The 144179-nt window shown below is 40.2% G+C and overlaps 2 pseudogenes; both read right to left on the bottom strand.

The window, feature by feature from the left end:
• Positions 1-5505: 5505 nt before the first annotated feature.
• Positions 5506-7899, bottom strand: LOC150063159 (10 kDa heat shock protein, mitochondrial pseudogene; annotated as a pseudogene).
• Positions 7900-55079: 47180 nt separating this feature from the next.
• LOC150063158 (cyclin-D1-binding protein 1-like) lies at positions 55080-140702 on the bottom strand (annotated as a pseudogene).
• Positions 140703-144179: the final 3477 nt, after the last annotated feature.

Here is a 144179-nt window from a genome sequence, read left to right as displayed (position 1 = left end):
ATGGAAACATCAGAAAGCACTGACCTGTCCCAAACTCAGTCAGCTGTACCACCTGAATTGCAGGTGGTTCTCCTCCATCTCCTCTGATTTGGACAAGCCAAAGTGAGGCTGGAGATCACATTTGTTCAAACCTCTCTGCCCATTCATGTATCACTAGCAGTAAGAACACACCCTTCACTGCCCATCCATAACAGACTCAGACTGGGGCCAGCAGCCCCAGGGTCATTCTGTTCACAGATTCATGTTCCGTTCACCAGTACAACCTTGACATTCTGTCCCCCAGCATACTTCATCCTACCCTGTCCTCCAATGACAGCACCCACTGTGACAGTGAGTTACCCCCATTGCTTTCTCCTGTACTTTAGTGGTGCCTTGTGCATACTTTATCTGGGAAAAAATATCATCTGGCCAACAATAGCCACCTATATCCAGTCTCAAGACTACATGCAGGGTTACCTAACACAGCACATCCACACATGATCCAAGGTTGCATGTATGTGCTAAAGCAGCTAAATCTAAGTCCTTGGGAAGTGTGAGCGCAAAGCCCTCCAGAGATATGGTGAGAAAAACCTGTCTTACTCCACTTACCCTACAAACAGATTCTCCTTAACAGCTTTGATAAGAAGGAACCCTGCTAGCTTGATCTTAGACTTGCTTTTGGCCCTCCAGGACTATGAGCAATAATTTTCTATTGTGTAAGCCAGCCAGCTTGCACTACTTAATTACAGCAACTACTGCAGTCACGTAATGAAGATTGACCCCGGAAATCAATGGTAGTCAACACTTAACACAGTCTCCTTAGAGGTGAAACCATGCTTTATATTTCAGAATGGATATATGAAAATTTATCTGTCAAAAGTTTTTTACAAAGCACTTCTGGCCAGGAGTCAGTGGCTCACATATGTAATCCTAGCTACTCAGATGGCTGAGATCTGAGGTTCACAGTTTCATGACAGCCTGGGCACAAAAGTCTATGAGATTTTCATCTCCAATAAACCACTCAGAAAAAGCCAAAAGTGGCACTGTGGCTCAAATGATAAAGTACTAGCCTTGAGCACAAAGAGGCTTGGGGACAGCATCCAGGCCTGAGTTCAAGCCCCAGGGATGGGAAAAAAAAAAACTTTTCTGCCAAATGCTACAAAGAATGATCTTTGAGACCTGCAATATCAGTAGGCTTCCTTTACAGATAATTTATTGCTGTCCCTTCACAGCTCCTTTGCCCTTTTGGAAGTTGTGTCAAAAGCTCTGTTTTGTATTTGTCCTTGCTAACTTTGCCCAATTCCCACAAAAGGCTTATTGCTGTCTAAGCACAGCCAGGCACAGAATGATACCTGTAATAATAATAAAATAGAAAGTTATAATTCCACAGTGCAAGACAAGCCAGCTTACATTAAAATAATAAGTGTTTTGGGGTTTAGAAACCTGAAGTCACTGCTCCCCAAGGGAGGATGTTTAGTTGGTCAACCTTTCACAGTGACTCAAGACTTAATTTGTTATTTGTATGGTTTGAAAGATGACAACTGTTTGCTATTATGTTAACAAAATTATTGCAAGCCAGCTTTGTGTTGAAGGCTGTAAATATATGAAAGCATACATAATAATCCTTAAAACAAATTCCACAAATCTGTTTCAGACCCATTTGTGACATGAAGAATTGAAAATCAATAAAGATAATGAATTGTCTAGAATGCCATTGAATTGTCTGAAGGGTTGAAACTCTCTTGTCCGGTTTTTCCCTCCTCTTTGCATACAATTGTTACACCTGTACACTCAAGCCACAAGAACCTCCACTAAAGCGGTGCTCTGTAGAAACTAAAGATAATATGTAATAATTAAATACCCTGCTCATCCATGCCCTCTGGGTACTGAAATTAGTAAAAATCACTTGTGAGAAGAGAACGGGACCCACATGCCAAGACAGTATCAAATGAAACAGACTGCAGTCACAGCTTCCAAGGCAAGGGTTTGGGACATCTTACCACATATAGTGAAAGCCTAACCAGGATAGGGCAAGGAATGCCCGCCTAGCTAAACAGATACAGGTCACCAACAAGCAAGGTGGCAGACATCCCGTGGTATTCCAGGATCCACGGTCTGATCTCTTCCTGCTCCTCCATACCTTATGCATGCAATTGGCTGACAGCATTATCTCCCTCTCAAGGGTCTTGTGAAGGCACAATGAGATGTTCACCTAATCAGTAGTCAGAACCACTGTTGTCCCTTCTGGAGACCCTTGCAGAGACCATGAATGACAGCAATCTCTTTTTCCAGATCCTGTGACAGTACATCTTTCTGCCTACAAGTAACAGTCCCACACTCCTAAAAATGGCCCCCACCATATTTTCCTGTGAACCCTTCCATAGGCCTGTGAATGACAATAGATCTCACTCCAACTATGCCTTGACACAAACAAGACTTCAAAATGTTCTCCACTGAAAACCCGACCTCTGAATGCTCAAGCCCACTGGTGATCATTTTCTCAGAGATCTCAGGAATCTAATTCCCAAAACACCCCAAGTAATTGAACTTGGCTGTTTTTCCTTCCTGGCTTCATCAGATCAGAGGATGCCACAGGCTGGTTTTGCTTTTGTTTTGCCTTTTGTTTCTGGTATTAGTTGTCTTAAGATGTGTTCTATAACTGAAATATACAGAGGGAAATATGACATATTGCCATGTAAATTTCATACATTACCAGAAGTTCACTTTCCTACAAGCAATCTCTATTGTATTTGTTAAGGATCTGCAAAACTATTCTTCTTTTCTAGTTATTGGGATAAAACAGAATCTCAGAATTCAGCTTTGCCAGGTGGGAACCATACCTATGCAGCTCAGCAGTCTGAAATGGCAATTCAGAGTCACAATAGGCATTTAGATGCTGTGCAAAACCAATATAATTTATAGCCCTCTTCTTCTGAATACATCAGAAGCAAACCAAAGATGGGAATTTGCTTCAGAATTTCTGTTAAGACAAAATGAAATTATCTTAAATTTCCAAATATTTAGGTATCCAAATAAATACCTTTGGGGCTCTGAAAGTATTCACACAGTCACATGCCCTCTTACATTGCGACTAGGCATTTTTTTTGCCACTCCTGGGCTTGGGCTCAGGGCTTGAGCACTATCCTTGGACTTTCTCAAGGCTAGCACTCTACCACTTGAGCCTTAGCACCACTTCCGGCTTTTTGCTATGTATGTGGAGTACCAAGGAATTGAACCCGGGTCTTCGTGCATGCTAGGCAAGCACTCTACCACTAGGCCAAACTCCCAGCCCCAGCGACTGGGCATTTTTAAATCTCTCCCCTTCTAAAGAGAATTTCAATGTCAGGATAGTGTTTTCTTATGTATGCATTATAGTTACACGTCTATGTATGTACCAGTCTTGGGGTTTGAACTCAGGGCCTGGGTGCTGTCCCTAAGCTTCTGTTCTCAAGGCTACCACTCTACCACTTGAGTCACAGCTCTATTATGGTGCTTAATTGGAGATAAGAGTTACATAACATTCCTGCACAGGCTGGCTTTGTACTGAGATCCTCAGATCTCACCTCCTGAATAGTGAGCCACTGGTGCCAGGCTTATAGATATTTTTTTTTTCTTAATGAAACTTGCTTCCATAGTACAGGGACATCAATTGCTGAAACAGAAAGATACTTTCTGAGAAAAGCAGATAAAACAGCACAAGTCAAAAGCACTTTGAATCTTTGTGGCCTTAAATCATAGTACTTCAAAAAACATTATTCATCACAGACTTGTCAGTAGTGGGATTCTAGTAGTAGTAGATACTTTTGAGTTTTTTACTTAGTCAACAATTTCAGTGGTGCCAATATTTGTGTCCTTTGGCTCAGCCCCACAGGATCTGCAGTGTCCTTATGAGGCAGAACATGGGCCTGTGACATCAAACTCCTCAGGAGCCATCAGTCCAGAAGGGCAGTCTAGCCTCACAATCAATAGGAATCAGTTGCTTGTGATCTGGATCCAATCTGAATCACATAGTCTTAAGTTCCAGGTCTTCTCTTCTATAATATGATTTCTTAGACTTGCTTGGAAAAGATTCTCTGTAGACAAAGTCATTATCTCTCTTCATCCACTTAGACAACACCAATCCCTTAATATGACAAAATGAGATTTAACTTTCCTTTTCATTTGCATGTTTTCTAAACCTATCCAAGTATAAAGCACTTCCCAGATCCTATTTAACTGTCACAGGGGACAGCTTTACCTGGGCTGAGTAACTTATAAATGCTGGCTTTATTTCTGCCTTTTTAAAATTTCTTTAAATTTATTTTATATATATTTTTTAGTTTCATTGTATAGAGGAATTACACTTACATTTGTCAGATAGAGGGTACATTACTTCTGACACATTGATATCCCTTCTTATGCTTTTGCCCCCATTTCCCTCCCCCTCATCACCTCCCTCATTTTTTCCCTCCTATTTCAAATAAACAAGTAAACATCTATATAACATACCCGGTAACAAAGTGGAATACTGGAACAATATGAGATTCACCAAAGTCTGCCTTTTTTAACCTGGACCGAGGTGGCTACCTTTGGCATGTTTTTCTTCCCTTTCTGCTTCCTAATCCTTGTCCTGTCATGAGAAGTCTAATGTTTCTCACAATGTCTAAGGTTTTTATTTTACTTTTGTGTGTGTGTGTGTGTGTGTGTGTGTGTGTGTGTGTGTGGTCATGGGGCTTGAACTCTGGGCCTGGGCACTATCCCTGAGCTCTTCAGCTCAAGGCTACAGCCCTACCCCTTAAGCACAGCTCCACTGCTCAATTTCTAGTGATTGGTTGGAGATAAGTCTTACCATCTTTGCTGCTCAGTGGCTCTCACCTGTAAGCTTAGCTACTCAAGAGGCTGAGATCTGAGGATAAAGGTTCAAAGCAGGGGGCGCAAAAGGACCTGAGACTCTTATCTCCAATTAACCTCTAGAAAATGGGAAGTGGGGCTTGGCTCAAGCCAAGGTTATGGTGGTAGCCTTGAGCTAAAGAGCTCAGGGATAGCACACAGGCCCAGAGTTCAAGTCCCATGACCCCCTCCCCACACACAAAAAGTCTCACGGTCTTTAGTGCGTGGCTTGGCTTTGAATCTCGATCCCCAGATCTCAGTCTCCTGCGTAGCTAGGATTACAGGTGTGAACCACTGCATCTGGTTTTCATTTTTTTATTCTAAAATTCAAGCTATTGTGGAGTAAAATGGACAAGTGTGAACTAAAAATATCTTCTTGATTCTTAAGCTTGTCATGTTAAAATAAGGATCAAAGAACTCACAAGGGACTGAACAACTAGCAACCCAATGCTTTTCTTTTACTTTTTTTTATTTATATATTTTATTTGGAAATGTTTATACCAGAAGAGTGAAAGTAACTTTTAGAGATAATGAATATCATTAGTTTAGTTATCATGCTTATTATGAAAGGGAGACATGCTAGTTATTTACATGATGAAAGATTGCAGAACTTTCATGAAATGGACAGCTTTATAAGATGTGCTTCCAGTGATATGTTCACTCTACATACCCAACAACATCACCATCCCTAAGAATAGAAATAATCCTTGTCATCTAGAATGGCTGTGGTGCCTTCATATTTTGGAAGAACTTTATCACCAACTTTCACACTAACTGGCTGAATCTCCTCACCCTACCTCTGCGGGCTGATCTCCAGCTTGATCCTGTGGCTTGCAGTGCATTCTTCCTTTAGACTTTTTCTGGAAATATAATGCTTCCTTTAGTTATAGTTGCACTGCTCTCAACCAGCATTTCACCAAACAGAAGAAGAAACTTCTTAAATGCTTGTCTAGCCCTGACTCTCACCGTCGATACGCAGACTCTATTCTCAGCGGATGCAGCCAGGAGAGACCTAGGGCCACATGAAAAGCCCTGGTGCTTTTCTCACTTGTGAAAGTCACCTGGCCAGAGGTTTTAGCTTGGACTGGAGCACAAAGACCTTTTGTACTAGGTAGATATCATTGAACAGAGAGACTTAGCCCAACTTTTAGTTGACTAACTTTGCAAACCATGAAATGTATGCAAAGTGCATTAGGCATTTATAAAAAGCACTCACATATCTAATGTACCCTTACATATCCTACAAGCATAAATTTATAGAAAGTACATAAACCCAACGCATATTTAGACATGCGGTTCTACACATATATCCCTCCACATCATCGCGTGCTCTTGTAGATACCATCCCTCCATGACACAGGTGTAAGGACTGAAAATGAATTCAAACACATAAAGCACCTATGACAACTATGTGTTGCATTAGCAATACTTCTAAACTGGACTTTAAAATAACATTGGGAGGAGTAAATGAGCAGAATGCAATCAATAATGCATCATTTATACCACAGAACTAAGAAAAATAAGTGAAGGGGGAGGGAAGATGTTGAAGGGATGACACCAATTAAGACACACTGTATACATAAATTGTTCTGTTAAATGGCAAAAAAAATCAACACATAACCTAAAAATTAAGAAAAGTGAGGGAAAGGCTGGGGTATGAGAGGTATGGATGAGGATGATAAAAGACATGGCATTATCTAAAGGCACTATTCATGAGCTTCTCTGTTGAATGTCAACTCCTTTGTACAACTGGGAAAAGCAAATGAAGTAAAATACAATATTGATATGAAAAGTTCTGCTACTGTTGAAAATCACCAATAATCACAAAATGGCATTCAAAAGAGATGAGCATAAAGGTTACAATTTTATAGATTTTAGTTGCCTGTGAAGAAAATGCCTTGCAAATATAATGTGTGTTTGCTGACCTAAATTTCCAAACTCAGTCCTATAAGATGTAAACTTACATTTCTACACAATTCTTCACAAGTGTAGGGATTGAGAGCTATGACCAATGTTTTGAATTAATTGCTCAGAAGATAGAGGCATCAGTTATGTTTTCACAACAGCCTTCTAAAATAAAAATCATCAAAAGTTAGATTTAACTTCCATGTAAGAGACAATATATACATCTTTTGTCTCTCTGGGCCTTACTTTGCTCTAGTTTTTCTAGGCCCAACCATTTGCAAATGATGAAATACCATGCTTCCTAATGGATGAATAAAATTCCAGTGTGTGTGTGTGTGTGTGTGTGTGTGTGTGTGTGTGTGTTGCATTTACTTGATCCATTCATCCACTTAGTGGCATCTGAGCTATTTCCATACCGTTGGCTGGAGTGAATAATGCAGCAATAAACATGGTTGTGAAAGTGGTTCTACTATAGCCTGCCTGGCATCTTCTGGATGGACACTCCAAAGTCATATTACTCAATTATAGGGGCTTTTTATGTTTTCTATTTTGGAAGGCTTTAACTGCTTTCCATAATTCTTGCCCCCCGTTTATATTCCCACCAAAACTGTACTAGGGTTCTTTTTGCTCAGCATCTGTACCAACTTCTGTTGTTTATATTCTTGATGGTGGCCATTCTAATTGGGGTGTGGTGAAATCTCCACGTAATTTTGATTTACATTTCCTTAATGCCAGAGATGTTGATCGTCTCTTTCTGTATCTATTGGCCATTGTTACTTCTTTTTCTGAACAGTTTCTATTTAGTTCATTTGCCCATTTATTAACTGGATTATTGATTCCTCGGAGGCTATGTTCCTTAGGTTCTCTGTATATCTTGCATAATAGGACATTGTCTGACTTTAGCTGGCAAAGACTTTTCTCCCATTCTGTGGGATGCCTTTTTAGCTTGTTAACTACATCCTTTTCTTTACAGACACTTGGTTTGATGCAATCTCAGTTGTGAATTCTTTGATTTGTTGAGCTCTTTGAACTTTACTCAGAAAACTTCTATGTCAATAAGTTCTCATGTTTCTCCTACATCTTCTCATAGAAGTTTCGAGGGTTCAGGTCTTTCCTTGAAATCTTTGATCTATTTTGAATCGCCATTATTACAGGGCGACAGAAAAGGATCCAGTTTCAGTTTTCTGCATGGGGATGAACAAATGAATCATGTTTCATAGCTTCAGCAAATGCATCTGAACAGGGCGCTTCATTTTTTTTCCATTCTCTGGGGCTCCTCTCCTCTACAGAGGTGACAGCTCAGAGCTCCCCACAACCTTGGATCTGGTGATTCTTTTTGAACACATCTCCTAATGTGGCACCACATGATACCTTGAAGACTCACGGTTTCAAATGAATTGATTGACTCAGGTTTGATTCTCTGAACATTTAAGAGCAATCAGTGCAACCTTATTTCCTTTGTCCTAGAGGGTGTAGGAAAAATAAAACCTTTGAATAAGATTTTTGTTATTATCCTTAAGTAGTTTTATGAAGTGGTTTCAATCGATGTGTCAGTTTGTGAGTACAATGCACATGGATCACCCCTTACATCATTTTCTTTCATCTCTCCCAAACCCACCTGTCCCCTCAATTTACCTAGTTCCATTTTTGCACTGTACATTGAACATTAAAACTGCACTCACGCACCCTTCCTCTCTTCATTCATCTTCCCCTTTCCCCCTTGACCTCATCCTTCTCCACTACACCTGTTACCACTTTCTGGTATTTATTTTGTTAAACCATAAGTTAGTCATTCAAAGGAAAAACAATGTTGGAATCTTTTTGTGCATATACCATACTTCCATTAACAGGTTTGTATGCGTGTATGTGTACATATATATAAGATATAGCATATTATATGCATCATACATATGATCTTGTGTATGTTTACATATATTTTTTCATTTAGATTTAACTTCTATATGCAAGAGAAAACATTACAAGTTACTTGTGAACCTCTGTTATAAATTTCTCGAAGTAATGTCAATTTGGCATCAAAGCATTTGAAAGTAAGTGGAGGAGCTGGGATAGATTCATCTGACAGATGGAAACTTGGGAACACAGTGGACACAGAGATGGAAATGGGGAAGCGACCGAGTCACCTATCTTTTGAAATTCTCTTCATCCTTCAAATCCTGGGGTTCTTATGTTTTTTGCAGCAAAGAAGATGCTTTGTTTGCCTGAGACAAGTTGGAGAAGCTAATTATTTTTAAGATCTCAAGGATTTCTTCCTAGTCTAATATTCAAAAAAGTATGTAATGGAGTCAAGTTGAGTCATAGTGATTGAACTATCTGAGCCAACAAACTATTATTTTCCATTGTTTTAATATAGGCACCTTAAATTAGAGAATCATTTTCCACAGTAATTCCTTAGAAATATATACAGTCTTGTGATCTCTATAGATGCCTCTAGGCAAGTCTATCTTAAATTTTGAGTCTAATTTCCTAGGAGAGACTTTGAAACAACATTGAACAAAGTTTTGGAAATGTTCCTCTTATCAGTAAAATATATTAAAATTAAAATAATTTAAACTGAATACAACTCATTATTATAGTCCGTGTAATCTACATACCACAATTTAATGCTTGTAAATGAAAATGTTTTAAGACTTTCTTAGCAGGACTAAGAAGAGGCCAGTAATCAAAAATATCTCATACAAACCAGTCTTGTTTCATAGAGAAGATATTTTCTTGTAATGACTTTCTAACAAAATTAACTAATGCCTCAGCCAGTTCATTAAGAAATAATGTAATTCCCACCATGAGACTTTCCAACCAAGATAAGACTTTTGGGCAGCATTACCTATATGAAGATAATTTACTGGCTGAAAGATGTGGGCAGCTAGATTTTTCATTTCATAATAATTAATTTTTTATTTCTCCTCAAAGAATCAATGGTATTTTTATTAAATTAATTTGCCAAGAAAAGAAAGTCTTTTTATTTCTATACCCTAGAGCAGTAGGCTTCAAATTTTTTGGAGGATATTATCAGAACCCATGTTCAGCTTGTGCAGAATAATAAATGACTCAATACCAATTTGCTCCATCTGGAACCTACATAGAATTATAGAGGCAGAAACCAAAAGACAAGACCCAACCCCTAGCTTCTCCAATAATACCACAGAGCAAGGCAATCTATGGTATTTATTTCAAAACAGGAAAATTTGACACTTCAATTTCATGTCCACATCTTTGAGGAAAATTGAATGACAATACTTTTATTCTAAGTGTAATCAATATAATGCACACTTCTCAAATAGCCATAAAGTAATTTTAAATGTGAAGTTCCTAGGGCTCTGGATGGTTGGTAGCCATTGGCTAAATGATAATAGAGTTTAACTCCCAGGTTTTTTTCTTGCCTGAATATCAATCACTCCAGCTTGCTGATGTGGCCTCCCCCACCCAGAGCTGAAAAGAATCAATACAAATTCCATCCACTAGGGGAAGACTTGCAAGCCTTGTAGGAAGGAAATGAGAAGGTGTGGCAAACAGCTACCAAATGCTTAGGCCAGTGATTCTGAGTCCTTCTGATTCTTGGATCCAAGTCCAGGGATGTTTGGACCTGACTTGGAAACCTGCAATATGACCAGTCCCTGCGAACAGAGGTTCACCAGTAACTTGTAATGTTTTCTCTTGCTGTCATTTTTTATTGAATACATAGCCAGGAGGCTATGACTTCCTCATAAGAGTCAATTAGGTAAAGGAGAAGGGAAAAAAAACTTACAGTCCTAAACACTAATCAGTTATTGAAACAGCTTGTACTATCAGGGATCCCTTTATCTTTCTGCACAGGGAAGTCTCTTCTCTCCTGAAGTCAAGAGCAATTACTAGTTGCATGGCTGAAGATCTGTTCTAGAAATATGTCAGGTTTCACATATAAAAAATCCGTTTTTTAAAATTCTTTCATCAGACCCCCTACTAGATTACTCTCCTCAAACATTAAAAGAAAGAAGATTGAAACATGGGATACTTTAAGATTGGAGGAGCCAACATGAACAGCAAGGTAAGAAAGATGATTCTGGCTCAGATCCCTTGAAACAAGAACTCTTTTACATGTTTTGTTTTGTTTTGTTTTAACCAAAAGTATTACTTTCTTTCACCTCATTTCCCTTATAATAAAAGCCATAGATATTCATTAAAGAATGATGAAGCATAGAGAAACCAAAGAAAAATAGAAATCCAATACAGAAATTTACATTTGAACTACTTTGATGTATACAGCTGAACTTTATAATTTATTCTTTGTGAATGTTTATTTTGAAAGTGATGTGTGTGTGTAAGTATGTGGGTTTAGAAACAAGGTGAGGAGAAGGCTCATTCTCTTTCATTATTCCCCTACCTTTAGCAAAATCTATTCTAGGTAGATTTTACTCTAATAAACACTTGAGTTCATGTAGAAAGAACATGATTCCTTGAAGCATAGAATAGAAACAGGAAAAGTCAGTAGAAAAAAGAAATCCAGAGAAAACTAAAAGATGCTTGGTGGTTTGTTGAAGGAATCTGAGCTTCTTAAATCAAAGTGAAAATTAGCTAGGTGAAAATTAAGCTAGGTTAGGTAGATAGATTAACCTATCTTTATGAATGAATAGCATTGCAGAATCTAGGGACACAGTTGTTGGTTAGAAATCTCACCAAGGGCCAGGAGAGTGGCCTACTGATAGAGTGCTTGACTAGCATGCAGGATTTGCCTAGCCCTGGATTAGATTCCAGAAAAAAAAAAGGAAGGGGGTGCTATGGATCAAGTGCTATGGTATAGTATTAGCCTTGAGAAAACTCAAAGACCGTGCCCAGGCCCTGAGTTCAAGCCCCAGAACAGGCAAAAAAAAATAAAAGACAAGGAAAGAAAAGAAAAAGAAAAAAGAATTCTCACTCTTTCCCAAACAGCCAGTGCCCCTATAGCATCTTTTTCCAGCCCTGCAACGAAAAGCAACTGGATTGACTGCAGTTTTTCTTTCTTCTTTTCCATATATTTTTAATTGTAATTAATAGAAGGGTTACATTATATTCACCAGATAGAAGGTGCATTACTTCACATACATTGGTACCCTTTCACATGTCTTGGTCCCCATTTCCCTCCCCCCACCCCACCCCTCATCTTGTTTTCCCCCCTTCCCTATCCAATTTCAAATAACCAAATACAAATATATCCGATATATCAGGTAACAAAGTGAGATACTGTAACAATAAGAGATAACCAAGGGACTGCAAAAGAGATGAGAGATAACATAGTACCTTAAGAACAACAATCATTCATTATGTGGCATTTGTTTCTATATCCTAGAGATCCTTTCATTCAGCATCCTACTATATGGCCTTTTGTATCAAGGTTTTGCTCTATTGCAAAGCTCTACTAGGAGAGCCCAAGGTTTCTATTGATTATGACAAATGTGGGAAACCATTGAGCCTAAGTTCCTTTGAGTTGCAGTTTTTCTTTCTTTGTTTTCTTTTCTTTTTCTATTTGGGGCTTTTTATTGAACAGAAATTGTTATAAACAAAAGCAATACAAATTTCACACAGAGAATAAAGAATAGCTTTGGTATAGATGACACTTTTTCTATTATAAATTTATATTTTTCTTTTTGGTATTACCTTCTGATAGTTGTAAAATGTTATTGCCAATTTACAAAGCAATGTATGAGTATACTATACCTTGATCAAATCACCTTTTTCAACATTCTCACGCATCCCTCTTTTACTTCCCCTTCCCTCTTATAATTTTGTAGGATGTACATTGGATTCTTGCATATATTTCTCCCCTCTTCTCCTATATAACAATGCTAGGAACTAAACCCACAGCCTTATTCATATTAGGCAAGGGCTCTACCACTGAGATCCACCCTTAGCCCCAAGAAGGCTTTGCTTCAAAGCCAAAAAGAGTATAGCTCTGGGCTGTAACCCCAGTATAGTTCATTTTCTCCTCCAAGCTTCATTGTTTCCTTTATGGACTGGATTCTTGTGTTCCATTCTCACTGAGGGCACTAAGGAATGATCAGAGTGGCTGGCCCAGAGTTGTTAACTCGAAAACATGAATTTCCATCCTTTCCATTGGTAGCACCTGTGCTAGCTAGGCTTTTCTAATACCTATTTGGTTCCCACCAGTGTTCTTATAATTGCCATTTCTCACATTCAAGTTTCCTGGAGTGAACTTCCTACATTCATAACTTACCTCCTTTGGATCACAGGCTCAGCGCTTTACAAGGTGGAAATAACATAATTTAAAATGTTTGACTGCAACAATACACCAGTGCGCAAAGGTTTAACCAAAACTTTCAGGACTGATCTGCCTGTCTCTCGTTGGACTATTATTCTGTTCACTTTCAAAGTCCACATGTTGATAATATCTAGACAAGCTGGAACATGTTCAATGGAAATGTATAGTACGAGAAAAAAAAATCCCAGCTGATCTACATGGGACAGCACTGAAGGATTCATGCTGAGCAAGCAAAGGGAGAGACTTACCCTAGCTACTTAAGTGGCTGAGATCTGAGGATCAAGTTTCAAAGCCAGGCAAGGCAGAGATGTCCATGAGACTTGTCACTAATTAACCAGCAAAAACCAAGAAGTAGAGGTATTGGTTCAAGTAGTAGAACACCAGCCTTGAGGGAGAGCTAATTGAGGCCCTGAGATTAAGGCCTACTACTAGAGAGACAGAGAATTTGGGAGATGACATAATTGTTATCTTTTAGGGTTTGATTGTTCAGTATTTAATATCCACAATTTTTCCAACTCTGTGACTATGTCTTAGGAGTAAGCCCAGCTACAAAGAACATAGAGTGAGGAGGATTGTGGTTTGGAGCTGGGTCAAGCAAAAACATGAGACCCCGCCTGAAAAATGAACTAGAAGTGGCTTCAAGTTGTAGAATGTTTACAAACATGTATGAAGCCATAGGCTCAAATCCAACTACTGTCTCCCCTTGGAAATAAAAGCAATACATTATGGAAATGTTGGAGGATTATAGAAACCATTTCCTAGTCTGCGAGGTCAAAAGCCCCACAGCTACTATCTCCATGCAGCTCTCAAAACAAGACTGGGAATTATGAGGAGTTCATGCACAGGAATGTAAGGGGTGGGATAAAGGAATATGAACCCTCTACACTATTGTCTGCCTGGGTAGTGACCGAAAAATAGCAAGTAGTATAAAGTCCATGTGGTATTACTGGCACTGGGGCTTGAACCTGGGGTCTGTGCTCTCACTTGGCTTTAAGATCCAAGGCTGACATTCTACCACTTGAGCCTCCATTTCCTTTCTGACTTTTTAATTTCAGATAAAGAGTCTCAGGGTTTTGTTTTGTTTTGTTTTGTTTTTCAAATCATGATCCTCAAACCTCAGCCATACAATACATCCATAAAAAGACAACCCCTAATGTAATAGGGTGCCACATAAAGTCCAATAGTCAGCAGCATCATTTTAAGATCGGCTCATGCCTGTCATGCTCATGATAATCCTCAAGCAGGAGAGCTTCTTGAATGCCATATCCTCTGGGAGAAAGCAGAAATCCCCAACATAGACGCAAGTCCCAATTCACACACTTCATCCTGTGCCGGGGCCAACCGGCAGCAAACCAGGGTTCGCAGATTGGGGTTCCTGAAATCAGGGGCAAGGACTAGCAAGAAACAGAAGAGAGACAGACACACCGGGTCCGGGATGTCCGCAGTCCAGGTAAAGACTGCCGAGACTGCTGCATTTATTTTCCACTCCCGCTTCTTCCCTCCTCCAGACCCAGGGAACCTCCAGGTGTTACATTCATATGGTAATTCTCAGGTCATTTACATAGAATAGGGCCAGAAAACAATAAGACAATAAAGCCATCGTCTGATGCAAGTCAAGGTACAGTTTGATTCCACTCTGGCTCCCAACAATCCTGCTCTCTTCGAGCATTTCAATCTACTCCAAATGGCAAGGCAGATGTGGGAAGGTGCCAGGAAGAGGAACACAAGATAGCTGTGCAACCATTTCAGCATCTGCTTGTGCAGGTTCATGGAACAGGCCGTACCACCACCTGGGCCCTGCCCCATGAGCAGGCAACTTGTAGAAAAGCAAAAACGATTTGTTATTTGGCACATGGTTTTTGCATATATAACAGGGCGCGTGTCCAGTTCTTTATCCATGTTCTTAGACAGAACAATGGATATATCATTCCATTAGCCACAGCTTAGAGCCCATTCTATGAACATCATCCACTTAGGACTTAATAGTGTTTACCAAGGCTTTCACGGGGCACTTTATGACATGAGGCAGAAGCCAGCCTCGCAACTATAGCTAACACGTCGGGAGCCATGCCATACCAATACAAAAATCACTGGCTTACAGCATCTCCATGCACTTGGCAGGTGTTCTTGGAAAAATCCAAAGGTTTGAACAAAAGCAAATAAACTGCCAATGACCAAGACAAACAAAAATAAATAAATAACTAGCAACACACTGGACTATCATGATTCCTCACAGCCTAGAGTAAATGAGGAGGAGGAGGGTGGGGGAAAGATAGATGTGGCCATTTGTCAGACCAAAGCCGTGGGAGTTAATGTCAAGACAGAGTCCTTAGTGCTTGGTAATAGCCACCCACAGGGACTTGATGTGACTCAGAGATGTCTGTGCAGGTGCTGGTTGATGTGACAACCAAATCAACCCACCCACGTACCACAGTGGCCGTGGAGACCACCCACTGCAGATCGGTCAATCCATATCTGGTCTCACCAAACACCTCCAGGGCCCTCTGCCACCAAGAGCTTTAGAAACTCCCCTGTAGAGAAATTAGATCTATGTTGTAAACATATATGAAAACAGACAGAGGGTCATATGCATATATGGAGATATATCTATATGTTTATTTATCTATTTCTATACATATGCAAACAAATTTACTAAAGTAGACATGGGGTAGAGTCCAGTGATGTAACTCATTTTAATAAGTAACTTACAGTTCAACAAAATAAATCCCAGGAAGTTGAAATGTATTTTTTTCTGGGGAAAGAACAAAGAATAGATGAATTCAGAGCAGGGTAGGAAAATACAGTCATAATACATAGTACCTATAGGGGAAAATGGAACTAGGTAGCTTAAAGAGATAAGTGACATTAGAATAGATGGAGGGAGGGGTGACATTGATCAAAGCATAGTGTTCCAACAAACTGATGTATTTATACCACTACTTGAAGATATAATAACATCATGTATAGGGTTGTATTTGAAGTACAAAAGCTGTTGACTTAATTTTTCATTACATAAATATAGTTTTCCAGAAATCCTTACCTTATTTGCTTTTACAGGATATTCAGATGTTAGGTTTTCTTTTCTTTGCCCTTGTTGCAAACCTGCCCAACTCCTAAGAGATGTACCATATGGTAGAAGTCAAACAGTTTGGTTTTCAAATTTCTGATGGGTAATTGATATCTTGGTGAAGGGTAGCTGTGAGGAAGCCAGAACTGTGAAAATGACTAGGGTCAACCTCACTTCCTGCTTTCATTCATACCACTTGGAAACTTTCTGGCTGTCTGTGTGTGTGTGTGTGTGTGTGTGTGTGTGTGTGTGTGTGTGTGTGTGTGTGTGTGTGTGAGAGAGAGAGAGGGGGGGGGGGAGGAGGGGAGAGTGCAAGGCCTGTGTCCATAAATCCTTAGATCTCTAGAGTGCCATTAGCATGTGTTGGAGAAGGTAGTTTCCATTGTCTGGTTATACCTTGATATCTCTGCCTGATTCTTTAACTTAATTTCTTGAAATTTCAGTTTCTGCAGCTGGAAGAATAATAGAACCTACAGCTCCTATTGGCTACTGAGACTCCTGCATTTGTCTAGGGCCCTGAGAGATCAAAGTTGGACCTAGAACACTTTGTGTTCTGACATACCAATTCTCACCCCTAGCTCCTGGTACAGCTCCCCACTGGAACAGGGCTATGAGAGCTAACTATACCCTGCACTTACCCTTCTCCACCCATCCGCTGTCTTTCACAACAGGGCCAGAAATATTGACCACAGAGTTCTGTTCAGGCCCTACCCTCTTCCCCCATTTTCATACTTTCTGTTATGCTCTGACAGGGATATAACCCTAAGTGGTCAGAATCAATCTTGAATCTGGGAAGGTGGGAAAACCCTGGAGATTTGAGGGACCAGAATTTGAGCACTTGGCTTCAGGCTCTAGAGCCTGCGGGCACCAGAACGGTGTCATACTGCCACCTAGGGGCAGAACCCCTTAAGGACAAGAGAAAGGTTCCACAGGGAACAAGTGCTCTCTTCATGGGGCTAAGCTCTCTTTCATGAGGCCATCTGCACTTGAGCTCTGTTCTCGCAGGGTGGAAAGGCAGGCACTCACCCCCAGTGGATTGGATTAGGAAACGTTAAACCAAGCCTTTCATAAGGAGAAGGAAGGTTTTTTTTGCCTGTCACGCATAAGATCGGGGTGTTAAGGCAAGGAATCAGGCTGAAGGTTGGACTCAGTGTCTGCTGCCAGCCAGCAATGGGAAGATGGAAAGGGATGGGGGGGGATGTAAACAACATGATCTCACAAAGGATTAAGTGGGTCAATACAGGAATCCTACTGGCTCACAGCAAGCACTCGGTAAACAAAGGCAATTAAAATTATCTATGACTTTGTGTTCTTAAGTGTCTAGGAGCTATACAGAATAGCCACAAAAAGCTTCTGGGTGATGGATGAAGCCACTTAGCCTCCTTAAACCTTGAGAGGCCAGACATACATCAGCAGAGATGATGGGGAGCTGGTGCCTCTCCAGGACTAAAATCACCACAGTCCTGGCCAGGGAGACACTGGGCTCAGCAAGGTATCAGAGGGTTGTGCAGGATTGTGGGCAATGATTTTACAATATTCAGTCAGTTCTAAATTTCTTATAATATTCATGGGCAGAGGTCTCTGGGTACCACCTGAGTGCTGTAATCTGGCCATAGCATTCAAGACTATTCCAGGGTTGGGGAGAAAGTAGTTCAACAGGACCCATTAATGCTCTGAGGCCTAACCAGCATCTATGGGAACAATGCAGCATACCTAAGCAGTACATATGCAGCATTCCTAAGAGTAAGTCATCTCAAGAGCAGTCTTTGATGCTGACCACGCTATTATCTGACAATGAATATGTATGCATATACACATATACATATAGAGTAATATATATACATACATATGTGCTTAAATGTGTTTGCTGTTAGGGTAGTGGCCCACACCTATAATTCTAGCTACTCAGGAGGCTGCAATCTGAGAATTGCAGGATACCAGCCCAGGCAAGAAAGACTGTTATCTCCAATAAACCATCAGAAAACCAGAATTGGTGCTATGGCTCAAAGTGATAGACTTGAATAGAAAAAGCTCAGGAATAGTAAGTGCAGGTCTCAGGAAGTTGAGACCTGAGGATCAGGATTCAAAGCCAGCCTGGGCAGGTAAATCCATGAGACACTTATCTCCAATTAACAAGCAAAAAAATCAGACATGAACATGTAGCTCAAGAGCACCAGCCAAAACTAAGAGACCCAGGTCTTGAGTTCAAGCCCCAGTACCACCACCACAACCACCATCACCACAACCAACAACAACAATCCTGTAGCAAAGATGACGAAATCTCCTGATTTGTGCAGACAGGGCCATGCATGCAAGCCAGAGAAAGTTAGAGATCTAGGGCTCAGTAGATCCCTGGAGTCTTGACAGGAAGTAAGGCAGCTCTGCCCTTATCTCTGCCCCCACCCCCAGAATCATATGTAGACAGCTCAACCTACTAGAACATGTCCTTATTGGAAGTTGGACCTTTGCAAATAGAGCTGATTAACAGGAGATTATTGTGAACTAGGGCAGCCCCTGATCCAATAGGAAAGGTGCACTGATGAAAGGAGAAAATATGGAAGCCGATGTACACAAAGGAGAGATGATATGTAGTTGGAGTTTTGATACTACTGCCAAGGTTTACCAGTAGCCAGGAAAGAAGCCTGGAACAGATCCTTTCCCAGTGCCTAGGCTGCCACACCAGGACGGTTAGTGGCAATACTGAGAGGGCCAGAGACCTGCAAACGCTTGGATCTCTGACTTCCAACCACCATAACTGAGAACCAGTACATTTCCATCATTTAAACCACTCAGTCTGTAGCCCTTGGTTATGGCAGTCCTAGGCCACCAATAAAACTTCCTAGATGGGTTCAATGAAGGGATCCAGATCAAGTCGGGCTAAGTGAGACTGGTGTGGACAAGGTTGTGAGGCATTGGGGAAAAGCTTACAGAAGAATGGGATGGGCACAGCTCTTAGCAATCAGAGTCCTATAGCAACATTTGCTTATAGATCTATGTTTTAGGCAGAAATTTAAGGATAAGGTATTTCTGTTCCAGTCTGTGTCCCTGGGTTGACTGAGAACAGAGGTGGAAGTTTCTGAGAGGGAAGGCTTTTCATTGCCACGTGGAAGATTTCTACAAGCTATTGACAGAGCCAACCCTTCCGGGTAGGTTAATTCACATCATGCACGGTGGATTCCAAAGGTGAACATTACATGGGGTAAAGAAGGCAGAAACAGAGGGAGCAGCAAGAAAGGCAAAGACATAGGACAGAGAAAGAAATAGACAGGGCTGGGGTAGGGATACAGAGAGCTCAACAGATCCTGACCACATACTCTCTTGTTAAAAGTAATTATAGACCTGCCCAGGTTCAAGGGAAGAGACTCTTGTTCTTGAGAGTAAAGGACCAACTCCTGGCCTCAGAAGCATGACCACCTCGTTCCTCCCTTGAGTTCCAGCCATCGTTCTACAGCTTCCACCAGCAGGGAACAAAGCTATAAATCAGACATAGGGGAAGAAATGGATGAGTGTGCATGCATCTGTGTGTGTGTTTTTGTGTGTGTGTGTGTGTGTATGTATGTGTGCATTCTGACTAACATACTATGGAAAACATCATTTTCCATAATCTGTGGTCTAGCTTTTGAGTATTCATATGAGTACATTATGAAAATTTTAGGGGATGCATAGATGCTGGAAGTGCTCAGTGGGAAAGCTCCAGAAAGAGCAATTTGCTCTGTTAAATACTGATCAAATGAAAAAATATGCTAACTTTATTTTACATAGAAGAAGATCCACAATTCTATTTCCAGTGCTTTTAGCATGAGCAATCAGCTCTATTGTCCATAAGTTCATTCAACATAGTTCTGAATCCATGCCAAATCTCACTTCCTTTCCTGTATTATCCCATATTTAATAATTACCTCCTACCTCAAATAGTCAGTGAGAATAAAGGCAGTGAGCTGTCAAAATGATTTGGTGGATCTGAACAAATCCACCTCAAATTGTAGTGGAAATAGGAGCTACTTGAATATACCAAGTTTATTATTTTGATGGAGGCATTTTCTCAGTATTCAAGTTCATGGAACCCATTTTGCTTATGATTACCTAAAATTATATCCTCTGGTTCAGCAAGAAATTGAAAGAGATTTAAGTTTTGTTTCTCTGTGTCTTGGGCCATACAGTGATGACCTAACACCAATTTCTCCAAGTACCCTGCTGACCTCCCAAGAGAGAATCATTCAAGGAGCACAATGCTGATGGAAAGCGAAGACAGAACATTTCTTTTCCATAGGTATGATAAAGGACAAAATAAATAGTATGCACAAGAAAAATGTGCACTGAAATTAAAAATCTTACTTCCTCCCCTAGGCCCCAGTTATCTTATCCCCCACCCTTACACCCAGAAAGGCAACCACAGTTATCAGAGGCAAACCTGTAAATATGAATATGTATATATATATACATTCTATCTCTCTGTCTGTCTGTCTGTCTATCATCCATCTATAACCTTACTGACATGACAAAGAACATGCTTTGCCCAACTGACCTGCTCCATCAACACTACTATGACTATATATATATATATATATATATATATATATATCCTATCATCATTCCCTAAAATGCTGCAACTTTCTTTCTTTTTCCTTGACTTTCTTTCTCTCCTCCTCTCTTATTTTATTAGTTGCTCAAAGCATTTATTTGACTAAGCAAAAAGAAAACAACAACAAATGTGATACATGGTCAGGAACGTGTGAACCATTGGTTCCCAATCCTGGTTATTTGTTACATTTTCCTGGGAAAGTCTTGACTTGTGTTTTCATAGGATGTTAGTCTGTATATTTATCTGTATAGTAGTACTACGAGTAATAGTATAAGTAGTTGTACAAAGGGTTTCCAATTCAATGTGTCAATTTGTGAGTATAATACAGCTTGATCAATGTCACCACTTCAGTTGTTCCTCATCTCTGTTCATCGGTGCCAACTCCACCCACCCCCTCAAGTTGTTGGCATCCATTTACACATATGGACATTGGATATGATGACTATTTTCCCCACTCTTCCTCACTACTTCAGATACTCCCTTCCTCTTCACCTCCTCCATCCACTATAAAAACTCTCGTTCCAGATTCCTGGAATTCATTTTGTTAGACTTTCAGTTAGTTGTTCATAGAAGTTGCACCATTGGTCTTCTCCTCTGTGGGTTCTATATTTATTTGTGCATTTATTGTGCATAATTTTCTATCTGAATTTCACCCTGTATCTAATAACCTTATTTCCTTCAATGGTCATCTGGCTGATGTAGATCATTTTGGTTGATCTCATTCCCTAGATCTTTGTCCACCTTGACAGTCTTTCCTTGTTTGGCTATCATCTGTCAGAATAGGAATGTTGTCTTTATTTATCATGGAGACTTTAGTGAGCACAGAGACAAGGGGAGAGTTATGCTTGAGATGAGCTCTCCTGTTTTGCTGATGCTACATAAAGAATCACACTGAACTATACAGAGACAGGAGGAAATGGCATGGTTGCTGCCATAGGGACTCCACTCTGACTCGGGATTCTGACAACCCTTCGTGATGCCTGCCTCCTCCTAAGAAGCTCTTCCGCCTCTCACATGTATTTGCAGTGGCTGAGGAGTTCCAAACTTTGGGTTCTCTATTTCAGTTAGATGAGTCATCATTTAGCCATGTAGGGCCTTGCTCTCTGAGCTAGCTCAACTCTAGAAAATATATATTACAAGAATCTGAGTCCTTTCACCATTGTCTTCCTATGGTCTCCATTGGATTGTGCCTTCATTTCCTTTACATAGGCTTCAGTAAGGGAAGGACAATCCTGCCTTCTGGTATGGCCCGTGTGATCTGCCATCCTGAAGTTCACATAGAACTGTGTATGTGAGGATTAGCATTAGGTTTGGGCTCACAAGGGCAGCCCCAGCAAGTATCCTGTGGCATGGATAACCTGTTCTACTGGCTCTGGGCTTGGAAAGATGAGAATGGGAAATTGAGACTACGAGCCCAGCTAAAATATCCCATGATGCAGTCATCTCTCTTGAGGCCAGCATTGCCAAAATGATGCCCATATTGCCAAACTCACTGTTCCAGACACTGACTGTTCCTTCAGGCAGGATTTCTCCCCCACTTTCACCTGCCTAATTCCACGGGGGCTAAATCCTAGATTTAAGATACAAAACCATGCTGATGGTCACTGACGTCTAAGCTGCCTTACGAGGCAACCTTTATAAAGCTCACAAACGCCTTTGGTTTTTTTTCTTTGCTTTTTGTTTGTTTGCATTCTTGTTTTGTTTTTTGAATATGGGACTTAAAGACATGCATTTGAGCAAGGCATCAGTGGCTCAGACCTGTAATCTTAGCTACTTAGGAGTCTGAGATCTAAGGCTCACTGTTTAAAGCCAGCTAGGGCAAGAAAGTCCTGGAGACTATTTTTTTTAAATTTTACTAAAAAGGTGATGAGCAAGGAGTTAGTTACATAATTAAAGTGGCTCAAGTAATAGAGCACTGAACTTAAGCAAAAAGAAAAAAACTCAGAAACAGTGCCTAGACCTTGAGTTAAAGTTTCAGGCTTGACATCAAGACAAGCAAACAAAGAACCATAAATTTGAATCTTTAACTAGTTCCTGGCCTTTCCAGGTGACAGGAGTCCTGGTACCTGCCTGGAAAATCTGCACCAAATACTTACCCCTAGAAAAATGTCCTGAGATTGGAGATTTAGCTCAGTGGAAGAGTACTTGCCTGACAAGTACAAGGCCCTGAATTTAGTCCTCAGCTCTGGAAGGAAGGAAAGAAAGAAAGAAAGAAAGAAAGAAAGAAAGAAAGAAAGAAAGAAAGAAAGAGAGAAAGAAAAAGGTCCTATCTGACCCCCAATCAGTTATTACAGGAAGGCTTAATTGCTTCTCTTCTGTGTCCCAGGATTATACTGAAGTAGGCAGCAGGTACATCCAAGAATGAACTGAAGTGAGACTCTCCCATGATATGGATGGCATTGGTAAATTGTATAAGCAAAAGCATGGCTGGTCCCAGATGCATGAAGGACATGTGTACTCACCTCCCATGGCTGTCATGGGATTCAGATGATCAAGGATAAGAGCCTGGTACCGAGGCAGGCATAGTGGAGAGAAGAAACAGTACCTCAGCCATCTTGTTTCATCCTCACCTTTAACAACTTCCAAAATACTTCACACTGAATAGTTTATGTTCTAATAGCTCTTCTCAGGTCCTGCAGAGCCTTCCAAATACCATGCACAACTATACATGAAATACAAGCATAACAAGTCTACAATCTTAGCATAAAGATATGCACATAAAGTAAGAAACAAAAAACACAAAGATCCAGCCTGAAGTCCTGAGTTGCTCTCATTCCCAGCTTGGAGACAGAAAAACTCCTGATATATTCTTGCTTAGACAGTAGGAAGCAAAGAATCACCTGCTGACACTTTGAAGGGCCAGTAACATTTTTCTAAGCTGCCTGGCCGAGCAAAAACTATTTTTTTTTTCATTTGACAAAATTTTCCCTGAAAATGTAGTGCTGTCTGTGCTGGTTCTGTGAGCTCCATTCCCAGTACTGTTCAGCGCAGACCTTCATTAGCACCAATTTCCTGAATCGCAACTAAATAAGAGAATGTCTAGCTGCCTAAAGTGAGTCTTCTGATAGATGATTACTTTTGGATTTATACCCAGTTGGCATCCAATTTCCTAAGATTACCAGGGAGCTTTCGAATTTTGGGCCTCCCTTCTCTTAGAGCAAATAAGCTGTATTTTTGTGATATGGCATGAAACTTCAGGAACCTCATTGGCTAGAAAGCTTGGGGAGGGAGGGTTCGGAGTGAGATTCTGGTGCCCGTGACCTCGCAAGGCCTGACATCTGTCGTGCTCGGGGGTGAGGTACAAATCATAACCCTGTGACTCCATTTACTCGCCGGCTGGTTTCCTGTGACTGAGGAGATTGCTGAGCACAATGCAGAAAAGCAAGGTCAGTCCCCGGCCACCACCTGCCCTCCCCAAATCAATATCACATGTTCTCTCCAGTTTCATCCTCTCTTCTTTGCACCTAAATTGTATTCTTCCCCACTTCAGTGAACGGTAGTCAAATTCTTAGGAGGCATCTCACGCAAATGGCTTGGTGTTGTATTTGAATAATTTTCCAATAATCTGTATACAACGTCTACTTTTTACATATGCCAATAATATTACATGTACTAATTTTACATATACTAATAATACCATAGAACGTTTTTGAAAATGAGGGCAGTTATTGAATAGCCAAATATGTCTAAAATTATTTCAACATATAACAAACATAAAAAGTATTTACAAAGTGGATTCATATATATCCATTATATGTAAATGGATATATATATGTCACATTAGAATCCCACACTGAGGCATGTAGAGATAGATAGATAGATAGATAGATAGATAGATAGATAGATAGATAGACAGACCGATAGACATTTAAGTTGGAGATTCTAACTTACCCATAACTCTGGGTTAAATCCCCACTACAGCAAAATATAAGTAAATAATATTAATCATTTTTTAGAAATATTACTACTAGTACCAGTGCCAGTTCTAAACAGAGTATTTTGCAGTATATCTCCAACTGGCAGTAGTCAGAAGGTCTCTGAATGGGGAGGGGAGGGTATTAAACAGTTATTTCTAAAGCCACTTTATCAGGGAGTAAGGAGGAGTAAGAGAAAGGTCCTGAAAGAAAAACAAAAATGTAATATAAGTACAGTATCTGGCATACAGAATTTAATAAAATAACTCCTTACTTCCTACCCCAACACAGGCTGATTGGCATGACTACTTAACCCAAAACTAACAGGTTGGATTTGGCTCTCTAGGATCTCAACCTCTGACCTGCCCTTATACTTCCAGACTGAAGCCTCAACTCAAAGCTGTCTTCATAACTACAGACAAAGCCTCAAAACACTCAGCAGAGCAGCAGCCAAGAGCCCTCAACATTGTCTTCAGGGTATCCTGGCCCCAAGCCTCTACCTGCAAGGTTTCCTCCACCCTCCAGGGCATTTCTTATCCCCAGGGCATCTGCACCCTCCAGGACCAAGTGTTGTCACTGAGAATGAAGGACATTCAGCCCACAGAGCTGACTCACTCTGAGCTAGGCCCATGGTCTTTGTGATGCTTCCCCAGAGAAGCAGGCCTGTTATTGTCAGACCAGTGATTGCCATGGACTGGCTTGAGAAACTCCAGGATGAGTGCAGAATTGCCAGTTCCCATGGCTAGCAGCCATGAAGAAGCAGGTCACTGCAGTTAGCTATGAGCTATTTGTTCCTTTCTGTACATCCATTATTTCTGTTAGTTCTTCTGTTGGCAAGATTTCTTTCTTCATGGTATTTGGAACAAAGGATTATTGGAGAACCAAAAACTAGTTATTAATTTTTATAATTTTTAGGTGTGAACCTGCCCTGTTCTAATCAATCCCAAAAGTCAGTCTTTATTAAATGTATAATACAGTTTACTCACCTATAAGTAAAGTTTGCTTATGGTCTTGCACAAGAAAATGTTATCTCAGGAGACACCAAGTTCTATCATTTGCTCTATTTATAGTCTGCTCATCTCAGGCTATGCTAATTTAAGGATCTAGCAGCCATACCATCACACACACACACACACACACACACACACACACACACACACACACCATTCAAAAGGTGACACTGCCAGGCTCTGGTGACTTATGCCTATAATCCTAACTACTAAGGAAGTTGCAATCTGAACTTCACAGCTCAAAGCCAGATCAGACAGAAATCTGACTCTTATCTCTAGTCAATCAGAGGAAAAAGAGCCATACTGGAATTGTGGTTCAAGTGTTACCATCAGCCATGAGTAGAAAAGCAGAGTAAAAACACAAGGATTGAGTTCTGAGTTTAATCCAAGCCTTGGTACTGGCAGAAAATAAAATAAAATAAAAGGATAGCACATTTATGTGCATGTCACTCTGACCTCCCTGCATGTTGTGGGTACACAAATCAAACTTTTAAAACGCTACATTAAAATGAGTTAATATCTCAGGGCCTCAAATTCCATCTCTTTTAATGAAAATGATAGTATGTGTTCCAATAGATTTAAGGAAGTTTCTTACAAGATAGTTCAAAAAAAATTCTAATATCAGTGCCTTTTGTAAATCAACTGCTCAACACTTGTCTCTGTCCTCTTCCCTCTTGATCTCCTTTGCTCTTCATTTCCTTCCTTCTCCTTCTCTCTCTTTGTCACTCTTCCTCTCTAATTCTTTTTTTTCATATAATTTTATTTGCCAGATGGAAGGTGCATTACTTCACAAACATTGATACCCTTTCTCATGTCTTGGTCCCCATTTCCCTTCCCCCCACCCCTCTCTACTTCTTTTGCTCTCTCTTGCTCCCTCTCTTCCCTCTGTCTTCTATTTGCTAATTTTAATTTGGATTTCACAAGTTAAAGAGTTGAAGCATCAAATCCACTCTCAAGGTCTCCCTCATTAAAGTTCATCATCAAACATCTCTTTATTTGCTCATTATGCACTTGCTGTATGAAAAACATAAAACTGTCAATCAAATAAAACAGAACAAGCCAAAAAGAGACATTTACTGTACAGTATGCCACCACAGGCATAACTTCATTCACAAACAAAAGCAGATGGACACCCTAATTGGGGAAGCTGGCAGCACACCTCTTGTTAAGTTCCCTTCACAAACAACAAATATCTGAATATCAGCTGAGCAGAGCACTGTGAGGGGTCACAAAATTCTGTCACAAATTACAACAGAGAATCTTCAGGCCTCTTGTCATCCTTCTGAAATGTATAACCTAACTCCTAATCCTGCTGTTTTCTCCAAAATAGAATGGGCTCACAAGAATTAAGACATGCAGGAAGAAATAATAACATTTGTCCTGGAAGAAATGGCAAGAAATAATGCCTCTTCTTTAGTAAGCAGATAGGTATTGACAAGAAGAATCTGCCTTAGCAATACCAACTGCTTCATCAGAGCCAGACGCATCATCCACCATCGCCTGCCTCTGTACTACCACAGGAGGTAGTAAGTAAGTGAGTTTGGTTGGTAATCTGAGGGTGATAACTGGCACAGTATCATCCTTTTCTCCAGTCTCACCGAGACTGGTGAAAATCTCCCCATCTTTCTGTCCATTCTTAAACTCTCACAGGCCAATCTCAGTATGTGACTACTGTGCCAGGGACTACCACTGAGGCATATGCCAGAAGTTTTCCTGTACCATAGATATTATCTCAAGAAATCCAGAGGTGGCAAAAGCCTTATGATTAAACTGTCTCCTGATTTCTGTTTGCCTCAGAAACAGGTTCACAGAAAGACAAATAGAAAAGACACAGAAAAAATATTGGTGATTCTCCTAGGCAGACCTTTAACAAGTCAAATACATAGAATTCAAAAGTAGAACAGCAGTTACCACCAATGAGGGAAAAGGAAATGTGGGGAGGGAGAGGGTGTTAGGCACATGGCCCAAGCCAAATTTGAATAGAAATCTACCCCTAGCCAGAGACTGAAATTATACTGGTGGTCCTGTATGAATACTGAACATTGGCTAAAATAGATTTTAGATGTTCTCATCACATGCATACACAGAAAAGGTCATCAAAGAACTGTTGCTACATTGAGTTGCTTTACTCTGCAGGTCAGTGTATACAGTCATATATTCTGTTGTGTGCTCAAGGAAGCTCAAGTGTACACAGTTAAAATCTGCATACATTAGCAGACAGTTTCACTAACCTGTGCAATTGCTAGAAGCTACAGCAAATGTTCTTCTGTCATAAACTAGTTTCTAATATATTTCAAACACTATTGCACACACATGCTTACACATAAATACATGCCCACACCCACATGCACAAGCCCCTACAATGTGTGCCCATGATCACACCTGTGTGTGTGCATGGACACCGGCATGCACCTCTGTCTGCATGTATGCACACGGAATGCCAGCACACATGTGTGCCAAGCACACACACAGACATAGTCTTCTCTTGGTATCTGCAAGGAATTATCTCCAGATCCCATGTGGGTATTAAAATTGAACAACATTCAAGTCACACATATAAATGCCATCCATTTAGACTAAACAAAATGAACACTGGGATATGTAAACAAGAGGTTTATCTTTGTGATTGTTGTTCTTAATATAACATGTGAAGTTATTTCTTTTCTCTTTTTTCCCCTTATATTTAATTGCATATTAACATGGTATATTGTGTACACATTTATTTGTTTACTTGAACCAGAAAAGGAAAGGGGGGGAAACAAGATGATTGGGAGGAGGTAACTTAATACATTACCCCAATAATAAAATAAAACAAAAGAAAAAGAAATGCCATCCTTGCATTTAACTTATACACATTCCTCCATATTTCAGTGAATCATCTCTCCATTGCTTATAACACCTTATATAATATCAATTCCCTAAACATAGTGGGTATGCTACAATCTTTGAGCAATAAGAATAAGAAAAAATCCATATGTAGTTCAGTAGAGATGCAACTTTCTTTGTTTTCCAAATCATTTCTATGCATAGTTTGTTGATTCCATGGCTGAAAGCCACAGATAAGGAGGCCTGACTGCTCATGTGTGTGTCCTCCTTAATCCAACTAGTTATCACTCGCTGCACCCATACAGTAGATGTCCAAACTGATACCAGGGTTCTCCCAAACTATTCAAATAACAACTCAGGACATCTATTGTCATGCGGCTGCCAGGGATACCTGTCAGATTTGCTCAAAGCCAAAAGACTGGAAAATATTAATAAGCAAAGTAAACCAGGCCCAAAGAAACATAGGTTGCATGGTTTCCCCTATTTGTGGTAACTAGAATGTGCCTATAAATCTATAATTAAACAAATTAAGTACACTGAATGCTAGTAAAAAAATACACAGAGACATGATAAATTCTACAGGTCTCTTGACAGTCACACAGTGACACCAAAGGAGGACATTCATAGGGGCAAATCACAAAAGCCCAAGAGCTATGTGCATCAGATCATAAAATCCAATATTTTGTGAAATGAACTCCAAGATATGGAAGCAAGAAATTTTTGTTGCTGCTGCTGCTGTTTCTATCATCTTTTCCTTATGGTTTATTTGGGTTAGTTTATTTGTCTTTGAGAGGGCAATGGGAGGCACAGAAATAGGACAAAGGGTGAATAAGTACAGCAGTGGTGCTCAGTTGAGTCTATGGAAAATGAGCTATACAACTTGTAGGTGGGTATGGGAGGGATAAACTGAAAGAGTACAAGGGAGGGGGTGACATGGCTCCAAAAGTTACACTCGGTACCTGACTTACATAACTGTAACTGCTTTGTACATCACCTCTACAAAAACAATATGTTTACAAACAAAATAAAATAATCCAGAAATATCTTTTCAAGTGAGTCTTGGTCAAGATCCCATAAGCCAAAGACCCACTTGTGCCCTGAAGTCTCTGCAGGAATATCTGTGTCTCTTCCCTCCCCAGCTTCTTCTGTCCTAATCAAAAGTTGTACAAACCAACATCAGTCCTGCCAGACCTGAACACCGGACATTCTGTTTCCAGGTGCTCATGTGCCTCCTCACTCCTCCATATCTCTTCAGTCCCTGCCAGAACTTCCTGGCTGGCCTGTGGAGGACACACCTCCCCCAGAATCCCTTTCTACTCTCTCCCTCCTACTATGTCCCCTGTATCTCCTTGGGAATAGATCAGTGCTGAATACATCCTCATAGAATTTGCCAAAGGAAAGCTCCGGAAGGCAACTGGAGGTAATTGGCAATGACCTGTCCAGTCCACCAAGGATTTATTCTTGGTAGGGCAGAGTCTATCACTCTGCTCAGAATCTTTACCAATCATTTTAAGAAAAGCAAAATTCATGTTACGATTCTCAAAGACTTCTATTGGATACATTATCCGTAAGAGTTCTCTCCAATGCAAAAAGTTCTTCAACAACCACAATCTATTGAAGAACTCTCAGCTCTTCCAAACATCATAATCTAGCCCTTCCACTAACAGGCCAGTTGGGGCTTCCCCAAAAGCCCCCAGCCCATCCCCCCACCTCCGCTGTTCCAGTGTCTTCTGCCTCTCATGCTGTTGTCATGGATTTCATTAATATATCTAGGGAAATTGTACGTAGAGAGACAGGATAAAGTATCATAAAGTCAATATGCATTGCTTTCCTTCAAGGAGAAAGAACAAGAGACACAATAAGCATTGCAAGGTTTTATAAACAAAATTCAGAGGATAAAACCTTTCATTGTGAATCTCTGTGGATGTCAACAAGGCTTTCTTTTATGATGCATCTACATTTCGCCATTTAAATTAGCATAGTTGAAATTGCTTATCGAAGTGTAACAGTGTTCTAGAAGAAAGCATACCTCTTGTAATATTACCTTCTGACTCTTCTTAGATAAAGACAGATAAGGACAAGGAATTTCAGGATAACTAACTGACAGCTTCAACTTACTAACTTGTCCTCGGTTGTAATGAGTCATGATTATTACTATTTTACCTTGGTCTTACTGCATCCACAGAGGACTTGCAGTGATATATAGATATAGATATAGATATAAATCTAGATATAATGGTTCCTGTCCATTTCTTCTTTGTCTATCAGTTCAAACCCATGTGGCAATCACAATCTAGACCTGGTGCTAAGAATAAAAATGGAGAGATACCAAAATGTTTACAAAGATCCCCAAGAGGGAAAGTAGTTCTATTATCTATTGTCTCTGACCCTAAACTACCTGGTCTGTAAGTAAAAAAAAAATATAATCTCATGAGGCTCTAGGCTTATTTAAAAGGATGGATTTTGCTAGAGATTTTCTGGTATCAGTCCTGTTGGCTGAAACTTGGCTGCTTATTCTCTGTGGAAAACCACAGGGTCAATAGAGATGTCCAAGTCTCCCTGGAATAGTGACATGCCTCCACCCACATCTTTCCATACTCCCCCAATGAGAAGCCTTTCTCTTAGGCCTAAGCTCTCAGTCCTATGACTTAGTAAACGGAGACAAATGACAAAGAAATAGAACTGACTTGGTCCTAATGTCTTACATTGATGAGAATTGGGGAAATCAAATTCTTTCTGGTCATATTGTAAGGCTTTTAACACCAAATGTGCAATATTAAACAAGTCTTGGGTTCTCTTTTTCAAGGAAAAAGTAAGTGATAATACCCTGCATAATGAATCCCCATACAGCTTAAATATTGTCTTGTGTCTAGGAGGAAAGGAAGAGAGATGGAGGAAGGGAAGAAGGGCGGGAGGAAGAGAGGGGGGAAGGGAAGGGAGGGAGGGAAAAGGAAGGGAAATTTTTATACAATAATAATCACTTTGAAAATTGCATTTTAGCATAAATCTCCAATGGAAGAAAAACTAGCTTTATGCCAGGCTCTCAATTCCTAGGACCAATGAATTTCATGACTTTGCATGAGATCAAAGCTCCAAGGGAGAACTCAGGTTCTCAAGGAGCTAGAGCACCTATCTTGCTGAGCTCTCTGGGCTTCTTCTCACCAACATGTACTGCAGTTTGCTGGTAGAATGTGGCTGCAGTTGGGCTTGGCAGTCAAAAGCAGCCCAAGTCAAATTAAAGAGATTCATTTAGCAATTCTAGGGACAGAATGGCACTGGCAGCCAACAAGGGAATTAGTGGGAGGCAGGTCTCCCAGCAGCCAGCAGTCTCTCCCCTATGGCTGAAGGAATCTAACAAAGCTCACTTTCCAGGGAATCCTGGCCTCAGGTCCTATCTATCCTCTTTCCCACAAATCTGGCTCTTTATTAGGGTGCCAGGAACATACCATGCTGCCAAACAGTACTCCTTCAAAAGATATTCAGGAAAAGGTCACAAAAGACAAGAGGTACCTAAAAAAGCAAAATCCTGTGCTATTCTCAGGATTAGCCTCATGGAATATTGTTTTGACATAGTTACGGATTGATGTTTTTCCTCGGATGACATAGCTATAGATGGATAGTATTCCTTTGAAGAAACAAAGCCTTCCACTGGTGAAAGTACAAAATTTAAGAGTTTCAGAGCCATCTGAGACTTGTCTTTTGATTGCTTCTCTGGCATCCTGGACACCTGTGAGTTCTCAGTGTAACTCTTTTTTTAACTTATGTAGCTTTAAGAAGACTTGCTTCCTCACATTAATATGAAATGGTCTGGAGTCATGGGTGTGTGTCTTAAACATGTTCAGGGCCCTTGCTTCAATCCCCAGAACAAAAATAAGAGCTGAAAAGAGAGAGAAAGAAAAGAAAGGAAGAAGGGTGGGGGGGAGGGAGGGAAGAAGAGAAGGAATGGAAAATATTGTAGAAGTTTCACTGTTTTCTCAAACACTGCAAATCTCCTTCTATCATGATTTTTTTAATAGACTTACTATGTTAAAAAAAAAAAAAAGCCTTTCCGTGGTATCCAGCATTTGTTAAATCCAAATCCTCAGACAATGTCTTGGTCATGTGTTTCCTTTTGCTTTCTGTTTTCTTTTGAAACCTCAGCACTTGAACTGAGCTAGATCTCAATAGTAAACATGGACATTTTATTCAAAAGCCAAATAAATTAGATGTAGGTGCAGAATGCAGACTGGAGGGATTACACAACCTGTTTGGGGGAAACTATATCCTTCCCTCTGGCTGATGAAGGAAAGAGAGGAAGTAAAGAAGAAGGAGAAGTTGGAAGGGAGGGAGGGAGGGAGGGAGGTTATTAGCAACCCAGAATCCTGGTCTGGAGATAGAGCCAGTTGAGTAATCTTACCTGACTTTCTTCCCTCTTGCTGCTCTCTTACAGTGACTGAAAATCCGTTTGATTTGTTGGTTTGTTTACTTTTACTTAATTTTTAATTGGTAAAGATTCTACATGCTTGTAAGGTACCTTATGATACCATGGTACATGAACATATTACACAAGGATTAAATCAGGCTAGTTAGTTTACAGATTCCCTCATATAGCTTTCTTTGCTTTATAGTAAAAGTATAGACTTCATGATTATCAAGCACAGTGAAGATGTATATCTTTCTTTGACCCTCTGTGACCCTCATGTCCTCTTTCCTGTCCAGACTCCCCCCACTACCCTGCATAATTTCTGGTAACCTCCTTTTTTTTCCTCTTTGAATCTCCAAGGTCCAATTTTTATATCCAACTATCAGTGAGATCATACAGTTTTTGTCTCTCTGTGCCTGGCTTATTTCACTAATGCAGAAGGATAAAATGGGCCCTGCATTTCCTTCTATACACAAGAATCAATTCAAAATGGATTAAATACTTAAACATAAGAACTAAAATTGTAAAATGACTTGAAGCAAACAAGGGGAAATGTTCCACAACACTAATCTGAGCAATGACTTCCTGGATATGACCCCAAAAGCACAGGCAAGAAAAGCCAAACCAGACAAATGGGATTTAATCAAACTAAAAAGCATCTCTACTAAAAAAAGAAACAATGAACCCAGTGAAAAGACAACTTGCAAAATGTGAGAAAATATTTGCAAGTCATACTTCTGATAAAAAGCTAATATTCAAAGTACATACGGAACTCAAAGAACTCAGAAGCAAAAAAAAACTGTTAAAAATGGACAAAGAAACCTGATGTTTCTTAAAACAAGACATATAAACAAACCAGTAGATATGTATTCAGACTCACAGCCTAAACAATAATAGAATACTACACATTAAAACCACAATAAGGTTATATTACTTCTAGAAGCAGTCTCAAAAAATGAAAGATGAACAGAAGTAAAAAATGTGTACAGAAGAGAAGCCTTGAACACTGATGATGGGAATGTAAATTTGTATAGCCAGCACTGAAAATGAAAGTCGAATAAGTAAGTGTTCCAACCATTCTTTTCCTGATACCTACCAGGAGGCAATTATGTAAGCATAGTCCATATTCAATGCAGCATTATTCATAATAGCTAAGATATGGAATTGATTGATGGATCCATGGGTGACATCAAGTGATAGATGAATGAAATAAACATGGTGCTATGCGCAATGGGCTACTTACTACAAAGTAGCAAAGAAAGCAATTCTATCATGTGCAATGGCATGGCTGAATCTAGAAAGAATCTGTTGGAGCCAGCCACCAAGTCTTCTCCTGAGCTGAGCTGCCAGGAAATGGAAGACCACATTTGAAAATAAATGTCCCACCCGGAAATACCGGATTCAGAGGAGCATGTCCTTCTCATGTAGTTATGAGGAGAAAATTCCCTTCTGTGCATCTTCTCCTTCCACGAACATCTCCCTTTGATCTGTAGTGTCAAACCTTGACCTTCTCTGTCCTGGGAACATTTCAGAACATGACTTCTTCCTACAGTCTAATTCGGTTCTCATAAATGATCACAAATCACAGACTTGTATGTGCCGTCCCTCCCCCCGAAATCTTCTCACTCTTGTGTCACCAGATAATGCTGGCAGAGGGTAGAACATAGGGCTGGGATGCTCTGACCTACCTGGGACCAAGAGACCTCAAGACAGGTTAGTAGGTTGGCCTCCCCAGGAGCCCACAGAGTTGATTTACAGAGAATGTCTGGGTGCCAGTGGAAAAGCTTTAAGTTTAGAAAAAGGCAAAGCTTCATGCTCAGGCCCTTTCCCCTGGATAGAGCAGTGGTCAAGTGGCCCCTCTTCTGGAAAGATGTAAGGCAACTCTGAAGGTTACTGGAGGCTGAGACAGGCAGGAACTTGCATGAAGGAGGGCAGAAGGGGTTGGCTGTCACACCATAGACTCATCCTGCATGGTAGGTAATAAATGAGCAAACTCGAGTCCTTCCTCACAACAGAATTGCTGCTATTGTTTGTCTTATTCTACACCTCAAGAAAGAAAATAGCTACTACACAATTTTTTTTAAATACTAGCTTTCCTGCTGTTGGCTCAAGGATAAATCTACAATCCAACTAAGATTTCACCCTGCCTCCTTTTCTGGTGCTTGTTTTCAGGTTCTTCTGTGACATGTGACCTCCAGCATTGGAAAGAATCTTCTAGCATGCTTGCCCTTGATGGGTTATGGATTACTATATAATTTGCATTTTCCTCATATTTCAGGCTTACACTTTTCTCAATGAAGCAAGCTGACATCTTCCTTCATCACCTTCTATTCTGGGTGTTATTTTCCTTGCTTCAAAGCACTCATCCTAGTTGCAGCTCCTTGGCTTCCAGTTCTAGGGTTTTTACCTATAGAACTGGTGTCCCCTTTCAATTATCACCACATCAAATTCAGTGGACACGGTGTACAGAACTGATGTTAGAGCTTCTGTCTGCATACTGACATGAGCACTGTCTTTCTTGTCACCTCCAGCATTCGACTCCTGAATCCCCTATAAGGACTAAGTTGAACTTGAACACTCCACAAGCCCCACTGCAAAGAGAGAGGGGGAAGAAATCTTCCTATGAGTGGGCCCAGCTCAAAGGTGGCTCTGCTGAGAGGCTGCTACCTATAGTAATGAGGATCAATTGAACACAGCAATGAGCATCCTCTCTATTTCCTGGCAGTGGCAAGATTGAAGTATACATGTATACTACATATATGTGTGTGTGTGTGTGTGTGTGTGTGTGTCTGTGTGTGTCTGTGTCTGGGTGTCTGGGTGTCTGTGTGTCTGTGTGTCTGTGTGTGTATATATATATACATAAATATATATGTATATATAGTAGTATACATACAGATAAGTACATATATATATATATATATGTTCTCAGAGAAAACTTGACCTGTGACTTTATGTGGTGTCTCAAATCACTATAAATAAATACATTTTTCCTTTTGTTCTCAGAGCAAACTTGCTCTGTCTTCACATGGGTACTCTACCCTGGTTTCTTCACAGAAATCTTTCCATGGTAATGATTTATGGCTTCTCTGCCCTCCGCCCACCACCCATCAACATCCTGCAAAGCTCTGAAATGCCTTAGCCCTGAGCCACCCACAAATGGCTAGAAAATCTGCACCAAGGAAAATCTGCAGAAATTCAGGCAAAGGCAAGTAGGATAAAGGCATGTGGAAATACTTCTCTCATTTCTTTTTGCCCTGAAACATGTTAATTTTATTCAAATTTTTGAGAGGGGAGGGGCTTCAGAATTCCATGCCATGACCTACCTGACCTCTTTCTTTCTCCCTTGCTTATCTCGTCTCATTCCTGTGGGACTCTAGATGTCACGGCTGGACTGAGGAGATGCTGAATACATGTCAGGGTAGGGCAGGGCGAAGAACTCAGGGCAAAGAAAATATGTTTCCCAGGGCTTTGGGACTGTCTGTGTGTTCCTGTCATCACCAGGTTTAATGAAAACTGCTTCAAGCTGGCACATAGGCTAGGGCCTTAGAAAATAAGCATGTCATTGAAAATAACTGACTACTACAGAGAAAACTAAAATGCCCTTCTCTGCCACACAGGGTCTCTGCTCTATTCATAGATTTGCCTATTAAAATCCCATTAGCTCCAAAAAGGCCAAGCTTTTCCATGTATGTTCCCACCTGGGTTTTTCCGAAGACACAACTGACTGCCATGGAGTTTGGCTTCAGCTTCTCTCTGTTATATTTCTCCATTCCATTTGCCCTGATTCCTGCCTACTGCCTTTTCCTCTTTTTAGCCAAAGTGTAGACAGCATAACATTTTCCTCCTTTGGTTATAGATCCCCTGCAGTCACATAGCTGTACTTCTGACCTCTTTTATTTATTTATTATAAGCATTTGATTCAAGGCTTTTGTGAGACCTTTTGACATCCCTCACACACAAGTTTTCCACTTACCTTACAAGGTATCAGCCCTTTGAAAGCTTGGCAGAGTGCTGAGCCCAGTAAATCTCCTTTTTCTCTGTTTAGATGTTTGAGTGCAATGAAGAGGGGTTTTTTTGGACAAGAAATAAGACTTTCGAAGTCTGGCATTTATGATCAATTTCTGTAACTATTCAACAAGGTCTTAAGCTTTTGGGAAAATGTCTACCTATGATTTTTTTTTGTCTGATACAGTTCATAGCTGGTAAAAGTCCTTTTCTAGAATTAGGAAAAATACACCAAGGATAATAGATTGGTCTTCTTTTTTTTTTTACTTATAAATCATGAATTTGGACCTAAAGTGTAGAGTTTAGTTTCTCTGGAATGTTCTCGAGTGTATGCCTCCAGGATGCCTGGACCTGTACACTGCTTCTTGGGAAGGCCATTCCCATGGTCAGAGCCTTTGTGTTCCATCCCTTACAGAATCACACAGCAAAGAGTTATGGAAAAACCTCCAGAGATCAGCTCAACACAACCCTCATCAGCCAGGAGCTTGAAAACAAAGCTTAATCGCTTTTTCCACATTTCATCACGTTGCCTTGTTATCACACACATACTAGACTTGTATTTGGATCTGCAAGCCTGGCCTCTACAAAGAAAGTCATGTTGCAGGCATGAAAATTAAGCAAAACACAAGCTGTAGTGTTGTTCGGTGCCTCAAGCCTTCCTGAGCTGGGTTTCAGCTGTCCACTTCTGCTGTCCAACAATGACTCAAAAGTGATAGAGCAACCCACCATGAATCAAAGACCCAGTCCACACAGAAAGAGCAAAGATGATCAGGTTTGGCCCAGCTTTGTAAAAAGTCAGACCCCAACAGCCTGAGATTTTTGTGCCTTAATTATCAAAACAAGTGGATAAACCTTGGTTTTGGTTCAATTGGCCAATGGCAGCTTGGCTGATGAGATTTTTCTGCTATCCTGGAAGCTTATAAACAAACTGAGAATGATCTGTCTTTCTTGGCATAAGCTGTGCTCTGTTAGTGGCTCCTTGGAACCAGAAAGCAAGTCTATCTGCCAGGCTCTGACAACAATCCGTAGCTACATGCCTCTTGGCTTACCAGCATTGGCAAACATTTACTTAGATATCCAAGAACACATCACAAGGGAAACAGCCTCAGAACGGAAGGATGATGGCACCGGCAAAGCCCACAGTTCAGCCCTGCAGCCTCTCTCTATAGACAGCCTCCGCATTACAAAGGAGAATAAAATAGGCAGAAAGAACTAATCGTAATCCCTTCCAATCCATTCACCAATATCAGTAGAATTCATCACACATAACCAGACACTTAGACAAGACGTACTCTGTTGTGAAATGGGAAAATGCATGAGTCCATGAGTACTAAGGGTAACCCTCAGAATTTGCAAGTCACCCATTTGCCTTCCTAGTTTCTACCTACACTGTTCATGATCATACTAGAGGGGAATAATAATGATTGATGTGAGACCCCATTCAGCTGCCATTCCTGATGAAAGGCGAAGAAATGTAGTGAGGGCAATCCACGTTGTCATTCATATTCTTGTCTATTCCACCTTGAATCTTGACCCCTAGAATTGCTTTCCCTTAATGCTACTCTATCCAGTAGTCCATACACCCAGATTCTAGGCCAACCTTCAGCCTTGATGAGTAGATTCTTGCCTAGCATGAAGTCATTAGTAGCAAGTCCCTAGTTCTTACTGACTGATCTATTTTATCTGATATAGAGTTGTAAACTTTACCACTCTAGAGCTAAATAAGAAAACACATGCAGATCAACACAGATCTTTCTGCTGCTCTTAGTCAAGACAGCATCTTCCAGTGAGTGGGGATATTCCATCATATTTTCTCTTCTTCTAGTTATTGGGCTTCATATATAAAAATCTATGTTCACCTGAGAGCTTCTTCAGATCATTGCCATTCTTACCAGAAAGTAGCTTTGTGAGTTTGAAGAAAGTCATTTTTTTCCTTTAATGATGACATATTTAGGCCTTTAACTAGCCTTCCATTCTGAGCTCTGTGTCTCTATTTTTAATATTATTTCCTACCATACCATGTTGCATCCACAATTATAATCTTTCCTCCTTTTGAGGTGATTTCTGCACTGGGTGCTGGATTTTTACATCCCTGTCATCAGATGCTCACAGCTCACAGTACCTTGAAGCTAGATCTAGCTGTTACCTAAGCTAAATCTTGTATAACAAATAAAGGCAACCCAAAAAGCACAGGTGTGAGAATGTACTGTACATAGTTTTCTAGAAAACTAGTCAATCACAAGTTATAGACAAATCCAGAGCTGCAAGTCTTCCCACTTGAGCAGGTAGAATCATCTGGGGGATGGGGAGACAAGGAGAGGGAAGATTACCCAATGTCAGATGCCTCCTATCCTGATTATCCCCACAGGGTTCTGGTGCAAAAGGTCTTGAAAGAGCTTGATAGATACCATTTTCACATTTTCAAGCCATGTTGATTATGGGATGCTGGGGGCTTACTTTAAAAACCACTGGAACATGAAAGACAAAAATTCATGGCAGGGATCTAAAGGTAGCATTCTTCCTTATATTAGATAAGCAAACTACAGAGCTGACCAAAATACAAACTCATAACAAGCACATGTCATTGTAAGAATGAAATGAGTAAAGTAAGACCTTCGTCTTCACTTACCACTTGATTTCCTCCGCCTTTTGACTCCTCTCAGAAGCCCAAAACAAAGGCACTTAATAATAGTCTTCTCTATCTCTTTTCTTTCAGGTAATGAGTAAAGTTTATATAATGGGCTCCCTCTGTGCATAGGAATTCATTGTGCTACCCCCATTAGAAACAGGTTGATTCCTGGGGAGCATGGGGAAAGGCAAAATCAAGATAATAAGAAATCATGGAGAGTTCAAAACCATCAGTGGAGAGGACATTTTAGAGTCTGGTTCTCCATATTCCACATAATCAAGTCTAGATTTGGCAATAAGAATAGAAATAGGAAAGAGTGGGATTGTGGCCTAGTGGTAGAGTGCTTATCTAGCATACATGAAGCCCTGGGTTCAATTCCTTGGTGCCACTTACACAGAAAATGCTGAAAGTGATGCTGTGTGGCTCAAGTAGAGCACTAGCTTTGAGAATGTCAAAGGACAGTGCCCATGCCCTGTTCAAGCTCCAGGACTGGAAAAATTGAAGAAATAGAGAAAGACAGAAAGAAGTAAGGATGGAAGGCTAGGGAAGGGAAGGGAAGGGAAGAAAGAAAACTTTTTTTTAAAGAATAGAAATAGGAAGTACTAAGTGGTACAAGTAGGAAGTAACCATGTATCATGATAACACTCTTGATAATGCACAAAATAATGTTCAATTCATACCAACTCAACTTTACTCAATATATTTATATTGCAATTTGTACTTTATGGTTTTCTTTTTTCTTTATTGAGGCAATATTTATTGAGAAAAAAGATTAAGAAGCCATGATTAAACATCATCTACAATTTCATTTCAAATATAAATGTTTACTTAGAATAGAATTTTTGTTTTTTATTTACAGCTCAAATTTAATTTTTATATAAAACTTAAAGTGATATAAACTATATCACAAATGTTGCTACATATCGTCTTTCTTGCAACATAAGTCAAACTGCTAGCTGCATTCCTTTACATCTTTCAGAATGAATTACTTCACAAGCAGTATCTGGTTTTCTTATTTTCTTGTGTGCACTCGGCATTGTGGGTGTGTTAATTAACATTTCCAAATCTATATTACAATACTTAATTTTGTTAATGACTCTCCTAAATCAACTGGATAGATATGGTTTATTTTAAAGCAAGAGGAACTTCTTTTATAGAAGTGGCTCATACAGGATTGCTTGTAAGCATAGCCCAGAAGGCTTTGAACTTGGGTCTTCCACACTATCATTTTTTTCACCATAAATGTAAATGACAGTAATCCCTGAACTCCATGGCAGATCCCATTCAAATAAAATTGAGTCACATTTCTGTTTTGCCTTGCTTTACTTTGTTTTGCAGGCTTGCACTCAGGGACTTTCACTCTTGTGGGGCTTTCTTAGTCACAGCTGGTGCTCTACCATTTGGATCATGCCACCAGTCCATCTTTTTCTGGTTATTTGGGAATGGTGACTTTTTCAGTCCAGGCTGAGTTTGAGCACTGATCCTCTGGGTCTCACCCTGCTGATTAGCTAGGGTTACAGGCATGAGCCACACGTGCCAGGAATTATAAACAAGAACGTAGAGTCTTGAGAAACGGACACTGCATCTGCAGAAACCAGAACTAAATGTGCAGGGCAATAAGAAAGAAGATTCATTTCAATCAACGATGTCAGAATAGTGGTAAGCTCGTTTATGAAACCAGATTTCTATTTCACACCAGACAAAAAAATATGATTCCTGAAATGAAGCACCACCATTCATAAAATATATCTAAAATTCATATCACCAACTAGGAGAAAGTATTCCCTCTAGATTAAAACGAAGAACTGAGGTCTAGCATCCATACAGAACTAGAGGTCAATCACTGAAAAAGGAAAGCAAAGGCACAGACAAAAGATTCGAACAAATTCTTCACAAAAGAGGAAACCCACAGGATCAATAAGCACATGCAGAATTTATAACCTTGTAAGAGATGAATTCAAATTAGCACCACTACAAGTACACTCTCAAAGGATTTACAGAAGTTGAATTGCTTTTCAGTCCTCTGTATTCATAATGTGAACTCTTCCTATCCACTACTCCTGAGAATTAAAATGACTAACAAGAACTTCAGAAAGTTTTTTTTTACATCTTCGGATAGACTTAAATGCACATACCCTAAAAGCAAGCCAGATTATACCTAAATATATAAAATTATACACTCCAGAGAAATTCATGAGTAAATATACACATATGTTGTATAACATAGAATTCACAATATCCACAATGTAAAAGGTCATTTATCCATTTCATTAAAATAGACAAATCAGTTGAATAATTTTTGCATGATTAAACATGAGACAATGACAGTAAATGAAAATCACACACTTGTCTGAGTAGATCTACCACCCTAATGTTGAGAAAGAAGGAATCCATAGTATGATTCACTCTATTGTACAAAGGAAGTAATAGTACATTGCTAAAAATATGCATGGAGATAAACACACAAAAAAGTAGGGAGTTGTCTAACAACTGTTTTGGAGAGTGCTTGTCTAGCCAGAGAGAAAGAATACTCAGGAGTTCCAGAACTCCGCATTGTGTTTCCATCAGAGCTGGCGTCATGAGTTTAGGTCCCACAAATTCAGCTCTTAGGAAGCTTCCCCTTGGTTTAATGTTTCATTGTACCATCTTAAGAATCTTGATAGCATTGTTTTTTTGCTTGAACTCAGGGCATGGGCACTGTCCCTGGGCTTGTTTTTGTTCAAGGCTATCGTGCTACCACTTGAACCACAGTAACACTTCCGGTTTTTTCTGTGTATGTGCTACTGAGAAATTGAACACAGATCCTCATGGATGCCGGGCAAGCACTTTACCACTAAGTCACATTCCCAATCTTCTTGATAATATTTTTAATAAGGGGCCCTATATTTTCATACTGCAGCGTGTCTCACAAATTAGTCCTGGTTCTCACTACAGGATATATAAGCTGTTCCTCTATGTCCTGTACACTTTAAGGAATAATGTTACTTTAAAAACAATAAATAGAAGTAGCTTGGAAGCTGGTGACTCACATCTATAATCTTAACTTCTCAGGGGTCTGAAACCTGGAGAACCTTGATTTAAAGCCCCACAAAAATCTACAGGACTTTGTTTCCAGTTAATCATCAAAATGCTGGACTCAAAAAATACACAACACAAATTTGACCATTCTAGTCATTCTAGGTGTACCTTTAAAAGGTGTTTACTATATTCACAATGTTGTTCAAGCAGTATCATTTTCTAAATCATTTTATTGCCACCAAACAGAAACTTTGCTGCTATTAAGAAATAATTCTTTATTATTCTCCTCACAATCCCAAGTAATTTCTCATTTACTTTCTGTCTTGGAATTTGCCCATTTGCGACAAATAAAATGAAATAGTACAGCATTTGCTGTTACGCTGTCTATATTGTTTCACTTAGCATAATGTTTTTAAAGTCCTTCCACATGTATCAGCAACTAGAACTCCATTTTTATTGGTATATTATTATTATTATTATTATTATTATTATTATAAAGGTGATGTACAAAGAGGTTACCATTTCATAAATCTGGCAAAGAGCACATTTCTTTTTCTATTAATTTTACCCCTCCCTTCCCTCCCATACCTGCCCACAGTTACATTATATAGTTCATTTTCAACAAACTGTCTACTAAATACCACTGCTGTATTTGTTTCATCTTTGTTTCTCCATTTCTGCTCCCTTCCCACCTCCATGACAGATAAACAAACAAATAAGAAAAAAAGAAAAGAAAAGAAACTCATTTTCATTTCCTGGAGTTCATTTCAATAAGTATTATTTTATATGATCAGTGGCACAGAGGCATTGCATCTTTGTGCTCCTCCCCTAAGAGTATCCTCCTTTTTTCTCATAACCAGAATCCTGTATAATATATCATGTCCTGGTGTATTTTAGACCTAGCTTTTGCATACAAGAGAGCATAATATTTTTCTTTCTGTCTGTGTAAAATTCCATTGTGTATATAGGTCCCACATTTTTTATCCACTCATCTATATTTTTATATATTTTTATTGTAATTAATAGTAGGGTTACATTATATTCACCAGATAGAGGATGCATTACTTCATATACATTGATACCCTTTTTCATGTCTTGGCCCCCATTTCCCTCCCACCACCCCCACCCTTCATCTTGCTTCCCCCCTTCCCTATTTGATTTCAAATGACAAAATGTGCATATATACAATGTATTTGATAACAAGGTGAAATACTGTAACAATATGAGATATCCAAGGGACAGCAAAAGAGATGAGAGATAACATAGTATATTAAGGACAACAATCACTCATTATATGTCTTTTGTTTCTATATCCTGGAGGTCCTTTCATTTAGTGTCATACTATATGGCCTCTTTCTTCCTTCTTTTTTTTTACTGTAAAAATATTTTTATTGTGGGGGAGGGGGGAAGGGAAATGGGGACCATGACATGTGAAAGGGTATCAATGTGTGGGAATTAAGGCACCATTTATCTGGCAAATATCATGTAACCCTTCTATTAATTACAATAAAAATATTTTAATATATTTTTATTGTAATTAATAGAATAATATTTTTATTGTAATTAATAGAAGGGTTACATGATATTCACCAGATAGAAGGTGCATAACTTCACAAACATTAATACCCTTTCTCATGACATGGTTCCCATTTCTCCCCCACCCCCCCGCTCATCTTGATTTCCCCCCTTACCTATCCAATTTCAAATAACCAATTAAGCATATATAAAATATATCAGATAACAATGTGAAATATTGTAACAATATGAGATAACCAAGGAACAACAAAAGAGATGAGAGATAACATAGTACATTAAGGACAACAATCACTCATTATATGGCTTTTATTTCCTTATCCTGGAAGTCCTTACATTTAGTGTCATACTATTTGGCCTTATGTCTCTAGATTTTGTTCTATTGTAAATCTCTGCTAGGAGAGCCCAAGGTTTCTACTGATTATGACAAATGAGGGAAACCATTGAGCCTATCTCCCTTTGAGTCTGGCTTACTTCACTTAATATGATTTTTTTCTAAGTCTTTCCATTTCCTTGCAAATGGGGCGATGTCATTCTTTCTGACAGCAGCATAGAATTCCATTGTGTATAAATACCACATCTTGTTGATCCACTCATCAACTGAGGGACATCTGGGTTGGTTCCATATCTTTGCTATGGTAAATAGTGCTGCAGTGAACATAGTTGTGCTAGTGGATTTAATCTGTCCTTGTTTCTGGACAATTGGGTAAATGCCAAGTAGTGGAATTGCTGGGTTATAGGGGAGTTCTACGTTTAGTCTTTTGAAGAACTGCCATACTGCTTTCCATAGTGGTTGAACGTGATCCACTCATCTATTATACTAGAACTTTTTGTGGCAGAGTAACATTCCATTGTACATGTATATATCATAGATTGTTGACCTGTTCATTATTGAGGGACACACCTGACTCATTTCTGTCTGTGGACGACTGTGCAGAACATGAAAATGAAGTAGCAAAAAATGAAAGAGATGAGAAAGCCCAAGGACAATGCTCAGATGCTCAGGCTCTGAGCTCAAGCTCAAGCCCCAGGACTGGCAAAATAAAAATAAAAAATAAAAAAGAGAGGAAGAGAGAGAGAGAGAGAGAGAGAGGACAGAGAGAGAGACAGAGAGACAGAGACAGAGAGACAGAGACAGAGAGAGACAGAGAGAGAGACAGAGAGACAGAGAGAGAGAGAGAGAGAGAGAGAGAGAGAGAGAGAGAGAGAGAGAGAGAGAGAGGAGAACCCAAATCCTTGAGTTCAAGCTCCCATACCAGCAATACATGAAAAATCATCTGGAAATGGCAGTTCTTGTCTTTTATCTCAGCCCACAAAATCAGATGTAGAATGATCAAAAATTGGCATGGGCTAGGTAGCAAAACCCTGTATGAGAGAAGGAAAGGAGAAAGGGGGAGGAGAGAGGAGGACAGAGGAAGGGAGATCAGGGGAAGGGACGAGAAGAGATATGGATTCCAATATATTCCTCAGAGGCACATCACAATGATCCAACTTTCTCAAGTTGGCCCCACCTTCAAGGGTTCCACCATCTTCTAGTACGGCAATAGTATATAAAACTGGCAATCCAGACTTCAATGCATGGGTTTCTGAGAAACATAAGATGAAACCCATAAGATGGTCCCTACCTGAAGCTCACAAAGGGTTGACAGTGCAGGCCCTACATCTACATAGGTTCTATGAACTGAGCTGGAATAATGTTTACTGATGTCACCTGCACACTTCCCCCAGGACTTCTTTGGGGACTACAGAGAGACACAATCTTCCATTTGGCTTGTCTAAATATTGTCCTGATGATTCACCAAGTTTGGTTCCTAGAGCCAGAAAGTTGTCAGGGAAGTTTATACTTACATCTCTAGCTTTATGCAAACTTACCCTTTGTAGGCTATAAACTGTGGAAGGCTTGATTTTTGCTACCGCTGCAGCAATACCTGGAATGATGGAGCTCTAGATCCCAGCTCAAATGTTGTTACTCAGGAGCCAAGGGAAATTCAACAAACCAGGAGACCCCTCATGCCACTGTTTCCCAAGCAGTGAGCGGTGAGGGTGAGCGTATAGTTTCTATATCCTGTCCAAGCATAGAACATGAGACAGTATTTTCCACATCCTCTTTGTTACAAAAACACAAGTGAATAATTCAATAGGGCTATGATTCATACATAAAGGTAGATAAAAATAAAAGAATGCATGTGCATTTGTGTGTGTGTGTGTGTGTGTGTGTGTGTGTGTGTGATGTCCCATGAAAGAAAAAAAATGGAAAGAAAGTCTTCCCCAGTGGACCTGATCCTCAGCCATTGGAGAGTGTGAGGAGGATTGTGAAGTAAGGCCATAGAAACCATGAGTAGAGGGGAAATAAAGCAGAATGAGCAACTCTGCTACTTTGGCAATTGTGAAAGCCTGATGTCTGAAATCTTTTGTGAATCTAGAAACTATTTCTAAGAACCAGGGCTCCTAAATTTTATCTTCCAGGACATGGAGCATAGGCTGATGATAATAGAAGAAGTTTACCCACTAATGAAATGGAACCCAGGGCACATAACCCTGCCATTTTAATATCTACCATAGTACATAGTTTTGTGTAGTTATTGAAATTGCCATAGTTTCATGCCATTGAAAAGGATATTTTAGATCCTCTGTCCTATTGGTTCTCAGTAGTAAGTCTATGTTGAAATCATTTTGGTCAGCTTATGAAGGACTTTCATAGTTCTATGCCTCAAGGAAAATAAACCACAACCTCCAGGGGTAGTTGTCCAGTGTTATACAGAGTTCCACAGAGAAGTCCAAAGGACAGCCAGAGGTGATATCCTGACCTTGTCATTCATTCCAGCTCATTCTTGTGTGACTGCTCCTAGGTCGCAGGTTCCTCCAGGTCAGAGCAACAACGTCCTAAAGGTAAGATGGCATTCACCCTTACAATCCCTAGGGAGCAATGCATAAATCAATCATTAAGCGATTACCAAAAGAATGTGCCTCCTGAGAAAGCTGTGTACATCAGGGACGATGCCTAATTAGGAAGATGCAAAGTTCATTTACATGAAGAGATAGCTTCAGATGAATGAGAGGACAGGGAAAGGGCCTTCTATAAACTGAATTCCCTTGTTACACCTTAAGTATTTATTCAATATCATTGTTTTTACGTGTGTAAGTTCACTTTTTATTAAACAAACATATACCATTCTATATCATTATAGGTCATCACAGGACATACCTTAGGTTGCAGTCTGTGTTCACTGAATGGCCCTGATAAAAATAACTCTTACAATAAAACCAACTAAAGGCCCACTTTTCTCTACCTTTGTGCTGTGACTCATAAAATTTAAGACTTTTTCCTGTACCTTGAACATTAGAAAGTCTTAGTGTGCTCTCTGATCATTAGTGAATGGACAGGGCTCGGAGAGATCTTTCTCTTTTACTTTTGGACTACTATTCCCATTTCTTTAAATTATCTTAAATTGGTTTTTAAACAATTTTATGGTAAGAAAATGATTACAGTGAGATGTTACCATTCTGTCCCCTGAACACATAGAAACTACACCTTCTATTCCTCTCTTGAGTACAGAATGGGAAACACAGATCTGTTGGGGCCTAGCCTCCATCTCTGAGGCCTGATTCTGGCTCAGCTGCAATTAAAGGGCTTTGACCAGGCATTCGATCTTTTGCATACTTCTCTTAAGGCATCTCTGTGTAAGTGACTCGATTGAACCCCCCGCAGTTTCACGGGTCTCGCAGCAGTTAAAGTCTCTCTCGCTTTCCTGCACCTGCCCTGCCCAGTACCTGAAAGCCCCACCCAGACCCTTAGTGGTAGCACAGAGGCCCTCTTCCTATTGGCTAGCTTCCCAGTACCCACCTTCTCCTACCCTAACAGTATATAACTAATTGTCTGACGCAATAAAGTGAGGAGAGCATCTGAGAGCAGCAGAGATCAGCAGAGATCAGCAGAGAGATCTGATGCGCTTTCATGGTTAACACTGCTTCTGACTCAGCATGGTTTTTTCTTCCCCGGTGATTGGGGGAGGGCTGGGTCTTCGACACTTACCATCTCGCTCGGATCCCGGGGGACTACAGGCTGGCCCTGTGCGTCCCTCCCCGTTCCCGTGTTGCTGCCCCGGAGAGGAGCAACACAGATCCATGGAGCTGTGTCAGTAATTCGTTATGTAATTTGTGGGTTTTATCAAAATTCTTTCTCCTATAAAATTTCAGGGATTTGAAACCTCCCATTTTATAAATCAGAAGAAAAGTGAGAGTCAAGTACCATGAGGTCAGACAATCACACCCTACCCAGAATAGTGTGAAACATGATCCACCCTAATGGAAAACCCATTATAGTTCCAATTAGCACCTTTTCTTCTCTCAATAGTTACAGTTTGACTGTCAAAGATCTCAAAACTACACTCCAAAATATTTTCAAGTGCAAACTCCAAGTTTCAGCCATTTCACACACCAATTAACAAATCTGTTCCTAGAGGAGGTATATCCAAGACATTTGGTGTGATAAAGACATAAATCAGAAATTAATTCTACCTTGAAGGGAACATACAAAATATTAAGAAGAAGGAAAAAGAAACAGCCGGACACCCATTACTGTTTGGCTTATGCTAGAGCTATGTGAGTTGTCCAATTTCAAAAAGTAATCTGACTTTTCAATTCTGAATCAGAATACGAACTTGACTGTAGTCCCTTGCATAAACGCCATACCTTGTTCTCTAAATAGACTTCCAAAATCTTAGGAATCCCTCCTCTAACCCCTGTTCCCCCCCTCAATCTCTGCATTCTGAAATGTTAAGCCAAAGGCACATGACTTTAAAAAATGAATCCTGTCTGGCCAGGCATCAGTGGTCATGCCTGTTCTAGTTAATCAGGAGGCTGTGATAAGAGGATTGCAGTTTGAAGCCAAACTGGGCAGCAAAATCCATGAAAGTCTCACCTACAATTAACTGACAAGAAGTCAGAAGTAGAAATGTGGCTCATGTTGTAGAGTGCTAGCCTCATGCAAAAATGCTAAGGGACAGCATCCAGACTCTGAGTTCAGGTCCCAGGGCCACAGACACAAAAATATTGAAGTCCTGCATATTTGAAGCCATTCATGCACGGGTTTTCTCCACTGATCACATATTGGGTCTGTCCCTTCACCCATTAGCCAATCAGTTCAAAGTGCAACAGCTCGCTAAACCGACCAATGACTAGTCACAACCTTCCTCCCGTTTTGTATTGCGCCAATCATTTAATGGAATGATTACTGGGACCTGCCCCCTACCAAAGAATGTATTAAAGGTGCTGTAATTTTGTGCACGTAGCCTCTGGTCTGCACTCGACTATCAGTGCGCAGAGACCCGTGCTCGAGCTCGTCAATAAACGACTCATTGCAATTTGCATTGATCTTCGGTCTCTGGTGATCCTTCCAGGGGGCTTCAAGTTTCTGGGCATTATATTAGCATTTTAATAATCTGGCAGAACAAACTTGATTATCAAATTCAATCCTTTATAAAATGGAAGAATTTAGTGTATAGTTACAAACAAAAATTATCTAATTCCAAAGAATGAATCATTGAAATCCATGAATGGGTGACAAACTAGTTATCAACGTCACCAGCAGAAACGGTCCAAGAATTTATTCCAAAACTCAAGTATTTGACTTTCCCATAATATGTACTTTGAGATTGTGACAACATAGCTCATATGACTTTTAAATCATCAATATACCCCTAAATATACTGTGCAATAAAGTGCTTAAAGTAGGAGTGGATCCTACTTAAAAATTGATGAGAAGTGTCTTGAGCCTCAGTGACTGTATCATCCATGGTTATGGAAGGTCTAATACCTATATAAGAGACACATGACCACACATCTGGCTGGACAAAGCAGTAGTTCCTTCTCTACAATGCACCATGGCAAGAACAAGGCTGGGAATGGGAAATAGTGGCTATTTTTAGTCCCTGTTCTTAGTTCAACCAGGGACTGTATCCCTCTCCAAACTGGGCAGATGGCAGACCCGACAGTTTTGTCTGATGATCTAATTAGTTTTCAGTACCTCATTATCACCTCACAATGGAATCTAGAATAAAAGCTTAAAAGGCAGGATGCTTAAAGGGCTTATTTGAATGCAGTAAAGGGAGTTCTTCAAGTTAAAATCTCTCATCAGAAATGGGTTTTATCTACTCAGGAGGCATTAGCAGGAAATGAAGATTTAGGAAAAAATTAACATGCCTCTCTCCTATCAAAAATGTCAAAAAATTGGTGCATGTATCAAATGTACATAGATAAGTCACAACTTTTTTTGAGTAAATAAAACTCAGAAACCAGAAGACCTAAATTCCAGTTTTCTCCCTGTCACTGTATTAACTGGAATTCTGGAGTCAAGTTATTCCCTTATCTGTAAATTGTTGGGCTGTATTGATGAATGCTATAGCCCCTTTCAAGTCTAAAATTCTCCTATTTTAGTATTACTTATGTAAGATCAACTCTGTAACTTTCTATTAAATACTTTACAAAGTATCTTTTTTTTCAGATAAAAGAATTTTCAAAACAGCTAACTACTGTGTAGCTTAAAGAAAACAGCATAATCGTTTTGGCAGAGGAAACTTTCCAGCAACAGTATTCAACTCACACCGTGTTCAAATGCACTAGCTGAGCTGGAAGCTACACAAATCTCATGGGCAGAGAATCAGGGGCCATGGAGGTTACATGGTAGCCAAGATTAAAACCCTCGGCAGATTCCCAATGCCTGGGGGATTCCCAGGGCAGACTGGTTGAGACTGGGAGAGGCTGGGACAGATGTGTTCTCTGTTCTCTGTCTTCAATGTGTGGCTCCCCTTTGGTGCTTGACAAATGTTGCATAAAGACATAACACTTTTGCACAGTGGTTAAAATGCATCTGAAGTGGAGAATGTTTTCTTGCTAGTCTCCTTTTTTCCCTAAATGATGCAGAAGATGGGTTTTGCAGTTTTATAGGGCCAAATCAGAGGATAGTCTCTTTTGTCCATCATAAAGGACCATAGCCAACACCCATAAACCAAAAGACAGGCTAATAAGAAAAGAAATTTGGCATAACAAATTTCTTTGATCGCAGTTAAATATGACTCATGAACTTTCCCAGTAAAGTCCTAAAAACCCTGGGAAAACTATGTGTTTTTACACTTAGGTGTAATAAGTTAAGGTGTGAAAATAATATTGGACAGAAATAATATATAATGGTAAACAGCATGGGAAAATACAGCAAGGCCCATTTGTTTGAATTCCTCTTGTGGCCTCTCCATTTTGGCATTTATTTTCCTAGCTATGGGACAAGATTCTGTAATGAAGGTCTTCATTTCTGTGTCAATATCTCTTCCGTGAATGGGAAGTTAAACAAGGCTTTTCGGTTTTCTGACTAGCTTTGGGAAAAGGGGTTTCTGGTTTCTATCGCCTGCTTTAGAGAAGAATGTTTCTAGCTTCTATGGCTTTTCCTGGGGATACAGGGATGCAGAACAAGTAGATGGGTGAGAGAAAATTTTTGCTTCTGAGGCTGCTGAATAACCTTCACTTGGGGTGCCATTCTCTGACCTCAACTCTGTTAAAATAAACTTCAACCTGTAATATGCAACATGTTTACCAAGAGAAAATTATATCCCACCAAACATCTGTACTTAGAGGTACACAAGTAGAGGAACTTGTGCTAAATCGCCATCTAGAGGAAAAGACTGGTAAATCAGTCCATGATTTTCCACTTCATGTTAACTTGTCCCTCTGTATCAGTCTCTTACAGGCTCTTTCCTTTATTCCATCTAATGAAAACTGCCTTTTGTTTTGCTATTACAGTCTATGTTGCGGAGAATTTTTTAATATCAGTCCTTGGGCTTGAACTCAGGGCCTGATTACTACCTTCGAGCTTTTTTTTTTTTTTTCCGCTGAAGGCTACCCTGACTTACAGGCCCTCTTCTGGCTTTTTGCAGTTTCATTGGAGGTTAAGGGTCTCACAGATTTTCCTATCTGGGCTGGCTTCAAACTGTGATCCTCAGATCTCTTTCTGCCTGTTGAGTAGGTAGGATTACAGACATGAGCACCCAGCTCTGAAGAATTTTTAATCTTCCTATCTCCTTCTTCAAAAGAGAAATTCATGAGGGAAAACATAAAGTGATGATTATAACTCTATGGCTACTGAAACTTTTTTCTGGGATTTGAGATTTCAAGCACAAATTAGTAGTCTAGGTTAGGGATAGACATGGCTTGAAATGACTACACACATCTTCTCAGGATATACTGGATTACAAAATTGTGTAATATGTAATAAGTTCTCAGGAAAAAATTGTGGTTGAGTAGTATACATCTTTGTACCCATCGTCGGATGCAAATATTCAGCTTAAAGCAATGTGACATTTGCCTGTAACCCATAAACACTTTCCAGCATTCTTGAAATGACATGCAAATTACTTACAATGTCAAATAAAATATAAATATTTAATAAATAGTTTTCATGCTACATTATTTAGGGAATAATGATAACTATAAAATGTGTGTACTTGATGCAGACTTGATGTTCTTTTTTTCCATATATTTTTAATTGTAATTAATAGAAGGATTACATTATATTCACCAAATAGAAGGTGCATTACCTGACAGACATTGATACCCTTTCTCATGTCTTGGTCCCCATTTCCCTCCCCCCACCCTCACCCCTCAAATGTTTCCCCCTTCTCTATCCGATTTCAAATAACCAAATAAGCGTATGTACAATATATCAGATAACATCCAGTACATTAATTCCTTGGATATGAAATTCACTCTTACAAAGAACTAACTGTACATGTACTCATTATGATCGACTTCTGGGCCTCTTTGTGGTAGTAATTCTCTGGTTCCCTTTTGAGCTCACATGTGCCTGGGCACAGCTTGTGTTAAAAGGACCCATATGGTGATCAGAACATAATAGAAAGAAGAATTCCTGACCCTTGGAGGACTAAGCCCTGAGCAGCTGCTGCAAGCTATGTCTTGCACAATGAAGTATGGAACCACAGCAGAATGGAGGCAGATGTGTGAGGTGAACCAAGAAACCACAGGCAGGGGATGAATCCTGACTCTCAGAACTGAGCCAGCCTGGCAGTTGTTCTCTTGCTACTTCAAGATTCATCTTTACCTGTAGGCCTGAAATGTCTGCATAATTTCAGTAGAACTCAATTTCTGTGCATTATAATACTTCATAGTGCATGATCCCAATTATGAACACCTTTTTGAAAAAAATCTTAATTTGGTAAGAATTCCATGCAAATTAGTTTTTGAAAACTGGCAAGTATTTTAAGAGAGGAAAACCTTCCTCAAACTCTTCAATTTGCAGCTGCACAAGGAGGCACAGTAAAGCTCTGTTATAATTAATAGGTACGTTGTTAAGTGAATTATACAATATTAAAATATCACCATGGGGACAGAACCAGAGATAAATGTCCTCGTCTAAGCTAGATGGAGCTCTTCTGAAAGAACAACGTTATAAAGTCCTTTAATTTAAAAAATTACATTTCCAGGGCCTAATATTGTCAGCAAGACAAATAATCTGGCTCAATAAGAAATATAGATTTAGAGGATTGTACTTAAGGGCCTAGCACAGTGACTCTACATCACTGTCAAGCAGGAGCTGCATAGCTAGATTGACTGTGAGTATGTTAATATATCCTAGAACATCTCAGGATAGGGGATGCCCATAAGTCCAGCCCAATTTTCTGCCTGATTCACTGACTTAGGGTACTCCACAGGCACAAGTGGCTGCTTTCATGTAAGTTTTGTTATTATTTACATAGGGTAAGGCCAAGAGATCAGGAGATGACTAAGACCAAAGAGATAAAGTTATGGTACACATCCAAATGCAGGGTGCAAACAGCCCACAGAAGGAATGAGAATAAAATGTGGGCCAGAGCCTTTCTGTGATATTATCAGACAGGAATGGAAGGTGCAAAGTAATCAGGCTTGCAGTGGAATCATTTATTTCATCTGCATTTGGGGTGCAGAGGCTGCTGAATACCTGAATCTGGAATGCACAGGTGGATAATGGGTCTGAGTAGGAGTGTCTATCATCAGAGTTGGCTGGATTCTGGCTACAGTTTGTTTTGCGACTGTCCACTTGTGCTATCATATAACAAATATACTGCAAGCTAAACTTCTCACAATTTTTCACGTTTTTCACAGTTTTAGAAGCTGGGAAGTTCATGAAAAAGAATGTGTGGCTAGGGCCCACTTTTTAGTTTGCTGGTGTTCATATCCTATCTGAATCCTCAGGTGATGTTGGCAGAAGGCAGAGGTACTCTGAGACATTAGCCATTGTCTTTAATTACAGTTTTTGCTATTTAGGAAGTTGAGATTTGAGTATTTTGGTTCAAAGCCAGCCCATGAAAGGAAAGTCCATGCTTAAGCACTGAAAAAACTGGATACAGAGAGTTGTGCTCAAGAGATGGAGCACTAGCCTTGAGCAAAAAAAGCTCAGGAACAATGCCCAGGCCTGGACTTCAAGCCCCAGGACTGGTACAAAAATATTTTTTAAATTAACTTTAAGTAGTTGTACTAAAGGAGTTAGTATTCAACAAATCAGTTTATGGATATGATGGTCCTTGATCATGCTCCCTCATTCTTCCCAACCCAGTTTCTCTCTTTGATTTTCTTAATGTTATAGGATCTGCATTGAATCTTTTTTTTTTGAGCACAATAGCAATTTATTTCAGAGGCATGAAATAAGCTGGGCTAATAACCAGAAAATCTAAGGGGTAAAAATGGTATGTAAGTACTAAAAGTAGGTTTTTTGCAAGGCCCTAAGTTCAAACCCTAGTACTACACCAAAAGAAAGGAAGAAAGAAAGAAAGAAAAAGAGGTTCTAGTTTCAATAGACCACACTTCTCACAGAAACTGTAAAAGGAGAATCATCTTTGGCATTTATCATCAATACTTTCAGCAATGAAATAATATATATTACTGCAAATTAAGAATAAGGCAGCTTCCCTAAGAATATGAGAGAAAATTCAGAAACACAAACATGTCATTATCTTTCGTATTTAGCACAAAATATATTATTCCTATGGTTTTATAAATAATTGCCGATCTGAATAGTCAATAATCTCTAGTAATAGTCTTTTATTAAATATAGATAGGAACTCCCTTTCCATCCAGCAAGTATTCTAGCTCCATTTAAAAGCAGATATCGGGACCCGGGTATGAATGAGAAAAAGGGAAAGGAAAGAGTATGAATGAGCCTGAAACTCATGATTCAATTGCATTCTGAGTGAGTTCCTTCACTCTGTTCATGCAATGATCAATGGCATTAATGAGTAAAAGGATCCAACTATCTTCTGGCTGAGAGGCCACATGACTCGCTTTTGTAATTTCAAGTGCCTTCTTTAAAACAGACACAAGTTTTGCAGAATTGAGTCGCACAGTCAGTTGGCACACAGGTGGATATATACTCAGGGCCAAATTACCCACACTGGGGCTGATCTCATCACAAATATCCACAATGTCATCCAACTGGGCCACCTGGTCCTTCCCATTCTCTGCCACTAAGAGCCGATATTCTTTAAGCATGCTTTAGATGCTCTCACCAGTGCAAAGCATGGAACTATGAGCTCTTGGTCCTTCTCTGACCAGTATGAGTCCTGATTGGTTGGAAACCCCAACCTCATCCTCATTATTGTGATTGTCAGAGTTGTCCTCCTCAGAATCATTCAAGAGGCCAAGGTAAGGATCACATTCTTCTACAGCCTGCTCCATTTCTTCATGTGCATCTTCCACAAAATCTACACTCTTGGTCAGCATTAGAAGGACTACAGCTTTGTTATCTCTTGGTATCCGAGGCACCTGCTCGCATGCAACCCAGACACTGTTGCAGGAAATAAGGTCATTGTTCTCAGGACTCTGAGCTGGAGTGGTAAGAAGCACTTCCACAAGCTGAGCCATGCCATCCATGATGTCCAGAATAGAGTTGCGAACCAGCTTTCTCAGGGTGGTCCCCTGATCCTTAGGAAGAGAATACTACACTGCAACAATTGCCTTGATGGGAGCATGGACTTGCTCACACATTCTCTGGGTTTCCTGTGGAGATGGTGAAGGCGTTGGTGCTGGAAGGCGAGAGAAAACGGGATCGTTGCTTCCCCGGACACTTTTACTGCTGCCTCATTGAGCCTTCTCCAAAACGCGTCCCGCTGGAACTCCTCGGCGGTCTCCTGGGAGCAGCCACAGCTCCGCCACCAGGTGCGGCGGTCCCGGCCATGTGGTCAGTCGCGAGGTCTCTGAGACCCGAGGCTTCACCCCACTCCTGCATTGAATCTTATGACTATATTCTCTTTCCCTTTCTCTTCATTTGTCTAGCACCTTCCCCATTGTCCCTTCCCACTTTTCAAGTAACCATTTCCTGTTAGTCATTTTGTTGAACTAATTCTAAGGAATTATGTGGCATATAATTCTAAGGAATTATGCCACTGGAATTCTCCCCAGAAAATATCATATTTTGGTTAATAAATATGTGTGTACTTGCACACAACCTCATTATGTTTACTAGTACATTTATAAATTAGTTCCAGCTTCCACATATAAGAGAAAACATGCATTCTCCATCTCCCTGGGCCTGACTGACTTCACTTAACATAATTTTCTTTCCAGGTACATCCATTTCTTGGCAATGTAATATCATGCTTCCTTACACGAAGGTCATCATGAAGATTCTGCCCTCTGTACCAAATCATCTTCCAGAGAATCCACTTTTAAACACCATCTCACTGGAGATCAGAGCTTCATCATATGAACTAACACACAAAATGAATGCTGATGGGACACTTGTTTTCTAACTCTAGAATTGGCCAACCTTGGTGAATCCAATCTCCTTATGACTTGGACCTGAATTAAAAGGCATCAAGATAATGACTCATCCTCAATGTTTGCAAAGATATCTTGTGGTGATTGCTAGGATAGGTACTCATATCTAGTTGTATGATGATTATCTTGATTTCAACTCAGATGGGCCAAGAGACTCATAGGTAATGAGTAAGGCTTATTCCGGGGTGTGTCTATTGTTTTTGGAACAATTAGATCGTGTGGGTATGATTTAATGAATGATCTCATCCACTGATGAATTAAAATTTTGAAAAGATTCCTGTGAATTGATAGAGTTGTAGGAAGTGAGTCCACTTGCCTCGTGTGATACTAGGAGCCTACCTTTGAAGAGTGTATGTTGGCCCTGGCAACATTTTCTGTTTCCTGTCTGCTATGAGATAGGTAGATGCCTCTGCCACTTGCTTCAGCAACCTCAATAATCTGTCTCACCACAAGCCAAGTGAAATGGAACTAAAACCATTATTTTGGCTCACAAACTAAAATCATGGGCCCAAACAAATCCATTCTCCATGTAAATTATTTCTCTCAAGTATACATCATAACACTGGAAAAGTCAGTAACACAGCTGGTGAGGGAGGTTCTAAACCACCCCACATCAGCAAGCTCTGCAGAATAAAGTGAAGGCCTAGGTGGAGCCCAGCTAGCAACCATGGAGATCTTCATCAAGGTTTCTAAATTAGGAAGCTCTGCCATCCACTGACAATATGTCCCAGTTCCTGCTACATAAACTGCCCCATGAATATTTTTGTGTGTGGACTCTGGAAGTCTGCATGTAGGTGAGAAGCCCCTCCCTTTTCTCTCAAAGATCTCTTTAGACCATGCTAAACATAGAATAAACCCATGAGATGACTGAAATCTCGAAACACATTTCTTAAGGGTCCCAGTATATCTTAAGACCAAGGTTTTTATTGACATTTGTAGGTCAGAGAAGGGGCTACCTTTCTAATTATTCACAAAGCATGGGAAAGATGAAGAGTTCCACCCTCAGGTGGAAATTAGTGCTCAAGAAGAGTAAGTCAAAGGCTGTGGCTTCCAATTCCTGAGCATCTCAGACAAAGGGCCCAGGAATTACCTCCTGGTAATTCCTTCACTACACATACACAGAGGAGGGACTTGAGGAACCCAGTGAGAGCTCCCTGACTCCAGGAAGACTGAAAAATCAGTAAGAGAGGTCTCTTATGCAGTTAGAAAGGGACTGTCCCTCTGTCTCTACTCCAGGTAAAGCCCAAGAAGACCCCTTGCTTGACTTCCACATCTTCCTAACAAAGTACAACCAAATTCACATCCTGCCAGCCCCTATTTGCCTATCTCTTTTTTTTCCAGGCTAACTTTTCAAACAAAACCTGAACTATTTTTCTTCACTCCTTCCCAAAGGCCCAACAGCCTGAGCAAAATGTAGAAGGCAGGAGAGCCCAGAAATCATTTAAGAGCCCATTCACCTGCAGAGCAGCAGATTGCTGTGGAGGCCCATGCTGAGGCCAGAAAAAATGGAAGAAAAAGTCCTCCAAGAACCAGCCTGAGTACATTATATAGGCTGGAGTTTGAAGACATTCCCTGGAAAACTCAGCATTGAAGGTCAAAAGAACCATCTGGTTTGGTTACCGAATGGTCAGATGGACCACCTAGTCTGGGTACAAAAAGTATGTTGAAAGCTAAAGACAGCACCTATTGTGTCCTAATGGCACCTGTGTCTGCTCCCTGGGGGAATATCATGCAGCAGGCACACAGACATCCAAGTGGATACTAGAACCATTGCACCCCCCTCTGCTTCAGGAGCTAGACAGTGACAGAAAAAGTATCTGTTCACATTAAGATTTGGAAAAGAAAGTTCTTAACTATTTATGATAGTGGATAAAGGATTTGTTATTGCTATACCCACAAAATCAATAGAGTAACATGCCTATGCCTAGAATTAATTCTTTGATATTCACAGGGTTTAGGTCACCAGACTTTTGAAATTCCCACATTTATGAACACATGAATGCTGTGCCACCTTTTAGCTTTCTCAGGAAACACGTTCCCATTAAGACCACTTCCTCACACTACACACTATCTCCACCCTTGTTCAATTTTAACTCTCAGTGAATGAATTCTGGTCATTGTTGACTGGAGAACATCACTGGTTTTGTGGTCCAGTCAGTTAGTTGGCACCTGTGGGATGGAAACCACAGCTAGGCTGGCAACTTGAAACTCAGAGAACCAGACCACCGCTGGATCCTTGGGGGAAATGTAGCTTTAGGTTGTAGCACCAAAGAAGAATCCTCTTGCAACCCTGAAAGGATCCCAAGAGAATGGCCAATCCAGAAGAAGTGTCTATGGACCAACCACAGCTCCCCAAAGCAACATGATGATGGATTGCTATGAGGCTGCTTCATTTCTGGCCATTACCGATCCACTCACCCTATTCTTCTTCTGTCCAAGTAAATGTACCTTGGGGATATTAAATCCATCAGACCAGTTCTCACTTTCTTCTTTTACACATTGCTTGCATAGAAAGCATATGTATTGTTTTAGAATAGAGTACATGTTGCTATAATAAAGTTACTTTGTGTGTAGAGTGGGGGGATCAAGGGGCTTGAACTCTGGGCCTGAGTACTGTCCCTGAGCTCTTCAGCTTAAGGCTACCACCCTGCCCTTGAGCCAAGTTCCACTTTCCATTTTCCAGAGGTTAGTTGGAGATAGAGTCTCAGGTACTTTTGTGCCTAGGCTGGCTTTGAACCCTGATCCTCAGATCTCAGCCTACTGAGTAGTTAGGATTACAGCCATGAGCTACCACACCAGACATGAAGTTACTTTTGATTGAAAAAAAAAAAGCATATGTAAAGTTCTGAGAACTAATTCCCCATCATGATTGGTGCACACACTGATTGCGAATGATGTTGAGTTGGCATTCATCTAATCAAACATGTCACCTTGAAACAGGGTTTGTAGAAAAGCTATTTGGGCCTGTACAGATTGCAAATGGCAGGATAAACTGGTGAAACAAAACCTGCCTAACAAGAAAGTAGGAGTTGCAAAAGAATAAATGAAATAAATATGAAAGAATGAGGAAGTAAAGAGAGAACAGTAAATCTTTGGCATCACAACCTTATAGGAAACAAAAAAGAGACCAATCAATCAAAAAGCCATCCAGTTCTCCCTGTTTAACCCAAAGCCCAGTTCTGTAATAAGAGAAAAACAAAAGAAGACACCCAGGATGGCAGGCGCAGGCTAAACTTCTGTCTTTCCTGAGGCATGTCACATAATTTCTTTCTCTGCCATATTTGTTTTCCAAAAAACTTTTCTATCATTTTCAGTTATATCTGTGTGTAGCCTGTGGATGACCTGGAGTGTCAGCCAGGTTTCTGTCACTAGAACAAACACCCAGTATCATCAACTTAGAAAGAGAAAAAAAATTACTTAAGCTCATAGTTTTTACTCCATGGTTGCTTGGTCCCATTATTTGGGGCCTGTAAGGAGTCACTACCTCATAGCAGGAGCACATGGCAAAGCAAAACTTCTCACCTCACACACAGCATAAGCAAACCAGGAAAGAAGGCGATGGAGAGCCCTTCAAAGACCAAGGAGGACATGACTCCCACTGACCTAAGACTTCCTGTTGGGTCCACCTCCTAGAAATTCCATCACCTCCAGGGTGTGCTGCCTTGTTTACCAAGCCTTGAGGCTTGCAGAACATATCATATCCCAAATCTTAACAGCTGGAGATAGCATATCCATTTAATGAGCCAATATTAACAGGTTTCTTCCAGTCAAGAAGCACAATGACTTCCCAGCGACTCACTGGAAAAGGATTATCATATAGGTGCCATTCAATGTGAAGTCACAGCCATAAAACTCTGCTACATAGTCCTCGAACGACAGGAATCTTGAACTCTGCACCTATTCTTTCTGCAGGTCTGTTGATACCTAAGCCCTCTATGTAGAAGAACAAGCTGTGTGTATTTTTGTGGAAAAGATAGAGTTGTGCAGCTAGCCAACAAATACCTGGCTACCCAGACTCTTTGCTTTTCCAAGCTTAATGAACTCAAACCAGATAATGGGAATAATGATAGGGATTAAATAGTATTTAGTCACTGCTTTATCTCATTTAGAATAGAATTCTGAATATTTTTCAAATGTTAATTTATGGACTTAGTGCCTATTAAATCCCAAGAGGAATAGAAGGAGATCAATTGGAATTAGATGAAGATCACCTGTGAAGAAATTGGACCATAGACTATACTTATGGCAGGGGAGGACCAGCCTCTAAAGAATCCTAAGAGGAATGGCAGCTTGTAAGAGTCTAATGGGGATGAGTTCTGGAAGAGCCCCAAGCCCAATCCTTTAGGTTCTGATCTAAATTTTGGCAACACTGAAACACATTTTGTCAATTCTCAAACAGTATTCTCTTCCCAAATACTTGTTGAAATAACAATCATGATATATTCATGAAAGTTTTAGAAGCCAGAATCAGAACATCCATTCAAAGAAAAATTCAACTTAACAGGCAGCTGGAGGACTGAGATTCAATAATATGCTTGTGTGGGTAGCCTGGGACCTTGGTGGCCAGCAGACCACCAGAAGAAAACACTGAAAAGTCATTCTACCATATCTGCTTCCTCAGCATCTTTCTTGAGGTTTTTCTCTTCTGCCTACCTTTCCCCCCCCCCCCCAGCCACCCTTCAGGACACTATTGTTTCAATTGTGATGTCCTCAGTAGGTGATCTGTTCACTTTCAACGCTCTATCTAGGCCTAATTTATACGATAATGCATCCTAAATGAATAAACCCCTTTCAGATTCATCATCTGGGTTTTCATGGTGAAAATGAAGCAGCTTAGTGGAAGCATCCATTGGTACACACTATAAGCTCTTCCATCGCACATGTTCACCATAAAAGACTCGACCTCCATTCTCCAGGCTTCGTTCACCTCACTAAGGCAAAGCCAGTCACCAAAGATGGAAGTCTAGTTCTATTCTTATTGTTTCTGCCTCCAGCGTCAAATCAGTCATCAAAATCCTGTCAACTTCACCTCTGTATCTCAAAAAGTATATTATTTCTCTGACTTGGGCTTCTATCAGTTCTCAGTGATAGAGTGAATACGTTGTTACTTATCAACACTGTATTCAAATCAATTTCACCTTCTCTATCATACTCTCTGTATCCTTCTCTCATGAAATAATGTCTCCAACAAGTTTTCTTATCTGTTTTCACAGTTGTAAGAAGTCTATTTCCACAGTACTTAATCTTTTCCTCCCCCTCCCTTCCAGGCCTTCTTTCCTCACAATAATCCCCTCCTGCCCACAGAGCTATTCATCCTTTTCCTTTTTTCCATTCTCCCCTCTCTTTTTTCCTGAATAGTCTCTGTGTTTAAAGCATCTAACTAATCCCATATGCAGACATTTATACTTACATTCATGTCCATGAGTATGAATGTCTTTTAGGTATAGCTTTCACATATATGTGTGTGTGTGTGTATGTGTGTGTGTGTGTGTGTGTATGTGTTTACTTTATGTCTTTGTAATACTCATATATATACATACACACATAATTCCATTATATAATGTATATAGTACATAGTATATGCACACATATGTACATATATGTATATACATATATATGTATATATAAAGATGCCACATACACAATTTCTTTATCCATTTGTCTGTATCTTGTTAGGCACCTCTATTAAATCCTGGATATCTCAGCTATTTTCATTATCCAGATATTGTAAATGAAGCTGTAACACAAAGGAACATTCAGGTATCTTTCTGGTGTATAGATTCATTGTCCTTCAGGTATATGCCCAATAGTGTTATGGCAAGATTTGTTCATAGAATTTAAGAAATCTTCATACTTATTTTGACAAGAAATCGCATTAGTCTACATGCCCCCCAACAGTGTATGGGGGTCCTCTTCCCCTGCATTTTCTCTTCTCTAGCATTTGTCAACAACAGCCTTTTAACTCCTTCTCCCTATCAGGCTTCCATCACTCTGGTGGAAATGCAGTAGCCCACACACATCACGATGTGTCCTGCTTTCTTTGTTTATTTGTTACTCCCTTTCTCCACATCTGCACTGGCTTCTCCTAAACAGATGCGGTTACATCCACTGATGAGCAATACAAGCTGCTAATGAGCCTAACAGAACATTGAGGACAAGGATGCAAGCCTTTCCATAGTTATTATTGCCTCCAGCTACCTAGCATGGTATTTAACAAATGCAAATGAAGTAAACACCATGTTCTCTCAAGGTCCTATCTAGAAATGGCAGAAATTAATTTCGGCAAACAGTATTGGCTTTGGCAAATATTGGTGGCTTGTGGGATCCTGTTATACTTTTTCTAAATGGAGTTGTATCAATTGTCATCTCAGAGAGCTCTCCTGCTGTTCCTAAGGGGCCATGTTTCATCCAGTCAGTATACTGTCAGAGCAGGAGTCTTTGACAAGTGGCTGAACTACAACTTGTGCAGGACAGGCAAGAATGGCCTGTTCAGACTCCCTTCCTAGACATAAACTGACACACCATGACACAGATAGTAATTGACTGGCAGTAGGTTCACTGCCAAAATACTGAAGTACAAAATAAAACACAAAAGAATGGCAATTTAGCAACCACCAAAAGGGACAGACAGAGTGCTCTGCCTCAGAGAAATGGCCTGTTTTAAAATGCACAACAATTTGATACACTTTCAGGATCTGCTTTTATTTACTCAGGGCTTGTGCTCCACTAATAGCATATCTCCAGAGCATTTGTCAGAAATAATCAGCAGAAAATTTTTAATATTACTTCTGCAACATCACCACTTAAAATTAACAACATACTAGTCAAAATAATTTTCTGGTTCAACTCAAACTCCAGTGTAAGTAGGAAGTGAATCATAAGGCAAAGTTGGAAACAGCCTAAGTGCTAAAATCATGCTTAACCAGGAACTGATGGCTCACATATATAATCCTAGCAAATCAGGTTGCTCAGATCTGAGGATCATAATTAGAAGCCAGCCCAGGCCAGAAAGTCCATGAGACCCTTATCTCCAATTACAGACCAAAATTCTGGAAGTGGAGCTGTGGCACAATTGATAGACCATTAGCTTTAAGCACAAAAGCTCACGGACAACATCCAGGCCCAGGCCCTGTGTGCAAGTCTAATACACACACACACACACACACACACACACACACACACACACACACAGAAAAGGGGATGGGAAAAGAAAGAAATTGTGTTCTGTGCAATGCATACAAAGTTCACTCAGCAAAATCTTGGAGATTTGTTGGTTGAAGGAACTGATAGAAACCTTTTCCTATTACTAAACTGATAATTAGCCAATCAGAAACGTCATGAACTTGGAAATTAGGAAAGTCACTAAATAAACTGAAACAACAAAGCCAGAAAGAAGAAGCTAATTCACAATTCACCATAATATATCATTCAAAAAGTATGGTTTCTCCAAAAATATTACAACTTTCACAAAGAAAAAGATTAAAAAGGTAGTTATCAGAAATTTATTCTGATGATGCATAACCATTGAATTTATAAGGCAAGGATTTATAATCCCTATAATCCCTGCTACTCGGGAAGCTGAGATATGAAGATCACTGAAGCCATCCTGAGCAGAAAAATCTGCTTATTTCCAATTAACCAGCAGAAAAGCTTAAAGCAGGAGTATGTGGTTCAACTAGAAGAGTACCAGCTGAGAGTGGGCAACAAAAAATATAATAAGTAAAAATTATAAAAGTAGGAATTTTGCCTGGTGGTTTACACCTATAATCCTATCTACTCAGGAGGCTGAGTTGTGAGGATTGCAGTTTGAAGCCAGCTTGGGCAGAAAAGTCCATGAAACTTTTATTTTCCAGATCACATCTACTATTATGTCAATACCTCTTGAGGGTTCTATTATGCTGAAGTTTTCTTTCATTACATATATAAGATCCATGTAGAATCCATGGTCTCAATTCTTTGCATGTATATATATATACATATATATGTATACATATATGTGTGTATATGTGTGCTTATATGCATGTATGCACATATGTACATTTATATTATTGTAAAGGCTTACAGTTATATAAGTAAGGTAATGAGTACATTTCTTTTTGAAAAGTGTTACCTCCTCTCTCATTTTTTCCCTCTTTTCCTTCCTTACTACTCCCCTCCCTGCCAAGCTGTAAAGTTTATTTCTCAAGTAAATTACTCAGAAAAAGTCAGAAGTAGCACTGTGGATCAAGTGGTAGAATGCTAGTCTTGAGCACAAACAGGCTCAAGCACAATTTCAAGCAAAAATAAAAGTTTTTTAAAATGGAATTCTGAACTTGAAAATCTAACATAAATTCACTAGAACTCAAGGAAAGACTTGATCCAACAGAAAAAAATCCTTAGTAAACTCAGTATTGTATAGTACAAATACTATACTATACATATATGTATATATAGTGAATACATATACCTGAATGTATAGCATACATATTCATACATATGAATATGACATATACATATATATACATATACTGAGATTATTCTGAAAGAAAAGTACACAAAATGGACAGAGTCTCAAAGACACCATCAAACATAACAACATAGAAATAAATGGGAGTAGCAGAGGAGAGAGGGAAATCTGAGGGCAAAAAAAGCTAGCAGAATGGGAGCAAGGGAAGTCCAGCGAATGTGCATAGGTACACGGTTCTAGGTAGATTAACATCTGGATTCTACTAAAGGACTATTTGATCTGATTGAATGAATTAAATTCACAAGAGACCAAAAGAGCCTTGGAAACTATAAACAAGGTGGAGAATTCATAATTTCTGGTTTCAAAGCTTATAAAAAGTTTCAGTAATGAACACACTTGCACTAGCCCAAGAAAAACAGGCTAATGAAATGAGTGAGTGATGAAAGGAGTGACATTAATAAAAAATTATTGTATTCATAAACTGACATGTTGAATTGTAATCCCTCTGTACTACTACTTAAACATAATTAAAAATGCAAAATCAAAATTAAGTTAACTTAAAATACGGAGTTTTATTTTTGTAAAGATCAGACATACTAACAAATAAAATGCATAATAATGTGTAACATAATAATGTGATTTGTATGGTCAGCTAATTTTTTTTTCTAACAAGACTGTCAGGGAAAAAGAATCAGGTAAAAAATTTACCCAGTCTTTTTTTTTTTTTTTTTTGCTAGTTGTGGGGCCTGAGCACTGTCCTTGGGCTTTCCTCAAGGCTAGTACTCTGCCACTTCAGCCACAGCACCATTTCCAGATTTTTTAATGTATGCGGTACCGAGGAATTTAATCCAGGTCTTCGTTCATGCTAGGCAAGCACTCTTACCATTAGATCAAACTCCTGGCCCCTATACCCTGTCTTTAATGAAATGGTACTATATTTTATCAAACACCTGATTGTGAAAATTAAAACAATATGACTCCTAGGAAGAAAGAAGACTAAACTAAATATTAATATCCTTTTCATTAGGATACGTTAGTTGTAGAAGGGGAATTTGATTTTGAAATTTCCATACATCAAATTCATCCCTTTCACCTCTCCCTTGTCCTCCTCCTCATTCTTAAATCAATTTTAACAAGCTTCATTGTACTTTACCTGCCACATTTTCCCTTCCCCTCCCACTGATATATAACCCAACAGAGCCTGTTTTTCTTTCCTGTTATGTATTTCTTTAGTGTCTATTAATTACACCTAGAGTTTCACCATGATATTCAGAATATCATGTATATCTACATATGTATACATATATATGCATATGTATACATATGCACATATATGTTTTTCATTAAGTACATTAGTTATAAAAATTTGATTTAATTTTGATATTTTCATACATGCATACACTGTATACGCCAAGCAAACCCTAGATATAGAAACACATGTAAATAAACTTACATACACATGAGTTCATTCTACAGTCTGGCTACTTGGCTTATGCTTCTTTGGATATATGCCCAAGAATGGTACAGTAAGGTCATAGGTAGCAATAGTTTTCATTTCTTGAGGGACCTACGTACTGATATCTGTAGTGTCTGCATTGGTATACACTCCCACGCCATTATGAGGATTTCTTTTCATTGGTATCCCTCATGAGTATTCTTCATGATCACCATTATGACTAGGGAAAGATGAAATTACAGTGTAGTTTTTATTTGCACTTCCTTTGTATAGCTAAAGATGTTGAACATTTCATCATGTATCTATTCACCATTTATACTTCTTCTAAAAACTATGTTCAATTTGGTTTTCCAATCATTAATTCGATTGTCTCTTCTTTTGCTCTTTTTTAGCTTTGTACATTCTGCATGTTCATCTGCTTATATTTCTTCCTATTTCCACTGAATATTTTCTGAAGGTTTTCTTTTTTATTGTATTCTATTGTCTGGGTACATACATTTGTCCAGTAGTGGGTACATCACTTCTTGATCATTGATACCCCTTCCCATGTTTTGTCCCCCTTCCCTCCCACTTCCTCCTAATCATGTTGTTTTCCCCTTCTTTTCCCTATTTCAAATAAACAAATAAACATATATACAATATGCCAGCTATCAAGTCAAATGCAATAACCACATGCGATTAACCATAAGTGGAAAAAAAGGGAAAAGAAATAATTTCACATAGTAGATTAAGAACAACAATCACAAAGATAAACCATTTGTTTCCCTATCCTGGAGTTCATTTCACTTAGCATCATCCTATATGATCATATGTACATAGCTTTTGAGCTATTGTGATCTTCTGTTAGGAGAATGCTAGCTGTGTATTAATTGAAAAAGATTTTCTACCATTCAATAGAATATGCCCCTTGGTTCTCGCAATTATTTTTGCTGTATATAAACTTTTTTTATGTTATCATTATTTATTTTAATCTTGTTATGTTCAGTTTGATTGGGGCAGGAAGAACACCAATCTTCTTCCTTGATTTCTGGGGAAATACAGTTGTTTTAATTTTTTTCACCTATTCATGTGGGTAGTTTTTCCTAAAACAATGTCAGTCCCTGCTCTTCATTCATTCATTAAAACATCACCAAATTTCAGCACTACATAGGTGAGAAAATGAGAATCCAGTTTGGTTCAATTTTTACTCTTCAATAAAAATGACTTTACATGGGGCCGGGAGTTTGGCCTAGTGGTTAAAGTGCTTGCCTAGCATGCACGAAGACCCAGGTTCGATTCCATGGTACCACATACATAGAAAAAGAAGCCGGAAGTGGTGTTGAGGCTCAAGTGGTAGTGCTCTAGCCTCCTTGAGAAAGTCCAAGAACAGTGCTCAGGCCCTGAGCTCAAGCCCAGGACTGGCAAAAAAAAAAAAAAATGACTTTACATTTCAAACTTTTTAGACACATTTCTATAACTGACTGTATAATATCTGTTAAATTTCAAAACCGATTTTTTTCTGATCACCAATGGACCAATTTTGTTATATTAGGATAGTTCCATTTGTTAATTCCTGCTTTTATTTTTTGGCAATTGGAGTCCTGTTCAGGAAATAATCACAAGTGCTTGTAACTTCCAGAGTTTGTCTCATACTTTCCTGTAATATTTATAGAGTTTTTGACATTTTTGATCCATTAGGAGTACATTTTATACAAGGTGAGAAATAGAGCGGTAGTTCCAACCTCTTGCATATAGATACCCAGTTTTGCCAACACCATTTAAAGAGACTGTCTTTAGTATTTGGTAGTATTTGGGGACCCTTTCTCAAAGGATCTGTAGCTGTGTGGTTTTATATTTTGATCTTCTGTTGATCTACTTTATTAGCCTTCATGTCCTTTTTATGCCAGTAACATATTTTTATCACTATTATCCAGTAGTGTAATTTGAAGTCCAGTATTGTGATACCACTAATATTGCCCTTTTTTAGTCAGGGTTCCCTTTGCTATTACAGGTCTTTTATACTTTCATATAAACTGATTTTTCTATTACTATAAAAAAATGACATTGGGATTTTGATGGGCATCACACCAAATCAATGCAATGTTTTTTGGGAGTGTGGACATTTTCACAATGTTAATTTTGCTTCTCTATGAATATGAAAGATTTTTCCATTTTCTGGTGTCTTCTTTAGTTTCCTTCTTCAGGTTTTACAGTTTATATTAAAGAAGCCCTTAACATCCTTGGTTAAATTCATAGGTATTCTTTGAGAACATTGTGAATGGAATTATTGTTTTTTAAATTTTATTCTCTGCTTGTTCATCTTTTCTGCATAGAAAATATAATATTTGTACATTGATTTCATATCCTGTTATGTAGAAGGTTTTGATGGAACTCTTAGATTCTTCTACTATAGGATCATCATCTGCAAATAAGTTTCACTTGAATTCTTCCTTCCCTATTTTAATTCCCTATAATTTTTCCCTGTTGCTTTGTAGCTCTAGCTAGTCATTCCTGCATTGTATTAATTAGGAATGGGGAGAGAAAAATACACTTGTCTCATTCTTGAATTTAGAGGAAGTGACTTGTTTTCCCTAGTTAGTGTGATATTGGCTACAGATCTGTCATAATAATCTTTCTTTCATTGAGATACTTTCTTTCAATTCTTAGTTTCTTCAGAGCCTGTAACATAAAAAAGGTTGAGTTTGATAAAAAAAAGAAAACTTGTCAAAATTTCTTCTAGATCTTTCAGTTTATGTGAATAAAGGTTTACAAAGTATTTCCTCACAATCTCCTGGATTCCACTGGTATTTGTTGTGACCTCCCCATTTTCATCTCTGATTTCATTGGTTTTGGTATTTTTTTTCTTCCCCTTTGGGCTAGATTAGCTACAAATAGATCACAATCTTATTTATTTTTTAATAAAGAAACTACTTTCTGTTTCATTGATGTATAGTTTTCTTCAGTCTCCATTTCATTACTTTTCTCTCCTAATCTTTAATGTTTCTTTCCATGCTTTCTACAAATGTTCCTGGGAAAACTGGACATGCACACATAAAATGGATAGACTTACACTCTGCTATCATATCATATACAAATTACAATAATAATGAAGGGAACACCTCAAAGGATGTCCCGCCTTAATACCTCAGGTCAAGCAAAACTTGGGTGAATATGAACATGCTTGATCACAGACAAATCAGTCCAACCTAGGCCTGGCCAAAAGTTCCTATCACCCCAGGTGGGACATCCCATTCTGGACTTAGCAGGAAGTACCCAGTCCTACTCCCTGAGTAACTACAGTCTGTTTTTCATTCTTTTGCTTCCTTGTTAGGATGCACATAAGCCTGGCCCCACATCCACATCCTTACTCAACCTATGACCCCACAGGAAGGTTTGTTGTGCCTCACTGTGCCTCCATAAACAGTTGTAGCCTGTGGAGATGGAAAGTCAGACCTGTTCCTTTTCCTGTCTCCTCCATTTTCCTAACACACTTTAACATTAAAATTTAAAATATAACGCTCCTAGGGCAAAAATATTATTAATTTTTCTTTAACAAAAAAACTGAAGAATGATTTTTTTCTGTCTTTCCATTTCACCTGGTTATCTGATATATTGTATATATGTGTATTTGGTTATTTGAAGTCGGATAGGGAAGGGAGGAAAACAAGATGAGGGGCGGGGTGGGGAGAGGGAAATGGGGACCAAGACATTAGAAAGGATATCAATGTATGTGAAGTAATGCACCTTCTATCTTGTGAATATAATGTAACCCTTCTATTAATTACAATTAAAAATATATTTAAAAAACCGAAGAATGTTTTTATAGATTCAGAACCAAGAGCATGAACAACAAAAGAAAAAGATACATTTTACTGCACTTTTTTTTTTTAATTTAGGGCTTCAAAAAGGTTAGAAGGAAAGCTGAAAGGAGGGAGGTATTTGAAAATTCTATGGCTGGTAAGAATCTCAGAGGAACATAGCAAATTCCTACAATTCAATAAAAAAAAGTCAAGTAGACATTTTTTAAGTAAACAAATGGTTAAAATACAAATTTCTCTAAACAAAACTATCGACAAATGACTAAAAAAGCATAAGAACAAATGTTTGACTGCATTAGTCAACAGAGATATGCAACTCAGACAAAATACCACTCCATAAGCACTGGGAAATTTAACATAAAAATGTTCATACTAAGTGTTGGTGAAAATGTAGCTAAGTGGAATACTTATACATTGCAGGCAGGATTGTCAACTGGGGTAGCCACTTTGGAAAATGATTTGACAACTGCTCAAAACATTAAACACAGACTTAAAATCACTGTGGACAATTCTCTTCTTTGGCTCATCACCAAGAAATGTAAAAACATATGTCCATTCAAAAACCCTGTGTGAATTTTAGAGTGTCTTTGTTCAAAAATTGGATACAATCCGAAAGTCTAACAACTTATAAATGAGTGAGCCAAACATACTATTCAGTAGACTCTTGTTCAACCTTACAAAAGAGAACAATGCCTGAACATGGATGAAACTTGAAAGTTTAACACCAAGTTAATCTGTCACAAAAGTATTACATACTTCACCATATATTATATATTATTCCATTCTGTGAAATATCCAGCATAGAGAATATACAGACAGCATGAATGGTTCTAGGAAATACAGAGAAAGACTGTGGGGAGTGAATACTAATCAACATTTGCTTATATGTGCGCTGGCTCTGGAACTTGAACTTCTAGCCTGATCCACATCTGATTTTCTTTTTGGTGGCCATTAACTGGAGGTAACACTTTCACAGACTTTCCTGCATGGGCTGGCTATGAATCATGATCATCAGATCTCAGCATCCCAAGAAGCTAGAGTTACATGAGTGAGCCACCCACCCCTAGCAGCACTCATGTGTAATGAGCTCATGTAAGGTAGTGATGAGTTTCTATGCTGACAGTAGTGCTAGTAATACAACGCTATCAATACACTGAAAGCAACTAACTTATATTTGAGAGTATAGCTTTACACAAGATAAATTGCAATTCAGTAAACCTGCTAAGGAAAATATAATTTGATAGCTGAATTAGCACAGGGTTTTGCAAGCCCCAGAAACAGAGTGGACATCTTATGCTAGGTGCATTGTTTCCAGCCTGACTGCCCTAGGTCCTTCTACTTCCACTACCTTTTCCCTCTGTTGTTTGTACATTACATATGGTTACTCACATGGTACTACAAACCTCAAAATTCTTCCCATTCTCAGTTCAATCTGTACACTCCCCTGTTGTCCAGGACCTAGCAGTTCACATCAGTGACTAGCTTCTCTCTTCCCACTGCAAGGGTTACACAGAGTACCACCCACCCAAGCACTATCAGGCTTTCATCCACCACCTACACTCAGACAAATGGGCTTTGAAGCTTTGATTGGAGTCAAATCCTTGGCCTTGGCCATCTTACCATAGGACTTTGATGTGAAGGTTTAAGCAAGCCTTTGCTGTTTCTACACAGTATTCAACATTCAAACAATGAGCAGGCCTATTTTTTTGTTGTTGTTACTTGCAGGAGTGCAGCTGGAAATAATAGCACAGTCACTTTAGTCATGCGGCCACTTGTAGATGAGAGAAAGGCTGTTGAGCGAGCCGTTCTATTATACTGCAGCAGATTAGATTTGGCAGGTGTTTTCTGGCCTGAGAATGAGACCATTATAGGGCATACATTTACCCAGCAATTCATAGGACATAGAAGGAGCCAGAAGCTGGGAATTAGTAAACAGAACAGTGCTTTTTGGAAAGAGGCCAGCACCAAACACAGGTCTAAAAATAAAAGCATCAAGGGGACTGCTCTTCCCAGTCCTAAATTATCTCCTGCTCCTCCTGCTCTTGCCTCCTCTTTCCTGCCCCACTGCTACTGGTCCTTCACCAGCCCTTGTCTGGCTTCAGGGATTTCCCCCTTCATTACTTCCCCACCTGTATTTGGAGTCCCTAAAAATCAATCTTCTCAGCCTCTAGGCCAGTGCCGCAGTTTCCATTAAACTCCTGCAGCGGTTGAGGAAGAATCTCTACAAAGCACAATAAGCACCACACTAAGAACCTTACTTTTTTTTTTTAACATGTTCAGCCTTCCCAAGAAAATGCCCTTTACTTTACAAAATCCAAGGACCTGAGGCGGCCAAGGTCACCTGGCAGGAAGGATGTCTCCTCCATGGTCCTACCACACAGTCAACTAACTGGACAGCTTCATTTTAGGGTCTCCATGCTTAACAGGATTTGAATTCCTTCACTCAGATATTCTTCCCATATATAGTGACTCTTCCCAAGAGCTCTGTCCTGTGCCAGCTCTGAAGCATGGTATGGGGCTTGGGGGGGCGGGGTGTGCACGCAGTGCATTCACCTGTCACCTCAGCCTTTGGAAGGCTTTGAAGCAAGATGATCTTGAGTATACTGTCCATGTGGGATACACTAATATCCTGCCTCAAAATGAAACACACAAAAAAACCCTTTTTCAGCTCCACTTCAGCACCTCTCTGTCTCTAAAGAAACCTTACTACACTACCAGGCTAACACCACACTGGCCCTTCCAGCATTTTGGGCTCCCCAATTTCAGAAGCTATAGAAGGTAGACCATTTCTCTTTTAGCATGAAATGACATGTAGTAGAAACACTGTAATGTCTTTGATTTATAAGCCCTTTCACCCACTTCTTTACTTTGATAAAATATACATATCATAAAACTTTCCATCTTACTAATACTGCATACTGGGCATACATTTAGAGATTCACATTATTGTACAGCCATCACTGGTTTTTCTCTGTAATTCTCTTCTTTCTGTAAAACAGAAAAATGGGACCTATTAAATACACCGTCCACACCAACCTCTGACTCACAACTCTGCTTCCTTGCCTGTGATTTTAACCACTCCAGACACCTAATGTTAAACAAATTCATATAGTAGCTGTCTTTGGTGACTAGCTCTGCCCACATAGCAAAATATCTTCAAGGTTCATCCGTGGTGGGCAGGTCTCAGAACTGTGGATTTTTTGAGGCTGAATAATATTGAATTATATGCATCAATCGTATTTTGCCTATCCCTTCATCTAAATATACATTCTTATATTCATTTCAATTTTGAGTATTTACTATACTTGTGAATGGCTCTTCCATTTTCATTCCCATCAACAAAATACAGCTCATAGTTTCCTACATCCTCACTAATATTTCCTTTCTGATTTTTGATAGTATGTGAGGTGGTAAAGTGAGGTGGTAAAGTGCAGTGGTTTTGATTCACATTCTCCAGTGAGTAGTGAGTTTTTTTCCATATATTTTTTATTGTAATTAATAGAAGGGTTACATTATATTCGCCAGATAGAAGGTGCATTAATTCAAAAACATTGATACACTTTCTCATGTCTTGGTCCCCATTTCCCTCCCCCCCACCTCCACCCTTCATGTAGTTTTCCCCCCTTCCCTATACAATTTCAAATAACCAAATACAAATATATCCAATATATCAGATAACAAAGTGAGATACTATAAGAATATGAGATAACCAAGGAACAGCAAAAGAGATGAGATAACATAGTACATTAAGGACAACAATCACTCATTATATGGCTTTTGTTTCTATATCCTAGAGGTCTTTTCATTTAGCATCATAATATATGGCCTTATGTATCTAGGTTTTGCTCTATTGCAAATCTTTGCTATGAGAGCCCAAGGTTTCTACTGATCATAACAAATGAGGGAAACCATTGAGCCTATCTTCCTTTGAGTCTGGCTTACTTCACTTAATATGATTTTTTCTAAGTCTTTCCATTTTCTTACAAATGGGGCAATGTCATTCTTTCTGACAGCAGCATAGAATTCCATTGTGTACAAATACCACATCTTGTTGATCCACTCATCAAGTGAGGGGCATCTGGGTTGGTTCCATATCTTTGCTATGGTAAACAGTGCTGCAATGAACATCATTGTGCTAGTGGATTTAGTATGTCCTTGTTTCTGGACAGTTGGGTAAATGCCTAGTAGTGAAATTGCTGGGTCATAGGGGAGCTCTATGTTTAGTTTTTTGAGGAACTGCCATACTGCTTTCCATAGTGGTTGAACGAGTTTGCACTCCCACCAACAGTGTAGAAGTGATCCCTTCTGGCCACATCCCCTCCAGCATCTGTTGTTATTAAATTTCTTGATCCTGGCCATTCTAACTGGAGTGAGGTGGAATCTTAGAGTTGTTTAAGGGATCTTTCCTATAGGAGGACATAACCATCCTAAATATCTACACACCTAATCCCGGAGCTCCGAAAATCATCAAGCAAACTTTACTTTCACTGAAACCATACATAGATCGAAACGCAGTGATTGTTAGTGACTTTAACACACCACTCTCACCTATGGACAGATCAACCCAGGCAAAAACTCAACAGAGAAACCTTAGATTTGAACAACTGTATAGGCCAACTAGATCTAACAGATATCTGCAGATTATTCCACCCAGCAACAACACAATATACATTTTTTTTCAGCAGCACATGGAACATTTTCCAAAATAGACCACATTTTAGGGCATAAGACAAACCTGGGCAGATTTAGAAACACTGAAATTATTCCCTGCACTCTCTCAGATCACAAGGGCATCAAATTGGAACTGAACCCCCATTTCCACCAATTAAAACCCTGTAACTCTTGGAGATTGAACAACACATTGTTGAATCACCAATGGGTCTTTGAGGAGATCAGAACAGAAATCCAAAAGTTTATGAAATTTAACAAAAAGGAGCACACAAAATACCAGCTCCGGCAAAGGCAGTACTCAGAGGAAAATTTGTAGCTCTGTGTGCCTACAATAACAAATTGGAAAAATCTCAAACCAACAATTTAATGTGAGTAGTGAGTTTTAAGTGCCTCTCAAAGATCTACTTTTGAAGGCTTGGTACCACAAGTGTGATATTAGGAAGTGGCAATATATTTACCAGGTTACAATGTCTAGATCACTAGTAGTAAATCTTTGAAGGGGATTGCAGGACCCCAGCCCCTTAGTTTCTTTTGTTTCCATGCTGGTTGAAGATGAAGAATCACTCTACTATACACTTCTGCCATAAAATGCTGTCTTCCCAGAGGCCTACAGCAATAGGAGCCAGTTAATCAAGCAATGAAACTTCTTCTAACCACTATGAACAAAAATGAATCTTATCCATTTTTTAAGTGGATTATCTCAATTGCTTTGTTATGGTGTTAGAAAGTTGCGAATATATTTCAAGGTCTTTTTGTGTATCTTCTTAGAAAAAAAGAGAACATTTTCCTTTTGGACTTTGTTGTAGTTGTTTTTGAGACAGTATCAAATAATATAGCCCAGGCTGTTCTGGGATGCATGTAGCTCAGGATAGCTTCAAACTCCAAAACTTTCTGCCTCCATCTCCTGAATGCAAGGTTAGAGAGACAGGCCACCATGTCCAGTACTGCCCATTTCCCAATGTGTTGTTTTTGAGCATTGTGAGTTATCTGTATATTTTGCATATCCATCTTGTATCTGACACATAAATTTCAATATTTCTTCCCACTCTACAGGTTGCTCCTTAAATATGCTTTCAACAAACCATATTAAACAAACCTATTCAACAAACCATATGTACATTTTCAAAACTTTAATTACAAGCCAGATGTTTGTGGCTCATCCCTGTAATCCTAGCTTCTCAGGACACTGAGGATCATAATTCAAATCCATCCCCAGCAGACAAGTCTCAGATTGCACCAAGGCCTTTATCCCCAAAGTTTCTCTGTGGTGGCAATGCTGTCCCATGGTAATCCACACTGCTGATGACTCTTGGAACTGAGATATTGTCATCCTAATCCAGAGGGGAGAGATGTGAGCATGAGGATGGCTGTCACCCAAGGTTCTTAAACACTACACAGTCCAGGGTTCCAATTGCAATACCAGAACCCCCGTGAGCACTCAGTGCCACCAGCCATCACCAGGGTCAATTACCATGGCACAGCATTGTCACTGAAGCAAAGCTTTGGGTACAAAGGCCTTGACGCAATCTGATGGTCTGTAACCTTCAAAGACAAAGAAGGGAGAAAAAAAATCCTCGTTTATGTTTGAATGCAATGTGCACACAAAAAGACATTTGGGAGGCTATCAAAATACCATTCTGAATTTTCCTTGCTTGGGAGCATATACTATTTTTGGTACACTGGGGAAATAAAGAAAAGGTTAAAAACTAAATTAAAAGATCACTTCAGACCCACTGGCTAGAAATTAACATATCTTAAATGTGAGCACATCTCTTCCCAATGGGCATTTTTCCTTGTCCATATTGTACTGTAAGGGGAATGCTTCAAGAGGAACTTTCAGGGTGTGAGGTTGCACCCTGAAGACACGTGGCAATGGCTGGAAACCCTGATGGATGTCAAGTGCGCCCACACTAGTGGCACCTAGTATGGAAGACCCTGGAAGCTATATCGCTTCCTTAAGAGTCTAGGATGTACATACACAAAGCAGAGACTCATCTGGCTTGAGATAGCTCTGGTGAAAAATTTTGCTTGGCACCTGGCAAGCTGGTTAATTGTCATGTGACTAGGTCCATGCTCAGAATGTTCATTGTAGTGCTTTGGGTAGGACTAGACAACCTTCATTCCCAACGAATTCCACCATGGCCTAAGGCTTCCAGGAATAAGGAAAGGCCTAAATGGGCTACACATTCAGCCTCTTTCCCCTGCTCCCCATGTCCTCCCCACACTGAGTAGAGGGTGGGTTTGCCCCTGGAGTGAGCACAGAGTTCACAGTCTCCGTGACCTAGAAGCCAGGCTCTCAGCTCCCCCCTGTGGTCTCAGCTGGTGGGCTCCTCCGTGGGGCCATGGCTCTCTTTACTGCCACTATGCAGAGTGATGCCCTGCTCCACTGATTATCCCACCCCAGGTCACACTCCTGCCACCTATCTCAGCCTGAATGGTAGGAGGGAGACCCCCTCCCACCCAGAACTTAGCTCGCTCTGGCTGTAGTGAGCTCAACCCTTACCATCACAAGCTCATAGTCTGCCCTTCCTAAGAACAACTGGATTCTTGTGGTTTCTGAATTTAGAAAGGAACAGGCACACACACACACACACACACACACAACCCAAGGGATCTTCTTTTGACCAGAACTTGTAAAGTAGACACAGCCCTTGCATGTAGCTAGATGAGAGCCCCACACCACATGGGGGAAGTTGAATACCTTGGTCCTGGACAATGAAGGGAAGTTGTGTGGAAAGAAAATGGAATAAGGTGCTTTTGCTTAACCTTTGAGGTCCCAGCAAACTTTGTGGCCAGTGGTCACAGGTTCCTAGCAGCCCACTGAAGGGCCTTTAGCTATTTACACAAGACACAAACAGTCCACCGAGGACAAGCAGCTTCCACTGCTGACTTTGACCTAAGCCTATGGGGTGAGATAGAAACTACATTAAAGATTCTCAAAACAGTCCAGAGGCTTTTTCGCCATCCATTTGGGAACTATTTTTACTCCCTTTAAAATGTTTTCAGGCAAGACTGCAGGTGGAAGCTTTAAACAGCAATGATTCCTTTTCAGTAGGGCTGTGGAGCCCCAGAGACCAGGCTTTCAGCTTGAAGTAGTCAGTGAGGTCCCCCATGGGATGTTCAAATCTCCTTACCTCCTTTCACACTGCATCTGGCCTGGGCTGGGGATGAAGCAGGGAGTTAATGCCTTATTCCTTAGGATTTGTCCTCAGAGATTTAAAGTCACAAAGCCCTACAAGGTCTCAGCCTTTGGGATTGTTTATGCAAAATAAACATTAGGAACTTGATTCCTGTTTTTGGATGTCAAGGACTCAGGCAATGAGTTCAGCCGTAGAGAATGATATATGTGGCCGAAGTTAACCATATGGCAGATTAACTATGAAGGACTGATTGATTATATGATTATACAGCAATATGGTTTGATTTCTTTCCCCTTAGGGTAAGTAAGAATGGTCATCCAACCAATAGGTAAAAGCCATGGTGTAATTCTTAAAAGCCCTACTCCCTTAAGAAACCACATAAGGCTAGGTTAAACTTAAAGTTAGATGTTGTCATTCCTATCTGAAAAGAGGCAGCTGCAGACTGTGTTAGTCAGCTTTCCATTGCTGTAAGAAAAGGCTTATGAGATCAACTGAAGGGAAGAGAGATTTTCTTTGGCTTCACCTTTAGAGGTTTCCATCCTTAATTTGCCCTGACTTTTTGAGCCTATGGTGAAAGAGTCCATTGTGAGAGAGCAAGTTTTTCTAGCTGCGTAGTGTCCAGGAAGCAGAGAGGGGCAGAGGCAGAGAAAAGAGGAAAGAAAAAGTCAGAGGCAGAGACAGATGAGCAAAGACAGAGAAATAGAAAGACAGAGAAAGAAACAGACAAAAGCAGAGGCCCTCCAAAGCAGAGGGCCAGGGTGTGGTTTCTGTGACAGCTTCAGGATTTCAGTGGAGTAGCTTCCTGGTGACATCTCCATGTCAGGTGCAAACGAGGGTACAGGAATCCTGAGGAATTTGGACAGGGAATGTTTTGGATGTATCCAGAAATGGCAGACTCCACATTTCTTATTTTGGGTGGTCCATAATATAAACTCTAGAAAGAAAATAAAACATATCTTGGCCTGAAAATAAAAGGAAAGAAAGGGGCTAGACTAAAACAGCACCAGCCACAGGAGAATATTAGTTATCATAGACGCAGTGTCTGAGGCACAAGCTGAGAACTGCAGAGAAGAGCTGGAAGGCTGGTAGGGGAAGACTCATGGGAGAGCAAGCCTCATCTGAAAGGTGGCCTGATTGATGAGCGCCAAGGCTGTGCCCATAAGCCAATGAATGGATAAAGAAAATGTTGTATGCTTCTTCAATGAAACATTATATGACTATAAAGAAGAATAAAATCAAAATCATGAGGTTTGTAGGAAAATAGATGGATTAACAAGTTGAAAGAAATGAAACAGGCTCAGAAAAATCAAATATCACAAGTTTTCTCAATATGAGTAACCTATACCTAACATGATAATATTATTCATAATTAATAGCAATAGTAATAATGACATGAATGTAAAAGGGGAACTATTTTAAGGTAGAAACCATTGGGATGCAGGATGGTGAAAAAGTGCACTGGGAGGTGAATAGGAGTAAGAATGTTATGTGTATGTATGGAAATGTTACAGCTGTAAAGAAACTCTGTCATAAGAAACAAAGAAGCCACCACTTAAAAGGCCAAATTATGAGTTTTTCTCTACTGGAAAACCAGAGGACTGCTGGTAGACTCTTGTCTCAAAGACCACAGCCCCTAAAGCAGCTAGCACAAAGCTTATATAGGCCAAAAGGACATAAAGTGTGTGGAACTAAATCTAACACAAGTATTATACATAAGAAAAACAAACCAGATGAGGACACTTAAACCTAATAGAAAAGCAAACCCTCCAGGGGAACAATCAGGGAAAATCAAGGGTCAATTATCTAGAGGAGCATAAACACAGTCTCCTTACATCATTCCCCACATGTTTATCTACACGAAATTGAATCATTGATTTTGGGGGTCTGGGGTGTTTGAGGGGCCTTAGAAGAGGGGAAGGATCAGGGAGATGTAGAAGTCTGAGCTTCAGTGGATCTCAAGTGGCTTGTGTCTTCCATCCCAAATCAGCAGGCTTCAGTCACTTGTGATAGAGCCAAGCAAGGATCCCTTCTGCCGTCACTGCAGGAATGATGGTCAGGATAATGATATAGGGCCCCTGATAGTCAGGAATGAGTCTGTCTTTAATGAACTTTTTAACGCAAATGGAATCTCCATGTTGGGAGATATGGACTGGGTTGTAGTAGTGTCTCCCAGTCTGATCACACATCTTCTGCTGGGCTACCTATAAGTTCTGAACGAAGACTACATAGACTAAAGAAGGCATTATTAACCTAAGGCAGGAGATTGACTTCAGTGAAGTCCCCCACTATTTTCCTGGTTGGTTTTCATTTGTTTTGCTTTATTTTTGTTTTGTTCTGAGTACCTAGGCTCAGCAAGCTGGGGCCCCAGTGGTTTTCAAGGCAGTTTTCAGGCAATGTCCTGGACAATTTACCAGGATGGCAAAATTTGTTAACCAGATTGCTTTTTAATACAACTAAGATGTTCTGGGAAGACATAGAAGGCTTGATCCTATAACCATAACAATATTTTCCATACTTCTAACTTAAATCTATGCTGCCTCATTTTTCCAAAATGAATGCAAAAAATAAAATGAACTTAACATACCCATCAAGAACATAAAACCTTTTTGAAGGTAAAGCTGTTGACACAATCTGGTGTCTCAAACTTATAATCCTATTTCAAAGGCTAAATAATATACAAGATTCAAGCCAGCCCAGGCAGGAAAATCTTTTGAGATCTATCTCCAATTAACTATCAAAGAGTTGGAAATAGTGCTTTGGCTCAAAATGGTAGAATATTGACCTTGAGCACAAAATCAGGGACAGTGCCCGGTCCCTGAGTTCAAACACATACACACACACAAACACACACACACACAAACACACACACACACACACACATACACACACACACACACACACGAGATCAGAGGCTATTTCCTTCTGCCTTCCACAAGGAGACTTTCTTAGTCACAGAGAAAGTGATAACATTTTCTGCTTATTTGCAAACAATGTCTTTCTAAACCATTACTGGTATGAATGTCATTTTTCCTTTGATAGCCAAACAAGAAAGCTATATGACCTATTTGTGGAAGGCGTTTCATTTAAAAGAGAAATAAAGACACTCAGATAGCCCTGCTGGTTCATTTCTCAGCTACTCAACATTGTGTTTATCCTCCAGTGGTTTATGGGGTATGGAAAATCATTGAGGAGAATCATTGCTACAGAGAAGCTTGTTCTGCATCTTTTCTTGTACTCTGGCTGGCTGGACAGCTGTACCTTCAGCTGCAGAATTTTCCCTAGCATCCCCCAGCCTCCACAGGTTCTGATCATCTCAGATTCTGTCCTAATTTTCAAGTTGTAGAATTATTGATGAAATGGCACTTGTCAGGTAAGTGTAACAAAAACCTCATTTACCAACATATCACCTGCTCAGAGAACATACATTGGGTCTTGAACATTACAGATTTTTCAGTTTGCGCGTACGTGTGTGTGTGTGTGTGTGTGTGTGTGTGTGTGTGTGTGTGTGTGTGTACGTGCGCGCACATGCTGGTACTTGAGCTTGAACTTAGGGCCTCTCACTCTTCTTTGTGTTTTTTTTCCTTGATACTGGTGCTTTACCCTTTAAGCCACACCTTCACTTTTCTGATTAATTGGAGATAAGAGTGTCACTGACTTTTCTACTCAGGCTCGCTTTGAATCATGACCCTTAGATCTCAGCCTCCTGCATAGCTAGGATTATGTGTGAGCTACCAGCACCTGGTTCCTTCCATTGTCCTTGAATGAAAAAAAAGAGCAAAAGTAGAAAAGATCTTAATACTTGTGGGACTGTGCATGATTGTAAATTTATCTATTTAACTCTGATCCTTTACTACAAATAATTTTATCTTGGGGATTTATCTCCATGGTCTCCACAGGAGCTAAGACAAAGGTGATGCTTAAATAGTAACTGATAGTAAGTTAGAAGAAAGTACCCATAGTTTACAAACCAGAATTCTTCCTTCCCCTCATGCCTCTATGGACGACCTGACAGGCTGTGCCAGGCACAGGCACAGATGACAGAGGTACCCCCCAGCCTTGGCTGTGCACACACCCATCCTTGACACTGTAATCCCATACCTGGATTCCTTTCACCAGGCAAATACCCTGGTGCAGTCATGTGTCAGCAGATGTTCCCTCCCCACTCCCCCACCTCCATCTCTCTTCATGTGGGCAGGAGGCATTCATCATTCAGAAAACATCTAGGCAGTCACCAGTCTCTGCCAGACAAGGTGTTATTATGGTGATTAGAGCAGGCTTATTATCTTTCCAGGCTTGGGCTTTTGGAGACAGAAAATGAGATCATTAGGCTAAATTCTAGTGGCCCATATGGTTCTTAATTGAAGCAATCCTGATAGAGTAGGAAGTTTTTCCTCCATCCCCATGAGAGTTCCTCCAGCAGAAGGTCTGGGATTCTGGTCACCCACGGCCGTGATCTGAGTATCCAGGGATGGATACATCTGAGACAAAGGTTGGAGGGGCCTATTTCTACCATGTCTCCAGCTGTGGAGGCTACACAGAATCCTGGAGGGTACTGGGAACTTGGCTCACCTCTGTTGTTCATTGCCATCCAACTGTACAAATGTAAAGTCAGTAAGAACAACTGGTGACCAGGCAGGGCGTCTGTTATCCCGGCTACACAGAAGGTGGCAGTAGTAGGATCCAGATTTGAGACCAGCCTAGAGTCAAGGCTACATAAGTATGAAACCCTATCTGAAAAATAAACTAAGCAACGAGGCTGGAGCCATGGCTCATGGAGTACAGAGAGATCCTAAGTTCAACCCTTAATAATGGAGAGGTGGGGGGAGGGAGAGAACTTAACTGTTTTATTTTGTTTTCTTGTACCACACTTGGAAAAGATGTTGCAGTTGATTTCAAAGCTTTAAAAGAGCTTTAGTTCCTTCTACTAACTCTGGGATTCATTCTCTCTTTTCCCTCTCCACTCCCTAGAACTCTCTCGGCATCTGTTCTCTGGCCCTGTCTGCTTGACTTTGTATTATAAAAAGCTCTTTCTACTGAGTAGAGAGCTGCTGACAACTCAGTACTCCATTATTCCAGAATAACAACCCTATCTAATCATCTCCCCAAATCTATACCCATTTATTTAATAAATATTTACTACTGAGTGTCTTCTTGGACTATATCAATAAAAGGAAAAAATCAAAGCAAAACAAATCTAGCTTTCATAGAATGAGTGTGTTGGCCTGTCACTTGCTGGTGAGTTACGAAGGCTGTCATGATTGGCTAGATCTCACTTTATGTGTAAATCTCCTGGAGAGTAAATGAGAAGAGGTATGGCTAAGAGTGAGACATCTGACAGCATCTAGGGGAGCTCAAATTATTTCTCTCCACCAAATAAAGAAGGCACAATAAAAGTATGAGCAGAGGCAAAGTTTACTTGAAAGTGAAAATAAGACACCAGAGGAAACTGAGGTAAACCCTTTAGCTACTGGTGGATTGGCAGAAGTCCACAACCAGGACACCTGACTGGGAAGACAACCTTATGTAGTATGAGGTCTTGTTTACTTTGCTTCTTGGGCAAGGAAGATGAGGAAGGGGATAGGGAGGAAAAAGGGGAGAAAGATAAAAGGGGGCAAAGAGAAAGTGGAAGAGAGGGAGGAGAGAAAAAAGAAGGGAAGGAAGAGAGAAAAAACCCATCTCCAAGTTCAAGCCACAGAAATTTGGGCTGGACTGGATGAAATTGTAGTAGGTAGTGTATGTTTGTGTTTGAGTTGGAATGCTAAGGGTGTGCATCAAGAATCAAGGCACATAGGGAGGGAAGAAGAGGGATGTTAGCATGCTAGGGAATCACGGTAAGCACCCTGACCTACGAAGGGCTCCTTGACCCTACAGTCTGAACATCTCAGAATTCATGAGGATCTAGAAGCTGCTAAGGCTGGCTATTTTGGAAATTTTCTTTTAGGGATCAGATACTCGGAGACAAGAGAACATTGTCAATTCTTAAAATTGACAAGATACAATGGTAATTTGCAGTAAAAGAATGACTTCTGTGTCCTTTGCCCTGACCAGTGAAAATGATTCATAAATACCTCAATGCAGATGAAAAGGAAAAATGCAAAGAAGGACAGTAAGTACTTAACACATTGACTTAATGGCAATCAATTTAACCCCTCAAACCTGTCCACTCTCCCACGGTTATAATACACCCCACTGCCTTTACCCACTTATTTCTAACTGACTCTTCGCTACCACATTAGCTGAAACTCAGGGAATTGACCAACTAAACTTGTTGATTTCAAATATTCTCATTAATGACCTACCAAGTACCAGTGGAGCAGGGCTGTGAAGGATGCACAAATGAGCAAACACCACCCCTGCTGGGCCCTCGTAGGCTCTGAAAAATCTTAGAAATATTTTTATTTACTGACCTCAAACCTGGAAGATTTTCATTTGAGATGTGTTTGAGTGAAGGGTAAGAAGACTGATTCAAATTTGTACTTTCCACTATCTCTGCAAAATATAGATGGAGCTGGAAATGTGGTTAAATACATTTCCTTCCTACCAGAGTGTTTCTCAGCAACTCTCTGGGAGGAAATGGTGTTTTCCAGCAGGTGAACGATGAAAGAAGCATGACTGAGAGAGAAAAAAAGATGTTCAGGTGTGGTGTAGCCGAACAGGGTCATGGACACTGGCAGACAAGCACTAGAAAAGGCAATGTGGCAGTAAAACCCACCGCCAAAGAGACCATCTCCCGGAAAGGATGGAACTCAGATTGCTAACTCTTGACAAAACTGTAGAGGCCACCTTGATAGCGACCTTCCTTTATAAGTCAGAGAAGAACTAATTGCAAAGTTCCCAGGGAACTAATAATAGATGAACAAATCAAATCTAAGTTGCACAGCTTCCCAGCCAATGGCTACCCAGGAAGTTGGTTAAAGAAGTGTTCAGACACCCTCAACTGTGTTCCTCACCGAGTCTGATGAGAAGGGAGAGCTTTGGTCCCTTCAAAGAGGCTGGAAACCATCATGGTAATTAGCCATTATATAAAAGACTATAAGTTTCTCATTGAAGAGAGTTATAATAATCACAAACACTTAAGTGAGATCAGTAAAAGTAGTATCCAAGTTTAACTAATTTTAACTAAAAATTTGAAACACATTTACTGAGAAGCTTATTAATGGGGGAAGAAAATCATCATCATCATCATCATCATCATCATCATCATCATCACTGATGGTTTTGAAAATGTCAGCAGCCACTGCTGCTGTCTGTGAGATGGGCTGCTGGTGGCCTCCAATCTTCTGTGAAATCATTGTGGTTAAAATGCTCACCATCACTTTTGGCACAGTCAGCCCAAGGATTCCTTGACCCCACACAACAAGAAGCATGTCTCAAATACTCATCTTTTCTAAGTCATACAAGAGAAATGCCCCAAATCATCAAAGGTGATAATTCATGAAAGGGACTGGATTTTGTTTTCTGTTATTTTTTAATTTTTTTATTTTTAAAGAACTTATTAACTGATTTTTACATCATATTTCAAATGATGTGTTTAACAAAAAGTACTCAAGAAGGGAATCTCTATATACAATCACTGGTACTTAGATTTTAGAACATAATCAAAATTAGGTGGAGGGTTTGTATGTCACAGATACATATTAATCTATGTAATAAAACATTATGTCTATAAGAGTTGTAAGTTTTTATATCTATGTAGTTGTGTTTATATGATTCCTCAGTACCACATACATAGAAAAATTTGGAAATGGGGCTGTGACTTAAGTGATAGAGCTCTTAGCCTTGAGAAAGCCCAAGGACAGCACTCAGGCCCTGAGTTCAGGACCCAGGACTGGCAAAAAAAAATACTTTTTAAAATTTTTCATTGTTGTTTAAGCAGGAAAGTATGAAAGTAATATTAAAATGTTAAGTAAAATCATCAGGTCAAGGAAAATAATAAACAGCAGAAACAAATGTAACCGAGAATATATCACTGATATAGATGATGCACCAAGTTCACTATGAGGTTCCTAGAGGCCAAAAAAATGATTTTTAAAAAAATAGCATTAGTTCATGCAATGATTAGGTACAATCAATAAGACACCTTTTGTAGTTCTTTCAACCCTACAAGATAAGAATCAAGTGTTTTAATTTTAGATGAGAATCCTTGTTTAGAGAGTTAACCTAGTGTCCACAGCTTAGATTCCAGAAATAAGTCAACCTAAGTTCAAAGCCCATGATCAAATCACACAAGGATGGAACCAGAGGTCTCGGGTCTCGGCCAGCCCAATGTACCTTCCCTCCAAACCCCAGCCCAGTTCCACTAGGTACTATAGAAAGCAAAGGAAATCACTTCCCATTTTTTCATCAAAATTGTGTTTAAAGAACATAGGTCTTTGTGCATGTAGAATTTTGTCCTAATGTGTGAGTCTCAGTAGAATAGTGCCGAGTGGTATTACTGAAAAAAAAGTAACATGAATGGGCACAGACTTTAGAGCTCTAGTGCCTTAGAAATCACAGTTCAGAGCCAGCCTGGGCAGGAAAGTTCCTGAGATCCTTGTGTCCAATTAACCACTAAAAATCTAAAAATCCAGAAGTGGAGCTGTGTTTCAAGTAGTAGAACACCACTCACAAGTAAAAATACCAAGGGCCAGTGCCCAAGTCCAGAGTTGAAGCCTTAGGACCAGCCACACACACACACACACACACACACACAAACGGAAACCTGTTTCATTCTTTGAGTAAGTTCTAAGTACCCATGGTAAGGGTGAGAAAAAAATCAAGTTGACTGAAGAAAAAAGGCAAGCAATTTTTAATTTATTTTAATTAATTTTTAATGATTTGTTTATCTAAATAGTACTGTGGCTTGAACTCAGGGCCTGTCTTCTCACTTGGCTATTTCACTCAGGGCTGGTACTCTACCACTTGTGCCATATCTCCCATTTCTAGCCTTTTGATGAATAATTGAGATAATAATCTCTTGGATTTGTCTGCATTGTCTGTCTTTGAACCATAATCCTCAGATCTCAGTCTCTTGTACAGTTTAGATTTCAGGAATGAGGCACCAGTACCCACCCCAAATTTTCTCTGTCTCTGTCTCTGTCTCTGTCTCTCTCTGTCTCTCTCTCTGTCTCTCTCTCTGTCTCTCTCTCTCTGTCTCTCTCTCTGTCTCTCTCTCTGTCTCTCTCTATCTCTCTCTCTCTGTCTCTCTCTCTCTGTCTCTCTCTCTGTCTCTCTCTCTCTCTGTCTCTCTCTCTCTGTCTCTCTCTCTCTCTCTCTGTCTCTCTCTCTCTCTCTCTCTCTCTCTCTCTCTCTCTCTCTCTCTCTCTCTCTCTCTCTCTCTCTCTCTCTCTCTCTCTCTCCCTCCCCCCCCAAGATGGGGACTCAAACTGAATACCTGATGCTTTCACTTGTTGGCTAACACTCTACCAAATGAACTATGTCTCCAACCCATACTTTCATTTTTATGTGCTACATGATTCTGATAGAAAAGAAACAAAGACCAAAAACGAGCAGCTAAACTTAGTAATATATGGTATTTAAATATAATTTGGGGGAAGCCATAATACAAAGGAAACAGGGCTCATCTTTCTGGAAACAGCCCTTTGTAGAAAGGTTCATGCAGGGGAAAAACTAATGAAAGAAATGAGGTAGTTGTCTTGGGCTGCGAGTTTGCCTTAGTGGTAGAGTGCTTGCCTTGCATTCATGGAAACCTGGGTTCCATTCCTTGGTATCACATACATAGAAAAAAAGAAAAAAAAGACAGAAGTGGTGCGGTGGCTCAAGTGATAGAGCTCTAGCCTTGAGAAAGCCCAAGGACAGTGTTCAGGCTCTGAGTTCAAGCCCCGGGACTGGCAAAAGAGAAAGAAAAAAAAAGTGTTGCCTTTTAAAAAATTGTAATCAAGTTCATTGGGCAGAGCTAACTTGGTGCTGATTTTCCTTCTTCACTGACTGTGAGGTAGGGGAAGGGGAAGCACTTCACCAAGGGAAATTGATGACCTGCATACACAAAGAGAGACCAGAAGGCCGAGCTCTTCGTGAATCTGCGGCTTTTTAATTGCCTTCAGGAGAGAACAACCCTGATGCAAAGGCAGCACCTCTGAGTCTCTTCAGTCAACCTTGCAGATGAGGCATGGGGACTGCACGTGGACGTGAGCTTGATACCTAACAAAAGACAGATGTTGAGTCAATGCTGTTGTCATCCATAATAACTCCCCAGTTCTGCCACTCACAGCTGGAAACTATTTTTATGAACATAATAACCTAGTTGTTAGTAAGAAATTAAGAAGGTCTCCAGGGAGTTTTCAGGTATTCATTCACTAAATGCAATTTTAACCTCTCAATCAGATCATAACTCACACCCTTCCTAAATGAGCCGGCCCAGAGCTGTGTCTTTTCTTTCTCAATCTCATTTGCCCTGATCTTCCCAGCAGGCACAGCATTCTTTAATCATCTGACCTCCTCTCGCTCTCTTGTCATCTCAGCAGAAGCAGTTGGAGTCCTTAGCAAGATGATTCCTTTTGCAAAAGTTTCGCTTCAATCTTGGAAGCCCAGATTCAAAAGAAAGCCTGTGTTGGTGCCCCACAGGACATTTACAGACACAAATCTTCAAGAAATACCTGAGAGCAGAAAAGCAAATGAGGGTAGCATTTTTGAATTGAGCACCTGTGCCTTTGAAGTGTTGAAAAAAGAGAACAGTAACAGCTCCTATTCCCATAGTAGATCTTGGATTCCAGGAAAAATATTTTTTCTCATGAAGAAAAACAGGTGAGGGGAAGGAGAGAGGGAAGAAAAGAGGAGGCTCCTCAAATGACAACTGTGAGGTGAGACTGTGTGCAAACTCTGTAACAGGACACACTAAAAGATTCATGTCAGTACAGACCTTTGTGCCAGAACTACACCATAGCTATGTCCAAACAATTCCAGCTGCACCAAGTGTCAGGAAAAAGTCTGAGCACATCACATTGATGTGTGCCTGTAGTGTCCCTGGCTTGACAAGTGGAGGATCAGGATCCATGGCCATTCAGTCAAAAGTATGAGACCTTATGTAAAACACAAACTACATATCAGAGACTGAGGACATGGCCAAGTTGTTGAGCATTCGCAAAAGGCCCTGAGTTCAATCCCCAACAGGAAAGGAGGAGGAAGAGAGAAAGAGAGGAGAGAGGAGAGAGAGGAGAGAGAGAGAGGAGAGAGAGAGAGAGAGAGAGAGAGAGAGAGAGAGAGAGAGAGAGAGAGAGAGAGAGAGAGAGAGAGAAAGGGGGGTGGGAGCAGAGAGAGAAGCACAGTGAGAAACACAGAGAAACAAAAACAGAGAGACTGAGGCCCTTGCAATGGGGGCTCATGCATACAATACAAACTACCAGGAGACTGAGATTTGAGGACTGCAATTTGATGATGGCCTCTGCACAGGCATCCACCTACTATGCTCAATTTATTAAGGCCATTTCTACAACAGTGGTTCCACTCAAAATGTGTATATGCTTGTCCTTGGATAAGGTTATCTCGTGTGTGTGTGTGTGTGTGTGTGTGTGTGTGTGTGTGTGTGTGTGTGATTGAAACATAAACCTTGGAGATCAGAGCCAAGGATGGTGATTAGTGCTTATAATCTTAGCACTCAGGACATAAAGATTGGGAATTCCAGAGGTCCTACCTCAAAAACAAAAATGTTATCTATATATCAGATGACTTGGCAGGTTAGATAACCACATAAAAACAGAGAGCCTGGAGCTGGGAGTGGATGGCTCACGCCTAAATCATAGCCACTCTGGAGGCTAAAATCTGAAGATCACAATTCAAAGACATACTGAGTACACAAATACTCAGCAAAAAGCCAGACATGGAGACATGGCTCTTTTTTTTTTCTTTTGTTTTTCTTTCTTTTTGCCAGTCCTGGGCTTAAGCTCAGGGCCTGAGCACTGTCCTTGGACTTTCTCAAGGCTAGCACTCTATCACTTGAGCCTCAGCACCACTTCTGGCTTTTTGCTATGTATGTGGTACCGAGGAATTGAACCCGGGTCTTCATGCATGCTAGGCAAGCACTCTACCACTAGGCCAAACTCCCGGCCCCATCCAACTTAAAAGTTTTAAAGACAGGTGTAGACCTGAGAATAAAAAAATAAAAACTGAAACTGAGACTCCTGTATGACAATGATTTTCTCCTTTGACCAAAACTTTACCAAGTTCCCCTGACCTCTTTCTAAGTAGACATAACTTTGAATTTTCTCTCTTTCCCTAGAGAACCCAATTGAAGTAAGAATTCTGTGAGTTCAGTTAGGTGAAAAATTCCTCACCATAGCTGTCTGTCCACCTAGAATATCTTATCATTCTCCATGTCTGGATGGAGAATTCGGTTGAGTTAATATAACAAGAATTCTCCTCACCCACAGTTCTATGTCTTTATTCCATCTTGCTTATGCTGGATTCAGATGTGAACTTGCCTCTCTCCTCTATGCCACAGTCCCTATGCTCTCTGCCATGAGCCCTAAGAATAAAGACTGCTTTGCTATTTTTTTTTCTTTCTTTTGGAGCCGGTCCTGGGGCTTGAACTCAGGGTCTGAATGCTGTCGTGAGCTTTTCTACTCAAGAATAGTTCTCTACCACTAGATCCACAACTCCACTTCCAGATTAGGGGCGGCTAACTGGATATAAAAGTCTCATGGAAAATACTTCGCCAAACATCTACAAACACACAGATTGCATATTTAGAATTAGAATGAGAATCCTGAGGAAAATGGAGCTGGATACACACATACACACATTTCCTTATGTTAGAAACTGAAGACAGCACTTATTCCTTTGTTTCTCACTTCTCCTCCTTAGTTTGTATGCAAATAGATGGGGAGGTCCCTTGGTCATTTCCTTTCTGCTAAATCTAGAGCCAGCAGAATTTCCATCATGGGGAAGCAGCTGGGTTTTAGGACAAACACAGAAAAGATGACATAGCCTGGACCACCCCAGGAAGTTCTGCCTTGATCCATCTGCTGAGAGTTCCTATTCTCCCGACACCTGCAGGACTGAGATCTAACATCAAATAACTGCTGTGGTCTAAGTCATAGATCCTTTTAATTGGACTCCTCAATTAAAATAACTGCCTTGTTGTGCCCTTCTTCCTCTGCATTCTCATATCTGGATGTCCAGTGGGTTTGACAAAAGGCTCTGCCTCTTTGGGATAATGATGCACATCCATTCCTGGTTGGCTTCGGAGTAAAGAACAAAAGCCAAAACTGCCCATCCTTCAAAAAGTTGAAGACTGTGTTCCCACAGACTGGGCTCATGGGTACCACCCTGGTGAGAAGACCAGACAAAGTCTGGACAGGCAGAGCCATGGCAGGGTGCCCACAGCCCCTCCCTGCTGGGACAGGTCACAAAGCCTCATCCGCTTTCTGGGGAGGTCATATTGGACCTGTTGTGCTTTTATAGGGCTTTCATTGATCAGATGGTTTCTCCTTCCTACTATTCAACCAAAATAGTTGAAGGCAAGCACATCTCATCTGAGGAGTTATTAGATAAGATTTTAACCAATTAGGTTCAAGATACATAATAATAAATAAATATTTATATAAAACCCCAAACTGGGCCGGGAGTTTGGCCTAGTGGTAGAGTGCTTGCCTAGCATGCATGAAGACCCGGGTTCGATTCCTCGGTACCACATACATAGAAAAAAAGCCAGAAGTGGTGCTGAGGCTCAAGTGGTAGAGCTCTAGCCTTGAGAAAGTCCAAGGACAGTGCTCAGGCCCTGAGCTCAAGCCCAGGACTGGGGGAAAAAAAAAAAAACCAAACTGACTTAATGTAAGAACCCCTGATTTGTAGATTTCCTATGTGTGGTTTTTTTTAATTGAGTTCAAAATAAATAAATGCATATATTTTTTAGCCAGGCATGGTGGCTCACACCTATAATCCTAGCTACTGAGGAGGCTGAGATCTGAGAATCAAGGTTCAAAGCCAGCCCAGGCACAAAAGGATCTCAGACACTTATCTCCAATTAACCTCTAGAAAATGGGAAGTGGGGCTTGGCTCAAGCGGTAGCCTTGAGCTGAAGAGCTCAGGGAGTGCATCAAGGCCGAGTACAAGCCCTATGACCCCCCACCCCCCACAAATATATATATATATATATTTATTTATTTAAAAAAAGAATAAATTAGCTGGTGGCTCATACTTGTAACTAGCTACTCAGGATGCAGAGAGAGAGAGAGAGAGAGAGAGAGAGAGAGAGAGAGAGAGAGAGAGAGAGAGAGAGAGAGAGAGAGAGAGAGAGAGAGAGAGAGAGAGAGAGAGAGAGAGATAGATCTGAGAATAACAGTTTGAAGCCAGTTCGAGCAGGAAAGTCTGTGGGACTCTTGTCTCCAATTAACCACTAAAAACCAGACATGGTGCTGAAGCTCAAGTGGTAGAATGCTAACCTTGAGCAAAAGAGCTGAAGGACAGTTCCCAGGCCTCATACAAAAAGTAGCCATTCCCTTATACCCCTTGCACATCTCAGTTGCTGCACAGACACTCCCTATCTGTCCCTTGTTTTTTGTCAGTTGTGTTTCAATGATTGTGTGGTCTGCTGTTACCCACAGCTTAGGTCTGAGCCAGAAAGCAAATGATGCTCAAGAATGAACGTAATAATGAATGTGCTGAAGTTAAATAATCAGGTGACATTTTAAGATGTGCCAACTTGTGGAAGCTGGGCAGCATTATGGGGAAGATGAATGAAGTGTCCATAATGCAATACTGAAGTCTACGCATCTTGAACACTGGTGGGTTTTCTTCAATGGTGGGTTTTCTCTCTTTAGGACCACATACAAATCAACATTTGGAGCGATTTATGACGCATTGCTATGAACAAGTGTACATGTCTATTGGTTTAGGGCTCTGGGGCCATGGTAGGGAACTAGATGCAAATCCTCCCCTGAGGTGGATGAAGTTGACAAGCAAAGGCTGACACAGAGTGGCCACCTGGAAACAAACTATTAACACAAAGGCTAAAGCCAAAGAGCTAAATGACTTGTCAAAGTCACAATTGATTACAAATAACCTCTACTGAAGAAGGCACAGCTTCTTCCCAGTAATGTGTTCTAAATTCACAGAGTGACTTCTTGAATAAGCAGTCTGATCATCAGGTTATTTATCAGAAATTGCACAGTAATTTCTAATTCATAGAACTGATATAAACAGTAAATAAATCTATGATACATTATTAAGAAACAGAAAAAGAAAATAACCATCACAGTAAGAAAAAGTGAGTGTTTGAGACTTGAGATATAACTCAGTAAAAGAGCACTTTTCTATCATATACACAACCCTGAGCTCCAGCTCCTAAATAGCTTTAACAAATTAGTGATCCATTTTAAAACAATAAGGAGGGCTGGGAGTGTGGCCTAGTGATTGAGTAGGAAGCTCTGGATTCGATTCCTTGGTATCACATACATAGAAAAAGCTGGAAGTGGTGCTATAGCTCAAGTGGTAGAGCATTAGGAAAAGCTCATAGACAGTGCCCAGGCCCTGAATTCAAGCCCTTGAACTGGCAAAAAAAAAAAAAAAAAAAAAAAAAAAAAGCAGGGCACAGTGGCTCATGCCTGTAATCCTAGCTACTCAGGAGGCTGAGATCTGAGGATCAAGATTCAAAGCCAGCCTGGGAACAAAAGGACATGAGACACTTTTCTCCAAGTAACCCCTAGAAAACAGTGAAGTGGGGCTTGGCTCAAGAGTGGGGCAGCCTTGAGCTGAAGAGCTCAGGGACTCGCCCCAGGCCGAGTTCAAGCCCATGACCACATACATACAAGGTAGGACAGTTAAATAGAAATAGCCATCAAGTGATAAGATGCACCAAGAAAGACACAATGTCTCTCAGGGTTGACAGTGAACAAACTCGGAGAAAATGTCCATCAACTTTTTTAAATGCAACATAAAAGACAAAAAAAGCCAAGAGTCAAAAGCTTTATCTTGCGTGATAGTTGTTCTTAATGTACTATGTTATTTCTCTTCTCTTTTTTGCCCTTATGGTTAATCTTATGTTGTTACTGTATTTGTCTTTGCTACCTGGTATATTGTATATTCATTTATTTGTTTATTTGAAATAGGGAAGGGAAGGGGGAAAACAAAATGATTGGGGAGTGTGGGGGGAGGGAAACGGGGACAAAACCATGAGAAGGGATATCAATGTACAAGAAATAATGCACGTACTACCTGATGAATGGAACTATAACCTCTCGGTACATTATCCCAGCAATTAAAAATAAAGCCAAGTGTCTTTTCCAGACTGTGGGAGTCTAAAAAGATAGGGTGACAAAGTGCCATGTGTGCTTTAGGACTGGGGCTTGGGCCTGAAATTAACTGTATAAAAATCTCTTGCAGCAACCAGGAAACTGAAAAACACAGCAGACTATAATAGTACTAGATCAATGTTAAATATCCTGAATTCAATAACCACATAGTGATGATGTTAGAAAATGTTCTCATTCTCAGTAAATATACACAAATATTTAAATATTGAATAATCTAACAAGAGAAACTCGCTCTAAAATGATTAGGTAGATACAGAGATGATGCAGGACAGATGAGAGACACACTGACAGATGGACGATTGTACAAATGAAAAAATTACAGATCTGGGCTGGAAGTTTGGCCTAATGGTAGAGTGCTTGCTTAGTATGCATGAAGACACAGGTTTGATTCCTTGATACCACATACATAGAAAAATCTGAAAGTGGTGCTGTTGCTCAAGTGGTAGAGCTCAAGGACAGTGCTCAGGCCCTGAGTTCAAGGCCCAGGACTGGCAAAAAAAAAGTTATAGATCCATCAATAGAGATGGTTGTATAGATAATAAAATAGATAAATATATAGATGACAATGAAGATAGATTAGATAGATAGATAATAGGTAGATAGATAATGAAATAGTACAAAACATTAAGGAATGCTTCTGTATGAAAGATTAACATGAATTCTACATTTGCAACTTGTCTGTTAGTAAAACTATTTCAAAATGAAATCCCGAAAGGAGGAAAATTGAAAGATTACATGTCAAGCCATCATAGAATGAGCTTCTAAAACTTCAGCATTTCTTTGCTGTCTGAGTCTCAGTTTTATCATAAGCACAATGGGGGAAATAATAATTCACCTCTCACAGGCTACTAAGGAATACTAACTAAAATGTGAAAGCATCAATTACATGGCTTCACACATCATAAAGCACAGCCAATAAATGCAAGTTGATTCAAAAGTGGTGAGCAATTATCCCCAAAATACAGATCAAGGAAAACAGGTTGAGCCTATGCCTTTACTCTTTGTTACTGAGAAAGAGTCTTTATGCATTCAGGTGGTGTTAAAAGAAAATTGCTTTCTATTTACTTTCTTTTGGTTAAGATCTCTTCTGTCTTTGTGCAGCGCTATTCTAGGTACAAATGTGTTTTTGTGCCGAGTGCTGACTTTATAAAATGTTCATCTTATGAGTTGCCTCTAAGTAAATAACCTCAAAGCAGATATATATACTAGGCTCAGCATTCAGTCCTAACTGAACAGAAAGAGCTACTGTGGCATAAATGACCATGTGAAGGATTAAGTGGATGCTGCTGTCATCATACTGTTTTAGAAAAGGAAAGCTCTGTGTGTGTGTGTGTGTGTGTGTGTATGTGTGTGTGTGTGTGTGTCACTGGAATTTAAATTGAGGGCACCTAGTACTTGCTAAGCAGATGCACTTTACCATTTGAGCCATGCCCCTGGTCCTACATGCTTCAGTGAATTTTTTTAATGTAGAGTCATTGTTTTGCCAAGAGCTGGCCTCAGACTTTGATCCGCTGACTCCTTTTTCCCTTGAAACTAGGATGACAGATATGGATCACCACACCAAACTGTTTGTTGAGATAGAGGTCTGACTTTCAGTCAGGGCTGGCTTCGAAGTCCTCCTGAACTAAATCACTTAAGTTATAGGAATTATAGGGATAAGCCACTGCACTCAGCCCACTCAAATTTTCTTAATTGTCTGGAGATAGTAGAGTCACTCTACTATCCTCAGTAGAAGACAATGAGGGCTACTACGTAAAACAGAGAAAGAATGGGAATTCCTCTTATTGGAAATATTGATTATTTTCCCCTTCTTATAAGCAATTTTTAGAGTGCAAAAGAAACTTGAAAAAGGTAATGATCCTGATTGAAGCACATTGTCTTCCTCATATGATTCCATCATTATAGTCATGGATGGGAAGCTATGGCTCAAGTGGGAGAATGCTAGCTTTGAGCACAAGAGCTCAGGGACAGAACCCAGGCTTTGAGTTCTGCACTAAAAAAAAGCAAAATCCTTCATTAAGTATTGGCTCACTAATACTTATCATAGGTAGAAATTATTTCCTTTTTATTTTGGTGATGGTGGTACTGGGATTTGAACTCAAGGTCTTGCACTTGCTAGGCTGGCATAAAACCTCTCAGCTACACATCCAGCATTGTTTTTCACTGATTGTTTTGTTCTTTTTAGTCCCAGGATTTGACTCAGGACCTAGTTGCTGTCAAGTGCATGCTCTCTCTCTCTCTCTCTCTCTCTCTCTCTCTCTCTCTCTCTCTCTCTCTCTCTCTCTCTTTCTCTCTCTCTCTCTCTCTCTCTCTTTCTCCTGGCACTCTACTAACTCTACCACTTGAGCCACAGCACTACCACTTTTGGCTTTTACTGAGTAGTTTTTTGGAGGTAAGAGTGTCATGGACTTTTCTGCCCACTGGTTTTGAACCACAATACTCAGATCTCAGCCTCCTGGGTAGCTAGGATTACAGATGTGAGCCACGGGCACCCAGATCACTGATTATTTGTAACTTAAATTCTCACTTCTTCCACCAGGCGGCACTTCATTCTCTATCCTTGTTCCTTTTGTTTTCCTGGTTAATTGAGGATGAATCTTCTGATGAATGAACATGCCTGTCTGGGCTGGATTGGAACCTCCATCCTCAGAAATCCTGAGCAGCTAGGATTAGGCCTAGTTCTTCTGTAAAGTCCTCAAGCTCAACATTGGTCCAGAGTACTTCATCCCTAGAGTTGCTTGTACATTGAATACACCACAGCATAGATTGCTTCTTCGAAACCCCACTGGGTGCATGCCCCAGCTCTGTGCTTTGCCATGAAGGCGGGCACATTCTGAGACGTCTTGTTTTACATCTATACCATAATATCTCATACGGGAACCCCAATTTTGTATTTAAATACCTTGAAACATCAAATGTTTGTTTTCACTGACAACAATTGCCTTTTCCATAAACTGGTAGCCAGACATACATTGGGAAAGGGCTAGTTCCTAGCTAAACTCCCATCCCGACTAATTCATTATTAGCAAAGAAAAGCATCCACACACAAGTTGATTCTGATGTGCTTCCTATCTCAAAATCAAAACAGTAATCATGACATAGAGTTACTGTATTACATAGAGCCAGAATCCAGTGGTTTTTCAATCTACTGATAAGCTCTAAAAATAAGAAATAAAGAACCCACCTGCCAACACCACTTAGCACCTCTTTCCAGGAGTTCCCACAGTCTTCTCAAAACAAATGGGTGACTTTCTGAAGCAGATAGGTGACCCTCTTCCAGAAATGCAGCTTAGGAATTCCAGAACAGTCATGAACAATCACTTCTTTAAACTGGCATCTCTTCCACAAACATGAGCCATATAAGAATGAATATTTAGAAGCTCTAATTAAACAGATTCCAGTATTTTCCAAGAGCTGGGGGAAAGAAGACTTGGTAGAAGGACAGTGTCAAAGAGGCCAACTGAATTTGCTGGGTTTCACACGCAGTTCCTTGCCCTGCCTCTGCCCCACATCTTCCTTGTACACTGACCAAACTGTTAGTCAGACCTTTACTCAAAGGACATAAGGATAGAGACCAGCATGGCATATCCAGCCAAGAGCTTCACATAGCTTCTCATGGGTGCTGATCAAGCTGGTGTGAATAAGAACTCATAACTTAGTCAGAAGTAACCAAGCAGGCACAGGATTTACATGCATTCCAGAGTGGGATTTTCACCCCCAGAAGAGATGCTCTTCAACCACCTTCCCAATTCCAGAGGAGGATTGTTTCAAGAGATTGCTAAAGCTCGAGGCTAACCCACCATGAAAGGATCAGACATGGAGATCAAGGAAGAACCAGTTAGATAGACAGGGTGTGCTATGTGCTCTCGACACCTATTTGCTAAAATACTTTGTAAAGGACAAGTCAAAGGATCATGTATATATTCAGTAGAATTCATTAAAGAAGTTACTGGTCCTAGAATTTGTTTTTTGCAGGAAGATTGTAAATAACTAGTAATTACTACACTTGGTGCTGCTATAGGTGAGGCAAGATGAACCAAGAGTCTGACCCATAATAAAGGAAAATGTATAAGAATGTTATATGCCACCTCTGGCTCATGTGGTAGCCAGTCTCTAGGACATTCTCTAGCATCTCTACAAACAGATTTCATCAGACTATAAACGACAATGCCTCTGGGTTCCACAATAGGCACTGACTTCTTTCCAGACACTTTCTGGAGGTAGGGGGAGCCATGTTTGGATAGCCCTGTGGTAAGCTGTATAAGGTGAGAAAGTGAACCCTTTGAAACACCCATAGGCATGAGATTAAGCTGGGTCCTGGAGCCAACTAATCTATACTGAAGCATCACTGGAGCACCAGCGCTTAACCATCATGCTAAGCCACTCGAAGATGCCTGGTCCCCACAAACCATGAGAGGTTTGCAAATAAATAAATAAATAGCCAGCAAGCTGACAATGTGGAGACAACTCAAGCCAATATGAACCAACACTCTGCCTGGGAGCAAGCTGTAGATAGCATGGTAGTGGTATCTACAGTGAGCCTGTTATGATTTAATGGCACATGAGGCCACATCTGCAGTATCCATCTGTTAGTTTGCTTGACCCACCTAAACAAAGGCTGTAAGAGCATAAATGCCTTGTCTTCTAATAAGGAAGGAAGAAGCAGGAAGTCTGAGAGCCAGATTCTGGTAGAGGTAATTCTCCTCAGGGCTCAGAGGGAAAGGTCTGTTCTAAGTCTCTGTTGGTCTTGCAGATTAAGTCTACTCCCTGTATTTTCTATCATCTTCCCCCTGAGTCTGTTCAAGTCTAAATTTTCCCTCAGAAGAACACCAATCCTATGGGATTCAGACGACAGCCTAATGTCCTCATTTCATTTTGCCACCCCTGTAATCATCTCTCCACATAGGGCTACATTCACAGGTGCAGGGAAAGTAGCACTTCAATATATGAATTTGTCAGAGACACCACTCTCCCTACATGGCTTGTTTATCTGCATTCTCTGTTGTATCTGCCTCATTGTTAGGTGAGAAACTGGAAGGCCTGAGAGCAGGCAGTGTGTTTCCATAAGGATATTCCCTGTAAACAATATCAACCTGCTCTTTGTGACTTGCCCAGTAAGACGGGGAAAAGAAGATTTTCTCAAATATGTTTCCTTGCCTTTGGTTTCCAAGCTAATGTCACTCTCAGCCGTACAGAGGTGACATTCAAACCTGAAGTTAGTGCCAGCACAATCTGTATGTATATGAGCCCTTTTTCTATTGCGGGCTAGAATGGAAGTCTATAATGTCCTTTCTTCTACCATTATTGCTCTTCAAAATGTGCACCCAGAGGCTATTCTGCATAGCCACCTACAACATTTAGAACAAATATGTTTCTCTAGCTGTTGCTATTATTCAAACGCAGGAGAAACACCCACTTCCCTGAAACATTAAATTTTAAAGTAGATCACTTTATTTATTATTATTATTACTACTTGAACTTCATCACTGAAAGTTACAAGTCTTTCTCAAATGCCCAAGGGAAAGAAAGGAGCTTGATAATGCTTGTCATGAGTAGGCTGCTCTACCAGTTCCCATGTTTCCTTGGGAAGGTGAATTTTTCGTGGTGGTAGGTGGTGATATCCCCATCTACCTGGGGGATTTAGTTGGAAGATCTGGAAGTGCGCAAGAAAGACCAACTGCTCCGATCACTTTGATGAAGCAAGGATGGGGCGGTCCATAGGAACTGGCACACTGGAGGAAAATGAGATTCATTTCAAAGACTTATGACAACCTGGTGAGCTCACTCTTTATAAGAGAGAAATGACAGGTAAGCCTCAGAGAAGGTAATGTGGAGTTTTGAAATGGCACAGTTTTTGAAATAATGTAAGAGTAGACCTTTAGTACAAATCAGAGAATACATGCTATGAAGGAAAATGACTGAATGGAAATCCTGGCTGGATTTCTAAAAGCTCAAGAAATGGTTGAAAAGAAATGAGAAAATTAAATCTCCTCTAAGTACAGTCCCTTTTGGGTACTGGGACCTCTCTTCAACATCCCTAAGGTCTGCCTTCCTCCTTTGTAACAAGGTTGTTAAACTTTCAAGTAGAAATATAGGTATGATGAAGCCATCTACCTTTGAAGAAATCAAAAAGAGAAACAGAATTCAGCCATAAACTTAATAAATACACTGGGCTTTGTTATCATACTAAGCACTGACTACATGAAGAGAAAAAAAGGCCTAAATAAATTCCCTATTTGCATGAGATGTGTGTACAAATGTTTCAAAATAGAGGATAGGCCTTGAAACAAAACATTCATTAGTTCAACACATTTTTCCAAGCCTAGATATCTTGTCACTTGTACTTTGTATGTTTAAGGCCACATGCCCATGTGATGAAGTCATAGCCCTCAAGGTGGTGCTACTGGAAGAAGTTGATGACTTCAAGATGTAGAGCCCAGAGTGAAGTCTTTAAGTCATTGGAGCAAGCCCCCAGTAGGGATTGTGAAAGCTCAGCCCCTCCTTCCACTATAAACTCATGCCGTGATGGGCTGCTGCATCACTCAGGCCCAAAGCAACAAGGACAAGCAATCAGAGGCTGGAAACTAAAACCTGGTAAGCCTTTTCTGTTTATAAGTTAATTATTTCATGTGTTGTGTCTTAATGACAGAAAGCTATTATACTCATACATGTCAAAAAAATAAAACAAATAAATTCTGGTCAAATCCATTGCTACTGACATTTAAAAGAGGAGCTCTTGGGGCCGGGAGTTTTGCCTAGTGGTTAAAGTGCTTGCCTAGCATGCATAAAGACCCAGGTTCAATTCCTCAGTACCACATGTAGAAAAAAGCCGGAAGTGGTGCTGAGGCTCAAGTGGTAGAGCTCCAGCCCTGAGAAAGTCCAAGGACAGTGCTCAGGCCCTGAGCTCAAGCCCAGGACTGACAAAAAAAAAAAAGAGAAGCTCTTTAGGCCAGGAGTTTGGCTAAGTGGTAGAGTGCTTGCCTAGCATGCATGAAGACCCTGGTTCGATTTCTCAATACCACTACATAGAAAAAAAGCTGGAAGTGGAGCTGAGGCTCAAGTGGTAGAGCTCTAGCCTTGAGAAAGCCCAAGGACAGTGCTTAGGCCAGGACTGGCAAAAAAAAAAAAGGAAAAAAGAAAAGAAGGAGCTCTTCAAGGACATCATAGAACTTAGATTCTTGTCAAGATACAAAATAAACAGGCCAGTAAGACCAAGGACTATAATCACAATTAAGTCTAATTTCCATGTGGAATAGTATGGTTATAAAAGTGACAGGATAAGTGCCTATCCCAAAGTAGGCTTATTTTTAATAGAATAAACAGCTTCACCTGTGTAGGGAAATTTATTAAACAATAGCATACCGCAATGATTTCAGGAGCAAAGAAGTTGAACATGAAAAATTTCGATATATCATATAACCTTCTCTTGAGAACAAGATCTCTGTTTCCCATCTCTAGGGGCTGTTGTTTGACCAGCTTCAGTCTATATTTTCACTCCTAATTTCATTGTCTAAAAGAGCTTAACAGAAGTTTACCTGATCAAGCTAAATGTTTCTTTCCTTAATTCATCTCATTATACCTCCATGCACACAGACACATACACACACACCCCAGCCTAAACATTTAAATTTTATAGCACCATTATTGCAAATAGAATCTCATCAAGCTATAAAAATTCCTGGGAGAGCTGGGATTTGAAGGTCTTCATTGGAATGCAGGAGACACCTCACCCCAGTGGATAGTCCCCTTGTTTACAATATTTCCTTTGGTCAGAGATGAGATCATCAGTACTGAAATGACTGTATTTCAGATTCAGTAAGTGCCTACATGAAATAGACTTCTCTATTCAACTTTAGACAGGTCCAGTAAACTGCTCATGATGAGATGGAGCCAGTTTTTAACATTCCGATGTAATTTACAGAAAAGCTGAAATTAAAGAGAATTATGGAAGAGAGAAAAATAGAACTTAGGAAGGAGGAACTTTGCTGACAAAATATAGTCCCAGTGAAAAAAGATTGCCTAGAGAACAGAAGAGAAAGCACTCAAACCCGCATCTTGGTTTTTAACAGCAAAGCAAAGACCTTAAAAGAGGCAATTAACATGGCTTTTCCTTTACTCTCCATGTGAAAATCAGAGATAATAATCCTAAGCAGGCACATACCTGCAGTCCCAGGACTTGAAATGTTTAGGTTGTAAGATCTTGAGTTGCAGGCTAGCCTGGGTTACATAGTAAGAGTATCTCAGAACTATAGTAAAGCCTCAGGAAAACAACAGAGTAAGTGAATGTTTTATATTGAAAAATATATATATACTGGAAAATACCCAAAGTAGAAAGAACCAGGCTACTATAGGAACTAAATGTTTAAGGTTACAGACACAGAGAGAGACAGAGACAGAGACAGAGAGAGGGAGGGAAGGAGGGAAGGAGAGAGGAGGGGGAGGGAGAGAATGAGAGCATTAAGGCATGTTCTAGAGGTCAAATGTAATTCAGTAAAACTGTCCCACACTTGAGATAGTGCCTCTGCCTTTGGCTGGTCCGGGGGAAGAACTTCAAATTTCAAGTTCCTCACTCTTCAGCAACAACAAAAAAAATGTGCATAGGTAAAATAAACGTCATTCTCATGATAAAGATGATTCCATTTCCATCTATTGACAGAGTACTTCTTTCCTAATAAATGTTTCTAGTATTTTCCCTGTTTTGTGTCTTGCAGAATTCTTTGCCTCGTGGATGTAAAGGTGCTGTGTTGATTTTCCAGTGATGAGCTAATAAAACTGACCCAAGAACAGACAGACAGAGTAAGTTAATTAAGGAAAAACAAATGGATTGAAACATTACTTAAAAATCTACCTATATACTAAAGATTGTTCAAAAATCTACCTACATACCCATATTTATCTAAATATTCACATAAGCACAGAGAAACCATCCAGAAAGAATTTATTTGGCTGCTTATCAGCTTGATGCCAGAATTAAAAAAGAACAGTACAAGAAGACATCATTAGAGACCCAAGTCAATCACAGATATCCCAAATAAAAATACAGGTGCTGGTGGCTCAGGCCTGTAATCCTAGCTACCTTGGAGGCAAAGATCTGAGGATCACAGTTTGAAGCTAGACCCAGAAGAAAAATGCATCTTAAATTAACCACCAAAAAGCTATAAGTGGAATGGTGTAGTTCAAGTGTGAGAGCACTATCCTTGACAAAAAACATCAGGGACAGTGCCCAGATTCTGAGTTAAAGTCCCAGGATCAACACACACACACACACGCGCGCGCGCGCGCGCACACACACACACACACACACACACACACACACACACACACACGCAAATTATTTTTCCATAATATGTTAAAAATGCACAATGATAAGATAGGCTTTCCCCTAAAGAACACAGAAGAGTCCACATTGAAAACCAGTTCTTATTACAGGGCATTTACAAATCAAAGAAAATTCTATGATGATCATTTAAAATAATGCAAAATGATCAAAGTAAATGCATTTGGAAGGTAGAAATAAAAGAGATTTCCATAGCCCAGGAAATTATAGCTAACAGGAGCCCCCCACCAAAATAAAACTATTGGTAGCTGAGTACTGATGGTTCATGATTACAATACTAGATACTCAGGAATTTGAGACCTGTGGGTCACAGTTTAAAGCCAGCTGGAGCCAGAAAAATAAAAGTCCATGAGACACTTATCTTCACCCCAAAACCAGAGTGGAACTGTCGCTCAAAGTGGCCTCAAGCACAAAAGGTCAGGGACAGTGCCCAAGCCCTGAGTTTAAACCCCATAAATCGAGAGAGAGAGAGAGAGAGAGAGAGAGAGAGAGAGAGAGAGAGAGAGAGAGAGAGAGAGAGAGAGAGAGAGAGAGAGAGAGAGAGAGCGCAAAACAAAAGAAATGTAATTGTCTTAAAATACGTAGTAGTGTCTTCAGGAGAACTAATCACCATTACAAGTGTTGGGTTTTGGGGTTTTTTTTTTGGTTTGGTTTTTGTTTTATGGGTTTTATTTTTCCAGTCCTGGGGCTTTAACTCAGGGTCTAAGCACTGTCCCTTGGTTTTCTATCACTTAAGCCACAGCACCACTTCCGGCTTTTTTTTCTATGTGGTACTGAGAAATCGAACCTAGGTCTTTATGCATGCTAGGCAAGCACTCCACCAAGGCCAAACTCTTGCCCCCCCCCTTTTTTTTGTATGTAGGCAGGCCCTGGGGCTTGAGCTCTGAACTATTTTTCTCAAGGCTGATACCCTATCACTTGAGCTACACAGCTTCCCTTCAGGCATTTAGATAATTTGAGATAGACTTTTCAGCGTAGGCCAGTTTTGAACCATGATCCTTAGAGCTCCATCTCCTGAGTAGCTAGGATGACAGGTGTGATCACTGGAAGGCTGCCCAGCTAAAAGTACTTTTAAAACAGCTGGAACACACCTGCACTGACATAATAACCAGAATCTCAGGAGTAGCACTCTACTAACCCAAATTAAAACAATAAAATTTTAAACTACAAGAGCAATAACAATAAAATAGAAGCCCAAGGCATTGGAAATAACTATTGTTATAAGCTGTTTCAAAATTTCATCTTAAATTTTCAAGCTAAAGTGAACACTAAAACTCTGCCTATGCAGCAATTCACCTTGTATATGAACAAAGTTGCAGAGGTACACATGCATATAAATGCCAATGCAGACTTGTAGTATGTAGGGAAATTGGATATAGTAAGGAAGAGATGATTTTATAGAGATAGATACAATTAGTAAGAACATTAAATCTAATGAAGATGGAGTTATTCTTACAATTTATTCCTAAATTAACTGGAATTGTGAGATCGAAATCCAGTAAAGTCATTTTTGAAGCTTGACCAGTTGAGATTTATGAGCTATAAAGAGTCAGCATTAGGTAAGATAATTTTGTCAAAAAACTCGATATATACAAAAACACGGAACTTTCTTTACAAGATACTGCTTTGGTCTATTTGTCCTATTACAATATACCTCAGATGATAATTTGTAAGGAGGAAATGTTTACGTGTGACCATTCTGAAGGCTAGAAAGCACCAGGAAGGCATTGGAAGACTGGGCATCCGCTGAGGTCTCCATGCTTCAAGGTCTCCAGGATGGTGCCTGGTTGCTGAGTTCTCCCATGGCGAGGAGTGGGGTAGAAGTTCCGTATGGCCTTTCTGTAAAGACCTAATAACTTCCTAAGGTCTCCTCTCTTACTACAACCGTGTTGGAGATTTTTATTTCAACATGAATTTTGGAACGAACACATATATTCAAAGTAGAGCAGATATCAAGTCTTGTTCCTTAAAAAAGGGTTTCTTCAAAAAAAATAGGAAAACCCTCTCAGATTTTAGCATCAGAGAGAAAATAGTGATATATGACAAAGGTAGCATTATATAAATCAATAGGATTAGGTTGAATTATTGAGCAATGATGGTATGGACATTAGATTCTTCAGATAAGAGAACGTTATATGTTATGCACAATATTCAGGTTGTTTTTTTAATCCGGTAAGGATAAGGTGATACATATGGGGGGAGGGGACATTCAAACTGTTTAGAGGCAAAATAAACTTTCTATAAGTTGTTAAAGATACCTTAAGCTACAAAAAAGCATAAACCATTAAGAAAATATTGGTTTTAGAAAGGCAGTATTAAGAATGAAAAAATGTATTTAGTGAGAAACAATAAGAGCAAAGTTTTTGAAAATAAACTGTAAGAAGGTTCAAAGTAAATGTATACATATATATGTATGTATATGAATACATTAAGGGTTCAGTACAAAATGTATTAATAACTATGTATTTTAAAGCCCCTCAAAATGACATAAAAGTAGAAAGAAGACTATTTGGAGGGGAAAGACAATCAGTGGAGAAAGAGGAAGGGAGCAAGAAGACAGGGTGATGAGGCTGTGTATATAATGTCAATGTCTATTGCATATAGATAGGTACATGCCCTAACAAAACTCAAATCTGCCATTTTGAACAACTATCCTACAACAACATACTTTCCTAACAGAGCCTCTACTTTCAATAGACCTCTGAAAGTATATTCCAGGTACCCAAAGGCTCAGGGACAGGATTATTAAAATCCATCTTCCAATAATCTGTTTATACAATGAGAATAAAGTGGGTATTCAGATAGAATTAAGCCTTAGGATTTTGACAAATCTGGAAGCAATAACAACAGAGAAATTAATTTTCCCCATGGTCTTGATGTAGTTCAAATCAGGGGAAGGGAGGGGGGGAAAGTTTCTTACAAGAATGGTGGTTTTTCTGTCATTCTTCTTCGCTAACAACTTTCTGCAAAGTGCCATATGTCTCAGACTAATTTGTCCTTGGTGCTTGCTGAGAATCTGTGTCCTGTCAGTTAGCTTTTGCGCTCAGCTTGTATTCTTCTGAATGACAGCAACCCAGACCTCTGACTTCATATGTCTAAGAGAGAGAGAGAGAGAGAGAGAGAGAGAGAAAGAGAGAGAGAGAGAGAGAGAGAGAGAGAGAGAGAGAGAGAACAAACAAATTATAAAACTAAAGCATTAAAAATGAGAAATAAATGTAAACCATCTAAAATGATTCAGTACAGGTTCCACTCAGCAGACACTGTGATGTCGGGAAAATAAAAATAAAAAAGATTACTCAAGAAACGTCAGCATTATCAAGAGATAGAACTCGTAACTGTGGAGTGCCTTCTGTCCTCAGCTTTTAATGGGTTAGAGTGTCTGTTAGCTGGGGGAAGTCTTGATTCATAGAACAAAAGACACCTCCCAAGAGGTAGATAACAGAACATGCTGATGTTAGTCCACAGGACAGACACTCCCTGACTTTGGGTATGCTCACTATGTCATGTCAAGCACTCCAAATCTTGTATCTGTGCTGCTTTCTGCTCATACATGCCATAAAGTGAACACACATCAGTGGTTTTCCATTGGCATCGGGTTTTATCTGCACACACCATCCGATCATAATTCCTTTACCTGACAATGTCTCACACAGGCCTTTAGGGTCACCACAATCCAGCCCTTCACTAAACTATCATCCATCAATGGTAATTAGACCTCTTGAGTTGTAGATTCTATCATGGACAGAGTGATATTTTTTGGATTTTAACCTTTGGTGCTCTTATCTCCATTTCTCTCTGCCTCACTTGTTTCTTATCTTGGGTTTATCATTTTTTTTCCCTGCACACATCTTTTGATTCTTCGCTGTGTCTCATAACCCCCTCTTTTTCTTCTCTTCTCTCTGCTGCTTTCTCCGACTGCCTTTGCACATTGTGTATCTCCTGATTTTCTCCATGTTAGTGAATAATAATGAGAATAATAAAACCAAAAGTAGAGAAGATCTCCAAAGTATTCACAACTCATCTGAGTATACAAATACCCTGGGCAGTTTAAAATACTGATGAGAAAAACCCTTCCTATTAGTTTGATAGAAACCTTCTATTAACCAAACTCAGAGAAAGGGCAGGAGCCTTCAAGGTAACTTTTAATTAAAGAAACTTTATTAAACTACTCTGTTGACAACTCATCCAAACCTGAGGGAATTAAATGAACAAAGAAATTGAAGCATAGTCACATATTAACCTAAGATTTGTTTCAGAAAAGAGGGTCAAGTCTTCCTCCTATTTGTTGATCTCCTGGCAGTCTACTCAGAAAGTACCTGCCTATGGCAATAAATTCTAATGCATCTTCTGTTTCTTTCTGCAGTTTCTAGGGATCAGGTTTGATGTTGAAGTCTTTAATCTATTTTACCTTGACATTAGTAAAGGGTACTGATAGAGATCCAGCTTCAGTCTTCTACTTAGGATGTCTAGTTTTCCCAACACCATTTTAAAGAGGGCCATCCTTTTTCCCAACATATATTTTGGCTCCCTTCTCAGATATTCGATGGCTGTAAGTATGAGTTTTATTTCTGGGTCACCTATTCTGTTCCATTTGTCTTCAGGCCTTCTTTTAGTGTGCCAGTATCAAGATGTTTTTGTTATTTTAGCTCTGTAGTAGTTTGAAGTCTGGAAAATATAGCATATCTAGAACTACATTTTTTTCACCCTGGATTGTTTTTGTGGTCCAGGGCCTTTTGTGGTTCCAAATGAATTTTTGCATGTTTTTTTTCTATCTCAGTGAAGAATGGCATTGGAATTTTCATAAATATTGCACTGAATTTGTAGATTGCCTTCAGGATTATGTACATTGTTCACACAATTCTGCCAATCCAAGAACATGGGAGGTCTTTCCACATAGTTTGTGTGCTCTGTAGTTACTTTCTTCTGGGTTTTAGTTTGAGCTGAAATGTTTATAGTTCTCTTTGTTGTTGTTGTTGTTGTTGTTGTTGAGTCTTTGTCTAGTTTTTAGGTGACTATAATTCTGGCCTCACTCTTTCTATTTCAATGAAGCCTTTAGGAATGTTGGTATTAGTTCTTCAAAGATCTTATACAATTTAGCTATGGATCCATTAGTACCTAAACTTTTCTTTGGAGGTTTTTTATTTTTGTTTCAATTTCATTACTTATTACAGATCTGCTTAAGAGTTTTATATCCCCCTGGTTCAATTTTGGTTCATTGGTGTTATCTAGGAATCCATTTCTACCAGATTTTCCAATTGGATGCCATAAAAGTTTTGTGAAGAATTCCCTTATAATATTCTGAATTTTTCTCATATTTATTGCGCTATCCCCTTTACATCCATAATTTTATCTATTTGGAATCAACAAAACAAAAAAAATTGTTCTTGGAAATAATAAGCAAAATTGATAAGCCCTTAGCAAGTCTGACTGAAATGAGAAGAGCTGTCTGGTTTTCTAGATTCACAGCAGTAAAGGACGTTCACTGGTGTCTCAATATACAGAGTCTTACTGCTTTGTCTGGAAAACATTAGAGGGAGATTTAGGGCTTTAGACCACAGAATTAATGCTGAAGTCAGCTTAAACATTTAAGGCTGTTGGAATAGAAAGAATGTTTTCATGCAAGAAAACACATAACACATGCATTTGAAGGTGTTAACAGCAAGACATTATGGATTAAATTTGCACCTCTCCCCCCAGTTTATGCATTGAAGCTCAGATCCCCAGCGATTGTTTGACCATGCACTGCATACAGATGCTTTACTCAGTGATAGTCTGTAAGTAGGATAGGGGCTGACAGAAACCACTTGTATCTTGTTTCCCAAGTCTTTTTTGCATCGTTTTCTCTTTTGTTTGAAGTATTCTGGTGGTATTTATTCATTATAATCAAAGTCCATTGCTAATGTTGCCAATAAGAACCTATGCAGAGCAACTGACCTGGAACCAAAATTAAAAGTGATAAAGGACTGTGAATGGGGTTGTCACTAACCAGTCAGACGTGTCCTTTTCCACCCTTAGCTACCATCCTGAAGGACAGGAGCATAATGACTGTTAATGAAGCTGCTTCACTGAAGGCTATTAGACTGAGGAAAGTTTCAGAAGAGCCTGTATCAAATATGGAGAAATTTCTCGGTGTGTGTGTGTGTGTGTCTGTGTGTGTGTGCCAGTATGAGGGCTTGAACTCAGGGATTCACACTCCAGCTGACTCTCTAAAACTTGAGCCACACCTACATTTCAACCTTTCTGCTAGTTACTTGGACTTTTCTGCCTGGGCTACCTTTGAACTATGATTCTGAGATCTCACACTCCTGAGCAGCTAGAATTAGAAATATGAATAAATAGCAACTGACAAGTAGAAGCTTCATACCCTATGTGTTCATGCCCTGACATAAACAACATATGCAGAAAAGAGAAAATCAGTCATATAGCTCATATAGGAACAAGAAAAAAAAACAGAAAAAATAATTTTGTGCATCATAGGGCTTGAACACTAGGCATAGGCACTGTCTCTGAGCTCTTCAGCTCAAGGCTACCACCCTACCTACCCCTTGAGCCACAGCCCTACTTCCCCTTTCCTAGTGATTAATTGGAGATACGAGTCTCATGGTCTTTAGTGCCCGGGCTGGCTTTGAACTACAATCCTCAGATCTCAGCTTCCTGAGTATCTAGGATTACAGATATGAGCCACCATACCCAGCTTTCATATAGAAAATTCTTAAAAATAAAGGCAAAGGCCATTTCTTTTGAACAGAACTCCAATTGTCCAGTAAATAAGAGCAAATTTTTTTAAACTTGTGCACATCAAAGGAAATTATTGTCAAAATGGAGACAACATAGAATAGGAGAAAAACTTTGCTAGCTATTCATCAGACAAAGCATTACTAGTCGTAATATACAAAGAGATTTGAAAAAGTTAAACAGGAAAAAAACCAAATCATAAATGAGCAAATAAATTAAGCATAGTTCTCAAAAGTACAAATGGCTAATAATTGCATTAAGAACATATTCATTAAGAGATAACTAAGTTTTCACAGAGATTTTTGTAAAGCAAAGAGCATACTGTGGTTTTAGTTTCAAGCTTAAACATAAATAAATAAACATGTTCATCACCCTTAGTCATAAAGTAAATACAAACTGAAATATCATTGAGGATCTATCTCACCCAAATACAATGGCTGTCATCAAGAAAACAAGTAATAGTTAATGCTTGTGAGGAAGCACAGAAAAAGAAACTCTCAGCCACTGTTAGTAAAAGTGGAAACTAGTGCAACCTGTACAGAAATCAGTATGGAGGCTCATCAAAAAGATTTAAACAGATCTATCTTACAACCTTACTCTACTAATCTTGTACATATACCCAAAGAAGATAATTTATTCTGCTAGCAACATATCTGTGTAGTCATGTATATTTCAGCTCTGTTCACAATGTCCAAGCAGTAGAATCAGTCACTACGTGGACAATTTACTACCCAACTTGTGAGGAAGGAAGCTTGTGAGAGCAAAACTGGTGATCAAAGAGGGAAGGGATGACATTACTCAAAAAGAATGCATGAATTTCCTGACTTAACTGTAACCCCATCACCTTTATAATAACAGTATTTTTTTTAAATCAGGAAATAACAGAGAGTCTACACAGTCTTAATAACATATGGCCATTTAGGAGCCAAAGACAACTTATTCCAGTTTCTCTCAATATGTATGCAACAAAACTGAGCTTCAGAGGCAACAAATGACATGTCTAAAGCCACTTGGAGGAGTATGACTTTAGTTCAGATCCCAAGTTTCTTGTACAAAAAATTCTCTTCTCCATAATGTTGGCTTGGTCAAAAATACACCCTTGCTGTCCTCTCTGCAGAACCACCAAAACAAGCTGTTACTGAACCACAGGTAGATTTACTAGACTTCCCACAGAGAGTAGAAATTGTCAGCGGATTTTGACAATGGCCTTAGATCTAGCATTAAGGTGAGTCTTCATAGATAAAGAACCAATGGGGCATAGGTGTTAGGATTTGGAATTCAGGATTGAGGGGGGAAAAGGAGGGACCATGTTAAGTTTGCCTTGATATAAACTATTGCTTGATAAATAAGCCATTGGCTAAGGAGTCCTGTGCAAACAGCCATTTCCCAGAACAGTAAATTCTTTTCCAATGGAAACTAATGTACAGGAAATTCCTAAGACAAACATGAAATATTTGATTAGCTTCCTGGGCAAAGAATTTCGGGTTCTAATAGTTGATTCATAATGTCACACAAAGTAGTGATCTTTTTTCACTATTTTTATAATGTGTTTTCTTATTTTAAGTAATTTGTACCAAAGAATTTCAATCCAACATATCAATAGAACATATGTTCATCAATGTATCTCTACATTTTTCTTCCCTGTCTATCCCAATCGCCTCAAGGTACCAGTTCAATCTTCACATATGTACATTGAATATTATGACTATATTCCACTGCCATTCTTTTTTCCATGCATCTTCTTCCCCTATCCCTTAATCTTGGCTCTCAATTTCAAGATTCAAAGTACGTAAATGTAGAAATTCCAGTCCTATCACCTCAGGAAGGAGTGCCTGGCAGAGAGCTAATGTAATTGCTTAGCCATCTGAAAAGAAAGAGTTACCGATGATGGAGGGATCTGTCCCAGATATCTGCAGCTAGTCATAGAAGCCACGTATTCTTAAGTAAAAATTACAGGAAGGCATTGTTTCAGGCTGACCTCCCCCATTTGTCCAAGAGATTAGGCTAAAATACAAAACAGAAGCATTCACGCTGAAGTTCCACATGCTACAAAAACTAAGCTGTTTATCTGACCTACCCAGAAACCAGGATTAGAGAGATCATTGCCAAATTTCCCTAACAAGCCAGTTTCAGTGGGCATGGTAATGAAACTCCTTTTTGCTTTCATCTTCACACACACACACACACACACACACACACACACACACACACACGGCCCAAGTAATCTGATGCTAACCATTCTCTATTCTTCTATCTCTGTGTCCCTGCTTTACATGGAAAGTAACCAATCTTCTTTGAGGTTTCTGCTTTCTTCTGCTCTCTCCTATGTTCCAACAAAGCTAATCATCTCTGCTTGTCTCATTGCAACAGTTATTTTACCAAAGCAGGAATTAGCAGGTTCCATTATCATAAATGAAATCAGTTAGGACATTTCAGTCTGCATTGTTCTGTTTTTGTTTTGTAACAGGGTCCTAAGAACTTGGTAATGTTTCAGCTCCTCATAGCAAATTTTACTGAATCAAAGACTTCCAAGAAGCTAGAGCATTGGAAAACACCTGCTTAGAACCCAGCTGCCTTTCTGCCATGACTCAGCCCAGGGAGGTCAGGTGTGAAGCAGGCTGCCCATTGACCAGGAACCTGCGTCCTTCTCAATCAGAATTGCTTGGAAGGGGCTGTGAGGACAGAGGGACACAAAGTGGCACCTCACTCCCCTCCCAGACTTCAGCTACTGAGCTGCATCCTGCTGAAACCAGGGGAAGACTATTATTCACACTTCAATTCCCCACTCAGAGGGAGGAAATGTCTCTCTCTCTCTGTCTGTCTCTCTCTTTCTCTCGTCTCTCTCTCTATAGAGAGAGGCACGAGAGAAAGAGAGACAGAGAGAGAAAATGGGGGTGGGGGATGTATGTATATGTGTATGTATATATTGCTTCTCAGTGGCCCAATAAGTGAGAGAAAGTGAAAATCAAACTTTATATTCTTCTGCATTTTTCTTTCTCTCCTCCATCAACCAGTGAATATTTAGTAGTTCCTTACAAATCACGGGCCATATTTCTACTTAGGTCAACTTGACCTTGGGTTAAACTGGTTCCAAGTAGATTTTTATCTAGCTGACAAACAACAGAACTTTTATTCAGCCCTTAACACTGGGAGTCATTAGCAGATAAAGAGGTTTCACTCCGGAGCTGGGTGAACCTCTCCTGAGTCCCAGTTTCAGGCATTAGTAATTCTACTTCCCAATCAACCTGCAAAGTAGTCAGACTCACACAGCTCCAGAGAAGCAGGGGAGTGGGGAATCCTGAGAAACCTGAAACACAACTCAGCACAGCTCAGACAAGGGACAGCCCTCTCTGTCATTGCTGGTTAATCTATGCTCCTGTCTTAGAGTCTCCTGCCTCCTTCCATTTTGCTTGAGAATAATGCTGTCTACTTTTTCATTTTCAATTTCTGTCATGGCTATACTACGTTCACCACAGGACATCATCTGAGCATGTGCTAGATATTCACAAAGACATATTTGAGGATGTGTGAAATCACCCAGAGTGAGTCTGATGTATCTTCTTGATTAGGAATCCAGTCCGATCAATATTTTTAATAGGAAACCTAATAAGATGCCCAGATAGATTAGAGTTTGCCCATAGTCAAGGATCCACAAAGATGAAAGGCAGCCAGCTAAGATCTCAGAGGACATAAATTCCCCATGAAAACAGGGATCTTGCCAGTGGGTACAGCCTTTCATTTGTCTTCAGCGTGTCCCTAATGCTCTGGACAGGATGCACATGGTTTGAGTAATAAAGGGTTATTGAACTGTGACTTTCAAAAGTTAGAATGTTAGGGCAAGGTGCAGGCAGGTGACTTAACTGTGGAAACTTTCCCACCATTTTTTATCACCTACAATTCTGACCTTGGGACACACATAACATCACCCTTGGCTGTTTTGGACATGATGAAGTCAATGAACGGTCTTCTTCACCTGCAGCTTATTACCAGAGACCTAAGGGAAACAATACTTAGATTTTGTTTTTCATTTTGTTTTGATGTGTGTGTGTGTGTGTGTGTGTGTGTGTGTATGTGTGTGTGTGTGTAGCTTGAACTCAGGGTCTCATGTTCTTGCTCAGCTTTTTCACTCAAGTTTGGCACTCTACCATTTGAACAATATCTCCATATCCAGCTTTCCTGATTAGTTAGTGATGAGTCTCTCAAATCTGTATGTCTAAGTTGGCTTTGAACCTCAGATCTCAGTCCCCAGATAAGCTAGGATTACAGACATGCCAAGTGGTACCCAGCAGAGAGATAATAGTTCCTTTTTTTCCAGGATTTTTATAACTCTGGATTTTAATTTGAATTATTTGTCTTAATGAGAAAAAAAATACCCAATGGAGAACCTAGCAAGGATAGTGTAAAAATAATTCTAGTTTTTATTTTAAAGAATATTTTGTAGAGAAGGGAATTCTGTGTGTCACGGGAAAGAGTTTGTGTTTTTTTCCCATTTTCCATTGGTAGGGGGCAGCGATTTGCCTTTTAGAACCTGTGTCCTTCAGAGAGGTGTCCATCTGTAGCCCCTCCACTAGGCATATAGAAAGCAGTCTTTTCAGCTGGGAGTTTGGCCTAGTGGTAGAGTGCTTGCCTAGCATGCATGAAGACCGGGGTTCAATTCCTCAGTACCACATATACATAGAAAAAGCTAGAAGTGGCGCCAAGGCTCAAGTGAGGCTCAAGTGGTAGAGCTGTAGCCTTGAGAAAGTCCAAAGACAGGGCGCAGGCTCTGAGCTCAAGCCTAGGACTGGCCAAAAAAAGAAAGCACTCTTTTAACTTGTCTATGTAAAAATCAGGGTAAAGGATTTTGAACCTAAGAATTAAGGTTTTAAAAATAATTTCAAATTGGAGTGCTTTGTAACATGTTGACCTTGTCAGCACCATCTACAAATGATCAGACCTTGACATATGCTCCTTTGTACTCTTGAGTTTACAAATATAAACAATGAGCCTGCCAAACACTGCACGCATCAGTCCAGCTGCCAGTGGGGTCCTTGAGGAAATTTTCCCCTGACTGACACAGCATGACTGAGTGACCCTGAGCATTTGAGTCTCTGGTGGAACTCCAGCCTTACCCACTTTATATTGGATATCTGGGAACCTGTATGTTTTCCTGTTTTAGAAGGGGAGGGTTATTTTAGGCTGACTGGCACAGCTCTCCTCACAGTCAGATGCTTAAGAGGCCCAGGTCAGTGCCTACTTGCACTTTCTGCACCTGGATCTCAGGACTGAATTGCTTTGTCCACACAGTCCCAGAAAGTACACTTCCAGACTGTCTGTGAAAGGCTGGCAAGGGCTATCTGCTCTTACAGGACAGGATCGAATCTCACAAGCATAGGGGAATAGGAGGGTAAACAGTAGAATAGGGGACCCTCCATTTTTATTCTTACATTGAGCCTCAAAGTCAGAGTTAGAGGTAACTCCCTCTCATCTGAACGTGAGTTACTCTGCTTTCAAATGGCTTGGCTCCTCTGTTTCCTTTTGTTTTCCCCCTTGGGCAGTACTAGTGTTTGTATTCAGGATCTTGCTTGTGGTAGGTTGACACTTTACCACTGGAGCCATGCTTTCAGCACTGTTTGCTTACTGGTTGTTTTTAGATGTGTTCCTAAGAACTTTTCTGTTGCTGTTGATTTCAAACATTGATGCTTCCACTCTTAGCCTCTCAAGTAGCTTGGATTACAAGGATGATCCTCTGATACTTGGCTCATCCTCACATGTTTACTTCTAGATTTATAGATACATTCTATCTACCACAAATGAAGGGAACCATGCAACCTTTATTTCCATGAGTCTGGCTTACTTCAATTAATATCATTTTTTCCAAGTCTTTCAATTGCCTGGTGAGTGGTACAATAGCCTACTTTCTAATAGATGAGTAAAATTCCACATTTTCTAGATCTATTTGTCTATTGAGGGGCATCTGGGCCGATTCCACGTCTTAGCTACAGTGAACAGTGTTCCAATGAACATCATTGTGCTGATGGCTTTACTGTGTCCTCAAGGTAAGACCAGAAACCATGAAACTATTACAGGAAGAGGTAAGGGAAACATTAGGGCTCCTGAACACAGGTCCAAATAAAAACTGAGAAACACAATAAATCAAGGAAAAATCTGATAAATGAGAATTACATCAAACGATGTATGGCAAAGGACACATGAGAGATGATACTTCTAAGGAGTGCTGGGAAAAGAAGTAGGCCAAACATATGGCTTTGAGTCGCAAAAGGCCCTGATATTAACCCCTTGTGGAAGATGAATTAATTTTTAACTTTGGAGATATTCCTTAATATATACCATCTTCAATTTATTCATGTAATGAAATTGGTTAATAGCTACTTCTTGGAGGTCATACAGAAATGAGTCTGAATGCCTGTCAACCATCTCAGAGATGGTGATAGATAGATAAATAGATAGATAGTGTTTTATATATATATATATAATTTGTTAAATAATTTCCTGACCAAGTACCTTAGCTGAACAACATGAAATCAGTCCTGAAACCAATTCATGATTCCTATTTTCTGAAATGACTTTGTTAAAATATAAAAAACAAAAATAGTCTTTGGAACTCTATCTTGGCACTATCCATTCATTGCAGTGCAATGAATTCTGATGTAAATAGAATGTTGATATGTAGACAACTGTGTGGTCATCTTCCCATAAAGGTGGCTCACTTTTCATCTGGAAACTGTGTGGAGTCATCCAGTCAGATGGACGGATTGCACCTGACCACAGGGAGACACCCATAGGATGCATGCTCTCTGTGCTGTAAATACTCAGCAGGACAGCCCTGGAATCAAATGTCACTGAGATTACATGATGGTATGCTTTCCACAAGTTGGGGGAGGAATGAAACTATAAATCAAATACCCTGGGGTAAAATTATTAGAATTGCTATGCCCTCCACACTTGGGGGTAGTCAGCCCTTGTGATAATAAATGATTCCACCTGAAATCTCAAAGTGGGAGGGCTTACTTCATTCAAAGGCAATAATTTCTGTTCTGCCTCCTGCCTTTCCAAGTAACGTTCTATTAGAAATGTGCAAATAAACTTTAAGAAATTAGGCACTTAATGACTGCATTTTAAATTGAGATGTAGCTATAAGGTTCACATCCATTAGCTTCAATTCATCTTCAGAAATCTGAATTTAGAAACTCCTCGCTACAGCCTTCTCTGGTATGCAAATAATTCAAATTTACATCTTTTTCTCATAACTATAACTGTATGTGTTTTCTATTTATCACCAAGGACAAGGCACAAGGACAGTGGCTTCTAACACTGGCACTAGACCACAAGATCAGTTTTCCAGACAGCCACATGGTCTTTATTCAGTGTGGTGCAGAAGTAGGAGCTGAGGGTGAGGCACTGTCTTGGATCCCCAGCACCACAAAGGAAATGCCTACGTGTTTACAAAACCACTTTCACACCTCGGAACAGAAGTTATATGGGGTTTTTGTGGTTTTTGCACTTGAACAGAGTCTCTAGGAAGTCATTGGTTTCTCCAAGGTCACCAGAAGCAAGCAATAAGGAAAAATAGGACTATAACAAGATGAAATCTGTTCTTTCCTAAAGAAAATGCTTTCTTTTTAGTCAGCCATAGGGTTAGAACTCAGTGCCTGGGTGCTGTCCCTGAGCTCTTTTTCTCAAGGCTAACACTCTACCACTTTAAGTCATAGCTCCACTTCTGGTATTTGAGTGGTTAATTGGAAATAAGGGTCTCTCAGAGACTTTTCTGCCTGGATTGGCTTCAAACCTCAATCCTCAATCTCAGCCTCCTGTGTAGCTAGAATAACAGGCAAGACCAACTGGTACCTGGCTAAGTTCTTTTAAGAGTTGGTCAAGGCAAGGCTAAATAAATAGCAAGATAAGGATGAAAGCACTAAAATGTTGATAGAGATCTTTGTAACCCAAATTGAATTCCACAGTCTCCTCCCACAGACAGGACTGGCTGTCCACAGGAAACTCCTCTGAGAAGAGAACAGGTCTCAAGTTCAGCTCTGGGGTGGATTCCCAGCACCCCCATATTTGCCCAGCAGCAAAACTCCAACAATGCCTCATCCTCCACCACACTGGGTTTTCAGCTTGATGGGAAAACAGGACTGAAAATAGCTCTGTCATTTTAACACTCATTAATGAGCTGTCCTAGTCATTATTTTTGAAATGACTGTATTAACTGGACTTAATTTATCAGCCTCTGGGTTATCTGCAGATGGGAGAAAGAGCTCTCCTCTGAGGTCAAAGGGTATCAGCCATTTAGAGGTTTTGCCAAGCAAAAAAAAATCAGAGTATTTTGTCCTAATTACTGAAATTACTTTAATTCACAGAATAATCTGAAACAGCTGGTCATCTGTTTAGGAGGCTATTTCACATCATTGCATTAAAGCACTATGCCAGGTTCACTGCATTGGCTTATTGGTCAGTTCAGACTTGGAACCAACAAATATTAATGATAGATTTTCATCTACATTGGAGCCCTGCTCTCTCTCTGACTTCATGTGCTGCACACATCAAGTTTCCTTTATTTTACTCATTAAGCAGTTTTACAAAACAGTTGCCATTTAACAAAGCAGTTTATACAGTATATCTTTTTTGCCAGTCTTGGGGCTTGAACTCAGGAACTAGGCGCACTGTCTCTGAGCTTCTTTTCTCAAGGCTAGCACTCTAGCACTTGAGCCACAGTACCAATCATACAGTATATCTTGATCAAGATCACCCCTTTTACTGTTTTCATCCATCCCTCCCCTACCCACACTTTCCTTCACTCTTCTTAATTTTATAGGACAGCACTCGATTCTTGGCTGCATTCTCCCCTTTCTTCTCTTCTTCATTCATCATATTTTTACCCTTTGCCCCTACTCTACCCCTTTCTAGTACCTGTTTCCTAGTGTTTAATCTTGCTGTGCTTTGATTTTGCCTTTCTAAGGAATTATGCTATTTGAGTTGTTCCTTGAATCTGATGTTATTTCAGTGAATGCATGTGTGTACACTTGCATGTCACCCAGGTACTAACTTATAAGTTTATAAGCTATATTCAACTTGCACATATAAAGGAAAATATGCTTTTTAACTGGAAAATCAACAAAGTCAACATGGAAATTTCTCTATCTCCTTAGAGGCTATCAGAAACTCTCAAATTGTTTCTATCAAGGAATGGAAAAGATGCCAATCTTCAGACCAAGGGGCTTACACATTTCCCCTAATCATTCCTAGATTCTGCTGCTACTCGAAAGCTGTCAGAAAATTCTCCTACTTGGATCTGAGGAAACAGTACAAGTAAACAGTTGACAACAGTGGCCAAACAGAGGTGGCCACTGCTTAGTCCTACAAGAATTTGTCTGGTATTCAGTTGCTTTGTTCCAAGCCAAGTGGATGGTATTAGGAAACATGCAAGGAATACTTGCCAGGTCTGAATGGGCATGTGGAGCAGTGGAATACAGTAGCAAATACATCACCAGGATGGGCAGAGGTGACACCTGTGTCACGGGAGGCCCTGCAGACGTTTCAAGGGAGTGATGACAAAGGAGACAGAGCTTGGAGAACCAGAGAATGGGAAATAAAGGCGGTACTGACTTGCTCAGGATGGTCATGTTTCTAGTGTGATCCAGAAATTTTAAGAGCATGACTAAAACATGAGAGTGCCTATTCATTTATCTTCTCCCTCAAGAATCCCTGGTCTCCCCCTATGTGCCTAAATATGCTCTGATAAGCCAGTTAACTCTGAGCAAAGGGTTTTTGGGTTGCTTCGTTTAAGCATTTATCTCGCACTGTCTATCTGAACAAGTATAGTGATTGGTTGCATTTATGGTGAGCCATATCCAATAAGACAGAAATAAGCTTTATATTGCAAATTATACAAGATAGATAGGATAGGATAGGATATAATAGGTAGGTGAAAATAAAAACATAATGAAATTGTTAAAGAGGAAAAAGGATGGAGGACTATTAAGAAAGAAAAGTATAAACCTTGAGCAGAAAAGGCAGGGTTGCAAGAGTGCAAGGCCCTGAGTTCAAATCCAATACAAACACACACACACACACACACACACACACACACACACAAATAATATGTTTAAAGAAAGAGTTGCATAAACCGAAGAAATTTGATCAAAGTACATTACAAGGATATGTATAAAATATCACAATGAAACATGACTAAGTTATGCAAGTAAGTAAATTTTAAAAATATCGAAGTACTAATGCATTAAAAGCAGATTTTTGCTTTGGGTGATGTGTGCATTGCAGCCACTGTCCAGCTGTGGCACAGTGTGGTCCTTATAGGCTGCTGTGAACAGGTCAACACCTAATGTAGCTTGGCAAGAAGAAATTATACTTGGTACTCCTTGAGATCTAAGTTTCAAAAGTAAGAACGCAGGTAAATGCTGGGAGCTCACGCATGCAATCCTAGCTACACAGGAGGCTGAGATCTGATGACCACATTTTGAAAACGGCCAGGGCATGCTATTCCAAGAGACTCTTACTTCCACTTCACCACCCCGTGGGCAGGGGGTTGGGGGGTATTGGAAGTAGAGCTGTGGCTCAAGCGGTAGAGAAAAATTCTCAGGTATAGTGTCCAGGCCCAAGTCTAAGCCCCAGGACTGAGACCCATGCACACATGCAAAAAGAGAGAAAGAGAGAGGGAGGGAGCGCAAGGGAGGGAGGGAGAGGGAGCTGTACAGCTTTCCCAAAGTAACACATTTAGGACAGTACCAAAGAAGAGCTGTCAGATTTAGTAAAGAGCACACCAGACACAAGGATGAGTTTGACTTTCAGTAAACAATTCTATATTGTTTAGTATAAGAATGGCTAGATATTTATGGAGCTGCGTCCTAATTCAGAGTGGTGAGCAGAGCCATCAAGGAGAGGCACTTCATGCAGCCACCCTCCCTCCAAGGGAATTTCTGGAAGACAGAAGAACTGGCATCCTGGTCCCACCTGAGGAGCCCTGGCTCCCTCAGCTCACAACCTTGGTGGCAACTCCACCACACCAGCACATCTGCCAAGACTAACAACCAGAGGGACAGTCCTCTGGGCCATCTTCCTTCCAAGTGGTCCTGCCACAGGCCAGCCTGCAGCCCACTGCCTCATGTTTGTTGAGTTCCACGAGCACCTGCTTTCTGGCGCATCAAGAAGCCTAATGGAAGAGGATATGATCCAAATCCATCATGTGCATGTGTGGAAACTCCACAATGGAGCCCATTATTCTGTGCAATTAGTACGTGGTTAGCAAAAATACATAAAGTGCCCAAGTAGCTTTCTCTTCCTTTCAGGTTCAAACTAAGGAGCTCCATTTCCACCATCAAATGCTTGCTCACCCACACATGCACACAGATGATGTGTACAGCCACTATCCCACCTTTTGCACACTCATACATCTTAAAGTAATGCTATACACACATTGTCAAACACATTTCTGTGCACTACACAGGCCCACACTCACACACTTGATTAATTTGGCAGGACTATAGTATGGGTAGCTTAGGCCCCTCTGCACTTACCTTTGGTGAACAGCTATCTCTAATTTTGTGATTGTGCCAGTATTGGGATACTTGAACTCAGGGCCTGGGGACTGTCTCTTAGCTTTTTTGCTCAAGGTCAATGCTCAACTAGTTGATTCAAAGTTCATGTTTTTCTTACATTTATCTGGAGACAAGAGTCTCACTGACTTATCTACTCAGGATGTTTTCAAACCACAATCCTCAGATCTGATCCTCCTGAGTAGCCAAGGTTGCAAGGTTAACCCATCTGTACCTGACCAGATCTCTTATTCTTTATAATTTTCATCACCATGACATGTGGCCAATGGCTTAGCTAAAGTCCTAAGTAAGATGAGATAATCTGAACTGGAGTGGAAAATTGTGACTATGTTGAGGATCTTCCAGTCTGAAATCAAAGGGGCCTTTATACCTCTCTTACATCTCTACACTCACAGAAGTACTAGCTGGAGTGCTGGCTGGAGTGTACTTGGTGCTGGCTGGAAAACACTGGATATTGGTTGGAGTGCTGGGAGCTAGATGAAGTTCATTGGGCCCTGGCTGGAGTTCTGGGAGCTGGCTGGAGTGCACTGAGTGTTGACTGGAGTGCTAGAAGCTGATGGCAGTGCACTGGATGCTGGCTGGAGTGCACTAGGTGCTGGCTGGAGTGCTGGGTGCTGGCTGGAGTGCACTGGGTGCACATTGGAGCATGTTGGTTGTGGGCTGGAGCATACTGAATGCTGGGTGCTGCTCTCAGGGCCACCCTAGACTGCTTCCCAGGGTGCCTCATTGTCCCCTTCTAATAGCTATGGCATAAATACTTACAATCTTTGAAAATCTAACTTTCCAGTATTTTATCTTCTCCCCCACTTGGTTAAGAGACAATTGCTTCTCAGCTTGTAAGACCCATTGAAGATCTGCATCTTAGCAATGAATGAGAATCGACTACATCCCAGCACAGACCTGACAAATCCTACAAACTGACCTTTAACAAAGAACCTGGCCCACCAGGAATACTTTCATTCTGTCCCCTCCCCTTCCACCAGTTCCATGATCTGATTTCCTCCCACAGCAGGCTGTGGCCTGCGTGCTAATGGACTCAGGCCACAGTGTGAAGGTCAGTCAATTTGAATCCCTGAGGAAGCACTTTACCAAGGGCCCCTTGCAGCTCAGGCCTAACAACATGTACACCAGGAGTGTCAGAGAGCCCTTGCTTATCTGGAGGCTAAGGAAGGATGCAGAAGCAGACCCCAAGTCTTCCTCAGTGAAGAAGAGCCACCTCTGGGATGACATCAAAACACAAACTTGCATTCCTGAAAGAGGCTGCCAGCAAGATCCAACACCTTTGACCTCACCTAACAAGACCCAACTGGGGCCCTCAAGACATTCTTTTGGAGTTTTAAGCCTCATGGTTAATATAAGAAAAAATTGTAATATCCCCAATTATAATCATAATCATTATGAATATAATTCATAAATATCCCCAGATTGACTCAAAGTTTATTTTTGCTCCTCTTTTCTGGATAATATGCATCTTGTCTCTATTTTTTTTCTCTGTTCTTTTGCCTCTCTGGTTTTCTAAGTAATACACCTTCACTCCGGCCTATGCCTTCCAAATCAAGAAGGAAGGAAGGCAAGACCCAGGATTTCTCAAAGGGTCCCAGGAGACCGACGCACCCTCTAAGGATAGCCACTCTCATTGTGGCCGTGCACATTACCTTGGCCCTGAGCAATCACATCATGGCCCATCACCCTGGGAAGACCTAAACTTGACCTACAGTCTGCTTGAAGCCTTGGAGTTTTGTACCAGATTGGGTATCCAGACTAAAAATGACCAAAAATTACACACAAACACTGTTGCAGGCTTCATGAAGCCTCTGAGTCTGCGGACCAATACATCCACAAGCTGCCCATTGATCTTGAGGGTCACACAGCTGTCTCCTAGAGATGCCTTATTAACCCCTTCCCAAGGAACCCTCAGCAAAACCCACATAGGAACCTCTTTTGTCTCCTTATCTTTTCCTCCAATAAAACTTAGCTATTTTGCTTCTCCCTATGTGCCTGTGGATTCATTCTTTGAGACCACAGATACGAAGGACCCAGTCCAGGTGTTGCAGTTTTCTAGCATCAGTGGGAATGTAACCAGACCTGTATAGTTTAGCACAGGAGGAGGCAAATTTTGTGCTTCAGGGTATTAACATGAGCTTTAGGTTGAACTAGACAAAGAATTAGAGACAGGGATATTAGTTATGCCTAATCATTAAGCAGTAGTCTGGCTTATCATTATGAAGACATTTTGGAGGGATATTCTTTTGACATTTGGAAGAGGTTGTTCTTTTGACATCACTCGAGGGAACTATGGGTTAAGATGAGCAGGTCAGTATTATGTAGGCTGGTAGATGGTGTGTCCGGAGGCAACAATAAAAAGAAGTTATGTCCACTTAAATATAGTGTATATACTCTTTTATTTTTCTCCTCAGGGATGGCTTCTCTGCCCCTCACACTGTAGGTGTGATGGGCCAATCCTAGCCTTCCTGAATTCTAAGGTGGCTGTGAAAGAGTAGTTCAGAGAAAGACACAAAATGGAGGGAGAAATGTTTAAGTTTTTAATCAGCTTTTGAGTTACCTCCTAAGAGAGAATTCAGTGCTTTCAGCAAAAGCACAATCTGTAAAAGCCTGCTATTATGTGAGGATGCTGGTAAGAAAAGATCCCTGGGGTCTCACCTTCAGGACAGTAGTGCTGCAAATCTACCCATTCTTTAGTGTATATGATTTTTAGAATTAGACTGGAGGTGGAAACTCCCTATATACCTGTCGTTATACTTCAAATCCACTTTTCAGTCTATCATCTTGAAAAGGTTATTGCCAAGAAAGGCACATATACTTCTCATCAGCAGTCCATTTCCAACGTAGCTATGATGTTTTCCAAGATCTGATGACCATATATTGAATCTCTCACTTAAGATCTCAATTGGTGCTGGTTTTCAAAATAGATAGAGCCTAACTCAGGCTCATCAGGATTCTAAACTGTGTGCTATCTTTCCCATCCTTCTGGGCCTTCTCTAAATATTCCAGCTTCTTCCATGTCCTCCACCCATTGCTGCGAGTACCAGAAACTTTGTTTCTTGGTTAAACTTTTCCCCTCGATGTTCAACTCCATCAGTGTCCCATGGTTGGTCTTACTGCCATACCAGTCCCCTGTCCTAGGAACTGACAGAACCACCCCACACTGGAAGACTCTGTACTTTCGATCATGTTGTGACCACGTTCTCTTCCAGCTTTCTGAGGTACACAATAAAAGTGAATAAACATGGACAGATGCAGGGTCATAGCTCTAGGAAAGAATCTGGATCCCATCTCTTCTCCTAGTCATCTCCCTCTAGGAGATGCCCACAAGTCCTATCTCTTCCCTAATATCTCCCTCAGCCCCTCCTCCATTCGGGCAACTTGTCAGCTGGTGGTTAGGACTAGTCCCTAGCAGCAGAAAAATTCCAGACCAGTTCTATCCAAAGTGAGGCACCTGTGCCATGGAAACCCCCCCACCTCAGTTGAGTCCTTGCCAACCAGATCCTGCCTAGGGCTTCGTGCATATGCATTCTGTTTCATGCATGCAGATGATGTCAAATGAAACCAGATGACATCAGCCTTGCACAGGTGCTGATCCCTTGTGTGTGTGTGTGTGTGTGTGTGTGTGTGTGTGTGTGTGTGTGTGTGGCCGGGGGGAGGGGGGACCCTGCCATATCATGATTCCCTCATTTCCCTAAGATCTGCCTCCTCCCATTACCATGAGCAACTCCCACAATCCAAATCCTAGAAAACTAGAAGTCCTAAGCACACGTTTGCTCTTGAGCCATATAGCTCAGGCCTGCTGTCTGCCATTCCCCTTAAGGATGAACTTTCTCCCTACTAAATTCCATGCTTTGTGTGTGTGTGAGCCAGGCCCTGAAACATTTCTCTCAGCGCTGCTTGTTCTTCGCTCTTCTATACTGCACACCCTGCACGCTCCTCTGTCTATAAGGAGGGGGACAAAGAGGCTACTGTCCGAGAGGAGAGGCTTTGCCTGGGCTCTGTTGCCAGGTTACTCCTCAGCCATCTCCCTGGTGCCTGGCAGTTTTGCTGTGCCTCACAATGCAGAGATTCTTTAGGAAATAGAAAAGGAAGGAATGGTTTTATAGGATTTGACTATCCTGTCTTTGGATAATTTCTGAGTATAGCCATGATATTTACACACACACACACACACACACACACACACGCACGCACACACACGCACGCACGCATGCACAAATGTACATAGCCAGAGGATACACACATATGTACATGCAAACATAGATATGTGCATGTGCACATGTCTGTATGAATATACATGTGCATATATTAATTACATGCATTATATACATTTTCCTAAAAGCAATGGAATCATAAATTCACAGTCTAAGAAGCTGCCTAGAAAATAGCTCACCTAACAGAAACAGAGGACATAGACAAAGGTCAAAGAAAATAAGCCCCACCTTACAGCACATTCGTGTCTATGTCTGTCCTTTGATCCTCTCTCCTCCTCCTAAAGACTTGTCTCAGTACACAGAGTATACGCTGATATACGCATAAAGGACAGTATCCCTCCATGGTGACTGCATGAAAATAGCTTGGAGCAATCCCACATCTATCACTAGAGAAGTGAGTAGATAAATGTGCCCATCCCGTGGGATACTATACAGTTATGAACAGGAACAGGACCTCTGAGATGTCAGCCATGGAGGGGGTCCTATATACATGCTGTAAAACAGCCTTGAGAAAGCCCAAGGACAGTTCCCAGGCCCCGAGTTCAAGCCCCAAGACTAACAACAAAAAGTATAGGTTGATGGGCATGGTGTGTAGCCTGTTTATATACAGAGGTAACTATCCACATCAATTGTTTTCAATATACTGTATATAATATATCACATAAACTCTACTATGGCACATATACATATTAAAATAATAGAAGCACAAACTAAAAATAAAGCAAAATAAACCTAAGAGATTTGGCCTTAGGATAGTAAGAGAAAAGGAGAGAGTGAAGTAAAAAGCCAAGTTCCCATGTGTGCCTTCTTTTTTTAATTAATGTGTGCCTTCTTATCATTTTCATTTTGAATGCTTTCTAAAATCAAAGTAAATATCTAAGATATATTGCTTAAAATTCTTAAAAGTTTAGGCCAGGCGTTTGGCCTAGTGGTAGAGTGCTTGCCTAACATGCAGAAAGACCCAGGTTCAATTCCTCAGTAAAATATACATAGAAAAAGCCAGAAGTGGTACTGTGGCTCAAGTGGTAGAGCTCTAGCCTTGAGAAAGCCCAAGGACAGTGCTCAGGCCCTGAGTTCAAGTCTCATGACTGGAAAAAAATCAAAAAGCAAGTAGATAGTAATTATAATTCAGGTCTTTACTATGACCCCACTGTACAGAACTATTTCAAGTGGCTTGAAGCATTATTTTGACTGGGTAACCTCAGTGGAATGCATGATTACAAAAAGAAACACGATAGGGACCAGGAGTTTGGCCTAGTGGTAGAGTGCTTGCCTAGCATGCATGAAGACCCAGGTTCGATTTGTCAGTACCACATACATAGAAAAGCCAGGAGTGGTGCTGTGGCTCGAATGGTAGAGCTCTAACCTTGAGAAAGCCCAAGCACAGTGCTCAAGCCCTGAGCTAAAAGCCCAGGACTGGCAAAAAAATAAAATAATATAAATAAAAAGAGGTACAGTTTTGGTACCCATGCTCAGACCTGGAAACATAGCTACTCAGGGTGCTGAGATCCAGAGTATGCAAGTTTGTGGCCAGGTCAAACAAGAAAAAGTATGTGAAACTCCATCTCCACAATACTCAGCAAAAAGCTAGACTGAAGTCACGGCTCAAGTGATAGAAATAGCTGAACAAATATGAGGCTCTGAGTTCAAAACCCAGTACTGTGAAATATATATATATATATATATTAAAAATAAACTCTATTCTTACTCTACACTAGCCAGATTTATTGTTAGAAATAATGGTGATGTGTTTCTAATTTATCCTAAAAAATGTACATATGTAAGTAGAAAAAGCAGATACGTCATATCAATTAGCATAAGAAACCAATTCAAAGAAAAATAGGAAATCAAGTCAAATCTTTGTCATCTTAGGTGTGGAATGGAAATATCAGAACCACTGGTTTATTTTCCCCTCTATTCATATTTCCTCACTCTAAGAAAAGAGCATCTCCCTTCCACAGACCCTAAGCACCTAAGGAAATTCAGTTCTAGAGTGAGTAGAAAAAAAGCATAAGAGTGTTGTCCAACTAAAATTCCACTTACTTCTGACTGGAAGGTACTAGGGCATGAATTCCAGAAAAACGTTGCCAAGAATCTTTCTTACCAGTCCAGGAAAAACTGCATTCTTAGGTAAGCAAAAAACAGCAGAGAGCAATTACTTTATGTAAGAACTTCACATCATAAAGGGGAGTTGAGATGTAGAATTTGAAAGTCTAGTTGCGTGTGGATCATGGAGTGCTGGTGCTATGACTGCTAAAACTCTCACATAGAAGAGGGGTGGGACCTGGTTTAGGAGAATCAGACTGGCCCCACTTAAAACCCCTGACCTGTGTCATCATGAGCCAGAGCCAGGTGTGCAGCAGAGGACCACGAGAAGCCAAAGGAGTTTTTCATGCCAACTAGTAACCAAGAGAGCCTCAGACTTCCACTAGAGCACCTATCATGCAAAGGCCTGATTCTGGCAAACCAAACATAGACAGACCACATGTGACCATGAGAAAAGATGAAGCTTGGAGAAGATGCAAAATGACACTACGAAATTGCTAGCTGTGGCCTGGTATTGAGAATAAATATCATCTGTTACAGAGTCCTAGTAAAGTACTGATGGGTAAAATGATAAATGGAGGGAGATCCAAAACAAATGTAGTGAACTTTTGGTAACAATTACAACTCCATGTGACTGAAAACTTCCACAAGAAATATTAAACAAGGAGCCCTGGGCATTGGTGACTCATAACTGTAATTCTAGTCATTGGCGGCACTGAAATCTGAGAATAGTAGTTTGAAGCCAGCTCAGGCAGAAAACTTCATGCAGCATTTACCTCAAGTTAATCAACAAAAAAGCTGTGGCTCAAATGGTTGAGCTCCAGCTTAGAGCAAAAAAAAGCTCAGACCTGAGTTCAGTCAGATATTTGTTTGTATTATTTGTCCCAGTACTGGCACAAATAAAAGGAAATTAAAGGAGAAGAAATGATAAGGGAGGGAGCTGAGTCTCTTACTGACCTTCCTCCCGGCCAATGCCTTAAAACTATGGCTACGGATTTTTCCTCAGAAGCCTCTAGAAAAGGGTACATGAGTGTAAGTGAGCCCTGTCCTTCCCATCCCTGTTGGGATAGTGGGGTGGATTCCCATAACGGGTAGAGCAGGAGGCTTTGCCTCTTTGGAAATTCCTCTTAGAACACAAAATCACAGCTGCACACAGCAGAAACCACAGTCATGTGGTAAAGACCCAAAGGTCTTCATTGGCTTCTGCAAGGAAGTTGGGCAATCAACTTAGAGAAAAAGGTTTTAGGGGTTTTAGTTCATGAAGAGGCCACTGCTTTGGGACCTGTAACTGGCTAACATCTTTCAGGGAGAGTTCATGGCAGAGCTCCTCTCCTTATGTATCCAAATAGGGTAAAAGAGAGAGAAGAGAAGGTCCCTACTAGTCCTTTCAAGTACTGATTCTAATGACCTAACATCTTCCCTCTAAACCCACCTGTTAAAGTTTCTACCACCTTTCAACACACCAATGTCTGAGGCCCAAGCCCTGAGCCTTTGGAAAACCATAACAAAAGCAAGGATATTAATGAGTCATCAAAGCATTCAGAAAGCAAAGTTTTGCCTCCATACCATGAAGAATTCCAGCCACTAAAGATTCTTCTGAGGAATGAAAGGTTGATACAGAAAGACATCAATAAAGAATCCAAGGCCCATAGCTAGTACAAAAGCAAAGATGACTACATCTACCTTATCCTGTCTCTTGCTTTGCATGTACTTGTTCATCACCTGTATTTCTCATTTCTCTATCTTTTATATAAATTATATTACTATTGTTAGATTCATTCATAGCTGCAAAATAGCAAGCCATATCCATAACAAAATCAAGCAGGCTGATAGGCCCTGGGTTACTCTGGCATTTCTCATTCCCCCACCTTCAATCACCTTACTACATCCTAACACTCTCTTCTTTTCTTCTTTTTTATTTATTTTAGAGTACCTTTAAGTAGTTATGCAAAGATGTTTCGGTGTAACCTGTCAACTGGTAAATGCAATGCATCTTTTATTTTGTTATTCTTAACTCTACCTGTACAAAGGCTACAGTTCAACATCGATTTATGAGTACAATGCATTTTGATCAGTGTCACCCCTTTCCTTTTTCTCCTTTCTCCATCTCTTACCACTCTGCAAGTTAACTGGTTTGATTTTCACCTATGTACATTGAATATTCTGATTGTATTTGCTCATGTGTTCTTAAAAGCTCCAGCCTTGACTGGTCTTCTTCTTCCTCTTGTTATTGAAATGTAAGTTCTACTAAATTCCATGACAAGGGACTGATTTTTTTGCTTCCTCCCAGGGGTATTTGATAATCATGAAGTCTTTTTGGTTGTCATAATTGAGAAGTGAGTATTGCTGATTATATACATTGTACACTTAACAGATCCCACAAAACAATCAGTCTTTCAGCCCCAAAATGGAAACAAGGCAAAGTGTTCTTAGCTTAGATTTCCTTTTGAGCTTCAGGTGTAAGTAAACAGAAGCAAAATTTATAGATAAAGAAACTAGGATTCAGTGATATCATTGAATTCATCCAGGGTTCCATTGCTAGGAAATTGTACCACTTAGAGGCAGACATGGAGGAGGGAGGGGAGAGAAGGACCAGTGTGTGGCCTCAAGAACTCCAGTGTTTTTCTTTGATCCAATTTCATTGTCATCTAGCATGCCTACATTTAAGGTAAAGATTTAAAAATACAGCAATTATGCTTCTGTGTAAGAGTCTTTTCCCCAGCTTTTCAAAGCAACAAAACTAACTTCCATTTCTGATCCAGACACGATGGTGTGTATTTCAGGCAGCTTGCTATGGATGCAGCACTTATGATTAGTCCTCCTTCCCACACCCCTCTCCACCTTTTCACAAGCTTCTGCAACTCAGTGAGGAGCCACCATCTTGCAGAGGTCAGCTCCTGAGGCAGTATGCAAAGTTTCAAGGTCCAGACAATAACACTTTTTTATTAAAGACCCATTTTTTGATTTCTCTTGGTGCTGCTGGCTGGCTTGCTTCAAATCTCCTTTAGAAATAGGGAGATGGTATTTTCTTTCTGCAAGGTCAGTATTCTGAGCAAGACACCATTTGAAATAGAAAGAAAACAGGCAGGTGCGCCACAGGTACTTTGTGAATTTCTTTATTATACTACGGCTGCATTTCTGAAACAGCCTTCCCTGAAATGTGCTTCTGAGAGACAGTAATAAATAGAGCAGGCAAAAAAAGGAGGGGGTTGAACCATAAAATAGGGTGGGGGGAGATATCACATAGGAAATTCCCTCATGACAATTCAGAAAGCTGACTGCAGTCTCTAAAATCCAAAGCACAAACAACAGGCAGGCCTCTGCAGCCTTGCCTAATCCAAGCTTCTTCCATCAGCACAGCCATTTTCCACAACGTATGTTAACAACCAGCAGACTCTCATTTCACACAACATGAGAACTGCTGCTCTGAGACAGAGAAAATTAAGGCATTACTATCTCCATTTTTATAGAAGATGCAATTGGAACTCAGAGAAGCCCTATGACCAAACACAATGTCACCCCATCAATATAGGACTAGGACTTAGACTGGAGATTTCCAAACCCCAGATTTTCTTCCCTGTATATATAGCATATATTTGTATTGCCCAAGTTTCATTCTTGCAAAGTTTTATCATATGTGAGAACTTTTCATAAGGGCACACACTGACTAAGCCATGCCTGGTCCATTAAAATTTCTCTTCAAAAAACCCTAAGACTTCCAATTACAGAACTATTACCTCTAAAGATCCTCTCAGTCACTTTATAAACAGTAGACTTAATCTTGGATCATTCCTTAGGATTCACCTTAAAAGAGACAAGTGGATTAACCTATAATCTTAGTTACTCATAATGCTGAGATCTGAGGGTCTTGGTTCAAAGCCAGCCCAAGCAGTAAAGTCCATAAGATTCTCATCTCCAATTAACCACCAGAAAACCAGAAGTAGACATGTGGCTCAAAGTGGTAGAATGAAAAGGCTCAGGGACACCACCCAGACCCTGAGTTCAAGACCTAAGACCAACAAAAAATAAATAAATAAATAAAATAAAAATACAATATACAGTCAAGTACTAGTATCTTATGTCCAGTAATCCTAGCTACTTAGGAGGCTGTTATCTTAGAATCCAAGTAGTCCATAAGAATTTTATCTTTACTTAAGCAGAAAACAAAGAAAGCAGAAATGGAGCTATGGCTCAAGTAGGAGAGCACCAGCCTTGAGTAAAAAAGGCAAGATAGGGTGCCAGGCTCTGAATTCAAGTCACACACTCACAGAAACAGACTCTCTCCCTCTCTCTCTCTCTCTCTCTCTCTCTCTCTCTCTCTCTCTCTCTCTCTCTCTCTCTCTCTCTCTCTCTCTCTGTCTCTTCTCTTCTTTCTTCTCTCCTCTCTCTCCTCTCTCTCTCTCTTCTCTTCTTTCTTCTCTCCTCTCTCTCCTCTCTCTCTCTCTCTCTCTCTCTGATCCATATTGTGTTTTTGTGTTTGATTTATAGATAATGTCGAGAGAATTTAAAGTAGAGGAGCAGCTGTATAAGAACACCACAGCACATCATTTTATATAAGGATCTGGAGCATCCTCTGCTTCTTTGGGACTCTGTGAAGGCTGCTAGAGCTGGAGAAGGGTACTTAGAGAGTGGTTGAAAAGAAGGAGAGTTCTAAAAGCTCTGGCTTTCTCAATACCAAATGTAAACACTCACTGTAACATGAGAGATAAGTGGTTACAGATGAGGCAGAGAAATAAGAAGGAAGGTGAGTGAGGGAGTGAAGAAACGGAACGACCCTAAGTTGATGATGGTGGTACTTTCTCACTGGATTCAGGCTTGTGGAATTCGAAGGTATCCTTAGACATATATGATGGCAGCAAAACAATTGTGGGTGTGAACAGAGTGAGCAGGGGTGTTAAGAAAAAGAAGACAGATGAGAAACTAAAAGGATGCCAATAAACAAGGTAAGAGAGTTTTACAAACGGTTTCTGTGCTTTTATGAAAGGGGAAAAAGCATCAAGGAACTAGAGAAATGAAGGATATCAGATTCTTTAGATCCCAGAGGACTTGGGATCCAGCAATAGGAAAAATTATTAGCCCTGGACTGGCACATTTTCACTGTGCCTAAAGAAAAGAAGGTTAGTGGGGGAGAGAAATGGGGACAAAAACATGAGAAGTGGGGGCCGGGAGTTTAGCCTACTGGTAGAGTGCTTGCCTAGCATTCACGAAGACCCAGGTTGGATTCCTCGGTACCAAATACATAGAAAAAAGCTGGAAATGGTGCTGAGGCTCAAGTGGTAGAGCTCTAGCCTTGAGAAAGTCCAAGGACAGTGCTCAGGCCCTGAGCTCAAGCCCAGGACTGGCAAAAAACAAACAAACACACACACACACACACACACACACACACACACACACACACACAGAAACAAGAAGGGGTAGCAATGTTTGTTAAGTAATGCACCTTCTATCTGGTGAATATAATGTAACACTTCTATTAATTACAATAAAATATGTATTTTTTAAAAGGTTGAGTCTCAGGGTGTACACAGTACCTACAAAGAGGGTTGAGTACACAGAGAAGCTCAGAAAAGAAGAGGACCTCTACCCAACTATTTCATGCCCTCCATAAATAAGGAATGAGAAGAGGGAAGGTGTGACACACTGAACGGGGCACGAAATGGGTTATGATGAACCTATATGTCATCTTGACTGGATAAGGGAATGCCTAGAGGACCAATCCAGCACTATGTGGGGTCATGTGTGAGGAGGTTGGCATTTGAGTCTGAGTGGACTAATTGGGGAAGAGCCAACCTCAGGATGGGGCAGCCATCCATCAGATGCATAAAGAGAACAACAAAAGGAGAAAAGGAAAATAAAAATAAAAGGGTTTTGTCTTTTCTCTTCTCTTTCCCCTGGACTTTAGAACTCCAAACTCCATGGGCTTTGGGACTCTAGGACTTAAGCCAGTGATCCCCAAGATTCTCGGGCTTTCAACACTGGACTGAGAATTCCCCTATTGGGTCCCATGGTACTGAGGGTTGGATATCTCAGTGTGTTCAACACAGCCAACATCTCATGGTCCCCAGCTGCAAATGGCCTATGACATGACTTTTCTTCTTTACTTCAATGATAGTCTGGCCCAGTTTCTCCAATAATGCCTTCACAAATGCATTCGCATATAGATATTATAGGACCTGTTGGTTCTGTGTTTCTGGACAACCCTGTCTAATAACAGGTTATAGCAATCCCAGGAGTGGGATGCGGGCATTTGCGGGGGAATCAGACAAACAGGCCTAAGCCACCAACCAGAGAAAAGCATGTTCACACGTGTTTTTACTCTAAACATGTAGAAAACAACAGGGGAAAAGTCGCAAGGTCTGAAACACTGGAATATGAACTATCTGAATCCATTTCACATAGGTGCCGACAGAGAACACAGCAAATGTTTGACATAGCAAAAGACAATGCGATCCTCCTTAGTAACCTCCATTTCTCCTGCTTCCCTTCACCTCTTCAAATGTTTGGCTCTAGAAGAAAAAAAGTGAAATATTCTTATATTTATGACTATGACTAGAATGAGTCAAAGCAATTAAGGCATTAAATTTGCCAGGAATTACAAATATTGAAAAATTTTGCATTGGGGCCAAACAAAAGGAAGCTATTTCATTCTTTTCTTTTGCATCATCCTGTTTTCCAAGGGAATAATTGTCTCAAGTTTTCAGTATAAATAACATTTTAGTCTATGTCCTAATTTGTAATATCAAGTTCACCCTGTCTTTTTCTCAGAGGAATGTACTTATATATGTAGTCTAATTTGTGAGTGCAGCAAAGCATGAATGGGCATTTCAGAAACCTACTTGACCAGAGTCTAGGTCAAATATAAAAGACTGGTGTTGTTCAAGGTTACAGAGCTCATTGACCACCTGGCTTCCACTAGGCATGAACGTCTGCTGAAGTCGCAGTTCCCACAGAAATACAATCAAGTCATTCTGCAGTCGGGCAACCCGTCTTTCTTTAGCCATTCATCATGCATATTTCTGTTGTGATTATTTATTTCATTTCCTTATCAATCATGGCTCTCATACCCATTTCAGAATTTCTTTGAAGTCCCGTTCCACTGCCATAGAGAAAAATTGATTATGGTATGTTTGAAAGAATTAGGTCCCTCAATTTACAAAGCAATTATACCCATTGACATCTCATGTGGCAGGAAAGCCTCATGCTTTCACTCAATTTTCTTGCTCATGGTTGGCACCTTACCATTTGATCCATATCTCCAGTGTGATATTTTGCTGATTGTTAATATTATTATTATTGCTTACACAGGGTTTTAATTCAATATGTTAATTTTATGAGGACAATCAATATCACCCCTCTCATCATTTTCTACTATCTTTCCCAACCCTACCTATCCCCCTCAAGCCACCTAACTCCATTTTCACATATGTACATTGAATATTATGACTGTGTTTGCCTAACCTTCTTCTGTCTACTGCTGATTATGGTGGAGATGAGTCTTGCAGACTTGGGGAGTATTTAATAGCCAGTATCACAGATATAAGCCGCCAATGCTTGGCTATGCTTTTTATATTTAATGCTTTTGGAAGAGGACTTATAAAACCTTTATAAATGTATTTCATATGTAGACTAGCTTTAACAAGTGTTGACTACTTGAGACAATGTAGGTATTTGTGGTCTGCATTTCTGCTTTCTTTTTTATTGCCTGCCAGAATGTTCTGGGTCATCATGGATCCCCAAATGCATTTTTGGGATGCATGCTCTTTCTTGCTTCCTAGTAGACATTTTTGCTAACAATGGTGAATATGTAATAGCCAAAGAATTGACTGCATTGCTGCCTCACTCATTCCTCCAAAAGAGGGCTGGCTAATCCTTCTCTCCATTTTTTAGTTAGTCTCTCTAGACCTGCTCCCTATCCAGGAGATGATAAGAATTTTATATTGAAGTATGTGATGATAATTATATAGGTCTCTAGGTATTCACACACAGTAACACAAAGGTGCAATGCCTATGTGCATCTGACCATACAACATAATATTTATCAAAATGCACTCCAGAAAATGGAAACAGGAGGATTTTTGGTTGTTGTTTGTGGGGTTTTTTTTTAGCCTTTGTCTTATTTGTTCGTGTATCTGTCTTTGGGAGAGGAAGAGGGGCACAGAAATGGAGGGACAAAGGGTGAACAAATGCAGCAGTGGTACTCACTAGATACTACATTGAAAATGACTTAGATATAACTTGTGGGTGAAGACAGGAGGGGAAAACCTGGAAGAGAGCCAGGGACGGGGTGACATTGTCCAAAAAGAAATGTACTCTTGGGGCCAGGAGTTTGGCCTAGTGGTTAAAGTGCTTGCCTAGCATGCATGAAGACCCGGGTTCGATTCCTGGGTACCACATAGAGAAAAAAGCCAGAAGTGGTGCTGAGGCTCAAGTGGTAGAGCTCTAGCCTTGAGAAAGTCCAAGGACAGTGCTCAGGCCCTGAGCTCAAGCCCAGGACTGGCAAAAAAAAAAAAAAAAAGAAATGTACTCTTTATCTGATTTATAACCCTCTGTATAGCACCATTACATTACAATAAGAACAAAAAAAGTATTAAGAAAAATAAAAACTATGTCCTCATTAAATAAATAAATAAGTAAAGTATGTGAAATGACTGTGTTCTGATTGGCCACGGACTCCTGGAAAGGTTGAGGCTCTACCAAAGCATTCCTCCAACTGCCTCCCACACCCATTGCCTTTCCCCACATGAATGCTCATCTACAAGGGGACCAGTGGCATCTCCCCAGCAGACACACAGAACATTCATTCATTCATTACCTCTGTTCCATTGTCTCTAATCAACATGCTCCCTGGTTCAAGCTACAGAGAGCAGGGGACACCCTAGTCTCCTACAACACCATGCTTCTGAACCTTTTGTTGTTATTCTTGTCATTTCAATGTACACCTCTGCTCTCTTTAGTTTCTTTCTTGCTTCTTTTTTTTTATATACCCGTCCTGGGGCTTGAACTGAGAGCTTAAGCACTGTTCCTGAGCTTCTTTTGCTCAAGGCTAGCACTCAATGGCTTGAGCACAGCAGCACTTCCAGCTTTTTCAGTTTATTATGGGATATTGGGAAATCCAACCCAGGTTTCCTGCATGCTAGGCTAGCACTTTGCCACTGACCACATTCTTTCAGCCCTCCTCTTTTTAATTTTTATGTTTCTATTTATATAGCACCTCCTTAGAAATGGATCAAACATGTAAATACACAGATATCACTGTTACTTGGAACTCTTTCAGCAACATCCCTACAGAAACAAAATAGGTTTAAAATACCATGTACAAAGTAAGATTAGCCAGTCCTGGTGGTTTCTACTTCTAATCCCAGAATTGGGGAGGTGGAGACAGAAGGATCATATGTTGAAAGCAAGCTTGCCACAGAGCAAGACCCTGCCTCAAGAAAAAGAAATCAGAGGAAGAATAAGACACTAGGACACAGTAAGGAGCTGAATCTTACCTGAGACTGTTGTCATAGTCAAATGCATGTTTCTTCATCTCTCACTGCTGGTTGTTATTTGGCAAGAAGAGGGAAACTGTCTTCAGGAGTGCAGGGTCTTTGATGTGCAAACCAGGAGAGTTGTTGACATTTAGACCTGGAGGAGTTTCCTCTTCGGGCCTTCAAGAAGGGATGCTGTGCAAAACAATGAATGCCTCTGGCCCTGTATTCATTGCAGATTTATTGATTTACAGTCTTTCATTTTCTTATCTGAAGATATTAAAATGAGAGTAATAAAGCCAAGGCATTTTCTTTCCTGAAGTCTCTTCATAATCCTCTCAATCTCCCTTTCCATAATGAAAGGTTTTAACCTGAAAGTCTGTTTCTCGAAAGAACTTCCTGCATTCTGTTTTGTTTTGTTTTTAAGGTGTACCTTCTCTTTGTGCTTCTTTGTATCCTGTCTACATTCAAGCCTAGACAGCAAGTGTGTGGGGGCTGAGATTAGGTCTTCCAGATTTATACTGTATAAACAAGATGTGCTCTTCTATTTTTAACCTATAAGATTAGTCTTCTCAGACATTATTTCAGTACAATTCATTGTGAAGAGAAAATAATGGCACCAAAGAGGGGTGAAATATGCTCTCTGAGGATCTGAATATTCAGTTTGGATTTGGGCATGTTTGAAAAATCTACATTTCTGTGGATTCTTTCAGTACACTGTTATTTCTAAAACATCAGTGCCTTCTATCTCTCATTTCCTGTGGATTAAATCAGGTTGAGTATTTAAGTACAGGCATACTCCAGGCCTGCAGGAGGATTGAGCTATTCACAGCAGTTACAGAAAACAAAGAATGATTTAAGAAATTCATGATTTGAAGGTGATTAATAGTAACATTTAGGACCATTTTCTTTTACTCATCATTGCTTAAATTTATTTTAAAAAAGAAAACTTTTAGCACCTGAGTGATGTTTACTAGGAGTTAAAAAACTATGATTCTCAAGGCTCACCCACTCCAAATAAACCAAAATGACCATGTAAATCTTTGTAAATGCTGTGTCTAATTTGCAGCCCTTCTCCCGGTGAAGCACAGACTTAAAAGAGTCATCAACCACGGACAAGCTCAGGTTCCACCAAGCTTCTTCCTACAAACAGACATTCAACCCTTGTGGTTTAGGAAAGCATATTTCTGTTGAACAAGCAATTAAGTACTGCCAAGTGAAACACTTTTGAAAACCAAAGGGTGATGTTTTTCATTTATGGTGGCCTCTCCAGCGTTTCTGTGGTCCAGCAGTGACACCTAGTGGCTAGAAACAATGCAGGCTAAAGAATTTCACTGTTTTGATTGCTACTACACTGTTGGTGGGAGTGTAAACTTGTTCAGCCACTGTGGAAAGCAGTGTAATGATGCCTCAAAAGATTAAATATAGAGTTCCCCTATTACCCAGCAATCCCACTTCTGGGCATTTACCCAAATGTCCAGAATCAAAGCCACGCTAAACCCACAACCATGTTCACTGCAGCATTATTCATCACAGTTAAGATATAGAACCAATCCACATACCCCTCAGTAAATGATTGGATCAAGAAAATATGGTACTTATACGCAATGGAATTCTATGCTGCCATCAGAAAGAATGGCATCACCCCATTTGTAAGGAAACAGAAAGACTTGGAAAAAATCATATTAAATGAAGTCAGACCCAAAGAAACATAGGCTCTATGGTTTCCTTCATTTGTAATAATTAGTATGAGTCTAAGAGTTTCCTAGCTGAGGAGCCAATAGCTCAAAAGCTACGTGCATATGGCCATATAGGAAGAAGCAAAGCAGAATGAACTTTAGGGAGACAAGAGATTTATCCTTGTGGTTGTTGTTTTGTTTTGTTTTGTTGTTTTGTTTTGTCAGTCATTGTGGTTGGGCTTGAACTCTGGGCCTTTTTCCTGAGCTCTTCAGCTCAAGGCTATCGCCCTACCCCTGGGCCTGGACATGGTCCTTGAGCTCTTCAGCTAAAGACTACCAGCCTACCCCTTGAGCCACAGCACCACTTCCGGTTTTCTAGTGGTTACTTGGAGATAAGAGCCTCATGGACGTTAGTGTCCAGGCTGCTTTGAACCTCGATCCTCAGATCTCAGCCTCCTGAGTAGCTAGGAGTACAGGTTTAGTTCACAGCACCCAGCTGTGGTTGCTGTTTTTAATGTTCGGTGTGAACATATTTCTTTACCTTTTCTCTCTTTCTTTTTTCTTTCCCTTGTGGTTTATCCTCTGTGGTTGCTGTGTCTGATTTGGTATCTGGTGTATTGTACATACATTCATTTGCTTATTTGAATCCAGGATGGGAAGGGGAAAAACAAGATGATGAATCAATCGACAAAGGATGAATCATTTAACAGTGACATTTACAAGACAACATGTAGGAGATGAACTCTACAACCTGGGAGGGAGGAAGAGGGAAAGTGGGAGAAAACATGGGAAGGGATAATAATGTTCAAGAAGTCATGTACCCACTACCATACAAATGTAACTGTAACCTCGCTAGGACAATAAAAATATTTTAAAAAGGATTTCCTTTTTTCCTGATAACTACTAAAGGAAATTGCACACACACACACTCCTAAAAAAAGGGATTCTTGGCCACCAGAGGTTGGGAAAGACAGTGAGAGAAGGATGGCCAGGATGGACTGCAGAGGAGATAGACAATACTTGGATCTGATTCCACCAAGCTGTGGTTACACCAGGCTTCACTGAGTCAACATTTTTCTCCATGATGTCAAAACACTTGACAGCCAGGCACAGTGGCTCATGCCTGTAATCCTTGTTACTCAGGAGGCTGTGATCTAAGGATCAAGGTTCAAAGCCAGCCCAGACACAAAAGGACCTGAGACTCTTTTTTTTTTCCTTGAATTTTTTATTTTCAGTACATTAAATTTACTCATAAAAACATTCTAAAAATGTACAATTTTTCCTTTTTAACAAAGTATAATAAAACATAAAAACCCCAAAAACAGAATACTTGACATTTACAATTCAAAATCAAATTAGAATATTAAATATTTACAAAACTATATTTTTTAAAAATATTTATAAAGTTACATGCAAGTGTATAGAATTGACAAAAGAATGGCTCAAAAACGGGAGGGTTTCCTTCATTCCTACAAAGAAATCATGTCCAGGAGAAGCTGGGAAGGGCTTCGGTCTCGGTGCTAAAGCTGTACTCTGTGTGCGCATAAGGACCGACCTGGCTCCGAGGCCCCGCTGGGCCACGCAAGGCCCCTGGGGGAGCACAGCAGGGACCTGGACCTTTGACCTCCACTAGCACAGTATGTGGTGTTCTAAAATATTGCCAAGTGTTGCTCAAAGATGCCCACTTCTGCTGGGACCTTGGGACTGCAGCAGTAAAGCCTCTTCAGAGCCCTGTGGTTTGTCCTTGGGGAGCCTAGAAAGGACAGCCGCCTGCTCAGCTTCCCTGGACCAACCTCAGGAAGGAGGCTGAGCGGGGAGGCAGCTCCCCCAGCCTCTTAAGACTTGAGCAGGTAATGCCGCCAGAGGCCGGGGTGTAAAGCCAGCATGGCACCAGACCAGACACCAGAGAGCAGGAAGAGTGGCACGGAAGGTGGTAGCCACGAGGGTGCGAGACTGGCCATGCTTGTGGAGACGTGGCAGCACATGACACCGGGCAAAGGTCCTGCCACTAGGATAGCCTCAGCACCCAGCGCGTGGTGCCAGAGGTGGGACATTCTCACGACCCCATTAGCACGCTGACTCCAGTCCTCTAGAGTGGACAGACGATGCTGGCTTTTTAATCCCCAGTTACATATATGCGCTTAAGAAAGTATTCTATGTAAGTGCTAGCTCCGTGTCCTCAGTGCTCTTTAGCAAGGAGTTTTAGCATAAAATACTCCCCAATCTTCATTCAATATTACCATGGAATAAAAATTAGAAAATAAGGTAAATTGAATATTTTGGTTAAAAAAGCAAAATAGCTGTTTTATCCCCACACTGTTCTGTCCACCCCACGCCTTCCTGCAGAAGGCGAGGCCAGCAGTAGGGCCGCCACTGGGGCAGAGCCCGCCAGAGCCCGGTGAAGGGGAGCCGTCTCCTGCCGCGTGGGGTGCTGTCCTCTGACCCTGGCTGCTTTCGGAGAGAAATCCATCAGGCAGAGACAACACTGCCAGCAAGTCTCCCCAGGCAGGTCCCGGCGTGGGGTCCATGAAGCCACCAGATCCTGGGCGGGTGGGCCTTGGGTATGCAGTTCTCCACGGCCACACGGGCCTTCCCAAGGCAGCTGGCCGAAGGGCCTGGACGACGGAGGACCCATCTCCTGTTAACTTCTAACACCAAAGCAGCTAAAGGCTAGCAACTAAGACAAAAAACTTAAATATGATTTTTTTCTTCTGCTATGAGACAGTTTCCAACAATTCACTGTGTTGAAATAGGATTTATTTAAAATATTTCTTTGTTTAAAAAAAAAAACAAAAAATTTAAAAGTTTGGCTTTCAGCACATATCCAGGCCACTGTAACGGCCTTCAGAAATATTAAAATCGTAAACATCAGTTGAAGTCTTCCTTGTTAACACAACACGACAAACTCCAGTCTGGGACTCTTTAAGGCAAAGTTGTGTCAGTCAGAGGACCTGAGACTCTTATCTCCAACTAACCTTTAGAAAGTGGGAAGTGAAGCTTGGCTCAAGAGTAGGATGGTAGCCTTGAGCTGAAGAGCTCAGAGACAGTGCCCAGGCTGAGTTCAAGCCCCATGACAAAAAAAAAAAAACAAAAACAAAAACAAAAAACAAAAAACTTGACAATTTATTTTGAAAGACTAAGAAAAAGAAATGTATGATTACACTTTTTTCTTTTTTGTCAGTCGTGGGGCTTGAACTCTGGGCCTATGTTTTTTCTCTTTTGATTATTTATAAGTAGTTTTATAAAGCAGTTTACAAAGCGGCTTATGAATACAATACATCTTGACATGTATGAATACATTTATGAATACAATACATCTTGCTTAACATTTTTGCTCAAGGCTTATCACTACACCACTTGAACTACACATCTCCACCTTCAACTTCTTTGCTAGTTAATTGTAGATAAGAGTTTCTCAGATTTGTCTTCCTGGGCTAGCTTTGAACTGGGGTTTTCAAATTGCAGCTGCCTGAATAAGTAAGATTGCAAATGTGAGCCACTAGTTCTCAGCCACACATTAGTTTTGCTCCCATGTAAAGCAAATCTGAGGAGAGACAAAGTCCGTATAACAGAAAAAATGTTATATTTTATATATGTTTTATATGTTTATGTATTCCATATAAGTTTACATTTTATATTTTATATAATGTTATATGCTATATATTAAATATATTTTAAATATTTTAAAGAATTTATTTTAAAAGGACATTCATTTATTAACCAATGGAACTATCTGCACTATTGGCAGCTCCTTAGCTTCTAAGAAATGTCAGGGGAGGGGAGTTTGGCCTAGTGGTAGACTGCTTGACTAGCATGCATAAAGACCCAGGTTTGATTCCTTGGTACCACATACATAGAAAAAAAAAACTGGAAGTGGTGTGTGGATCAAGTGGTAGAGCTCTATCCTTGAGAAAGCCCAATGACAGTGCTCAAGCCCTGAATTCAAGGCCTAGGACTGGCAAAAAAAAAAAAGAAAGAAAGAAATATCAGAGCTACAATATAGCAATTGTATTCAACATGCAGAACTCTTCCAATGCAGAAAGTGTCATCAACCCACGCCATTTTTGCATTGGCAATGAAGAGGCCAACCACTAGATGGCATCAGAAACTCATTGGCTCTCTCTGAGAGTGCTCCAATCCACCAGGAGACCTCCATGCCATTCTACAAGCACAACAGTTGCTACCAAGAAACTGGAACCTGAAGTTGTAGGGGGAGAGGAGGGAGGCAGAATGTCAAGAGGAGGAGGAAGACAAATGGAGAGAAGGATGGTCAACTGCAATCACAATATTCAATGTACATGTGAAAATGGAATTAAGAAAATGGAGGAGATGGATGGGGTTGGGAGAATGATCAATGGGGTGACACTGACCAATATGCATTGTACTAAAAACTGACCTGCTGAATTTAAGTCCTTTGTGCAGCTACTTAAATATTAATCAATTAACAGATTAAAACATATGTGCAAATAATAATCAAGAGCATCTGTAAATAGAATTAAACTTTTAGGACAGGTAAAATAATAGGATATTGAAGAAAGCTGTTAGTACAAGAAGGATTTC

This window comes from Megascapheus bottae, chromosome 5 (assembly GCF_031878675.1).
Source record: "Megascapheus bottae isolate mThoBot1 chromosome 5, mThoBot2.hap1, whole genome shotgun sequence".
NCBI lineage: Eukaryota > Metazoa > Chordata > Mammalia > Rodentia > Geomyidae > Megascapheus > Megascapheus bottae.
The sequence above is the reverse complement of the archived record's forward strand: the minus strand, read 5'-3'. Positions and strand labels throughout refer to the sequence as shown.